The 116,464-nt window shown below is 37.6% G+C and overlaps 3 protein-coding genes across 6 annotated transcripts; 2 read left to right on the top strand and 1 right to left on the bottom strand.

The window, feature by feature from the left end:
• Window positions 1–3,417: 3,417 nt before the first annotated feature.
• tnfsf14 (TNF superfamily member 14) lies at window positions 3,418–12,127 on the top strand. Its single transcript, XM_065263301.2, has 4 exons — window positions 3,418–4,046; window positions 8,289–8,328; window positions 8,474–8,551; window positions 11,119–12,127. The coding sequence occupies exons 1-4, from the start codon at window positions 3,846–3,848 to the stop codon at window positions 11,517–11,519; spliced, it is 720 nt and encodes a 239-aa protein (XP_065119373.1). The 5' UTR covers window positions 3,418–3,845; the 3' UTR covers window positions 11,520–12,127.
• Window positions 12,128–37,752: 25,625 nt separating this feature from the next.
• tnfsf18 (TNF superfamily member 18) lies at window positions 37,753–94,679 on the bottom strand. 4 transcript variants are annotated; one of them, XM_073814064.1, is made up of 5 exons: window positions 93,877–94,679; window positions 45,526–45,815; window positions 40,523–40,540; window positions 40,371–40,446; window positions 37,753–38,829 (listed from the first exon to the last, which is right to left on the bottom strand). In XM_073814064.1, the coding sequence occupies exons 2-5, from the start codon at window positions 45,709–45,711 to the stop codon at window positions 38,444–38,446; spliced, it is 666 nt and encodes a 221-aa protein (XP_073670165.1). In that variant the 5' UTR covers window positions 45,712–45,815; window positions 93,877–94,679; the 3' UTR covers window positions 37,753–38,443. The 4 variants fall into 4 exon arrangements, with proteins under 4 accessions (XP_073670165.1, XP_065119451.1, XP_073670166.1 ...); XM_065263379.2 differs by having other exon boundaries at window positions 37,753–38,817; window positions 93,877–94,677; XM_073814065.1 differs by lacking the exon at window positions 40,523–40,540 and having other exon boundaries at window positions 93,877–94,674.
• Window positions 59,589–106,284, top strand: ppap2d (phosphatidic acid phosphatase type 2D). Its single transcript, XM_065240424.2, has 6 exons — window positions 59,589–60,174; window positions 98,166–98,323; window positions 98,797–99,080; window positions 101,742–101,799; window positions 103,507–103,683; window positions 104,921–106,284. The coding sequence occupies exons 1-6, from the start codon at window positions 59,985–59,987 to the stop codon at window positions 105,020–105,022; spliced, it is 969 nt and encodes a 322-aa protein (XP_065096496.2). The 5' UTR covers window positions 59,589–59,984; the 3' UTR covers window positions 105,023–106,284.
• Window positions 106,285–116,464: the final 10,180 nt, after the last annotated feature.

Raw genomic sequence — 116,464 nt, 5'->3', positions numbered from 1 at the left:
CAGTATACGCACCAATTCTCGTACAGCATTATTTCACCGCATCTGTGCATATCTGGCTTACTTGAACACACCCGTCACTACGTGTTACTAACCCCAGCTTAAAAAGGAAAGTCACCTCAAACAAGGAAGAAAAATGAAAAGCAGAAGTTTTAATACCAAGGGGCATACGATATATGTGTTGGAAAAGCACCAAACAAATAATTTTGTTATTGGAACAAACAGCTTCAAGTTGAAACCTAAAAGTCATCAGAGCTTAGTAACAAAACGAGCAAAGTCAACGTCAATTAAGAAACAGCATTGCAGTAAAATGCTGAAGTCATCGCTTTTACTGTACGAATAAAACTTCTCTTTCGAATCGTTCATGCTGTGGCGAAAAAAGGGAAGACCCTTCTCTGATTAGATGTGGATGAGTACTGGTCAAACCAATGTTGTTTTTGTTGTGCTCCTTTAGAGTTACTTCAAATACATACTGTACTAGTTGCCAAGTAATATTAGCTAATCCAAGCTCTCCAAAATAGCTTGTTTTTAAAATAAGTTTTTTACACTTATCAAGCCCGCATTCATTTGATCAAAACACAAAAAACAAGAACAAGTATATTCAAATAGAAAACCATTATCTGGATGAGGGATATGAGGACATCTGAGCATTTGGTTAATCTAAAATCTACCAATTTTAGCCGACTACCCTTTAATTTGATTTAAAATATAGTTTTGGTCAAAACGGCAAGGATGAAAGAGGAAGGGAGGAGATGGCAGGATGAGATAATTTGGTTTGAATAATACGGAATTCAGGTTTTATTTAAATAATAAATAATAATAAAATACATAATAACTATAAGCTGAATGGCCGAGTAGCCAAAATGGCTGGTGAGTGAAAAGGTTCATTTCAAAGTTTCAAGCTCAAACTGTGGAGAGTCTTCAGTCAAAAAGGGGAACTCGACAGAGCTCATGCTACAGGAGTTAAAAACAACCACGGTTTTTAACATCTGAAGTGGTTAAATACTGGAGCAGAGATTACTTTTTCCTCTAAATAGGTAAGACATCAACGGCAGCAACATTTACAATACAGAGATGTATTACTTATTTTTCGGATGTCATGTTAATGTGTAATGCCAGATCGGATTCAATTGGAGATGGCAAAAAAGAGGCAAACATTATTGCTTTAAAAATGGTCTTTTAAAAGAGGCATTGCAACTGGTGGCGGCCAGTGACTTCTATTCCGAGGGTCGTATATTCAAAATATGTGTTCGAAGTGTCATTGAACCATGTACATCATGCGTCATGTAGAAATATCTGCCTGCTGCACATGCGTTGAAAGGGTTTATGATAAAAGAAGCTCGAAATACTCTCTAGCCACTAACTTAACAGTAAACTCTGATTACACATGAGATTAAGCGAGTATCTGGCAAACGTGAACATCTCTTTCATCATAAATACCTTTGAAGCGTCTGCAGCAGGCACGTTTTAAAGACGTGTGATGCACATGACGCATCAAAGTCATATTTTGACATAATGAGCCACACGCATGACAGGCTAAATACATGTTTTGACAAGCTTCACGTCATGGGCCGCCACTGATTGCACCACTTTAAGGGACACTCCACTTTTTTTGAAAATATGCTCATTTTCCAGCTCCCCTAGAGTTAAACATTTGATTTTTACTGTTTTGGAATCCATTCAGCTGATCTCTGGTTCTGGCGCTAGCACTTTTAGTTTACACAATCCATTGAATCTGATTAGACCATTAGCATCGCGCTAAAAATAACCAAAGAGTTTCGATATTTTTCCTATTTAAAACTTGACTCTTCTGTAGTTACATTGTGTACTAAGACCGACAGAAAATTAAAAGTTGCGATTTTCTAGGCAGATATGGTTAGGAACTATACTCTCATTCTGGCGTAATTATCAAGGACTTTGCTGCTGAAAGATGGCTGCAGCAGGCGTAGTGATATTACACACTGACCGAAAATAGTCCCCTTGATAACTTTACTATTTTCGGGCAGTGTGTAATATTACTACGCCTGCTGCAGCCAGCTTCTTAAAAGAAAATCACAACTTTTAATTTTTTGTCGATCTTAGTACACAATGTAACTACAGAAAAGTCAAGTTTTAAATAGGAAAAATATCAACACTGTTTGGTTATTTTTTAGCACGATGCTAATGGTCTAATCAGATTCAATGGATTGTGCTAAGATATGCTAAAAGCGCTAGCGCCAGACCCGGAGATCAGCTGAATGGATTAAGAATTTAAATGTTTAAAGGGCTCATTATAGTTGTGCGTAGGTCCTAGGACGTAGGTTCCGCGTCGGTTTTCATTTATACTTTTGCGTCGTCGTCCGCGTCGACATGTAAACACGCGCGCAGACCGCTGGTAGGCACTATCCACGCATGTAACCACAGTAGCAGCGTGACCGTCAAAGAAAAAGAAGCTTGGCAAGTTAACCCACAAACGAAGAAGAAATAGCAACTTGTTGTGTATGTTTTGAGAAGACCAGCAATGATGGAAGTAAATAAACAGCGACTTTTGATGCAGTTTGAGTTAAATCACTCCTCAACTTGGCTCATCTTTGTTTTCACCGTGGCAAACGCAAATACCTATGACGCAGTTTTTTTACCTGACGGGAGGGGTTCTGGTGGACCAATCACATCGCTTGCGGTCTGCGTAGAACTGACGCGCTGTTAAAATTTTTGCGTGGTGCGCGTCAGGCTACGCAGAGTTACGCACAGGCTATGGATAGCCTACGCCGTATGTACGGCGTAGAACTTACGCATGACTATAAATCGGGCTTAACTCTAGGGGAGCTGAAAAATGAGTATATTTTCAAAAGAAAGTGCAATGTCCCTTTAATATATGGATGTTTTGTGGCATGGATTTGATCCTATACCTGTAGGCCTTTTCATAGCTGTGCCAGTCTTAAAATTCAGTACTTTATTTCAAAAGTTGAACTATTAACTTGACCTGCCATTGGAATGCAGTAACAGGCAGGGAAAATATCAATAACCTTTTGCTACTAAAAATAATTGTAATATTTTTTTTAAATATGATGCTTTATGGCTTGTAAATTCTAAGTAATAAAAATTTTTTTTTTCGATTATGGACCGATGACCAACATGCCACCGGATGTCATTACCACACACAATCAAGCTCATTAGGCAACTTAATAAAGACAAAGGGAGAGTGTGCACAGGTCTGGCTATACTTATAATGTTTTCTGATCATGTTTGTGTGAGGTTTAAAGATAGAAATGAACAGTCATTAACCTGGTATAATAAAGTCTGTGAGAGGTGTTCACTAATATGGTGAATTTGTGAGCATGTGCTATGTAAGGGAGGGAAGTGGTGAAAGAGAGGTGATACAGAGGAAGGTGTGAATCGGAGGGCTCGTTGCATGGCCATAAATATGCTGAAGTTTCTACTTCTGCGGGTATTTGTACATCCTGCGAAACTTTTTAACGTCCTCCTCCTCTTTGATTCCAATTCATATAAATTCCACTAAACCCACCTAGAATCTAAACTGGACCCTTTGTCTTGCTATGAACGTGGAAGACAACATTTCTGCTTTTTTGGAAAGTTGGAAATTCTCTAAAACATTTTTACAACATTTTTCTTAAATTGTTTTTTGTCCCAGCAGCTTGTGAGATGGACTGAGATTTTTTTCGCTTTAGTTTACCCTGAACCGTCCGCCCACCTGAGTGCTTTATGAGTGATGGTTATCTCTCAGTTTTAGATTGGGTCTTGCTCTCTCTCTGTGTGTGCATACAGTGGGTCTTCACACGTCGCGAAACAGCATCTTCTCATCTGGATGTTGAGTTGTCATCTCTTTTGCGGGTCGAGACAGCCTGGACATGGTTCAGGGTGGTGTTAAGTATCCCTCGGTTTTCACAGTGGACGGTGGCATGAGACCCCCTCCGCTGCCCCCCAAGCCTGGCCGTAGGCAAAGGAGCGGGGTGGTCCAGACACTGCTGGTGATCTTGGTCTCTGTAGCTCTGTTTGGCATGCTGGTGGAGGCTTGTTTAATCTACAATCTTTACATATCCAAAGAAAATGTAAGTATCATTCTGTCAACTTTCAGAAGTGTATCTGCATTTGAATGGCTTTTCTGCTAACATTTTATTCAGTATCAACACTATCAGTCCATCAGTTTTGTTTTTTAGGGTGGGTTACTGGTTTGCTTATCTTCTTTGATATCATTTTGAGATATGAAACTGCTTCCTTTCACATAGTGACAAAAGTAGGTTATGTTAGATGGGTCTGGGGCACATGATGTTTTGCAGAGCTGTAAAAATATGAATATAATAATATAGAATAAATAAAAATGCAGAGTTAATATTAAGCAAAACTGAAAAAATAAGTAAAAATTGTTAAATGATAGAAGAAAAGGTTTAAAAGATTAAAAACGATTAAGTAACGAATCATTTTTTTTTTGGCATAACAAGAGATCATGAAATTTAGTTAGTCTACTTATTAAAGTTAACTCAATGTAGTTTCTCAAATTGTTATGCTGATCATATCATGTGATGAAAATGCGTATTGTAAAATAATGTACAATTTACATTTAGGCATTTGGCAGACCCTTTTTTTGTAAAGCGACGTACAAAAGTGAGGAAAATGATGAAGCAATTTGTCTTAGGGAAGCAAATGTATGAGAAGTGCTACACAAAGTTACTTTTGGCCAACAAAGTTTTAATACTTCTTATAAAAACTAACTGTTTAGGGAAGCAGTTATACTAATTTTAAACACAATACAGTACAATACAATACATAAGTATATACAAATTATACAAATAATGCACACCCAAGGTGGTGATGCCGCACAACGCTGTAAGTTGATTCAACTTAAAAAACATGGGGTAACTCGCTGCCCTAAAATTTTGCTCTGATAAACAAACAAGTAACTTTAAGTTAAATCGACTTAAGATTGCTGAATAGGCTATTTAAATCTCGTTCCAGCAATACCTGTATATCCTTGTTAGATTAACTAAATATTTCCTGTTCTACAAATGGTCAGTTAACAATATTAGAAACTTTATTTCACACGTCTTATTTTAACATAGTTTTGTACAATTTTTAATGTTAAGAGAAATCTTCAACTGTGCCTCTCAAAGCAAAGGTTTTAACTTCATACAGAGACCTCAACACATAAGTCTTAATAATGGTGACAGTAATCAAATCTCATGAAGTGAAAAGATGAGCTCTTGACTTCCCCACAAAAATAATAAGCAACAATGATAACCAAAACAACTACAGTAGTAGAAATAAAGACAACTAACAGCAAAACAGTGTTCTTATTTAGTCTACTTGGGTTAAAACAAAATCTGGGTTACACTGTAAAAATCTTTTGCTAAATATAAATAATAGCAAGTTGAAGTTACTTGTAAATCTGAGTTGAATAAACTTAAAAATTGAAGGCAACAAAGGATCTTTTACAATGTGGCAGTGAATTATTAATAAAAGACCGGAGTAGGAGTGCACCGAAGTATCGCAGATGATGCTTGCTATGCTTCTCAATGAATGACGGTGAAATACCGCTACATCCAAAAACCAGAGGGCGCTCTTGTGCAGAAACTGAATACACATACACATGCAGCTATGGCCCTGTCCCAAATGGTGCACTTCATGTGGACTTTCGGTCTCGTGGCCTTAAATTGCGCGTGTCCACTTAGTCTATGAGTCCGTAGGGTGTCCCATCTGTCATTTTTATGCTCCTAAGTGTGCTCATCAGCTCTCCCTTTGAACCCTTGATGCGGTCTTCGATGAAGCCCACACTGCAGCAGGCCTCATGCACTCTACCAACCCAGAAGTCCTTACGAGAGGGAAATCAGACCAATCAGGCGACGGAAGGGAGGAGTTCACACTGATGGGCAACTTCTCTCCTTATTCCAGGCGTGACGCTCGAGTCTGTCCCAAAATACGACTCTGGTGCACTCTCTTGGACTCGCGTCTAGGGTCCCTAAGATCTGCAATACATTATGTCATCAAAGTGTGGACTCTAAGGAGGTCCACAAGTCCGGAGTGTGCGATTTGGGACAGGGCCAACGACACGCAGCCCCAGGAAATGTCTAATGCTGCGTTCAGACCAGCGTCAAGCATGAGTGATTTAAATGTTAAGTCAATGTAAAGAAGCGTTGATGCTTGTCTGATGGTCTTGCGGCATGAATGATGTGTTTAGCGTGGTAAATGCCCGTGTTGGACAATTTGAACTTTGGCGGAAAAATGAACCGTGTTAACCAATCAGGAGCTTGCTCTAGTAGTGACGTGATTACAGAAAGCGATCGGAGTTGCCGCAGCACTCCCATGATGCAAATTTCTGCGTGGATGGCCCTGTCCCAAATGGCAAACTCCAGACTTGTGGACCTCCTCAGAGTCCACACTTTGATGACATCATGTAGTGCAGACCCTAGGGACCCTTGACGCGAGTCCAAGAGGGTGCACCAAAGTTGTATTTTGGGACAGACTCGAGTGTAACGCCGGAAATAGGAAGATAAGTTTCCCATCATTGTGAACTCCACCCTTCCGTCGTCTGATTGGTCTGATTTCTCTTTCGAAAGGACTTCTGGGTTGGTAAAGTGCGCGAAGCCTGCTGCAGTGCGGGCTTCGCCGAAGACCGCATCAAGGGTTCACAGGGGGTGTTGAGGAGCACACTTCACAGCATAAAAATAACAGATGGGACACCCTACGGACTCGTAGACTAAAGGGCTCGTTATAGTTGTGCGTAGGTTCCGCATCCGTTTTCATTTATACTTTTGCGTCGTCGTCCGCGTCGACGTTCAAACACACGCGCAGACCGCTGGTAGGCAGTATCCACGCGTGTAACCATAGTAGCACACGACCACCAAAGAAGAAGAAGCTTAGCAAGTTAACCCACAAACGAAGAAGAAACAGCAACTTGTTGTGTATGATTTGAGAAGACCAGCTGTAAATAAACAGCGACTTTTGTTGCAGTTTGAGTTAAATGACTCCTCAACTTGGCCATTTTTTGTTTTTATCGTCGCAAACGGAAATACCTATGACGCAGTTTTTTACCTGATGGGAGGAGTTCTGGTGGACCAATCACAGCGCTTGCGGTCCGCGTAGAACTGACGCGCTGTTAAAATTTTTGCGAGGTGCACGTCAGGCTACGCAGAGCTACGCACAGGCTACGGATAGCCTACGCCATATTTAGTGTGTTGTCCCAGAATTAACAATAATGTGTTGTTTTTAACACATTCATTCTAAGAGTGAATGATTATGCTTGACGAATGTTGCTTTTTCAAATGGATGTTATACACGACTCAACCTAACAGTGATTTTAGATCGATAAGGACTTACTGATCAAAAGTCGTAGTACATGAAATAGCTGTGCGTAATATCGGCTGTGCGATGCAGAATAGTTATTGGCCACGTATTATTAGTTTTTTACACCAGCCAATTTTGGCACACACGTTTCTCTGAAAATTCTCTGAGTTTGCCCTACTGCGCTTTGGCTTTGTAGGGCAGTATAGCCCAGCGGGTCAGCATTGTGTTAGGAGCGCAAAAGGTCGTGGGGTTGATCCCATACTGATATAAAATATAAATATAGATGAATATACACTCAGACACAGGTTACACCCTTTACTTAAGGTTTGCAGAAGTATAGCTGGACTGCCCTGCTTAAACTTAAACCACACCAGTACTGTGGTCACCTAACCTATAGCGATTACAAGAAACAGGTTATAGCCTACATGCAACGCAGTTATCTGATGTAGCAGTCTGACACAAATTAAACAGGAAACGTGGTCTGAGAGACTATAGTTAAATAATGTGGAGGGTTTTATAGTGACTAACTATAGCACAACACTAGAACAAAGTAGTGTAGCCTTCAGTAGTAAAGCTGTTTTAATGAGTAGCACTGACACTTCATCCAAAGTGACACATTTAACATTTTGTTGTTATAAAATTATAAAAATGGTATTATAAAAATGTTTTACAAATCAAAACCCAATAAATGCCATGACGATAGTATATTTATCTCTACTGTGGAAGGCAATGGTGCTCCTGCTTCCTTATAGATATCTTTGCGTTCAGCAGAACAAAGAAATTAAGCGTAAAGTTAAACACTTTATCAATTGGATAAATATAAGAAAAAGTGTCTCACTTTATCCCCATTCACTCTACTTTATTTCACTGTACTGTATGTGTTCCCTGGGAATCAAACCCATGCTCTTGATGTTGCAAATGTTATGTTTAACATGTTGTGCTAAAGAAACCTGTGAGGATTCATTGAGTGAAAGACACATAAATATACAATGCTCATTTTTCATCTCCTGCAGACCCTTTCGGATGCTCCAAAGACCGAGATGAGAAAACAAGGTACAGATTGCTTTAATTGTCACATAGATTTAAAGTTTATATTTATGCAACGAATAACATTGTTTTTGCAATTTAAATAATTAATTGTTTAACAAATATCAGATTGCACATAAATATATTGTGGTGTGTTTTTGGCATATCAAAGAAAAGGAAGAGGCAACGATCTCCAAAGCGAAACCAAGAGGACAAATGAACCCACCAAAACCAATGGCACATCTGAATAGTAAGTTCTGAGCTGTTTGTTCTCATGTGGGAAAAGGAGTCTTGTAATTTTGGTTTTAATGGTTATTAGTGTCATCCTACATTATACAAGTGAGAGTATGTGAATGATGTGTTAATGGGGTTGTTAAAAACAGTTGATTGAGAAAATGCACCTTATAGGGCTGTGAGCAGGGGACATACTGTAAGACAGAAAAGTTTGGGAAAGACTGAACAACACTCTTAGAAATAAAGGGACAAAAGTTGTAACTTTTTGTCACTGGGACGGTACCTATTTAAATATGTACATTTTTGGTATAAAAGTGTACTTTTTGAAAAGGTTTTTGTACCTTTTTTCTGAGAGTGTAAATTACGCACATGTATGCCACGAACATTTACTCTATAAATACTGGTTTGTTTCATCCCATGGTTGGGTAAAATATCAACAAACCCAACAGATGGGCTTAACTTAGTCATGCTGGGTTTTTATTTTTACCCATAGTTGGGTAAACTACTTACATTTCCCACGGTTATTTAACCCAGTGGTTATTTAACCCATATTATAAAACGGGCAATTCTGGTTCTTCATTCTGATTGGTTGAAACGCGTTCTAAGCCGTGATAAAATACCCCGGTAAACCCATGGTTCAGACCGCATTACGTAAGTTTCACTGCGCCACTGTTGCTGTGTACTGATTTATGAAAATAAACACCACAGTCTATAATCATATTTTTTATTTGTCTACAATTGCACAATTAATAGCGATATCCAGATAAATGTCAATAAATATTGTGTCATCTCGTCAAAACGTTATAAAGAGAAACTCCCTGAGGAGTTTCTACCTGAAATTCATATTTCCGCTATCCACTGAGTGGCGATCTTACCCAACTTAAACACTGACGCATTCACTCAAAACTAAAAACATTGTGTGAGAAGTTTTGATCAGGCTCTGAATCTGATCTCTTACAAAAGTTCTTCACAAAAATGGAATTATCTCCGCTTTTAGCTGAAAATTTGAGAGGTGATAAGAGAACAAATGAAGGTAGAATGAAACGGGTTTTTTGTTGTTGTTGTTTGAAAGCTGATGGTCTGTTCTTTCATTTGATATTTTATGTTTATTTAAAGAAGATAATTTTTCTGTAAGGCATTAAACTAAAACTGGCTGGTAACTAAAAAAAAAAAAAACGCTGACGGGAAAGAGTTCAGCATGCTTCCAAGCATATTTGATCATCACTTCAACAGTTGCACGATATAAATGTTAATGTATAAATTAGATGAATTTTGATTTATAAAAATAAACACCACAGTCTTTAATCATATTTTTATTGTGTCTTTGCTGCGTCTGTGTTGGTTGGTAACTGCGCTCTGTTTCAGTCACTTGATTCTGAGGAACTACTTTGTTTGGCGGAAGAGAAATATTTGTACTAATATAATTACAACTTATTTGTGTTGTATTTTATGAAATCCTGCTATGCATATGAAGTAAACGTTTTATAAACGCAATAAGCCCCGCGAAGCTGTGGGGTTACAGTGCATTTTATAACAGCTAAGGGGCTTTGCGTCGTGCCTAACAACGCCCCATAGCTGTTATAAAATGCACTGGTAACCCACTGCTTCGCGGGGCTTATTGCGTTTATAAAACGGTTACTTCATATGCATAGCAGGATTTCATAAAATACAACACAAATAAGTTGTAATCATAAAAATTTATTTTACTCAGCCATGGTGTGCTGAAGCTACACAATGTAGTTACTTTTTAGATTATATGATCAATTCATTTATAAAGGGGACATGTGACATGCAATGTGTTAACGTGGTTTAAGGTTAAAAAAACAAATAATTTTCTACATACCGTAGATTATTTTTGCTCCTCTATGCCCCACCTTTCTAAAACGCGTCGATTTTTACAAACCTTGTCGTTCTGAAAATCGTAGTGTGCTCTGATTGGCCAGCCATCCAGTGTGTTCTGATTGGCCGAATACCTCAAGCGCGTGACGGAAATGTTACGATCCTTACCATATTTGCAAGATCAGCCCTCAAAGCACATGGCGGCGGCAACAATAGCTTCTACAGCGAGAATAAATTTTACATAATTTTTCTTTGCATGTACATTTTGGCGGTGTTATGCAAATCTTACCACACAGTGATGTAGATATGCGTGAATAAGGCATTTTAGGAAGGCATGGATAAGCCTTCACTGTTAGAAATAATATCTCTTTCGGTTTAAGCCTTTAATCTTTGCGACTTTACGGATCTTCTATAGACGGTTTCAGCAGTAACAACATAAACAAACTGCTTTCGTGGAACAAACGTAACTTCCGGTAAACTCCTTGTATTTAGGAAACCAAAACATTTGTTATTTTCGACTACGTATTTGTTCCAGAGTTCAGTTTAAACACTAGTCAGACCATTAAACAAACAGAAGAGTTGATTTAAATCTGAGTTTGTTTTACAAATAAATTTTTATTAAATATTTGATTTCTGCATTTAACTGTATAGATTCCTGTACTCCTGCATCATCCTTTGCATTAAAAATTTGTCATATGCGTCTGAACCCTTTGTATGATGCTGACCCTTTTCTCTCCTACATAGCTGGTCGACATCCTGATCATACCGGAGCAGCAGATATCGTGCTGTGGACCATCAGTCAGGAATCTATACTGTACCACGTAAAACACAAAGTAAATGAGGGAAAACTCATCATACAGAAGGAAGGATACTATTCGGTCTACTCCAAGGTCCACTTCAAGGAGAACAGCACCTCTTTCAGCCACTCTGTCCTCCGGATTTCACCTCGCTACCCCGGTGAGATCCTGCTTCTCCAGTCTAGCAGGTTGCATCCTAAACCCATGAGACCAGGAACCCTGGACAACAGCTATCTCAGCGGAGTCTTTCATCTGTTCGAAGGTGATGCGCTTTTCGTCAGGGTGAAAAACTGTATGATTGTGTTGTCAAATTCGGCTGAGAACTACTTTGGTGTTTTCATGGTTTAGACCAGGGGTCCCTCAGAAGGGTACAAGGGGTCCCCAAAAATGAAAAAACAAAAAGTGTATGGCAATTATTTAAGTTTGTAAACAGTTTGCTGTCTTTATAATACATTCTTTATTAAAAGACATGGATATATATTAGGAATGGGGTCCCTCTGGATTTATCATATGTGAGGGGTCCCTACCATCAGAAAGCTTGACTACCATGATTCAGAGACCAACTGTACAGAAAAACAAGCACATGGGTGAATTTGATGAAAAATTTTACATTTAATAAATGTGCAATAAGTTATAAAAATTTTATAAAAATCTGTATATTTTTGATTAAGTGAAAACTTAAAAAAAAATCAAAACCTCCATAAAATATTCAACAAAAGCTATTTTATTTTAAACTTGCGGCAAAAATGACCCATAATCGACAGAAGTCTTTGTTTTTAACAAGATATGCAATCGTATTGTTCAGAACAGATCGCTTTGTGAATGCAGTGCAGGCTTTTTAAATAGGATGGGGCTGTAAAAAGCGCTATTGCATCCAACAACAAACCCGCAGCTCATGAATAAAATCTCATTTTACATCTAAAAGAGTGTTTACGTTAAAGTGGTTATACATTATGACTTTTATATTATGTTTTTGGCTCAGAAAACTTTAATGTTTTTATCTAACTTGGATGGAAACCAATATATGATATGACTCGCATCCAGACTCCAGTCATAGCAGTTGTCTAGTACGATGGTTGTCAAACTTTTTTGCCGTACAGCCCCCCTTGTGCACGGTGCATCCCTTCGCGGGCCCCCCAAAGAAAATGTATGACATAAAACATTCTAAAATGTTACATTTTAATTAAACAAAACATGTTGACTTTTACAACATTACTTTATACTTTAGTAGTCCCATCACTGGAAAATTTGTCATGGAAATCGTCCAAAAACAAGTATATACCATTCATAAAATGTTACATGCATTAAAACATACAAGTAGTAAAAAAGAAGTATAAATTAAAAACACAGTGGCAGTATCTCACATTATTTTATCTGTACTTAAAGCTTTGACTGCCGACGGAAAATATTTTTTTTAGACCTGCACATCAAGACCCTGTACTGCTTTCCCACACAAAATGTGGGTAAAATTTGGGTTAAATAACCACTGCGTTAAATAAACATATTTATTACATTTATACAACATGTTTCTGTTGTTTAGTACACAGCAAAATCCCCAGTGTTAAATTAACACTGCTCGGTGTTTATATAATCCACACCAAGATTGGTGTTAAAAAAACACTAAATCAGTGTTAAAGTTAATAAGATAATGAAGTGATTGAGTCATTAATAGTGAACACCTGCTGGTCATTCCATGTCAAATCAACTCAATTTTGGAATTGTTCCTGTCTTAAATTTTTTATTTTGTTGACTCTTTTTCTGGAGAAAGTAATACTAAAATGAGGAAGAAAGCCAAATTATGAAATGCAATAGATGAAATCACCATATATAGTTAAATGAACACTATCATCATCTCTGTTTGAAAACTAAAATTACAACTTGCTTGCAGAGTTACATGGATGATAGGTTTAACTTCTGAAGAACTGCTGTATATCTGGTTAATAAAGTAAGTCACCATTGCTCCGATTAGTGTTTCCTTTAGTTGGGTACTTGGGTCTTGAAGTTAAGTGTTCATTTTCTTCTGCTCATTGTAGCAGTGTGTTTATAAAACACATCTGTTAAAGCAGAGGAAGATGAGAGAAGTGAAGTTTATTACTGTTACTATGTTAATTATTATGAAAGTATAAGTCTTGGGATTCAATGATATCATAAAAAAGTAATCACTGAATTACTGTTTAATATATGTTCTGCCAACCCTGTGAGGCTCCCATGAAATCCAACAGCGCTGGAGAAGTCCACATACCCTGAAGAGTTAAATATTGTTTACCCAAATCTTATCTGTGATGTTAGTCAGACACACTGAGACATCAACAATCAGCCTATAAAACACAATCATGGTGACAATTAACAACAAAGCTTCATGCCGCAATGCATGCTGGGTATCAGGATTGTAGAAAACTCAATCATAAATCCCATCATGCATTGCAACATGACAAAAATTTAGCAACTTTCTTACCATTAACTGTCACCATTGTTGAGATTTGTATCAGAAATCATGAAGTCTCTCTTAAGAAAAAAAACAAAAACACACTAAAGCATTATGGCTGTTTTATTCAATACAATGTCATTTGCGTAGAGCTTTTTATATGCTTGTTTCTTCATAATTAATTTGTGATCAAATGTTTCAATGATTTGTAGAGTGGAATATAATAAAAATAAACTGAGAAGGTCTGGAAGGTTTTCCCTCTACATGAAGCAATGAACAAGTGGTCTTACTAAAACATTGTTGCTATTGCTAAAAGAGGAGAGTTAAATCAGTGAAGGTCAAGGGACAAATGCCTAACTAAATGAAACACTAATCACAGTAATGGTGACTTCAAATGAACTCATAACAAACACAAACTTAAGATTTAATGTGATACATTTTGCGATAAATGTCTATTTGACTTGTGAGACATCACATCAGAAAGAAGATTTGTCTACTAAATCACGCGTGTGGATGCTGGAATAGTTGAGCACTTGTATTTTGTTCTGACAGCTGTTTAGAAGTTAAACTTATCCATTTAGAAAATAACTCTGCAAGTTATCGTTTTATTTTTCAAACAGAGATGCTGATAGAGAGGCAAACGTGAAAGATTGCAGCTTTTGGAGGCATACACCCAACAGTATTCATCTATTGCATTTAGTCTTTCTTTATTATTTTAGTATTTTCTCCAGAAAACGAGTCATCAAAATAAAAATTTAGAGACAGGAAAATGTCCAAAATGTAATTGATTTGAATGACCAGCAGGTGTTCACCATTAGTCTTAATCATCACATCATTATCTCATTAACTTTAACACTGATTCAGAGTTATATTTTTAACACCAGTCTTTTTTAACACCGATCTTGGTGTGGATTATATAAACACCAAATAGTGTTGATTTAACACTGGTAGAGTTGATTTAACACTGGGGATTTTCCTGTGTAGCCATATTTTTGGAGGTTTAATTATACAAAATTTATGAAAAATTATTGTTTTTTAAAAAAGTGCCATAAAACATAAAGCACCATTTCGCCGCCCCCAGTTTGAGAACCACTTTATTGTTGTAGGCAAATCAAGTATTCTGCAAAACCACTTTGATAAGGTGTGTGGACAAATGTGTATTGCTGTCAATGTGTGAACACAACCACCCTACACTTTAAAAATACCCTCTTCTCATTTTTATATTCCTTTTAAACCAAAGTAGTCACATTAGACATGCTGTTTTGATTGGCTTGTTAATGTGACATCACACTGATAAAGCCCCGCCCATAGCCACTGACTGACTGACTGGTTACTTTACCTAAAAGCTTTTCTAAATGTGTTTGTTAGTGGCTAAAGATACTATTGTCTTATACTGTATTTACAGGAATCAGATCTTTTTTTACTGGTTAGGTAGCGAGGAGTTGTAGCTCATTTGCATTTAAAGGTACAGACATACAGACGCGCGGGCATTTTGGACATGCTATAATAAATAATCCGTAGGGTATTTTGAGCCGAAACTTCACAGACACTTTCTAGGCAAACCTGTAACTTTGATCTTGTAAAAATAAATCAGTTGCCACAGGATATTCGTCTTGCACCTTCTACTGTATTATCATTTTTAAGAAGAGGCTGAAAACTTATTTCTTCTCCCAGGCGTTTAATATAATTTAACTACTGTGTTATTTTAGTATATTGTCTTCCAGGTTGTTTTATTCTGATTTTATTTTATTTATTATTATTTTTCTATACTCTGTTCAGCACTTTGGTCAGCTTTGCTGTGTTTAAATGTGCTATATAAATGAAACATACTTACTTACAGACCTTTTTATGCATTTATCCAAAACCCCATCTAAAAAAAGAAAACCTATTTACGAGGGACATGAAAGTGACCAAATGCTTGCTTCCGGGTTTTGGTTGACGAAACTATGTCATGACCGCAGCACTCTATTCCAGTTAATGAAGAGAAATACATGAATCATGTCAGTATATTAGTGTGTGTATATAGTGTTTAAGACCTCTGCCAAATCAGTTGTTTAGGAAGACAAATAAGACATAAACATGAAAACCTTTGATGCAGCTTTATTTTCTTCTGTACATAAAAGACTGCATCTGCAATGTACTGTGCCACATTTAGTTGGTGTTTGTAAATATTGCATTTTACTTGTAATAAGTACACTGTAATTAAAGTAAAAAAAAAACATAACTTGTTTCTGTTTCAAAAGATATTTTGTGCAATGTCTATTCCACCAAAGTGTTACAGGGTTGAATGTAATGGAGGTCGGTGCACAATGGGTTAATAACACCTTAACTAAGACATTTCACTTGATCATTGACAGATGTCTGAGTATACTGTCATATCGTTTGTAAAGAAAGATTCATTTTAAATTATAGCTTGTTTTGCACATATTTTTATTATTTGAAATTATTTCGTTAACTATTTAATTCAACTTTAGCTAATTATCTTTAGGTATTTATACATCTTACATTTGGCGGGAGAGTCAAGTGTTCATGCATTTGATCCCATGATCGCACATAAACTTTACAGGAACAGTTCACCCAAAACATGAAACTCCTGTCATTTTTCTATCAATTTTATATAAAAATTTCTGAAATTGAAGCATATACATACTGTACATAGATGACCACTTTGGCATATTGCTGTGATTGCGTTACTCCACTAAATCTGCCATATTAGACAAAACATTTTAGCCCTTTTCACACAGATTATGGAAAATATGCGTAAAATGTGTCTGGGATTTGTCTGGGGATTGTTTGATTTTGGTTTATTCACACTGCCAATTAATTTCCAGAATCCGTGCGTGGGTTTACACACATCGTTTAAAGATCCGGTAAAGACGTGAACTGTATTGTGTTTGCAATCATGCACTTTTTTTCATTATAATAAGATCATAAGCTAGCGCATGATTTGCTTTTCTATAAAAAATTGTCGTAAATTTGCTTATTATCTGTGATTTTGAGAACATGCACATGCATTTTTCATTATAATAAGATCATAAAAAAGTACATGACATGCTTAAGGGGGACACTCTTTTTTTTTAACATTGTCGTAACAGTTCAACAGAAACAATGCCACAAGGGGCGTGCTGTAGTAAGGACGCTTGTGTCATCGCAACATGAAGTTATCGTTCAGCACTTTGACACTGGGGGTTTAAATGCAGATCAACATTTATGACAAAAAATGTCTGCAAACTCAAAAGAAGCAAAGATCAGGGAGCTCCACACTATTCGAGCTGAAACTGAAATCCATCGACAGCTTAAAGGGACACTCCACTTTTTTCGAAAATTTCTTTATTTACCAGCTTCCCTAAAGTTAAACATTTGAGTGTTTTGGAATCCATTCAGCTGATCTCCGGGTCTGGCGTTAGCACTTTTAGCATAGCTTAGCATAATCCATTGGATCTGATTAGACCATTAGCATTGCACCTAAAAAAATAACCAGAGTTTCGATATTTTTCCTATTTAAAACTTGAATCTTCTGTAGTTACATCGTATACTAAGACCGAGGGAAAATTAAAAATGGCATAATAATCAAGGACTTTGTTGATGTAACATGGCTGTAAGAGGCGCAACAATATTAACTCTTTCGCCGCCAGCGTTTTAAAAAAAAGTTGCCAGCCAGCGCCAGAGTTTTTCGTGATTTTCACAAAAGTTTAATGCCTTCCAGAAAATGTTCTTCTTTAAATATATAAACATACAATATACCAAATGAAAGAACAGACCCTCTGCTTTCAAAAAAAAAAAAAAAAAAAAAAAAAAACGTTTCATCCTACCTTCAGTGGTTCTTTTGTAATCAGCTTTTGAATATGGGTAGGTTTCTGCAAAAACACCACATTTTGAGCAAAAAGCAGAGATAATTTCATTTTTGTGACGGACTTTTCATAGAGATCCCATTCAGAGCGATCTTAAAAACAGACACGGACATGCAGCAGCCATAGGGCAATACTTCCGGGTTTAAAAAGTTGTGGAAGGGCGTCACCTGGTGGATAATAGCGGTATTGCGGAAAGCCGGAAATACTCGTCATTGGCAGGGAAGTGTTTTCTCTTGATTGACGAGATATATAGTCAATGGCGGTGAAAGAGTTAAGAAACTGCCCAAAAATAGTCCGCTGCTATCCGGGGCGTTGCACAAGATCTTGGGCCCTATGCATAGGCAGTCCAGATGGGCCCCCATGCCCCACCCTCATAATATATTCCAGACTTTATAAGGGCCCTCTCTTGCTTTGGGGCACTGGTAATCAGTACTGGTTTTACACCTGGTCTGACGCCCCTGCCTGCTATTGAAAGTTACCAAGGGAACTATTTTCGGGCAGTGCGTAATATACGCCTGCTGCAGCCATGTTACATCAGCAAAGTCCTTGATTATTACACCAGAATGAGAGTATAGTTCCTAGCCATATCTGCCTAGAAAATCACAACGTTTAATTTTCTGTCGGTCTTAGTACACGATGTAACTATAGAAGAGTCAAGTTTTAAATAGGAAAATTATCGTAACTCTTTGGTTATTTTTTTTTAGGTGCGATGCTAATGGTCTAATCAGATTCAATGGATTATGCTAAGCTATGCTAAAAGTGCTAACACCAGACCCGGAGATCAGCTGAATGGATTCCAAAACAGAAAAATCAAATGTTTAACTCTAGGGGAGCTGGAAAATGAGCATATTTTCAAAAAAAGTGAAGTGTTTCTTTAAGCTGTCGATGGATTTCAGTTTCAGCTCGAATAGTGTGGAGCTCCATGATCTCTGCTTATGTTCACTTTGCAGACATTTTTTGTCTTAAATGTTGATGTGCATTTAAACCCCCAGTGCTGAATGATAAGTTCATGACACACGCGTCCTCACTACGTCAGGCCCCTTGCAGCATCGTTTCTGCCTTTTGTTTACACAGGACGCTTTCCAGAACTGTTACGTCATCATTACGGGAACAATCTCAAATCAATTACGAAAAAAGGTTTGTGTTCACACAGAAAGCACGCTAGGCAAATGTATGGGATTTTGTGGGATCAACGGGCTGTGTGAAAGGGCTTTTGTCTCTCGTTGGAAATATGAATCATTAGCTACTCTGCTGCTTTTCATCCAGTAAAAAATGTTGACACACTATTCAGTAGTGAGGTGTATATGTGTGCGCTGAAGCACTGTGCCAACAAGATGTCAATAATAACAAGAGATTGGTTTTCACACGTGGCATAACCAAGCATGTGTGCACCAGTTTAAATGGTCACTCACTATAAACTTTTTTGTGACTTTTTGTTAATTTCTTTTTGGCAATCGTTTATCTTTAAATGAGATGTGGATGATTTTAAAACAAAATGTTTGTTAATTTTTCTTTTAATTGAATCAAATAAAAAAGTATACAACACCTCATTGTGGTTTTTATCATTACTTGCTCGCGAGTGAACAGACGCAGGTGTCGCGTTTACTCATTTGAGCGGATCATCTGCAGCGCTGCGGTTTGACTTTTTCCGCTTGTCCACACCGACTGACACTTTCATCGGTGAACAATGCTTCACTTGCAAGACTTTCATTTAATTTATTTTAAATGCACAGTTTTCTCTGACTCATGTAATCATCCGATCTTCACAATGAGAAGACGCGTGAGTCATTCGTCTTGGGAGATGTAACCTGTACAAATGTGTAGGATGACCTGAGAGTGCGGTCTGCCACTACAAACATCACAAACACTGAGATCAGTAATCTTTTGGATTTTTTTCTCTGCCTATTGCGCAGACATCACGCTCGCACACCGGCGTTTAATCGTGTTTATCAGGTGCCGTGTTTGTTTAGTAATAATGTTTGTTTTAGTTTGTGTCTTATTCTAGGAAGCTGGTCTTTGTTAACTCCCACGCTTGTTGGTTTATTCTTACCAGAGCTGTTGTGTGTTCGTAAACTTCACAGGAAGTGGGGGTGGGGGACGACAGCCGCGTGCACAGGTACGTACGACTGTTTCGCTGACTCAGATCTGTCACTCGACACTTTTCTAATAAACTTGATGGAAGATTCCAACCAGCACGCGGGCACTTTATCAAAACATAGAAAAGTGAAATGGTAGGGCAAATATTTTATGAGTTTCTAATTTCATTCGCTAAACGCATACTTGGACACGTGAATACATTTGAGCTTAACACCGTTTAAAAAGTTTCAGTGGGATTATTTTGAGTAATCATCCTGAGGTGACTAAAAATGTTAACTAAAACCACCAGCTATATAGACATTACTGTGAGACAGTCTGTCCATAAATTGTGTGTGTGTGTGTGTGTGTGTGTGTGTGTGTGTCGCTTCAGATAGTAGGAACATCTGATTCAACGTATCACAGTTTATTCAGTCTTTCTCCTATCGCGGTTGGGTAAAACCGAAAGTAGTGCTCATATTTCGGTGGATTTTCCTGCCCTTTCAATGTCCTCCATCTAGCTTGAAGTGTGTGAAGATATTTCTGTTCACGCATGCTAAAAATTAACACCAGAAATGCTGATTTGAACGTTATGGTATGAATGAAACGGTAAAGCACATTGATTATTCATAAAGACATTCAACTTGAATGCAATATTATAAGGCACTAATCTTTTCATGGTTTAACAAAATCATATCCATTCATGCAAATGATTAAATTTCAACTTTGCTTTATCTGGAACACAATACAGCAGCTTGTTCACTTTAAGGTCCCCCAATATTATCCACAAGAATATTTAAAGAGCAGTCCACTCACAATTTCTACCCAAAATACAGTATTATATAGCTATAGGCATAACTAAATAAAATGTAAGCCTATATTTTTTTATAAAAATAAGCAGACACAAAAAGATATCTTAAGCTTATTTTAAAGCAGGCTGTCTTTTTAGTCTATTGAGGCCCTCTAGTGGACCCCGGACCCCATCTTGAGAAATGCTTGTATGCAGTGAATATGATTTTTATATGAATATCCCAACTAAATTAACCTACATTCACAAAAAAAAAAACATTTATGTTATCGCTTATTACATCTCACAACATAAGACCCACTTTAAGTTGTCCATGGGTCAAATTCTCTCTGGTTATGAATTAGTTAATCACCTACACGATACCATAATTACACCATTACACAGACAAAGAGCTGTGTTGATAGACATTTAAATGTAGCAGCACAATCTACAGCATTTACATCTAATGGATTGATCCATCTATTAAAGACCCCCTTAAACGAAACCATTTACAGGAAGAGTAAATTATTTTAGTAAAATACTGCCCCCTCCTGCTGAAAGATGGGATGTAAGGTTTTAGGATCTGTTCACTTCCAACATAGTTGTTTTATACACTGTCAGAAAAAAATGGTAAAAACTAAAAGGTCCCAAGCTGGGTCAGTTACATAATAATAATAATAATGGCTTTTATTTATAATGCACTTTACATTTTTAAGAAAATCTCAAAGTGCTACAAAATACATATTGAAGAAGGTTATAAAACACACAATTTATACAAACAATAGTTAATAAAAGACGATTAAAAAAGTAATTAAACATTAAAAGATCTTTTAAAAAGGTATGTTTTAAGATCCTTTTTAAAAATCTCAGTCCTTTGTGGGGCCCTCAAGTATTCAGGAAGAGCATTCCATAGGTTGGGAGCGGCAGCACAACTACATTGGTGTAGTGCAGGGTGCAGTATACATGAAGTTAAATCAATAAAAAGCATTCCTTCCGCTAGAAAAAATAGTCCCTGACCATGAACAAAAATGTGTTCCAATGTGTAATATGCATGAAGGCTCAAATAAAAACAACAAACCGATACGAAACAAAAAATGGGGTGCAAATTAAAGAACATACCCCACTTTTCCAGGTACCACTACAAAAAAGTATCATTAATATGTTGATATGTATCATTTAGGTACGGATATGTATACGTTTGGTAACAATATGTATCTTGGAGGTACTAATATAAACTCTTCGAGTGCGAAGGTGTACTTTTTAAAAAGGGTACTGTCCCAGTGACAGCTAGGAATCATTTTTGGACTCTTTTTTTGACAGTGTAGGCAGAAATGTTAATAAAAAAAGTGCAGCTTAAAAGGTTTCATTTTACAATAAAGTTTCATTAGTGGGTTACTACAATAGTTATCATAAACTAACAATCATAATAATAAACAATGATAATCATAATCAATGATAAACAATAGTGGCAATTTCAACATTTACTAGTACATTTGTAAAATTAGTTAAATTAGTTAGTGTATAATGTATAAAGTTTGATAAACACTGTATATGTAGCCTAATGTACCAAAGTCTTAGGCCACCATCGCCAGCTTTGTTATTTTAGCAAAGTTTTAAAGGAAAACACCACAGTTTTTCAATATTTTATTATGTTCTTACCTCAACTTAGACAAATTAATAAATACCTATCTTTTTTCAATGCGTGAACTTAATCTTTGTACAGAGCGTCGTGAATGTGTTAGCATTTAGCCTAGCTCCATTCATTCCTTAGGATCCAAACAGGGATGAATTTAAAAGACACCAAACACTTCCATGTTTTTCTGATTTAAAGACTGTTATATAAGTAGTAACACATATGGTGGCACAAAATAAAACTTTTGTTTGGATCCTAAGGAATGAATGGGGCTAAATGCTAACACATTCAAAAAGCGCTGTACAAAGATTAAAAGTGCATGCATTGAAAAAGATAGATATGTATTAATTCATCTAAGTTGAGGTAAGAACATAGTAAAATATTATTCCTTTAATGTCCATCCATATTTATTTTTTCACTAGTTTTTTAAGATACGTACAGAAATATGAACACAAAATTAAATTCAAACCTAAATTTTCAGAACTAAATGTCTTCTTCAGGCATCAGTCTGTATTAAGTGTCACCTCTCTTGGCACAAAACACATCTTGAGTTTTTTTTGAGGAGACTGAAGTCCTGAAGTCATTCGATTAGAATTAGAAATTAGGATTTAATTTCAGGTTTAAGAGATCCTGCAGTTGCCTGCTATTGCTCAAGTGAAAATTAACCATGGTTTAAAAAAACATGGTTTGCTGATTAGTAATCAATAAACCAAAAAACCATAGATACTACACTTTTACCACAAAAAACAAACACATGGTTAGTTTTCGTAAGGGTTACCCTAAATACTTCACACATCAGGCTTATAGGCCACTTTTATAATGTTGCAATACTACATAAAAATATTTTCTGGTTGTATTCTGATAAAGAGAGAGTATTCTGAAATAATTTTATATCATCCCTATACCATTACAAAAACAAACAAATCTAATGGTGGCCTAAGACTTTTGCAGAGTACTGTATAGTCATCATTGTCTTACATGCATCTGAAATGCATTATTGTTTAATAGTTCACAGTGAGCACATGTTGCCAGACACGCTTTTTGTGGGTAAAAAAGGCACGACATGTGTGATGGGGTTTTAAACGTAATTTTCCTTTGTACACCACAGATCAGGATAAGAACATCACATTAGCATATCTTGATTTCATTTTCAGCTACACAAAAGAGATGAAGGGAAATCGAGAGAGAGAGAGAGAGAGAGAGAGAGAGAGAGAGAGAGAGGTTAGGAAACAGATGCAATTGTGATGTGTGATAAGAAACAGAGTAGACGTCATTGATAAACGTATTGCCCTCAGTAAGATATCATCACGGCCTGCCCGAGTCTGACACAACCGTCGAGTGGAAAGCCTGTTTCTGCTTTTCTGTGATTTTCCCTGTCCCGTGGAGGTGGAGAACGGCTGATTCTGATAGGAGTGGGCTGTGACATTATCACGGGCCTAATATGTGCTATTCTCTTTCGTTATTGGGGGAACAACCACCTAAAAAACAAAAAGATAAACTCCCACTCTGGTGGAAAGATGGGATGGTAACCAGTAGAGCCGCTTGATAGTTTCCCCGATTATCTGTATGCACGATTGTTTAGCGTGGGCATTTCGAAAACTTCATGGTTTAAGCCCGTTTGAGCTTGGCAGGGTCTAGGTGGTTCAATCAGTTCATTGCATCAAAAACGCAATTTGCAATGGGGCTTTACCCGTTAAAAAGTACACGTTTGCACCTAAAGAGCTCATATTAGTATATCCAAGATACCAATTGGTACCAAATGGAGACATGTATACCATGTAAATAGGAGCCTTTTAAAAGTGACAACTTTTTTCAGCATTTTTGAGTAAGTCAGCTGACATCTTGAACATCTTGGCAATGCCTGCCAGATATCATCAAAAACTTTACAGTCGAATAGAGTCATCGAAAAGGTTTTGCAGTCATGGTGGTACAATTGTCAGAGACCATAGAAACCACTGGGTAGTGCCAGAAATGAATCTGTAAAAAAATCCTTTTGATACATATAAAAAAATGGAGCTCTGTCCAAAATATTAAAGTAACAGCAAACATTGCGACATAAACAGTTAATAAAGTCTAAAGCTGTTTGAAAATAAAAAAAGTAATTTATTCAGCAAACCAAGGCTTTTTCACTTTTTGATTTTTTTTTAAACATGCGTTATTTTTTCCTTGTAAATCCGATATTTACAGCTTTTGAAAAAAGTTGTGACTGTTTTGTATGCTGTGTTTTATGTAATAAATAAATGGGTACATTATTTGCCTGCATTGTGTAATCTGTAATATAAATACAATTAATCATGGCAGTTTAAATTGAAAATAATATCCCAATGAATGTCATCATAGCAAAATTATACCCCACAATATAATCTTATACCCTAATATATTAAAGGAAAACACCACCGTTTTTCAATATTTGACTATGTTCTTACCTCAACTATACAGATATGGCCAAAATTTTTATTGACCGTATACTTCAAAATTTCATCCGATACGGTATAAATCCGATATCGGTATGGATGTTAAAAAGCCTTGGGATAAACTGCAAAGAATGCCCAAAACTAATGTCTGTAACAGTCACAGTATTAACTTTCATAGTTCCATAATTTTTATCAATTTAATATTATAGTAGTATGTGGAAAAATATTATTAAATAGCCTAAGTGAAAGTGACCCTAAAACTTTTGAATGGTAGTAGGCTATTTAATGATACATAAGATAGTTGGACAGAAACATTTATATCAAAGCTCTATTTGTAATTGCATAGCAAGCTACATAAACATATATTAGATACCAGCATACTACATCATATACATATACTCATAAAGAGAACAATAGCTGCCTACATACTTTTATCTATTGCACGTTTCTTCCCCCTTTTTTGACACATGAACCTGATTTTTCTCATTCGTAGTTCAGTTTGTGTTTCATTACATCTATATGGTGTCACCATTGGAAGCTGTGACTTGATGCGAACTAACCGCGCACCTCTTCTCTGGGTGAACACCAGATTCATTGATCGTATAATAACAATGATATGATTTGACGCGAGGCACAGATGAGCGATTGAAATCCGATCAGGCATTACTTATTCCGGAATGCTCGGCTCATGGTTGCTAAGCTGCGAAAGACGCCACGCGCTCTGAAGGAAAAAGCGCATTTAACACATGCTTTTAGACATGACATGCGAACGGCCACAGGACGCTGTAATGTATATCGGAAATGTGTTTAGAAGCCATATCAATGTTATTGTTAAAATATATACCGCAACATTTATCGACATAGAATTATTATTCAGCCCTAATACATACCTATCTTTTTTCAATGCATGCACTTTTAATCTGTGCTGTGAATGTGTTAGCATTTAGCGTAGCCCCATTCATTCCTATGAATCCAAACAGGGATGAATTTAGAAGCCACCAAACACTTCCATGTTTTCCCTATTTAAAGACTGTTATTTACACGAGTAAGTATGGTGGCACAAAATAAAACTTTTGTTTGGAGCCATAGGAATGAATGGGGCTAGGCTAAATGCTAACGCATTTACAAAGCTCTGTACAAGGATTAAGTGCACACATTGAAAAAATATAGGTATGTATTAATTCGTCTAAGTTGAGGTAAGAAAATTGTACAATTTTGAAAAACGGTGGTGTTTTCCTTTAAGTTTCACCTACTGCTGGTTGAGGCGCAAATTTAGTAAATGCATCTGTTGGTCATATTTGTGGGAACAGACAATAGGACAAAGGAAGGTAAGTTGTCCAGGCATCAGAAAAATTACACTTATGTTTACGATTTTAGATGAGGGAAAAATACGTGTTATGCATGTGACAAAAAAGTTTTTAGGAGACAACGTACTTTAAAATTCTGTGAATTAAAGTGCACAAACTACTGAAGAAGTAAAAATACCCAACAAATGGAGAAGGGACGGCTCTTTAAAGAACCAAAAAAAATTTGACCTCTGACGTATCAGGAACTTTTGGTAAAACTTGTTTCTTTTTTTGCTGCATGAAATAGGGCTGTGTTGAAAAAATCGATTCACCAATTCTGAATCGATTTTCATATTAATTTCTAAAGATCGATCCATAATTCAGAGGATCGATTTAATAATTAATAACTTAAACTTGCCGCGTCATTGAATTCACGCATGCTCGCGAGGTGGAAGGACATTAAAATAGTGAACATGGCGGTCAGTAACCTTAAGCAAGCAAGCAGTTGTTTTGAAAACTGTAATTCAGGTAACAGCTGGGAAAAATGCTTTTTTCAAAAAACCTTGAATATCAGATCAGATCCCATCAAATCGAATCGAATAATGATAATCGATTCAAGATCTTGAGTATCGGAATCGAATCGATTCTTCGAATTGAATCGAAACCCAGCCCAAGCATGAAATTGCTCAGCTAACATTTTAGAGTTCCCCCGAAAGAGTGTTTTTAATTTTTTCCCATTCATTTTTATACTAGAGGTCTGTCTTTTTCAACGGTCGCGTTGCGTGTTTAGAAAAAATTTAATCTGAACAAAGTAAGTCATTAATAACCTGTATGAGGGGCTACATGCAGTGGAAAGATTATACTGTTAATCAATATTTATTTATGTAGCAATCATGTGTGGTCTTGAATAACTCATAAAGGACTCATCAAAGCTACAGACATGCTGAGCGATGTTATTGTGAAAGAGAAACAATTACACACGCTTTCACTTTCTGTAATGAATGGGGGTCTCGTGATTGAGTCATCATCATCATCAGAGCGTGATCTCTCTTAACACAGACAGATGACACAATAGTTGTGAGACCATCTGACTATTTATGACTAACATAATAGCACTCCAAGGTCACCAAAGCTGTTTCACTTTTGTTCATTCATTGTAAAATGATTTTAAATTAACATATATTTTTTATAAATTTAGTTTAACAATGTCAACTTGTTTTTATGTTGTAACTTAAAATAGTAGGTTAAATTAACATGCAAAACAAAGTTGTTTTAACAAATTTTTTATCAGTGTTGTAACAATTCAATGAGTTCAAAACGTGGTAAAATATTTTAAAGAAATGTTTTTGTCAATGTTGAAACCCATATCTAAAGAAAGCTGTTCAGTCATGGATTTATGGAAATGAGTCACTGTGTGTTTTGCCTCTTCCCCCTCACTCCCACCACAATGGAAAGTCTCGTCTTTATCTGTCTTGTTTACACCAAAATATTAGCCAACGATGAATGAATCATCGCAATAACTATTAAAGGAGTAGATCAGGAGCAGCTTGCTTTCAATGGAAACCTATTTTCAGATTGTTCCTACACTAACAGTTTCCACATCTGTCAAGATCGATGCTTTAAGACTGTCATATCAGACATCAGCTAGTTCCAGGGCTTCTGTAGACAGACTGTTGCATGATTTATGTGTGTGAATTTATGGCGTGAAACTGTGGTTTAAGACATTTATTCACATGAACTGATTGAAAAGAAAGATCTTTTATCTGACAGATAAATGACATCATAGAAAAACATGAGTAACTTAGTTGACAGTAAGAACAGAAGAACAAAACTACAAAGCCACATACAGCACTTTCAATGTATGTGAACATGTAAGACACGTTTCAAAAGCCATCAATGGAATTGAATTGCATGCGAACATTTGCAAACAGATTTGCAAAGTCAGTTCCTCTCGAGTTCTCACGGGAAACCGCATTTACATTACAGTACATCTGTACATTCGTAAAGGTGCAATGTGGGACTTTTAGGACAGAAATGCAATATGATATAGGGCTACATAACTAAATTATCAGTGGTGTATTATCTACCTATGTTTTGTCTACATACATCGCGAGTCCCCTTATGGAAGTCGCCGTCATGTTTCATCAGTAGCCCTAAACGGAAAAAATGTTGTTTGGAGCGCATTTCCTCACTATATTGTCTCAGACGATGACATGTTTTTTCTGTGATTGCTATCATAGCTTCACCATGCGTTGCGAGCTGTGGATTGAGCAGTTGGATGCAATCTCACTACTAAGTGCCACTAAAAGTCCCACATTGCACCTTTAAACCTTTCACCCCCCGCCCCTCTTAAAAAAGCCCATCATTTATTCTCCTTATTTTATTAATTATTTTATTGAGCCGAACACATAGAGTAATATATCCTGCGCCTTTCCTGCTTTGTAATGGGACTTTAAGGGATAGTTCACCCAAAAATAAAATTCACGTGGCTGCAGTGATGCGGATGACGTACGACACGGCTGACGTGTTATCTGGTGCGCCCCAGCTGTTTTTTTTGTGCGCCTGAGCTTTTGAGGGAAACATAGTGATAAAACGCGCTCTATAGGTCAGTTTGTCCATTTAGGGCTGCTGTAGAAACATGACGGCGACTTTCATGTAATGAAAAATTACGACTTTATTCAACAAAGATTCTCTTCTCTTCCGGTTTACAAACTTACAGCATGCGTCTCCCCCAAAAGCTCGGGCGCACAAAAAATAACAGCTGGAGCGCCCCAGATAACACATCGGCTGCGTCGTATGTCATCTATGTCACTGCAGTCACGTGACTTTAGTTTCTTTCACTGGTTCACAACAGAACCGAAATAGAAGACAATGCTGAATAAAGTCGTAATTTCTGTTATTTTTGGACCAAAATGGATTTTCGATGCTTCGACACATTTTAACTGAGCCACTGATGGCACATGGACCACTTTGATGATGTTTTTATTACCTTTCTGGACATGGGACAGTACACCGTACGTAGATTTTTAATGGAGGGTCCGAAAGCTCTTGGACTAAATATAAAACATCTTAAACTGTGTTTCCGGAGGTCTTACGAGTTTGGAACAATGTGAGTCATTAATGACATTATTTTTGGCTGAACTAACCCTTTAAAGGCACACCACGGAACTTTTTGGCCACTAGGGGGTGCTAGACATGTATTTTTCACCTCTAGCGCCCCTAGAGGCCACAAGCGCCGCAGCACTGTCGCAAAGGAAAAGAAGACAAATCAAAGTGTGCATTCCAGTATGTCATATGACTATAATTTCATGGGTTTATTTTTTCAAACGCCAAATGATTGCGTAGCTCACGTTTACAAGCCAGTTGTAACGGTGGTCGCTTGGTTAAAGTTTATATTAAAAAAATTGCCTCAAAAGGGAATTAAACCTGGATTGCCCGTGTCGTAGGTCCATGACGCTAAAACGACGCCCCAGTGTCACGTGATATAAGTCTCCCTCTCCAGTGTTAATTTTAGCAGCAAATTCTGATTTAGTCTTAGTCTTAGTCTTTTGAATAACACACCATTTAGTTTTAGTCTTATTTTAGTCATCTGAAATCTTTTAGTTTTAGTCTAGTTTTAGTCGACGAAATATCATAAGAGTTTTAGTCTAGTCTTAAGTTTTTTAGTCTGTTATGGAATGGTATTAAGGTTTGAATATGCAATACAGACACAGATTTAATGGTTGTTATAGAAAACACGTATTTTATTTTATTCTTAATGTCAAAAAAACTGACCGTGGCTTTTTCACCAAAAAAAATATCACATAAAATAAGCATAAGGCCCGCTCTACCTAAAAATATACATGGTCCCTGAAAAAGATATGCATGGTCCCTGAAAAAGATATGCATTGTCCCTAAATGACATGCACACACAGACGCACGCAGACACACAGACAGAGACACACACACGCACTTACGCACGCACTTTGTCCAGTCATGTAAAACCACAACATCTACTATAATAGTAACGTTACACATTTCATTCAATTTGAGGACACTGAATATTTATACTCAGTATTAATTCAGACAATCCAATACAATCAATACAGTTCAGATGTGTATTCCTTTCGTTTCTATGTTATTCCAAGTTTAGCGAAAACACTGTGGTTTATCTGATAAAATAACCTTAGCGTGTATGCTTACCTTCGCATGTATTTCTGGATGAGTCGTCTTTACAGGCTGTCGTCTTGTCATATTTGTAGTGTGACCAGATTAGACGCTAGCTCAGACATTTTTGTTGTTAATGAGACATGTCTTCGGACCGGGTGCACCGCAAAACGTTAGCGTGTTGCTAACGAGCGAAGTCAACTGAAATCAGCCAAAGCTGGGAACTAAGACTGTACAACTAAATATAATGTATGTAAACAACCTGTTGTAAAAAAAAAAATTTTGCCGCGGGTTTTCAAAATGACTCTGCCGACTGCTGCCTGTGTAGATCAACCTACCCTCAAAGATTCGCTCTGATTGGATTTCTTCCCAACTGTCCCACAAAATGAGTAGCTCTGATTGGATCTCTTCTCCATTCGTCCCTCCCTAACATTTTCGTCTTATTTTTATTCGTTAACTAAAGTGTCAGTTATATTTCGTTACAGTCTTCGTTAGGGCTGGAACGACGCGTCGACGTAGTCGATTACGTAATTACGTCGATTTGCCGGAAATGTGTCGATGCGTCGCACTGTTTACATTTTGAAATGAAGGCGGGCTTCAGCTCCGACCGGGTGATACAAGTGTTATACCAAACAGACAGAACGCGATCAAAAGTGTGGGAATACTTTAAGCAGAGACCAAATAAAACACATACTGTGTAAAACTGAAATGGCATACCACAGCAGCGCAACACCTGTGTATGATCATCTTAAAAGAAGAAAACCTGGGGCTCTCCGACCTCAAAATGACGAGACGTCAGCGTAAGAATTTGAACTATTACAGTAAGTTTTTATACTTACTCTATAAACAATAGAATCAATACATATTGTGCTTAATACAGCTGCGTTTACATCTTCGTTTAATACGAGCTGCGAGACGCCTGACAGACGCGACATTGCATCGCTTCTGGGCAGTATGTTGAAACAGTAAATAAAGAGCAGGACATGTTTTTATATTAAGAAGTTATGAAATAATAAGTTACTGTCACATTGAGAACTGATAGGCATGTGCCCGCGTGCACTGAAAGCCAGCTGGCAGTGCGGAGTTCCCAATGAACGTCTTTTTTGCGAATATGTGCGCAGATATTACAGAAGCTTGTCTTGTAAGGTATTCCTGACATGCGTTTATTTAAAGTAACAGCGGCGTAAACGCTGTTTATAAAATATTAGAAGATCATACTAACTGAACTTGTTTTTTACCCGGAACTTAAGAAAAGTTAAATGTTAAAGTTAAATGAGAATGCAGTACTACTAATAGTAATAATATTAACAGTAATAATATAACCATTACATCTTATATAAGGGTTCATGAATCACAATGAATTTATTTTTACTTCAGTCTGAACTAATGCTGAGTTAATGCATGTACTAATCATAAACTAATGTTTAAAATATTAATATATGCCTATTTTATTGTTTAAGGTGAATAATGCCTCTTTTAAAGTGGCACTGCCACTTTATTTTTCATGTTGAAAATTTTGGTTTGTGTGTTTGTTTAATTAAGAAAATGCTTAAATAAAATGTTAGCGTTAATGGCAGATGTTACATTTATTATTTGTTGGGGAATTATATGTATAAAAAAATCATTAGACTATTCGATTAATCGAAAAAATAATCGATAGATTAATCGGTTGAAAAAATAGTTGATAGTTGCAGCTCTAGTCTTCGTCATCATATATGATTTTATTTAGTTTTTATTTAGTTTTCGTCCGTGAAAAAGGTTCGTTGACGAATATTTTTCGTCATCGTCTTCGTCAACGAAATTAACACTGTCCCTCTCTCTACACTCTCCAAGTAGCCTCCAGTAAAATTTACGTAAAAAAAAGTGTTCGGGCGCCAGACAGGACTTATATATGCTAGCAATAAAACATTACTTACTAGTCCCAAAGCATGACGGCCAAGTTAGCATCGGTCAAGAACTCCTCCTCCTCCTTTAGTTTACGTCAGCGAACGAACGCTGGCCCAATATAATTGATCCTCGTCCTTCCTTTTATTCTGTCACTCTCCGCTTTTCGCTTTCTAGTATCCTTGGGTTTCTTTTTCTTAGTTGCTGCTTCAGCCATAACAAAAACATCAGGAAAATAAATAGTTGCGCTCTCACGTCCGAATTTGAGAAAGTGGAGGAAGTGACGTATGCCGTAAAACAGATTTTTGTAGTTCTTTTTGTGCTCGGGTTACTACCCGAAACCCCAAGTTTAAAAGTTGGAGTAAAAGCGATAAAGACCCCGTCAGGCTATGGTAGACATGTCATTCAACCTTTTTTAAGTTGATGTACCATCACAAGGGTCTTTAAAATATATTATGAAGGTTGAGAAACTACAAAGTGTCACTTTAATAATGGCACTTAAAGGGATAGTTCACCCAAAAATTTAAATTCTGTCATCATTTTCTCATCCTCATGTTGTAGATTTTTATTTTGATGAACACAAAAAAGCACACAGCTTTTGTAACTATTGACTTCCATAGTAGGAAAACAAATATTATGGAAGTATCGTGATAAATGACGATAAGCACACAGTTGACGATACCTGTTGAATTCCATCATATTGTTTTAACTACAATGGAAGTCAATGGTTATAATCAGCTGTGTTTTTCCATCATTTATCAAAATATCTTCATCAGTAAAAAGAAATTTATACAGGTTTAGAACAACATGAGGATGAGTAAATGATGACAGAATTTTCATTTTTGGGTCAACTATATCTTTAACTGTGAGTGTTTGAAGCCCATCCATCATCAGATATCCATTTAGACTCCTGTGGGATTGTCTTTTATTAACTGAAACAATACATGTGTGAGAGAAAACGACTTGTATTTTGAACGTTACCGGCTCCTTTCTGATGCACATGACAACTAGTTGTAAGGCGGAGTTTGAGTTTGGGCTTGGTGGGTGGAACATACCGCCATAGGGTACTGCAATACTTTGAGATTAGCATAGTGCAGCTTCATGGTTTTAAAATATGGTTTAAATGATTTAAAACTATTTAGTCTTACATGACTTGGTCTACCTATTAAAATATTTAGATTAGACACATAAAATATGAAGTCTTTCTATTTCATTAGTAACTTAAGCCCGGGATACATTGCACGATTTTTGGCTGTCCTAGACGAAAGATTGCGATCGTGAAACAATCGTCGCGATTTCTGTGATCGTGGCTCTTTATTGGTGGTCCTACGTCGTACAGTGAGAAAGGTTCAAAGACGATCGTTTTCCCGGTCTTGCGTCCAAAGATAGCCTATGATAGTTTTCTGACAATGGGTCTCATTCATGAAACATTCGTAAATATATGAGTAAATATGTGAGTGATTTGCACGTAAACAGACCTTCCCGAAAACTTTCCTCCTGATTCACAAATACTTCGTAAACGTCAGATTTGATAGTTAAATGTGTGTATTTGTTAATGAATTCCAATCAACATGGGACGCGCGTGCACGCTTATTCTCAATTACCATAAATCCCGCCCATTAAATCCGACTGACAACTATATATGGGCATCATATTATGACACCAAACGAAGGATTTCAGCATGTCTTCTTAAAAGCAAATGAAAAAGAAAAATGTATCAGATGCAGAAATTGAAGTTTTATTATCAGAAGTTAATTCAAAAAGCCAAATTTTATTTTCAAGCATACATAGTGGCGTCTCGGGTCCTAAAAAAAGGAAGCTTGGCAGCACATTACTGTTAATGAAATTTCATCTGTTAATCAAACAGTTCCACATTAGTTAACTATGAATTAGTTAACTTCTAAAAAATCTTATTCAAAAATAAAAAATATATAATTTTAGAGGAAATACACAAGCAGTTTACATTTGAGCAGATTTAAAGTGCCCATATTATAATAGCTTTTCCACAAGTTATATAGGTGTATGAGTTCCATAAAGCATGTTTCAAAAGTTGTTTGCTCGAAATAGCTTGTAGGAAAAGATTGTTACCCATCTCTAGTAGCCTCTGTTTCATGGCATTTCAGATTGTGCCGTTTTGAGCTAGTCTTACATATTTATGAGCTGCTGCTCCTTTGATCACGCCCCACTACTAACGTCATGCGCGCGTGCATAGTGATATCGTGAGCAGTACAGACCGTACTGTGTTATTATTTTATATATTATTATTATTAACGGTTTATGTTGCCAACAGACAAATCATGCAGAAAAGTATCACTAATAAGTACACTACAGGAGAAGAAACTCATGACACACAATGATTCCAGAGTAAATTGTGATGTTACGTTAGCAGTCACAACAATAAACTCGTTTTCCCTGGACAATGCTAACATATTCCCATTATAAAACATTTTCAAACGCATTATTTTCGCAAATTACAGAAATTAAGACCCGGCGGGGGATGTATACTGCTTGTGGACTGCGTGCTAATTGCTATAAGCCAATCTTTGTGGAATCTTTGTGTGTCATGATGAGTTTGACACACCGAGACCGGGCCTTACCGCCCCGGCTTTTCTGACGATGCTAACCCCCGAGCCTCTTATAACTTTACGGTCCGGACCTCCCGCAAAGTTATAAGAGGCTCGGGGGTTAGCCTCGTCAGAAAAGCCGGGGCGGTAAGGCCCGTTCTCGGTGTGTCAAACTCATCATGACACACAAAGATTCCAGCGTAGATTGTGATGTAGCAGTTTCAACAATATACTCGTTTTCCCAGGACAATGCTAACATATTCCCGTTATAAAACATTTTCAAACGCATTATTATCGCAAATTACAGAAATTAAGACCCGGTGGGGGATGTATACTGCTTGTGGACCGCGTGCTAATTGCTAGAAGCTAGCGGGAAGTCCGGACCGTAACAGTTATTAGATGCTCGGGGGTTAGCCTCGTCAGAAAAGCCGGGGCTGTAAGGCCCGGTCTCGGTTAGTTTGGCAAAACACTTTTAGTTTGGCAAAGCACTATTACTTAGTTCTTGTAGAATTGTAAAATAAAGCCGTTAAATATTTTTTTTAACTTTCGAAACCACGCTGCAAACTATCTAGCCTGCAAAAATATCTATATAGCCTAACTTAAACAATTTTAACATCTCTATACATTTAAAAGGTATAATTTACGGGATTAGCATCAATGTATGATTTTGAGATGTAGATGCTCTAATGTTGTATTTTGTGACCGAAGATGACAACATGCAAAATAACGTGACTTCTTACCTTATTTTGTTGATATACAATGATCTCGAATCGAATCCAGTCTGTTTCAGATGTGTGAATGATCCATGAAAGTCCAATAAAATACATTCAATGACCATTTTTGTCCACAAATGCGTATAATCCGTGAAATATAGATACATAGTGACCGTCTGTTATAGTCTGTGATAGTCTGTTGTTTACATCACATTTCGGTAACACACTGTATATAAGATTACTCCGGGTTCCAAAAACCACGCGTTAAAACTTTGTTTTTAAAAGTAGGTGGGAGTATAATCCATAATATCCAAATAGCGCTGTTATTTCCGTGAGACATGATAACAGCACAGAGGGTCTCATTCAAGTGACTGCTCTATGCTCTCTAGCTACCTGGTGGGTGGAGACCTGCGAGTGGGGTGGTGGGCGGGAAAATTCAAACTGAATGTGACGAAACGGTTTGTTACGTCACAATGGAGCTGAGTTTTAACTGGCGCAATCTGAGACTCAAGGCAGAGGACATTCAGAAACCTGTATCTCACTCAAAACAGCATGGATGGATTTTTTTTCCAAGTTTGTATGCGTGTGGGAGCATCAGAGACACAAAATAACACCCCAAAACCCAGAAAAAGTGAGTTTTTCATAATACGGGCACTTTAACTTTTCACAAAAGAACTGGTCTGGGTAGCATGAAACGACTAATTAACAGTCTTCATTCTCGGCAAGTAAGTCTGCGCGGTCTCTAAAAATACGCCTTTTGCGCAGCGCTCTGCCAAATCTATATATTAGCCATCGTAAATGTGTTATGCCTGATTTTGGCCATTTTATAGGAAACAATTTCCTTAACAATTTCGTTTGCCCAGCCCTATTGAAATCAATAATTTATTTGATTAAAGTGTTCCGCTTGCAGATGCTATTACTGGAGCTTATCATAAAAGTTAAAAGAAAAAACGTATATACGGTAATTACTGTATAATATTTTTTACAAAATGCTGTGTAATATGTACATGATTACGGTGAATTAAAATACAGCCTTATTGATGAGCAAAACTTTCGGATGTTAAACACACAATTTACGCGTGGCTGGGAGCAGGTGTAGATTTCTTTCATACCAACTAACATTTGGAAAATACGAACATTTTCATGAATCCGAAAATGTACGCCAAAAGGACTTTACGAACGATTTACACAAAAATTCGTTCTGCTCGTGTTTCATGAATGAGACCCAATGTCAGAAATTTAGCATGATCAACGCACAGTGTGTTTGCTGCTACGACATGCGTACTGGAAGTAGTGCGTGCTGGTGAGGTTGTGCTAACGCGTGAAGCAGCCGTCAAAGCCTCCGTGTCATCAACCTACAGTCAACATGCTTGTCGTACCTTAGTTTAAAGATCCATGTCGCACAGTGTGATAAGGTAATGGTCTTATAGAAGTGCAAAAATCCTTCAATGTATTCCGGGCTTTAGACAAAAAGCATGTTCGACTTCATGTGGCGCAGACAGCCGGATGACCTCAAAGTACCGGGAGAGCATTTGGAGTGTGCTTTTTAAATCTCTCTCGTAGAACTTTTATGTCATCCGGCTGTTGGTTCTTGTGGCACCACATGAATTATCTTACGTACCAACGTTGAGCTGCTATGCTGCTGTTTTAGTACAGATGTATGTATAGATGTACTTTCAGTTTGGGTGAACTAGTCCTTTTAATAAAATAACCATTTTACCTTTTATTAGCCAGTAGAAAGAAATGTTGGTGTAACAAAAAGCTTTTGTGGATGTTAAAGGGACAATCCACTTTTTTCGAAAATATACTAATTTTCCAGCTCTCCTAGAGTTAACAATTTGATTTTTACCATTTTGGAATACCACTTTTAGCAAAGCTTAGCATATTCCATTGAATCCGATTAGACCATTAGCATCGCCCTAAAAAATAAACAAAGAGTTTTGATATTTTTCCTATTTAAAACTTAACTCTTCTGTAGTTACGTTGTGTACTAACTGTGGGTTCACACCAGCCGCGGAAGAGGCGGCAAAAACGCGTGAACCGCGTCCAGTTTGCCGCTTGAACATTTTGAGTTTACTCGCTTAATCCGCGCGTGAACGCCGCGCGTGAAATTCTAGTCATTCGAGATATTCACGCGGAAATCCGCGTCATGGGAGGGGCTTCTGCGACTCCGCGGAGACTACACCACTTCGCTCGCTTCCTGTAATCACGTCACTACTACAGCAAGCTCCTGATTGGTTAACGCGGCGCGGAATTCCGCCAAAGTTCAGATTTTTGAACTCGCGCGTTTCCCGCGGCAACGCTCAATTCGTGCGGAACGCCCCGCGCGTTCCGTGACATCCGCGCCGCGGCTACCGCGTGTACCGCGCCGCAGGATGCCTAATCGCGTGTTTGCATTGACTTAACATGTAAATCATCCGCGCTTGCCGCCTCTTCCGCGGCTGGTGTGAATGCACAGTAAGACCGACAGAAAATTAAAAGTTGCGATTTGTTTTGTAGCGTGATGCTAATGGTCTAATCAGATTCAATGGATTGTGCTAAGCTATGCTAAAAGTGCTAACGCCAGACCTGGAGATCGGCTGAATGGATTCCAAAAAGGTAAAAATCAAATGTTTAACTCTAGGGGAGCTGGAAAATGGGCATATTTAAAAAATATTTCTTTCTTTAACAAACATCCTTCCTTTGTAAAATTTTATTTTATTTTATTTTAGAGAAACGGGCAGCACTTCAATGCTGAGTCTAAGTATTTGACTCGGCCTTGAGACATCGACTTTGAGTCTGTGGGTTTGATTTCAAGAACTGGTCGATCTTACAGAAACATACATTAAACCCTAACCCCAAACCACAATGAAGTTTTACAGTAAACCACGCTACCGTCATGAAAACAGACTCGAAACCCCAGTCACTTAACTTTCTATTTTCTACCATAATGTAATGACATTCACAGACGAAAGTGTCCAAATCTGTTTCTTGGCACTGTTTAATAAATGGCATAAATAAATACAAACAACAAAACTCGCAATATAACACACTAATACGTCTATACGACTATATATACATACTGTAATTTCAGTGATTCATGTTGATATGCCAGCTGAGCAGTGACATCTTAGTTGGCCAAAGCTTCATTTTATTTTACTTTTTTAAAGGGAGATAACCTGATACGTTTGAAAGCCTCTTCGTTCTCCCTTGTGTGCAATTGAATAATAAATATTCACATAGTGATCAAACACAGGTTCCCAATCCTCCGTTAGGATCGTAAATCCTGCTTCATTGTGTCCATGTAGAAATACATAGCAATACAAAGTGTCCACTGAGTGGGGAAAAAGCTTAAATATAGTGCAATGAAGGCAGACAGCCTCTTTAGGGAAAAATACATCTCTTAAAACGAATATGTCGTCTATACTCCATCCAGTGTGCATTTAAGTGCTTCCCAGCATACTGTCCACATTCATATTGTCATCCGTCGATTTCATGATACAGGGCTGATTCAGGATTATCCAATCTTGATTACACCCAGGTAAGTGTGTTTCTCATCATTTTTGATATAGGCTTTAGGCTTGCAAGTTACAGTTATAAAAGCCCCTTTATTCAAGGGGATTCCTTTACCCATGAAACCAGTCGAGAGGTTTGTGTTACTGATATGACTCGATAAAAGTTGAATCGAGTCTTTGTGACCGCTCACTTTGTGACCGATCACAGTTACTTCATATTTCTGTCCTGTATCCCCGCTGTCAAGGGTGACCTGTAGGTAGAGGAAATATTGGCCATCCTTTTGAACCGTCAGCTGTAAATCTCCAGAGATGAAACTTTGAGATTTAATAATTCCATTGCCCCAGCGGAGTGTCTCCACCCAGTATCTATTGTCCCCTGTGGAAAGGTCTATAGATAAGTCATTCTTGGGTTTTTATTATGCAGTTTACAGATTGAAAATGTACTGCATATTTATGTATCTTAATTCTTATAGAGGAACAATTCAACCTGTAGCATTTATTTAAAGCTTTACTTTAATCAAATTCATAGCAAGTCTTAGGACATGTTAAGATGTAGGGCTTAAAGGGGACATTTCACAAGACTTTTTTAAGATGTCAAATAAATCTTTGGTGTCTCCAGAGTACAGATGTGAAGTTCTAGCTCAAAATAACCCACATATAATTCATTATAGCAAGTTAATATTGCCACTTTGTAGGTTTGAGCAAAATGTGGTGACTTTGGGTGTGTCCTTTTAAATGCAAATGAAATGCAAACACTGATCACCATAATGGTGGTTTGTTAAAATTTAAACTCAATTGTGCTGACGATTATTCTCTAGGTCACATCTCTCTCTCTCTCTCTCTCTCTCTCTCTCTCTCTCTCTCTCTGCTCTATTGCAGTGGTTGCAAATTAAGAGGTGATATTACTATAATAATATCCCCTTCTGACATCACAATGGGCACCAAATTTCAATAGACCAATTTAGAGTAGACGTCACAGTTACGTCACTGCAAGCTGCGCGCGCAATGCGGTTGCAGAAAAACAGTGGAAATGAATTAGACACGAGTGAAAAGAGCAAGATAACTCACTGGAAAATGTCCTGTTGTGCTGTTAAGTGTCAGAATAAGAATGCCAAAAAAGATGGCTTTCATTTTTATAGAGTACCATCGTCGAAGACATCATTTGAAGATAAACGTAGGTGTTTATGATTACAATAAGCCCTTAAACGGACAGAATGGAGCGAGGAAATCATCTGGAAATCTTTTAATAATTAGAATAGAAAATAAGTAGAGAAGATGTCCGGTGTTCTGTCGAAGTCTGTTCCCTCCATGTGTTTCTTATAGCGTTTTTATCACGTTACAATTATAATTTATTAAGGAAGAAATAATAGAAAACAGGAAAATTATGAAATATTTAATAAACGCTATTATATATAATACATGATAGTATTGCTTTTACATGTACTTTAGCGATTCAGACTGTAAAAATATTTGATTTAGCAAAAAAAGAACAATACATATACATTACATACATGCATATCAGTAGCCAAGCCATTTAAACTTTTTATCTATCTAAAAAAATAAACGTAACGTGATTAAAACGCTATAAGAAACATTGCACTAAAGGGAAACATATAGGAATCAGACTTCGACAGAACACCCGATCCATAAAAATCACGGTTTAATGCTAAAACACTTCACAACCCTACTGCAGAGCAGTCACTTTCTGCAACCAGTTTGGCTCCGCCCACAAAAAACGTCATCTCTGTTTGCAAACACGAAATTGGTCTATTACCTATTTTTTCATATGCTTGCAGAGAATAGTTTATTTACATTTTCTAGGTTGATAGAAGCACTGGGGAACCAATTCTAGCACTTAAACATGGTAAAAGTCAGATTTTCATGATATGTCCCCTTTAATGGTTTAAAAACGGGAAAGTCTTGACTTACATTTTGGTTGAAATGCTATTAGTTTATCTTCTGTGTCTTTTTTGTTGCCAACGGGTGAGGTGAAGTTCTGTAGGGACTGAAAGATTATTTAGATAAGATAGAGCTCTTCCCACATTGTCTAATTAAAGATAGAAATTGCAGAAAAGAAGTACCTTATGTGGATTGTTGTCCTGAGAAAGAAAAAAAAGCAACAGTAAGTCTTTTTAAAGTATAAATGGGATTTGACTGATTGCCAACTAGAGAAGCAATATTGTTCATGTAGGAGTTTGATATAGCTTTATATTATCACAGCTGTGGAGGCAATCAGAGCCGTGACGATATAGAGCTATATCGCACGACTCCGAGAGCGATATTGCTTTTATAAAACAGTTCAACGGCACACATTTGAAAAAAAGAAAACTAGAAAACAACAATGGAGTAATTTTAAAAGCCTCTTTGGGTACTACTTTCTTCCGCCATTGGATTTGAAGGCAAGAATGACAGGTAACACTCAATAGATGGAATAGCCGTTTCTTAATATTGCACTTAAGTTTACATCCAAGAATGCTGATCTTCAGTCGGATAATCACTTCTGATTGGGATTCAAAGACTGATTCACGAGCTAGGGAACTTAATGAGACACAAAGAGAGTGTTTAAAAACAGCGTGTCTGTGTGTGTCCGTGCAGCTTTTCCAGTCAGAGATGAGCGAATGACTCACGTGTTTAAAGAAGCCCCACTCACTAATACTAAAATGACCAGTAGGTGGCGGAATGATACAAACGGTGAAGCGGTTACTGTTATGTTATCAGTAGGGATGTAATGGTTAAACCGCGTGTCCCATTAAAAATGCCTGTCGGAATTCGATGTTGAATCGCAAGGCTGCGATTCTTTGTTTCATGCACAGCTTGTGAGTGTACTATGGCACTTGGTCAGTAGGCAGTCCTTATCAATGTAAAATCATTATGAGTCGGAGTCGTTTATAACGTGCAACACTCGTTAAATAAAAATCATTCAAAATATTCTTTATTATCATGAAAATACCTGAAACAATTTGAAGAACAGCGTATAAATATTCCTGTAATGCTACTTCTTCTGTGGCACAAAGGGAGTTTCTGCATGAGAGCGCCCCCTGGCGTTCGGATGTGCCGGGATTTCACCGTAATTCATTCAAATTCTTTCATTGAGAAAACGCACATTTTCACTGTGAATCGTTACATCCGTAGTTATCAGTACAATATCACATGCATGGGAAGAGCTCTTAGCCAGTCAGATTCGAGAATCAGAAATAACTGTTGTATAAGGATACATACAAAGGCTTTTGCTTGGGTGTTTTGTAATGTGAGGCTGTGCACTAAGGCAGTGATTTTCACTTCAGGATGACTTTCACACACACCTTCTGGTTTCCATGTTTTGTGGGTACATTCCATAGACGTAATGGTTTTTATACTGTACAAATTGTATATTCTATTCCCTAACCCAAACCCTAACCCCAACCATCACAGAAGACTTTCTGATACCTTAGATTTTCAAGAAACCTCATTCTATTTGATTTAAAAGCTTGTTTCCTCATGGGGACCTTAAAATGTACCCACAAGGGCACAAAATGGGTTAATGGTGCCACATGGTGATCTGACAAAAAACTGACAAATTTCACCTCTTAGAAAAAGGAAAGACCACCAATAACCAAGAATGCATCATTATATGATGTCATGACTTTGCAATCAAAAAATGTCGTTGTAATGGAAGTCAATGGGGTAAAAACAGCCACGAACAACTAATTAGGGAGAAAAAAATAAAATGTGATTCTGCACAAAAACAAAAAATGCATCAAAGCCAATGTTTTTACTAATCTTTGACATGCCCAAGACTGTGATAAAGGTTTAAAAAAAAAATCCAATCCACAATCACTTTTTATATTGAAAATCTGACATTTTGTGTTTTTTTCCCCTAAATCAATGACATCACTTATGAACTTGGCAATTAAAGAGTTAAAATCATGGAAGTTTTTCAAACATTTGGTAGTTTTGATCAGTACTGAGGGTGATTACCAGATTTATGATTTTTTTTACTGATAAATCTGATAAATTTTTACAGAAATTTAATTTAGTGGCTTTTTTTGGCCACGAACAACCAGAAATGGTAGTAAATTTGAACAACCCGCTAGAAGTTAAAATGGTAACACCTAAAGTGAAAGCTAAAGTAAAAAAGTTTGAAAAAAATACATATTTTTTTCCACCTTTAACTTATAAAAACTAGTTGAAGCTGTTTAACTCAATTTTTTTAGTTATGTCAACTAGGTGCTCTGGGCATTTGCCAAGGCATTGTTAGGCAGATGCAAATGTGTGCTAACTGGTTGTTAGCCAGGTTGTCACAGATAGTGACAGCTACAGTGTTCTGATGGTTACTATGGTATTGCAAGGTTTAAAAAATAATAATGATATCAACTGAATGCTCTCGGCACAAATTACATATTACTTAAATCCACATAATCCCGGTCTTCAGAAATATCGCTTTGTTCGCAGAATCCATTAAAGGCTATCACAATATAAAATTCATCCACTGTAAAAAATCAATAAAAAAAGTAAGTAAGTTACCTTGCCTTAAAATTTTCAGTTAATTTAAATAGTTGACCCAAAAATTTTTACACAATACACTGTAAAGAAAATCTTTGCTGCCTTAATTTTTTTTGTTGAATCAACTCAGTTTTACAAGTCATTTTAACTTACTATTATTTATCTTGACTAGAGATGAGTTGTTATAACTACAGATTTACTCATTTCTTGTCAAGATAAATAATAGCAAGTTGACATGACTTGTAAATCTGGCAGCAAAGATGTTTAACTCTATATTTAGAGTTATCTAATATTTTTAAGTTGAATTAACTAAACATTTTAAGGCAACCAGGTAACCTACTTTTTATGTTGAACCAACAAAGTGTAGAGAAAAATACTTGAATGAATAACAGCACGTCTACATCAAGGTGCAACGAGGTTTGTTCCTAGTTAATTAAAATAAGTTCACCGAATCTATTAGGACATTAACTGAATTTTTGAGCCATTTACCTCTCAGAAAGGACAGTGAAGAGTGACTGAGGACTTTTTTTTAGAAGTTGAGATTTTTTCATAGAGGGTTACAGGGAGTCAAATTTGTTAAACACTAATAAAATGACTCAAGTGGCATTTGTGAAAATAAGGCATATCTATTACTGACTAATAACCTTTTCATTGCCATTAATATAACGGAACCTAAACCTAAATCTAGCCAGATTAAAAATGCACATTTACAAGAAAACATGTTAGATGCACATGAGGGATTTTCAAATATAAACGGACTATATTGTTTTAAAATCAAAAGTCGACCCCATAAAATCGTAATCTATAAACATAAAAATGATATAGGCTACCAAACGTATTAAGGTTTTTTTTTTTTGAGCTTTTTAAATACCTTCCTTTCACCTAACACGTGTGTGGGTACAAATGTTAAATATGCAAGGCTTGTGATGTCATTGAAACTGAATAAAAAACAATGCGGAGGGATGTAAAGTGGCATTTCCCCTCAGTGAAATGATGTCATGTTGTCTATTCTGTGGTTGATGGTTTGTCTTTACCAGACCGAAAAACCTTCTGCTTTATTAAAGAAAAACAACAACAACTTTGAGGAGAAAGTATGGTTTCAGACTGTCAAAGTAGGGTTCTCATATCTTAAAGGTGTTACGTTCGAACGAAACCACCGGTTTATTTTTATAACGCACTGAAATCCTGCTCTTCAAACAAAAAGCGAAAAGCAAAACTACTCTTGGTATTGATTTAGACCTTACAATGTAACTAAAATAGCAGCTTAAATAGCCGAGTTTCATAACACACAACAAAAGCATGACTCAAAGATTCAAAGCGGATCTTCACAAACCATAAGCCATAGATAGTTTCGCTTGTTCTACCTTTTTTCTCACTTGTTCTCGTATGTTTATTTGACGTGAGGAGGCCTGCCTGTACATGTGCTGATATGATCCTGTGACATTTATTCACAACTCAACTCATTTAGAAGATGCTTTTATACAAAATGACATTTTAAAATGAGGGAGAATACGTCTTGTCTTACCTTTGACTTACAAAGCGTAAAAATGGGAAGTTTAAATGCCTCTGTAACACAAATAAGTCAACCTAAGGATTCCCAATATTCATTTGCTTACCAGATGTTTATTAAATAAAATAAAATAAAATAAAATAAAATAAATAAATAAATAAAAAAATAAAAAAATAAAAAAATAAAAAAATAAATATATATATATATATATATATATATATATATATATATATATATATATATATATATATATATATATATATATATATATATATATGTGTATTTATTTATTTTATTTAATAAACATCTGGTAAGCAAATGAATATTGGGAATCCTCCTTACATACACTACTATGTAATATATATATATTACATAGTAGTGTATGTAAAATTGTTGTGTTAATTTTTTTTAAAGTGAAGTTGTGTAATTAGACAGATATTGGACTATTTGATTATTAAATATTTTTTTAATTTTGGGTATAATTCTGTTCATAGACTTGCTACACTTTCACAGAAGCATCCAATGACTGTCAAAACTATATTTATAGTATAATATGTCTTCACACAAACTGGAAATGTTTCAACATGTTACTGGCGTCTATCATGTCTGATACATCCCACATATATGTGACATTTTAAAGGTAGTGTTGGTGGTGGTGCCAAATTGTAAATGTCAAACATCAGATGAAAGCACACAAAACGTGACAATGTCTTGCATTATATCATCAAATATCCGACCAAGTGGTACTATATGCCCATGACTTACTAAACATGTGGTTACTCTGCTATGACACCTGTTTGAACCTATCTATCAATTATAGTGATTAATTTCAGCAGTTCATTGATTCTTTATTGATCTTGCAGTGCCATGGGGTCCAATATTGTCCCGTCATATAAGTATGTGCTATGATTACACATTTTTGTGTTTGCCCCCAGCTACGGTCCTGAGTCATCAACCCGCAGTGGTCTGACTGTATCCCACCAATATGACTATAATATCTTACATCAGACCTTTGATTAGTAATGTACGTGAAGATGTCAGGATTCACACTTTCAATTTTTTCCAATATAGAGAAGTAGAAATCAACCATACCTCATTCTTAGCAGGATCTTGTGATGCTCTAGGAATGAACTGGAAGTAGATTATGGATGTGGCGAGGCCGAGAGTCAGCAGGGTGCACCAAACCATCAAGCCCAAGATCAGCTTCCTCTGTTGGGCCAAGGCTCCCCCATCCCTGTTGCCCGCTTTTTCCTCACAATACTCATCAGATAGAGACATTCTTCCCGACAGCTGCAGTGACTTCGGCAGACTGACTTTAGCGAGGCAGGGATTGACGATCTAGTACGCGCCTGGCCCCCACCCCACTTCTTCTTCTGGTTGGCCTGTAGAAAAAAACCTCAGAATGTGTCAAACTTCCTGTTTGATGAGTGTAGTGCGTTCGCGTTCCTGTTCGGTTTTCTCAGCAGATGTCCAGGAGGAGCGCTGTAAAGTGTACTTTCCCCTGAACAAGGGTGATGTGTTTTGCGATACCTCTTGTAATGATGAGGGACTGGCCCTCCTACTCGCTGTTGCAAGGGAAGCAGCTGTCATAGAATAGACATCTGGGAGTTTTGTACTCAACAGACCACGTGTAACACGTTAGGTTCTACGCTCAACTTTTTTGTTGTTTCTGCGTAGTGTTGCTGGTTTCTGTTTTCGTGCCCTAAATTGATTTGTGGGTGACGTGAGCATGCTCTGACATGTTCAGAATTTGGGCCATGAGAATCGGGGACACTCTTTTTAACAGTTTTGGTTCCTCAAAGAGCCTTTAAGTCAAAGGTTCTTGAAAGCACCATTACTTTCTTACCTCTTCAGGGTCAGAAAAACCTCTCCTTACTACAAAGAAGCTTTTTTCAACAGATGTCAAAGGTTCTTTATGGAACCATTCACCCAAAAAAGGGTTCTTCTCTGACATTGTTTAGCATCTTTGTACAGTATGAGTGTATGGGTACCAGTGTTTCCCAATCCTGGTCCTCACGGACCCCCTCCCAGAATGTTTTAGATGTCTTCTTATTTAACACACCTGGAATTTGGAAGGAGGCTGATGAGTTGAATCAGGTGTTTTAAATAAGGAGACATCAAAAACTTTCTGAGAGGGGGACCAGGATTGGGAAGCACTGTACAAGCCCTTATCACATCTGCATTAAAGATGCCAAAAAAGTCATTGGTACAATATGTTACCCTGTTCTCTGATACCTACATATTTTATTAAAGAGCACCAATTATCCAACGTGATCTCATGAGTGTGTTAATTTTAACATTTTAGTGTGGTTGTACCATACGTACATTTACTTATGTTTAAAACACACCGAAACGTATAAAATCGACGTTTTGACAGGACTAGTACGTAAATTATTTACGCAATTTATATATGCAAGTTATTCCTATTCATAAATTTAAAAAAATTGCGGGCATTGGCGTTTCTCACTCATATTAATGACATGTTTTCAGTCATATTTTCTGACTTATTTATTCAAGACAGTTTACCCATTTCCCTAATAAAATGATTATGATATTCAGATAATTTTACAATATTGAACATTGAATAAAATTTCTGTATTTATTTAACTATTTATTAATATTTAGTTAGTTTGCCATGACACACATAAAAAAAAAGTGTTTTCTCCTATACTGTCTTCTATGCAATACCTTATTATTACTATTAAGCAATAATTACACCAAAATACGACATAAATTCACAAAAGATGTTACTTTTATTCATTTGCTCTTATCCAGTGATTCCCAACCGGGGGTACGTGAAGAGTTTCCAGGGGGTACGCGAAAAGATTTACATTTTGCTTTGATCTCATTTACTTTTAATAAAAATGTCTTTCGTTTGTCCAGTCTTTTACCTAAGATTGATTTTTGTGAGGAAAGCATTGTAAAAAGGACAACTTTGTAATTTTAATCATATCATTAATATAATTAGCCGTCAAGAGTAAATGCGCTGCATGATCCAAAACGCAATAGCGATGTCCAACTCAAGAACGATCTGACTATTTTCAATGAACCTGAATAGTTTCTAAAGACACAAAGTTTATAAACTATAAATAATGTTCAAATAATGCTATAATATTCGTTCCCGCTGCCATTACATTTTCAAATTATGCAAAAAAACTTTTGCATTGTTTTTGGCTAACATATATTGTCCCGTATGATGTCTTTTGTATTTATAAAGAATGTCTTAACACATTTTGTTTCTCTTTATATTTGAACAGAATAATTTAACTTATTTGCACACTTTAATTATCAGTAACTTACAGTAAATTGAGATTTTAGTAAATTTAGGGCATTTACTAAAAAGGACGTGAGAGCTCAATTCCAAATAAGCGCCGGAGTGGATAATTTGCGTGTGATTTACTACAAAGGCGCAAATAAAATACACAGGCACAATAATGACATAAGCACATTTCTATAATGACCATTGCAATCTATTAGAGCAGCGCAAATTAGTACAGGGTCGCAAATAAGAGAACTCGGCAGGACATCGCAATGAAAATGCGGACTGCGGAGTGTGCAATTCCGGCTAAGTGAAAGTAAGACGAAAGATGAACGGTAAAAGAAGTTTTGAAATACCTGATTTGACTTCTCCTCGTGACTTATCCTCCTCTTTTCTCCAGCAAATTAAACATAGCTTGGCAAACTATATTTTTAAGTATGTTCCTCTGGCAAAATGTAATACTCTCCTCGCATTCCCAGCTAACAGAAAAAAGTTCTAAGAACGTTCCCTGAAAGTTCCCAAGGTTCCCAAAAACGTTCTGCCAGCGGAAAAAGTGTCCAGTTTTCTTGACGTTCTAAGAACGTTTTTGTGTTGTCTCAACGTTAGAGGAATGTTACATTTTACCATTTTTAAACGTTATGACAATGTCATGTTTTAATGTTCACACAATGTTTAAAACAACAACTGTTTATTATGCTGACTTGTTTGACTTATGTAAATGACAGAGAAACATTGCATTTTATTATTTTATAAAACATTATTTCTGAATGTGCAGTAAATATATTGCTGTAGAAAACACAATTCACTTCTTAGGCTAAGATGTTGATGTTTTGTTTAATTTTAAGTCACCATTATTGTGATTAGTGTTTGTTTTAGTTGGACTCTTGACTCTTGACATTTTGCTTGCTTGTTTTTTCCCTGGTTGTGTTAATACACCACATTTGTTATGAACATGTAAAGTTAGTAGTGTAATTCTGTGGTAGTTGGTACGTAATGGTAAAGATCATCACCTAATTAATTTACTAATCAAAAGTTTATTTTCTGTCAATGATGTAAATGAGATCCAGCACTTTCACAGCAGTTTGTCATTAAGGAGTTTTAGAAACTTAACACAAAAAATATCTGCTGTATAATTGGGACACACAAACCTCAAGAATCAGAGTATGAATCTCAACCATGGTGACAAATAAAATTGTCAAAAAACATTATTTATCCATGCTGCAGAGCATGCTGGGAGTCCTGAATGAGATTTGTAATTTGTTTATACCCAGCATGCATTGCAGCATGAAGTTTTTCATTCGTTTGTCACCATGGTTGAGATTCATACTCTGATTCTTGATGTTTGTGATGTTTAAAATGCAAATGAGCTGATAAAATGCAAACACTGATCGCAATGATAGTGGTTTGTTGAAATAAACATGCTTCATCAGTCAGTGCTTTTTACTCTAATGTTTAAAATTAATAAATATTACTAATTATTTGTCTTTAAAACACAACTTAGGTTTAGTTTCGATGAAGGGGTACTTGAGCCTTACTGATAGGGCTGTGGGGGTACTTAGGGCAAAAAAGGTTGGGAACCACTGCTCTAATCCACATCTTTAAAATTCATACGATTGCGAGGAACAGATCCAAATTCAGCCCTTTATCCAGCGATCTTGATCCGAGTTCTCATCAGCAGCTGCAAAGTCAGATCGCGCATTCGTTATAAATTTAAATATCGCGCCTCAAGAAGCTTTACGACACATTGCTTTATGGCAGTGATAGCAAAAGCTCATTGGCTCTTTGTGTGCCACATGACATATTTGCGGCATTTCCGTTGGTGTACATTTGAAATAAAAAAAAAAGCGCAGTGACAGAGGGAAGCGGGATCAACGTTCTCTTGGATTAATAACTTTAATACTTCTCTTTACTTTACTTCATATACTCCATCGTCATTTTAACTACTTTTGGTACTGATTTTAATATTCGCAATAAATAAATTGTTGTGATTACACTTGTCTGTCTTTTATGCTTTTTGTAACAGTAACGTTAAATGATTTTAATAAACTGTTTTGCTTAGGACTGTGGTGGCTTAAAATATCTTTTCAATGCTATATTGTTACTAAAATGTTCCTAAACATATTTGTTTATGTTGCATAATATACAAATAATACATAACGTATTTAAACATTTTGTATAAAAAGGGTTTTTGTTTAGGGTAGGGTTTGGGTTAAGGTTTGGGGTAGGGTTAAGGTGGTAACATATCGCTAAAATGGTTAAAGGGAAATTATACTTTATGGAATGTAAGATACGTAAATGTTTTACGTTTTTTTTAGCTGTAAAAATGTAATAATGCTACATTTAAATGTTGTAAATACATCTACATTCTGTGTTTTAGCATCAATTTAAACGTACAAAAAATACGTTTTTTGTTTTTAAAAGTTACGCGTAATTCCTATGTATTATCACTGGGACAAGGCTGAATTGTCAGATTCACGATTTTATATTTCCTTTGGTGTGTAAGTGTGTAGTAGTCTACATTGCAGTGATATGCAAAAGGTTCAAACCCCAAAGTAAACTATGACGTGAGTTATCGTCTCCAATTTAAATCTCTTTTCTTGGACTACAACCAGAGGTGGGTAGAGTATCCAAAATCTGTACTCAAGTAAAAGTACAAGTACTTATACAAAAATGTACTCCAGTAAAAGTAAAAGTATCAAATCTAATTATTTACTTGAGTAAGAGTAAAAAATAATTAGATGAAAAAACTACTCAAGTAGTTAGTTACTCGTTACTTCCGATCTGATAGAGAAGTAGCGCAAAAGCACTGAATTTCAGACTACTTGGAGGGTTTTCACAAACATCTCCTTAAAAGTCTCATTGTTCTGCTTATATACAAGTAAACAGCCTATCTCAGTCCTGCAATGGGTACATTAAAATCACATAACGTGTCATTTGAGAAAAAATCTCAAACACACACACAGATGTTTTTTTGATGGTTAACTCCGTATTTATTTTCATGTTCACAACACAAACTTGTCAGCATCTTCCTTTAAACATGCAAACAGTAAACAAAAAAGAACGTGTGTGTCTGTTTGTGATCATGTTTTTATATGAATAGGTTATTTTCTTGCCATTACAGTGAACATAAACAGGAGCTTAATAAAAATGATCATTTTAGAATTTCATATGGAACTTATCTGTTTGTGCAAATCAACTTTACATTTATTATAATATATAATACATGTTGCTTTAAAATCAAACTTTATTCTTTTATTTTTATTCATTCATTCTTTAGGAAGGATTTAAATGAAACACAATCCCGTTGTTATTTGAATGTATTTTCTACACATTAGTGACGTCCTTACATGCTGTTTAGTTGTGGGGAAATGATGTGTGCAGATGTGAATGCGCTGTTTGTATGGTTTAACTTACACTAGGTTTTGTCATCGCTTGCACAAGAGTGCATATGGCAAAAAAACTCAGACAGTGTGTCACATAGTGTTCAAATAGACGTGTCACTTATCACTTGAATTCCTGTACGCTGAGATGTCAGATCGTTTATTGAACAAAGCATGCATTGCATTATGAAACTATTCTTTTTGACCTCTTGGAGTGAAAACATAGACCGAACTTGAAGCCATGCACGCATGATCTGCCTCCGATATCTCGCACACGCGCCCTCATCTCCTTCTCCTATCATCTAAGTTGACTTAACTTACATTTTCAAGGCAACTTGCTGTACAGCTTTTTTGAGTTTACTCAACTCTTGGATGATGTAGTTCACCTGACTCAATTTATTGAGTAATGTCTACTTAAACCAACAAGTTGAACCAACTTAAACTGATTATGTAATAAGCTAATTTTTATGTTTACTCAACTAGTGACTAAGTTGGGTAAAGAGTAATTTAGTAAATCCAAATTTAACTAATCTACATGTTTTGGACTGTACACAGAAAGGTCTCATAAACAAAGCCTGTCTGACTTAGCCCTTGCTTAAACCAGAGACCTTTTGGCTGTAATGCGCGTTAACTCATTGTGCTGCCTTCTACACACTTCTCAATCATGGTAACAATGAATAAACATCATTCTTTCAAAATTACTCTAAATACAACATATAACTAACATTAACAACATAACAACATAAATAAATCCAGCAAACATTAAAAACATAAAAAAAAAATTTTTTTAGTAAATATTAACCAAAGAAGTGAACATGTCGCAATGCATGCTGGGAACCATTCCGACCATTGTTTTTTTTATTGCTTGTTCAGATTACTCAGTTTGGCAAGTTGGGTGAACGAATTGGACAAAAACTTATATATCTAAGTCCAGTCAACAAAATAATATTTGTTAGCTGAATGATTATGCTTTTTTCATTCAGTGAACACACAATAAAAAATTGACGCCCTTCAACAAAGAAATCTTTGTTCAAGTAACTTAATTTTCTTTCTCTGTTGAATTAACATTTTAAAGTTGGATTTTTTTACAGTGTATCATAATTCCTTCTGCTTGGACGCACAGCCTGTAAGTTTACTCCTGTTAGCATTGCATTTTGAGCTAATCTTTTAAACATGGTAAGGAGCGTCACATTTCCTGTTGACGTCAGAGGTATTCAGGCCAATCACAACGTACAGATTAGCTGGCCAATCAGGGACACAGTGCTTTTCAAATCCGTGCGTTTCAGGAAGGGAGTGAAATCTGGAGCTACAAAATGTACGGTTTGTGAAAAATAATGTTTTTTAAATCACGCGAACACACTGTATTATACCAAATACACAAAATAACGTTGTTTTAGCAATGAAATAGTTGCTCTTTAAGGGCACCTATTTTAAAAAAACGTCTCGCACTTTTTCATTTTTATCATTAATGTTTTACTTTATTTTCACAATATCACCTTTAAACAATGTAAATGTAAATGCAAACAAACAAACAAAAAAAATTCCACCTATAAAAAGTTGTGCATGATAAATATCACAACTACCATGTCCTGTGAATATTATGACCTGCAGCTTGTGGTGTATCTGTGAAAGTTTTGAAACACGAGCAAATGCTCGAGGCCTAAACGAACGACTCTTGCTATTTGTCATCAACCAGACAAAATACCTCAGAACACACACCTGCAGCAAAACAATAAACCACAACAAGAGAAAGACGAAATATCAACACTTTCCAAAGCCACCAGAGATTTTCCCGAGTTTAACTTTACACAGGACCGAATGAGATGAGATAATAAATCTGTAAAGGGGAGAGCAGAAGAGGAAACGCAGTGTCAATGTGTGGGGGAAATGAAACGCAGGTTATCATGAATTAATCCAATGACTTTAACTGGATAAAGGAGGTGTTTGGTCACTTGTGTGAGTGGGCTCCTCGACCCTTCTGAGGAAGTTTAGGGCATAAAAAAACACCCGAGACGTGTGGGGACAGGATGGAAAATAATGTGGTGTCCATCAGTGGTCTTGCTCTCTCCTACACAATTTCCATCAGCTGGTCGTATTTTTTTCTTTTTATAGCTAATTATATTATAAATGATAACTACCTTGACAGCCATGCCAAATTTAAAGACTATCAAGTAAAATAAACCCACAGGGGATTTCAGAGGTGAGAAACGATGTTAAAGCGTTACCAGAATAGTTTTACTGACTGTCATTTTATTATATCTGATATTATAGCACCATTAAATCATCCGTTTATTTAAGAGACGACTCAATGATGACTGTTTAACATAATCACAGCCTTTCCTAAGTATTTTTGGTCTCGTGCATAAAAGGCTACCATTATTTGTAGTTTTTGCAATGATAATTATGTAATAGAAAACATCAAGAAAATTAAGGAAATGTGAATATGTGGTGTTAAAAAAGCAGAAGAAAATAATAAGCGTGTCAAGTGTTTAGTGTGAGCTTTCCTTACACTTGAGCTATAGTAGGAACCGGCTATGTGTGACAACTTTGTTTAACATGTTGTGTACATATTTTCTGTTTTTTATTTGTTTTATAAAACTGCTGGCTTAAGACTTTTGCCCAATACTGTACTTTCAAACAACTTGTGGTTTTAGGGGTGAAGCTTGAACATTTATTTTTCTCTGATAAGCGTAAATATTTTGGTAAGATTCACATCATCTGAATTCATATGGATGAAGCAAATTAGTAACACATTTCGGTGGGTTACAACACCCATGTGCATACAGAACCATATTGATTGTGGTATTTTACTTTGAAAAACTCACTCAGATCAGAGGTTAGATAAAATAATTTCATCCCATATCTGTCACCGCTGTTAAAAACTGCCATGACGACAGCAAAGGCATTTGATAATATTGCAAAACCGGAACTGTGAAAGAAAGTCTGGTCAACATTGTGGCTTTTCCTGAAAGAAGCCTTGAATGACATTAAACGAGACATATCATGAAAATCTGACCTTTTCCATGTTTAACTCTTTCCCCGCCAGCATTTTTTTTTTTGTCAGCCAGCGCCAGCATTTTTCACGATTTTCTCAAAAAGGTTAATGACTTCCAGAAAATGTTCTTCTTTAAATATATAGACCAACAATATATCAAATGAAAGAATAAACGTTTCATCCTACCTTCATTAGTTCTCTTTTTATTTTTATAATTATTATTTTTATAATTTTGAGCAAAAAGCTGAGATAATTTAATTTTTGTGAAGGACTTTTAATAGAGATAAGATTCAAAGCGATCTTTGAAACATACACAGAGTTCTTTCTCTTTCACGCGAGGCGCTATTTCCGGGTTGTATAAGTTGCGGAAGGGCCCTGGTGGATAATAGCGGTATTGCGGAAAGCTGAAAATTCTCGTCATTGGCAGGGAAGCGTTTTTTCTTAATTGACGAGTTATCTCGTCAATGGCGGTGAAAGAGTTAAGCTAGCTGTAATTGGGGACCCTATTAGTGCTTCTATCAACCTAAAAAACTCTGGGGACACCAAACATTTATTTTACATCTTAAAAAAGTCTTGTGAAATGTCCCCTTTCTCTAAACCAAATTAGGGTAGAGCTTGTCTCCATCCTGTCTGCATAATCCTGTCTCCCCTTTATCCTCTTCCTCTCACTCCTCTTCCTTTCACCCCTGTTCCTTTTCCTCCTTTTTATTGTGCTTAAGCTTTGAAGTAAACGAATGACCTAGTGTTTTGTCTTGGTGTCGGTAAATGATTGTAGTATTTTAAATGTCAATATTTTCTCAATAAAGCACAAGCTGAATGACGTGTCCAAAGTAGAGAACTGTGTTTGACATTTTGCAAGTAAGAATTTCATAGCAGATCATATGTTTGCAGTTTTGCAGACTTGATCTGGAGATTAGTTACATAAGTGAGTGGTTTCGTTGAGTGAGCCTCAGATACTGTATCGTTTTTAATGTGTAAGCAATTTTACAAATCTGACATCTCAGATTGAAACAAATTGCTGTTTGTCTCCATCTACAGGTCAAAAGGGATTTCCATCTGATTGTATGTGATGCTCTGTGTGTACCACCAGAGTGTATTTTGAATGCAACATTCAAATAGTATTGTTTGTAATCTTTGACAATTACATTAAGTTGCATGATTATTGCAGGACAAAAGCATTTTCCTACAAGGCAGTGAGAGCTAAATTACGTTAGGCCATCAAGTCAGCTTGAATTTTTTATGATCATCTACAGTACGTACTTTCTAATATAATGGCATTTTGTCACCCTATGTCCCTGCACGATGCCACTGTTATGTACCACGAGGGTTCATGGAAACAGAACAGTCATTAGATCTGCTTGTCCAGATGAGCTCCACAGGCACAAATGTTGTTTATTTTGTGGGAGAAGATTGCACTGTATTCTGTCTATTCTGTATTACGCAGGCATTTGGTAAAACACATAGTAAAACTGCCTCAGATGAATGTAATGACACTGTACAACTGGAAAAGAGCTCCTGATGTTTAAAAACCAAGACATCCTATGATTCCAGACAGTATACACCCTGCAGTTTTTATTTTGGAACATATTAGAATAGTATCTATATACACTCACCTAAAGGATTATTAGGAACACCATACTAATACTGTGTTTGACCCTCTTTTGTCTTCAGAACTGCCTTAATTCTACATGGCATTGATTCAACAAGGTGCTGAAAGCATTCTTTAGAAATGTTGGCCCATATTGATAGGATAGCATCTTACAGTTGATGGAGATTTGTGGGATGCACTTCCAAGGCATGAAGCTCCCGTTCCACCACATCCCAAAGTTGCTACATTTTAGTACAGTGAACTCATTTTCATGTTCAAGAAACCAATTTGAAATTATTTGAGCTTTGTGACATGGTGCATTATCATGCTGGAAGTAGCCATCAGAGGATGGGTACATGGTGGTCATAAAGGGATGGACATGGTCAGAAACAATGCTCAGGTAGGCCGTGGCATTTAAATGATGCCCAGTTGGCACTAAGGGGTCTAAAGTGTGCCAAAAAAACATCCCCCACACCATTACACCAGCAGCCTGCACAGTGGTAACAAGGCATGATGGATCCATTGCTCTCATTCTGTTTATGCCAAATTCTGACTCTACCATCTGAATGTCTCAACAGAAATCGAGACTCATCACACCCAGCAACATTTTTCCAGTCTTCAACTCTCCAACTTTGGTGGTCTTCTGCTGTTGTAGCCCATCCGCCTCAAGGTTGTGCGTGTTGTGGCTTCACAAATGCTTTGCTGCATACCTCTGTTGTAACGAGTGGTTATTTCAGTCAAAGTTGCTCTTCTATCAGCTTAAATCAGTCGGCCCATTCTCCTCTGACCTCTGACATCAACAAGGCATTTTCACCCACAGGACTGCCGCATACTGGATGTTTTTCCCACTTCATACCATTCTTTGTAAACCCTAGAAATAGTTGTGTGTGAAAATCCCAGTAATTGAGCAGATTGTGAAATACTCAGACCGCCCTGTCTGGCACCAACAACCATGCCACGCTCAAAATTGCTTAAATCACCTTTCTATCCCATTCTGACGTTCAGTTTGGTGTTCAGGAGATTGTCTTGACCAGGACCACATCCCTAAATGAATTGAAGCAACAACCATGTGATCGGTTGCTTAGATAATTGCATTAATGAGAAATTGAACAGGTGTTCCTGATAATCCTTTAGGTGAGTGTAGTAAGGAATAGTAAATAAATAAAAAAATCATTATTTATTATTTACTTACTTATGTAGGTCCAAACCGCAATGGTCCTGCAACAGGTAGGATTGTATTAGCAGTGCAAAAACTCATAGGTTCAAACCTAAAAAGTATAAATGTCGATTCTGGTCGTAATTGAGGTTTTCATAAAAATATGTACATAACCCCTCATCTAGTGATCCCAATTCTCTAAATAGTCATCAAACATTTAAAATTGTCTTTAGTTGTACATTTTCTGAGAGGTGTACCATATTGTTGCAGAATATTTTTTTTTTGGTTCCCAGAATGCTTTGCATGAGGCTGTTATTTTATAGTTTACTTCTGTAAAGATAAAGACTTGTTAATGTTTAATGTTCATTTAACTTTGAAGAAACTGCTGCCAGTAAATAACATACATTTAAATCTACAGTTACTGGCAAACAGCTGGAAGTAATATTATAATTTCTACTGAAATATTTAACAGTGTATAATCTGTTAAGTCTTATGTAAATGTTTGGTTAACTGTTGGGGAAAATTACCTTGAATTACAGTAGATCTTAAAGCTGTCTGTCTCAATGACAATCAAACAATAAAAGAAAGAAAAAAGTGAAACATATATTTTCCTATAAATATTGTTTTTGACTTTGTGTGTGCTAAATCTATTCATTTTACCGTGATTTTAAGGTATGGATGCTGTGATTTTGCTTTCAAACCCTCAAAAATCTTTAAAGTAACACGCCCAGATTTTGGGAATTTAGCTTATTCACCGTATCCCCCAGAGTTAGATAAGTCCATACATACCTTTCAAATCTCCGTGCGTCCCGTTACTCTGTCTGACGCAGCCCCCGCTAGCTTAGCTTAGCACAAAGTCTGGAAGTGAATGGCTCCAGCTAGCAAACTGCTCCCAATAAGTGACAAAAAAACGCGAACATTTTCCTATTTATGTGTTGTGATTTGTATAGTCACACCGTGTACAAATAAAAAGGTGATATGAGACACAGCGATCTTTTAACACTATACATACTGGGAACTATATTCTCAGAAGAAGAAGCACTGTTACATGGGCGGAGTGATTTGCACAACTCTGACAGAACTCACTGCTCCTCACCAGGGGCTTTTCGGGTGCTGCGAGCAAATCACTCCGCCCACGTAGCAGTGCTTCGTCTTCTGAGAAAATAGTTCCCAGTATGTATACTGTTAATGTTTGCGTTATTTTGTCACTTTTTTGGAGCAGTTTGCTAGCTGGAGCCATTCACTTCCAGACTTTGTGCTAAGCTAAACTAGCGGGGCTGCGTCAGACAGAGTTACAGCATGCACGGAGATGAGAAAGGTATGTATGGACTTATCTAACTCTGGGGGATACGGTGAATAAGCTAAATTCCCAAAATCTGGGCGTGTTCCTTTAAATTGATTTTTCTCAAAACTGACTTTGCTGACTCTGTCACCTTCAATCAGGTGTCATTTTTTGGCAGATTGCAACAAATCATACATCGTTTTGAAGTTGTTGTTTTTTAATAAATAATGTCAAAATATAATAACTCGTTTTTGAAATTTTGCTCATACCGACTCATTTTGCCAGGACGGGTCACATATGTAATGTAAACCTGCAGTTTTAGAAAATTGACATCATCACACATTTTACAGCTCGTGGGCTTATAAATTTTACAAAAACTCAAAAATGCATCTTTAAAATTATAACGTTTATTTGAAAAAAACAACAACAACATAATGAATTATTTACTATTATACCACGGGCCTGTTGAATGTTTTATTCTGATTAGTTGAGAAATACATTGTGCTTCATTACCACCTTGGGTGTGCATTATTTTTAAATAATTAAATGGCCCATTATCAATTATTACTTATGTTTTTTTTCAGTGAGCAGTTAATGGGATCATTATGAGAGAATGATATCAGTTGATTAGTCCTATTTATTATCTGGATCAATTGGTTTATTGGAAACAAGTCAGATGGGGTAGAGAGGTCTTTTGGAGCATCATTTGCATCTAATCTAACTCATAACAGTTGAATGAAAAACTACGACCATTTCATGTATGAGTAAAGTTAGCTGAGGCCTCCAGGGATTTAGGGGTGCAAGTGTGAACAAGGTCTGTCTGAATGCACAGGAAAACTTTTAAGTTGGGATAAGATAGGAAGTGTTATTATTTAAAAAATCCACCAGATGGCAATATTTGCGCGGTTCTCTCCAAATTGCATCAGACCTGCAAACACTTAAAAACCTCACATAAGGGTCATCAAGAAACCCTCAAACCCAAAACACGTTTACAACTTAATGTCATCTGATGGTATATTAAATATATTACACTAATTAATAATGGAGTAGAAAACATTACCAAGTATCCAACAACAAAGGTCTACATAGATTTAACACAAATAAATAAATAATAAATAAAAACAATCAAGGGTTTAGTTTTTTCATGACATGTTAAGAGTTGAAAGACAGGGAGTGAAAGCTTGCGCCAGAGTCATAAAAAACAGATGGGTCAAATAAAGAGGGTAGGGGGCTGTGTCACAAAACTTAGTGAGCTGCATACTTTGTCAGGCTATGTAGGCTACACACTTGTTCAACGACATCTAAGAAACGCACATAATGTGTACATAAACCAACTACAGTATTTAAAAAGTTGTAAACTACAGCTAGAACGCACACAAGTATTTGACGCGTGTTATATGCAAATGCGCGCCTATTATGTCTTCCAATGCTGTCTACGTAGGCAGCGTGCTAGGTTTAGAACACCCTCCAGAGAAGAGGGCGGACATTAATATCCACAAATCAAAACACGGTGCGCGTAAAGTTTCCTCTCTGTTGGGAAAGAATAGAAAGAGTTGAACATGGAGTCCCGGAGGATGACAAACTTTGACTGACATATGTTTTCTGGAATGTGTTTTCTTCATCATGCGTAAAAGATGATGGCCAAACTGCAGCTGAAACTTTTAAGGTCCGGGGAGAGGAGTTTTCATTCAACAGAGCGGATCCCTCCACAACTTTATTAGTTAAGACGCGCGCGCATTGCTATATTCATCATATACACGTGCGCGTGTAGGTGCTATGACACTGACTGGACTTTAAAGATTCTCGAGTGTCGAAACTTTGTTCCTGAAAGTTAACGGAATTCCAGAGGGAAATCACTGCCGTGTATGTGTTAAGTGTAAAGTAGGGGATCATGCAGAAGTTGAACTCGGTGAACAGTCACACGGAGCTCCAGCAGCGGCTCGCGGATCTCGGCGGATCAGGAGACGGCGCGCGGGAGAACGGCACTAAACATGCGCTGAGTTCCTCGGAACCGTCGGGCACCGTCCAGTGCTCCAGCAGAAAGATGCTGGTCGGGCTGGACATCCTCTGTCTGCTCGTGGGTAAGATAAACACATCAGATTTCAATAGCATGCTTAGGAAACAATAAGTTTAGTGAAAGTTATTATAAAGTGAAACTTGTGTAACTGACTGAACAGGTGAAGATTTGATGTACATTCACATATGAATTTTATTGTATGATTTGTATTAAGTTTGTTAACAAACTGATAAGTTTATCATTCGCAAAGGAAACAAAAAAAGTTAAACAGATGTATTGTAAGTTGTGTGAACATCTGTTTTCCTCTTGGAATATTGGACGTTTTTGACACTTGTCACAAACATGTCGATGTTTTCCTGCTCTGACAGAACTTGATATGGGAACAAACTCTAAAAAGTGAAAAGGCCAAGGTTACGCCATCAAAATAATCTTCTTAAAACCCAAATAAGAGCTTAGGAAAAGAAAATAATAAGTTCACAGCCTCTGCACACGTGCGCTGTGTGTCTTGAGTTTAAAGTTGGCAGGAAAGTTTGTCCTGGGAAATTCTGGGGTATCCATGGAAACAAGCAGCTCTCCGGAGAAAAGTGAAAGTGTCTGGAGCTGCATGTGTTGCTTACTTTCCAAATGACATTGACATGCTGCTTAGTGCTTTTGTTATAGACATACTATGTGAGTCAAAAGTAAAACAACACAGTTGTTACATTTCAGCACTGTTATACCTATCTGACCCCCACTTACTGTTTAATAAATGATGAACAATCCAGATTAAGTCAGTCATATTGAACGAGAACCCAATGAAAGACAATGTTTTGTGATTTGTACTGTTTTCTACCTAAAACATATTATTCAACATTGTGAAAATATAACCTTGATGCTCTTAAACTCATCATTAGATTATAAGACATGGATTTCACAGACAGAGTCACAAATTTAACTTAACACACATGGGCAGTTTCCCGGACTAGTCCTAAACTAAAATAAATGTAAGAGCTGTCCAAACTGAAAACAACTTGCACTGACAAGTATCTTAAAATACATCAGTGCCCTTTGTTTTGCCTCAAAATGCACACAAGTAATGTTTTTAGTAAGGCATGTTTGTTAAAACTAGTTATATTTCCTAATTAAACTAAGGCCTAGTCCTGGTTTAAGCTTGGTTGATTAAGGTTTTAGGGATCACAATGTATTCATAATGTACTACATAACATAAGTAAGTCATCAGTTTGTGTAAAATTTCAGGAATATTTATTAGAGACGCACCGTTATGTCGGCCAATAATCGGTTTCGGACAATAAAAGCAATCATTCAAAGTCATGGCCGATATATCCTGTCAATCAAAAGAGAACAGGAAACTTTCAATACCATGCTTTTGAAATAATAAACTAGTGAAAGTTTGAGTTCTGTGTATAGAAAATGTAAAGAAACATCAATAGTTTAATGTTCAATATTAATGGTCATTATATGAATAAATAACATTCAGCGAATTTAGCATTATTATAATGTGCTCACGCGAAACCTTCATTTGCAGAATTTTTTTTAAGTTTAGTTTCCCGTGCTCACGTGAAACTTTCTCGCGCGCATGTGAATCTTTCATGTGTGCATGTGAAACTCTCGCGCGCGCAAGTGAAAGCGAAAGTTTCAAGTGCGCACGCGAAACTAAACGCGGTAGTTTCACGTCCGCATGCGAAACTAAACGCGGTAATTTCACGTGCGCACACGAAAGTTTCACGTGAGCATGCGATAGTTTTACGTGCGCACGCGAAACTAAACTTTATCTATTTATTACCACACACAAAAAAACCATGGCTACTACACTTTTACTACAAAAAACATGGTTCATTTTCGTAAGGGTAATCTTCAGAATTTAGTTAATGCAAATTAACACAACCACCAAATTGGTATCAGCATCGTTATCAGCCGATATCAGTTTTAATAATTAACATCAATTGAAAAATCTAATACACTGAAAAAAATTATTCATTCAATTTACTCAATTTTTTACAGTATGTGGTTGCAATCAATTTAAGTAAGCTACATTTAAACAAAAAAAATTATTAGGAATACAACACAAAACAGAAAACTTTTGTTTAAATGTAGCTTAAAGAAATAGATTGCAACCACTTACCTTAAAAAAATTTTAGCAAAATGAATCATTTTTTTCAGTGTATCGGCACTTGTCTAATTTTTATACATGATTGTAGGCTACATAAACTGTGATCTGTTTAGGATTATGTAACGTCTATTATTGACTTGTTGTGAATGAAAGTTACTATAACGTGTTACACCTTTCCTACATGTGTACACGTGTTTAAGCAGTAACAGATGATCCCATCTAAAGTGATTTATGGTGAATTCAAGCTATGCATTTTATTATCATGTTTTCTTCTTTGATATAAAGCGTGACATTCTTTCCATGTGCTGCCAGTTAAGTTGCATTCATAAACAATCCAGCTAATTTGTTGACACTTCTTCCTACAGCACTGGTAGAAACTCTGCGCACGCCCCATCAGTTTCAGTCGGTTTAATTTGTCAACAATATCCACAACAGGGATGAGGGGATAAACATTTTAATTATGTTTTTTTTATCTTGTCGCGTCTGTTGTGCCAAACAGAACCTGTCCAGGCAGACAGACTGGTTACGGAAAGCGAGTTATTCATGGGCCTAACTGTGCGGTTCACTCAAATAAGACCTGATGTATGAACTCATTGCTTTGGGCTTTCCAGTAAGTCTTACAAAATTAGAAATGTAGAGGTGTCGGACGCCCCTATGATTTCGAATAACTTTGTCATTACGTTCGGACATCAGTCATCGCTTTCTGCGGTGTAGCATTACAGTCACGGGTTCGGCAGTCCTGAATTAATTTGTGATTAAAAAACCATATTAGTTCATAACTTGTGATGACAGTGACGCAGAGAGGAACTACGCTTTTGGGATAAGGGCATGACGCTAGAAAACACAAGGTCATTTGTGTCAGCTTGCGTGAGTCAACATTGCATGTATTTCCCCCATTATATGGTCATGGACTTTGCCACTTCCTCTTGACATTGATCAGCGTCTAGGGCCACATGGCACATCTCATTTGTCTGGTAATCAGCTTTAGCATGCAAAATCTGGCATTCTCCTGTGTTTGAAGAACTAATTGTATTTTCCATCTGGATGAAAGATGTGCATTATAAAACTGATAGTTCTGGCTCTCAAATCTGACAGGATGAGCCATGTGCTATGCAGTTGTAAAGTAGCCAGTATACGGCGCACCTGTGAGCGCACATCGGTTGAATTTTATATTGATGTGGCAAGTTCGGCAGCACATCATACAGTTAGATTAATAAACAAACTATTGTTTATCAAAGCCAAGTTGTGAAGGTTTTTGTTTTACAGGGATTTTACCACAGTTGACAAAAACCCTTTAGCTATAACCAAATCACTACACATAGTTTGTTGCATATTAGAATAAGAATACTTTTGCCAAGTAATATATTGCATTACCTGTATCTGGTTTGTATTACACAAAAAATGGTGCTAATTAGTAGGGATGGGCATGATTAATCGACGATCGATAATTGATCGTTAAGAATTTAGTCGATGACGTTAATTTGTTATTGATTAATCGAATACTTTTTTTTATCTAATGCAGGTTGCGTTGCCTAGCGTAGCGTGTGTCTTGAAGCAATTAAATGAATTTCACTGTGTGGCAGCAATTCAACATTTTACCACCAGGGTGCAATATTTGACACCATACTCCGTTATCTGTGACCTTCCGTTTTGATTTCAAAAAAATAATCATGAAGAGGTCATGATTTTTTTGAACAAATGAAGTCTCTGTTTAAGAATGTGGCTCGCAGCTGCAGGTTCCGCTGCTTTAGAGCGCCGCATATTCAAGCGCATAATATGGTCCGTTTGTCTAACTAAATGTAGTTTAACTGTTTGCCACAAGTTGATCTTGTAATAAAGGTCTCATGGAGGAAAACGCGCTGTATTTTTGTATTCAACATTTTTGAATAATAAGTTAAATAATTGTTATTTATTATAAAAAATTAATGATTAATCGATAGTCGATCGTTAATTCTCCCGACAATCGACTAAAAAAATTTAATCGAATGCCCATCCCTACTAATTAGCACTAAAAGTGATTTACTGGCCCATAATCATAGAAGATCAACTTTAAAGCAACACTAAAGAGTTTTTGCTCTTTGCTCCCCCTACAGGTTGGAAGTGGAATTGTCCATTACCACTGTCGTAAATAATTTAGCCTACTGCAGCAAAACGGGCTCTGATTGGGTCGTAGATCTGCCGTAAAGCAAGTTTTTGTAGTTTTCACTCGAACTACAGGACCGCGACCCAACGGTTGGAAACTTCTTTAGTGCGGTTTTGGCCGATAGAGGGCTGCAAAGCGAATGTGAAAGTGCCGTTCACCCTGTTTTGAGTGGATGAACGACTGAAACTTTTTTGATAACGTTATTTGAAGGTAAAAAACTCTTTGGTGTTGCTTTAAGTGCTATATAGCACCTAGAATAGTAGAAAAAAGGCACAAAAGTTGTTACGGTTGGGATGATTTCTTTTTATAAGGTCCAAAAATGTACCATTTAGGGTCAGATATGTACCGGCTTTGAGTAACCAGTATGTACCTCTAAGCTGTGTACTTTTGGAAACTACCCCTTTCGAACAGAGTGTATATAGCACCTACCTTTAGTCAAATGGTGCTAAGGACAAGTGGTGCTAGTCCTGCTATAGTTTATTAATTATGGATCTACATAGGTGCTAAATAGCACTTAAAGCAGTAATTCTCAAAGTGTGGTTCCCCCCCAGTGGTCCGCCAAAAGATGACCTAAATTAGGCAAGTGTTTATACCAGGGCTATTCAATTGGCGGCCCGCGGGTCAGACCCGGCCCCCAAGATAATTTGATCCGTCCCTTTATGTAGTCTGTAAAAAAGACATCTCTAGAATAAATTTAGAAAGTTAGACAACGGGCCCTACAGTTACGAGTTGATGCGGGTGCGTCTGTTTCATACAGCATGAGCTGCAGAGCGCGAGTCACGTGACTGGTGCGAGCAGCTGTGTCATGTGTTTATATTCGCGCTTTGGTCCACAAGTTCAACGCGATCGCCTCCCCCGCTCGCGCCCGCGTCTCAAGACGCGATAGCTGACTGTGGTGAGTTAAGAGACCGGACTCTATGGCTGTTTTAACTTCATTTGTTGTATTTCCATCTTTAAAACACTGCCTTTTCCGACAATTGTTGTCTGCTAAGTCTGCTCAATTATGACTTGCTTATCAACAATGACATTTACGTTACATGTCTTAATAAATGAAACTGCCGTTTTTCCAAAATTCAAAGCATCGTTCTCACACAATAATGCAATTTAAACGAGTAACAGTTCATTTGCACCACTGTATGCGTATCGTGCTGACAAACATACACCTGATTTCACTGCTCTTGCGAAATCTAAAAACATATTCTGTCTTATTAGAAGCTAGCCTAATGTTTGCCAATTATTAAGATGGCTGTTGTTGTTGAAATAGGGCTACTGTAATAATTAGCTTTGACAAAAAACTGCATGAAACAATGTTATGTTCCATGTTATAAACTTTTTTGATATGTGCACTGAAGTGAGTAAATGAGTTAAATTCTCAATGAGTGTGATATGGATCTTATTTACCTATTTAAATGTAGAATAAAGCTTAATGTCAAGCATAAACTGAAAGCAGCTAAAATCCACAGATCTATTAGTTTTGTAATGTACTAGTTTTTGTTTCATGTGTAAAATCCCTGTAATTTCAGTGATTTTGGACATTAAGGGGAATTTTTTTTCAACATTATATTGTTACCATAGATACAACCATAGACTTCATATACCCGCCACCTCAGTTTTAAACTAATGGCTCTTTGGAATGACATTAAGTGGGACCTAGGCTGTTACAGTATGTTTAATTGCAGTTTTTTTCACATGTGCAGTTTGTTGTTCATATTAAGCTACAACTCATTTTACATTTACTTTTTCAAATTAAATAAAATTCATATAATAATTTCTGAACATAGCATTGCATTTGTGTTTAAAAAATTAGTTTTTGACTTAAAACAGTTGCATATTAAACTTAAATTTAGCTTATCCTTCATATTTTGTTGTTTTTTTGGGGGCGTGTTAGAGTCAGATTCTGTTAGGTGGTCCTCAGAAAAATATTGGAAGATGAAGTGGTCCTTGGGCTGAAAAAGTTTGAGAAACACTGACTTAAAGGGTTCTCCTTTAATTATGAGCCAGTGAACCACTTTAAGTGCAATATATTAGTGCTGCCTCACGATTAGTCGCGACTAATCGTTTGCAGAATAAAAGTTTTTGTTTATATAATAAATGTGGGTGTACTGTGTATAATAATTATGTATAAATACACACACACACACACACACACACACACACACACACACACACACACACACACACACATGCATGTATATAATTAAGAAACATTTACATGTGTATATACATGTGTATATTTATATGTAATTTAGATTATATATAAATATTTATTATATAAATATATTTTTTTCTTAAAATTACACATGTATGTGTGTGTATTTACATATTTACATATACATAATTATTATACACAGCACAAACACATATACTATATAAACAAAAACTTTTATTCTGCAAACGATTAGTCGCGACTAATCGTGAGGCAGCACTACAATATACAATACCGGTCAAAGTTTTTTATTTTTAGGGCTGGGCAAAAAAAGCGATTTTCCGATTAATTGTTTTTTTTTAAAAATGTGGTCGATTCAAAAGCGATTCTCAAAGAGCAGAATCGATTTTTTTTCTTTCATATTTATTTTCGCAAACATTGAACGTAAGATTAACGTTAATCTGAACATCTGAATCAATACCCAGCCCTATTATTTAAATTAATTCACATTATATAATAATAATAATAAATTCATCAAATCTGTGGCATAACATTGGAATTGGAATTATTGTGACCAAAAGCACCCAAAATAATAAAAATATGTTATTGTCTGCAGTGTAGTCACCATGTGCCCATAATAATATGACAAATCTTACTTATGGCATTTCATCAAGCAGCTTCTTGAGGTTTCACCCTGAGATAAATTTGAAAGAATGTTGAATTTCACATCTCTTCTGGACTCTCATTGGCTGCTTTATCATTATCTGTATTCGGTCTAAATCGTCTATTTAAAAAAAAATTAAAGGGCACCTATTTCATTGCTAAAGAACAACGTTATTTTGTGTATTTGGTATAATACAATGTGTTCGCATGGTTAAAAACACATTATTCTACACATACCGTACATTTTTGTAGCTACAGATTTCCCTCTCATCCTTAAATGCACAGATATTGTACAAAACTCAATTTGAAAAGTGCTGTGTCCCTGATTGGCCAGCTAATCTGTACATTGCGATTGGCCTGAATACCAAATGTGACACTCCTTATGTTTGAAAGATTCGTTCACAATACAATGCTAACAGGAGTTAACTTACAGACTGTGAATCCGAAGCTGGAGGAATTATGATAATGTCGGTCTTTACTACATCACCAAATCCCAGGAAGTAAACTGTTGCCTACAATCCGTGTGTTTGTTTTAGTCCAAGAAAAGAGATTTAGGTTGGAGATGATATCTCGGGTTATTGTTTACTTTGGGGTTTGTACCTTTTGCATATCGTTAACATGTACTAATTCACAATTGCATAAACGAGGAAATGTGAAAAATTGTGAATCGGACAATAGGTGCCCTTTAAAACATGTAAAAGATTTTTTTCTTAACGATTAAAACACACACCTTGAGATTTTTAGGTCATACAGTCTAAAAAAATGATGTGTTCATTTTTTACACATAGTTTGTGTCATGCAGTGCGTGTTAAAATAAATAAAAGGGACAACACAATTTGTGTTTAAAATAACACAAAATGTGTTGTTCCAATAATAACACAGAGATGTGTTGTTTTTAACACGTCTGGGTGTAAGAAACTGATTGATTCCAGTGGTGTAACGAATTGTTTCAGCTTTGAAACTTAGAGGTGAATGTAGTTCAATTGGTAGATCATTGAATTAGCAACAAAAATGTTATGGGTTTGATTCCTAGGAAATACACATACTTATTAAAAATCAGTGTACTTTGCATACCCTGTAAATTGCTTTGGATGAAATGTAAACGTTAATGCATTCAAAGAAAAATGCAGATAAACCCACCTGTAAATGTGCATTATATATAGGCCAAGATTTTTGGCATTCAGCCCAAAGTTATTTTAATGAAGTAAGTGGACAAACTCACTGTGTCCCTATTTGCTTTATGTCTTAAAGGTGCCAAAGAATGCTTGATATAATCTGTTAAATTGTTCTATGATATCCACATAGAAGGTATGTGGCTTTATTAAAGGTGTAGCTGAAGATTTTCCCGAATTTTTAATAAGAAGCGCCCCTCCACTAGTGATAGACCGATATATCGGCCGGCCGATATATCAGGGCAATATTTGCGAGTTTTATGTGTATCGGCCGATACATGGCTTCCGTGTTCGCTGTTCTTTTTCCAGGCATTATTTACAGACAGAGTGCTGGAAGCCGCAAGCGATTGCAGGTCATGTGACTAAGGGGTTGTGTACACCAAAACTTTTACGCCCGCGGCCGGCGCATGTTTTCAATTGTTTCCAATGGAAGCTCGGCGTTTTTCAAATAAGCCAGCAGCTAGCAGGTTTTTTCCGCGCTGAAAACCGGCGCTCGGCGGTTTTTCCGCGCTCGGCGCTGAGCGTCGAGAGTTGAAAGAGATTCAACTTGGGGAGAAAAGCTCCGCTCGTCAATGTCAGTTCTCACACGGCCGCCCAATCACAGTGGAGGAGGGGCGGGACATTACCACAGCAAGCAACCGGCTCGCAGCTGAAGTATCACAGCTACCAAAGTGCAGAGCGGAAGAAAGCTGGCACTCAGCTGAAAAACAGCTGGCATTCGGCGTCCTCAAGGCGTTTTCAGCCGCGTTTAAAAGTTTTGGTGTGTCCAGCCCCTAAAAATAACCAACCTTTCCATGACAACATCGAAAGCTCGGCCTAACAGCTGATCATAGCTGAACAAAGCGGGTTTTTATTTCTCATCTCTATGGGGCGGTTTCCCAGACAGGGATTAGACTAGTCCTAGACTAAAATAAATGTACATCTCTTTTAACAACATGCCATTTTTTAACATAATTTTTATGATGTAAATTGAGTGAGCAAAAGCAGTATCGGCTCCAAATATCGGCTCAAGAATATCGGCAGCCTGTATCGGTCATCGGCTAAGGCTGATGAAACAAAAATCGATATCGGCATCGGCACGGAAAAATCCATATCGTTCGATCCCTACCCTCAACTATTAAGTGTGTGCACGAGAGAGAGCATGCACGAGCCTCTTAACTTCGCTCTGTCTGCATGGCTCATGCATTGAGATGTTTACCGGGTCTGTGCCAGGGCTAGCATCGCTAATCATAGCTTACATAAACTTTTACTTGCAGTGATTTTAAATGGATTTCTCCAAATAGCATGCCAAACTTTACCTGTCGAGTAGAAACTTCACGACTGAGGCATCAGTGGGAAGCCCAACATGGGCTTTTAGCACAAGCCAGCGTGTGAAATATTCTCCCAAAAACACTCTCGTCTTGTTAGTTTCTTCAGAGGCATTTCTCTTTTTGTCATGCAATTCATAGACACTTTTTCTCTTGCGAACCTCAGACATTTTGAAAAAATACGGTGAGAACGTGAGCTTCAATGAATGGCTGAAACTAGGGCTGTAACGATTTATCGTGCAAATGCGCGTTTTCTCAATTAATGAATTTGAATAAATTACAGTGAAATGCCGCCACATCCAAAAGCCAGGGGGCGCTCTCGTGCAGAAACTCCCTTTGTGCCACAGAAGAAGTAGCATTGCAAACGCTATTCCAGGAAATGTCTACAGGAATATGTATATCGCAGTTTTTCGGATTGTTTCAGGTATTTTCATAATAATAAAGAATTATTTTGTTTAACAAGTGTTGCTTTTTTAAATGCACGTTATAAACGACTCCAACTCATAATGATTTTAGATTGATAAGAACTTTTTACTGACCAAAACGCCATAGTACACGCACAAGCTGCGCATGAAACACAGAATCGCGATGCAAAAATCGATTTTACGCTGGTCTGTTTAATGGGACACGCGATATATCGTTACAGCCCTAGCTGAAACCGTAGCCCACCACACATATACACCCCAAAGTGCGCATGTGCAGAAAGCAAACCTAGCAAAAAGTGGGAAAGCAAAAACCTAGCAAAAATAGGGACGAGCACGTACGGCGGTCTTACGTAAACATATCATCAGATTGATTGACAACTGGGATGACCAATAGTCTTGATGATCCACCCAGAAAAAGAAAATCTGTTATACCTTTTAGTGCTACACTTATCTAAATTTCCATTTACAACCCTTAACAAGAATTAAATGGTTTATTATAACCTTATTTGAAAGTCATGAATAATAATATTGCGCTTTCTCAGAGCAGCTCCGTCAGTAGCTCTGTGTGTGTGCAAACAGAAATTATGTTTAAGCCTGTATCAGACAAAAATACAGAATTTGAGGAATAATAATTTGTTTGGAGATTGTTAATAGACGTTTCTGAGTGGTAAGTTTGTGTTTTTTCAGTATGAACCTGCAAAACTTAACTATAACGTCAATAGTAGAACTTCAGCCTAAATGCTAGGATAGAGCATTAACTAGCATATAACGCTAACTCAGTAGTCACAACTTACATTGTAACAACATTGTACTTAATTTAATGTGTTATATATTGTTGGGCCGTACATTACGACTGTAACATCACAGTTTGGTCTATTTTCCAGTAATCTTTTGCAGGAACAAGGTTTACAAAAGTAGGTGTTTGAGCCTCATGATATGTCATTACCATGTACATAAATCTTATTATTCATCTATTCCTAGGTAAATACAGTTTTACATTCTACGGCAGGTTTAAATGAGCTAGTATGTCCTTAATTGTCTACAATGTTAGATGCTTTACCAAGCCATAGAATGGTCTTTCCCAACTTCAGTCCTTGCTAAATGTTTGAGATGTCTCCTTATATAAAACACCTGATTCAACTCATCACTTCCTATATGTTTTAGTATATCTCATTGCACTACGCACAAAAGTGTCTAACCTTTTCAATAACAAAAACAGTAAATACTTTTAGTGCATAGCATAAGTAGTCAAACCGGGAAACGACAACTGTTTATTCTGATAAACATCGGCGTCTGTCATCGGTTTACTGTTGCTTGAGAATATTGCAGGCTGCAACATGTTTCTTGTGTTTACTTACGGCATTCTTGCCACGGCATTTTTATCCACTTTAAATAAGTCCACAAAGCTGGAATAAGAGCAGCTTTGATTGGGGATCTGTCTGAAAATTCTCGCTGTGCTTGTGAATGCTGACTGCAATAGCAGCAGATTGTTTACAGAGGCACTCGGATGCACCGAGACGATCGATCACTCCTGTACTCTTTTGTCAGTGCATTCCTCCCGGCAGACTGTGATACGTTGGGAGGTTTCGGAGAAATGCTTGCCCTGGAGATATGCGCGAGTACCTGTGGCTTAAGCAGAGGTCAAAGGTGAAAGTGTGTTAGAAAGGTCACAAAGATACCCGAGTGAAAAAGAGCATGCTGAAACAAGCACTTCTGAGACCCATATCTCTCATTTCACAATCCACACATAAGAGCTTCTAGTGCTTTATATTTAAATGCATCTATATAGCTGCAGGACAGAACCAGGTTAACCAGGTATTAGTACTATGAAATGAAAACCCAGTGTATATACTGGCTGTGATCTGCAGTGGTTATGTTAGTGGAAAATCAAAGTGGTTAAGCCAGTCTCTTAAAAAAGTTACACATGCTGGGTTGTTTCAAACTGCTGTGTAGTTGGGTCAATATGGACAAAGCCAATCGTTGGGTTAAATTAACCTAGACAAATAGCCCCAAGTCTCTACAACATTCCTGGGGAGAGATCATTTTTGGAGGGCGTTTCTGTTTGGGGGTCCCTGTTAAAAGGGATGTGAGTGGTCTCTTTGGTTAAGTCACCCAACGGTTAGGTTTGTCAATACTTGACCCACTCATGGGCTCATTACTTTGTTTCTGAACAGTAAAATGTTGAAAGTATTGATTTTTTGAGTCTAAACTCTGCGTCCTGAAGCAATACTATTTGGCAACTACTGCCTTATAAAGCCACTACATATACAGTTGCACACCAACGCTTTTACGCCTGGGGCCAGTGCATGTTTTCAATTGTTTCCAATAGAAGTTCAGCGTTTTTTAAATAAGCCAGCAGCTAGCATTTTTTTTTTTGGCTCGCTGAAAGCCAGCGCGTAGCGTTTTTCCGCGCTTAGCTCTGAGCGCAGAGAGTTGAAAGAGATTCAACTTTTGGTGAAAAGCTCCGCTCGTCAATGTCAGTTCTCACCCATCCAATCACAGTGGAGGAGGGGCGGGACAAGTATCACAACAACCAACCGGCTCACAGCTTAAGTATCACAGCTACCAAAGCTCGCTGAATTTGAAACCATCAGCATATTGGCTATAGCTCAATAAAGGCCAAAAACGATTGTTTATTAATAAACTTTGTGAAAGCAATAAGTTGCATGTCTGTTGCATAATCCAGCATTTTATATTTAAATTAAAATTAAAATTTAATACTTCCCAAAATAAAATCTGTAAAAATTATATTTTGTCTGTGCGATGGGGAAAAAATAGTAAATCACGTAGTTAAAAACGTGAGAGATTTCTTATTCACGGGAGCCATGCAGTCAGAGTAAGAGTATTTCAAAAAATGTTTGCGGTCTGGGCTTTTTTCAAAATCCCGGAAATATACCAAAAATTGGCAACATTTTATCTTAATTGATGCGGAAATAAACTAGCTAATAGGCCAACTGTATAGTATAGTTGTTTTAAAAAGTTGCCAGCCATTTTCAAGATTTTCACAAACGTTTAATGCCTTCAAGAAAAAGTCTTCTTAAAATATATAAACAATATATGAAATGAAAGAACAGACCCTCTGCTTTCAAAATAAAGCGTTTCATCCTACCTTCATTACTTCTCTTTTTATCACCTCTCAAATATGGGTAGGTTTCTTCAAAAACACAAAATTTTGAGCAAAAAGCTGAGATAATTACATTTTTGTAAAGGACTTTGGAATGAGATCAGATTCGATCATCAAAAACATACACGGACATACAGCCGTTTGCCCTAGCCTAGAGCAATTCTTCCAGGTTGTATAAGCTAGAAAGCCGGAAATACTCGTCATTGGCAGGGAAGCCTTTTCTTTTAATTGACATTGAGTTAACTCGTCAATGGCGGGGAAATAGTTAATATTGGTATCGGCCAATAGTTGTTAAATCTAAATCAGTCCCCCCATAGTCATATCGGTGCATCCCAGATAGATAGATGCATTCATGTTACACGAGGGGCAACCTTCCGATCTCTCTGATGAAGCCAATACGGAAGTGACTTAAACTGCAATTCATCGACTGGCAGCTAGAGGCTGGCTCCAAAAGGTAGTCAATTCCCATAGACTCCCATGTTACAAATGCCCAACTTTACAGTAGAAAATAATATGTTTACAGCCTGGTACAAAAAGTGTTTTTGGTCTAAATAGCTAATTTTGCCCTTCATGAGAACTGTGAGGGGGGTGAATTTGTTTGTAACCCATTCGTTTAAATTATATTAAGCCTTAAACTTCTGCATAATTAAGGGCGTGGCCGCTTGAGTGACGGTTGAACAGCCACTGCTGTCACTAGACTCGCGAAAGGTGGGCGCGGTTTCACCTCAGCTTCACCCATGTCCCGCCTCTTTACCCATTTTCGGTTTTCCGCCAGTAATTCGCGGCCAAGATGGCAACGGCAGGCAACGCCTACTTTAAGCTTCAAAAACGATCTTCACAAACCAATGGGTGACGTCACGGACACTACGTCCATATTTTTTACGGTCTATGTGTTACACATTTTCTTGGGAATCGAACCCCATAACCCTTTGCGCCGCTAACATGATGCTCTACCAATTGAGCTACATAAATTTATACACCCACTGTATACACTATGGATGTTCATATTGACTGGTTAACTTTTACCGAAAGTAAGACTGAATAATTATAAAAATATTGGTGAGTGTCGACACTTGTGTAAAGAAAGCAATCATTTGTATAAGGCAGGGATTCCCAAAGTGTGGTGCGCGCACCCCCAGGGGGTGCGCGAGAGGAAAAATGTAATGGCGGTCTGTTTCTTTAAGTGGGATTTTTCCATACAATAAATAAATAAAAAAATGAACAGTAAACATATCCTTTGTAATCGCTTTTATTTTAAATAAAAAAACTATACTTAATTAGTTTTTGATAGAAACGTAGAAGACAGCTGCTGTCTTTTTCTACGCACTGCTCTTCTGTTATGCACTGCAGCCGCTATATGCGTGCCAACTCGTTTCATTCATTCCATATTTATTATAAATATGCTTAACTGGCTGAAATCAGGGAAACTGTCAAGTGTGGGACGTCTTATGATAAAGTTGTTAGTCACGAAGGAGGAGAGGGACCAAGAGAGAGAGACTTTTTAGGGCACAAATAGAAACAATGAAATATGACGAGACATGGGCACGTCTAATGCACAGGATACGCGAGCAATGTGTTTTCATGCATGGTAAAGAGACCGCCAATGAATTATATCATAAAATACACACATACTTAAAAAGACACTGTAGGGAACTAATTAAAGGCTTTCATTTAATTTTGTTTTAAACTTGAGCTGTTATAATGAATCTGCAAACGATTATACACCTTTTGTGCGAACAGTAAATGCTTTCGTGAATGATGGGTCTGCACGTTACGCACGCATCTAGAAGGAGAGCGCACTGGTAAACATGAGGAAACTCTCATATATCATCTATTAGCTGACGGCAGTAAGTGTACGTTTTTTACCATAGTAAACTCGAATGGCATCTAAATATCACAGTGGTTAAACGCATACACGGGGGCGCGCATCATCTACGCTGAGCGTAGCTGCGTCTGGTCGTAGTTTCAGATGGTGCAACACGCGTAAATATTTTTCACAATGTCAGACGTAGCTAAGCTCGATGTAGGACTTACACTCAACTTCTTAACGTCCGGTTGTTGCAACCGGCCCCTGGTTATTTGCGCATGATTAAACATGAGTCTTTAAAAACAAAAGTCTTTTTTTTTGAAGTGGGGATTGGGGGTGCGCCAACCCTGTTGGGACATAGAAGGGGGTGCGCAGGAAAAAAGTTTGGGAACCCCTGGTATAAGGGATCATTTGTACTGCATATGTGTCCATGCTTGAGTATGGTTTGAAAGCTGCACGGAGATGGCGTGTGTGCGCAAGATGACGCGATCTTCGCTAATCGCCTCTGTCATAGACCCTGACCATAAACATGAGAAAGAACACAGAAAGACGCAAAAGCAAACCACTGTAGTAGGTGAGAAAGAGATAATCTTTTTCATCATTTACTAGGGCTGGGCAAAAAAATCTTTTCGATTAATCGTTTTTTAAAACGTGGTCGATTAAAAATCGATTCTCAAAGAGCAGAATCGATTTTTTTCATATTTATTTCCGCAAACATTGACCGGAGGAATGGAAGCATTTTAGATTTCGCCAGCAAGACGTGTTGTGGCTTTTAATTTCTTTTTATTAATTACCCACTTGTAAACTGCTGTTCATTGTTCTTTTTTATTAATATAGTATGTGTATTAAATCTATATTCATTGAGTTGAATCGAGAATCGAGTATAAAAACCAACCCGAGAACCGGAATCGAAAATTTAATCGAGAATCGGAATCGAATCGATTTGATAGCTTGTGAATCGAATCGATCTGGAACATCTGAATCGATACCCAGCCCTATCATTTACTCACTCTCCTGTTGTTACAAAACCGCATAAATTTCTTTGTTCTGATGAACACAAAGGAAGATATTTTGAGAAATATTTGTAACCAAACCGTTCGTGTACCCTATTCACTTACATAGTAGGATTAAAGAATACTATGGAAGTAAATGGGGTCCGGTTTAGTTGCAATTTTTAATAATGATAATAATGTTTGGTATGATGTGAGTACGATTAGGTGAAGTGCAGTAAAGTGACTTTGGTTAAGCTTTATTGGTTCGTTATCTATTTTAACCATAAGTGCAGCACCAGACACATAAAGGTGAGACACCCACAGATCCAATCAAAAGGAAATGAGTGAGACATCAAAGCTCAAGACATAAACACAGCAGTATCTAAGTGTGTGTGTGTGTGTGTTCAGTGAGTAAGTGCAGCTCTATCAGATGGAGTGATGCTGCCTGTATGAATGAACATCTTTCTGTTTATCACTTCTCCTCACCTTTCTTCTCTACCATCTCCTAAATACAAAATCTAATCAAAGGTGCTCATACAAAGAACCCACTGGACTTTATGTAAGTGTGTGTGTGAAGTGTCTGCTTGTATAACTCGGCTTGCGTTTCCATCGAGTTGGCAGAGAAAGCGGTCAGGTGAGGCTGGGAGACTGCGGCACGTCGCAGCATGTCAGTTATGTGGGCGGCATCGCATTGCTCGCAAACACATGCTGTCTGCCGTCAGCATGCTCATTCATGTTGATCAATGAACGAAAGCAGTGCACGTCACAGTTAAACACTCCATCATTATCAAACACGTATGGAATTAGTAAACGTGCTCTAGATCAGTCTTACAAAACAAAGTATATGGTCATATGTTTTAAAGGGATAGTTTACCCAAAAGTGAAAATTTGCCTTTTTTATTTACTCATCCTCAGGCCATCTGATATGTTGGTCACATGTTTTCTTCAGTAGAACGATAAAAACGATATTTTGCAGAAACCACAGTGCTCTGTGATTCACATAATCCAACGTCTGCCACTTTGAGAGATTAAAAAGCAGATATATTTAAGTAAGGCATATTTGACTACAGGTTGTAATGTACAGGTTAATGGTGACATATTGACATCTTGTGAAGCCAATCGATAGTTTTTTTTTTGCAAGAAATTGAACGTTATTTAGCACATTGTTTGTGTTAAAGGACAAGTTCGGTATTTTACACTTAAAGCCCTGTTTTCAGATTGTTTATGATGAAATAGAACGGTTTTGACTGAAATTGGGACATATGCGTCTGGCCCGAGAATTTTCGGGTGTTTCTTGTATCACCTCCCACCTCTATAATGGCTTTATAGGTGCACAGAAACAATCCTTCCTAAAATGCATTAAACTTACGTTAACGAAGACGTGAAACTCATCGAGTGGTCAGGGGTGTTCACCGATATGCTCTCACAAAAAACGCTGCAAAATACGCATTCCAACAGGTTTTATCATAGTTTTTACCAACTCCATTGACTTGTATTAGATGTCCTGTGAGGTACGGTATTACTCCGCCGCCGGGAACTTTCTTTGTATTCTTGCAATGGGCAAAGGCGGATTAGCGCCACCACCTGGCCTGGAGTGTTTATTATTTAAGCTCTCAGCGGAAGAATATACAGGTGTGAGGCGTTTGGAAAAATAGGTCCACAAGTTTACAACGAATGCTAAAACAGCTGTTGGAAAGCATCTTTTCCAGCGATTTTTGTGTGAGCATATCAGTGAACACCCCTGACCATTCGGTGAGTTTCACGTCTTTGTAAACGAAAGTTTAATGCATTTTAGGAAGGATTGCTCCAGTGCACCTATATAGCCATTATAGAGGTGGGAGGTGAAAAACAAACACCAGAAAATTCTCGGGACAGCCGCATATGTCGAAATTTCAGTCAAAGCCGTTTCTATTTCATCATAAACAATCTGAAAACAGGGCTTTAATTGTAAAATACTGAACTTGTCCTTTAATGCAGAGCCTCTGCTGAACATGAGCGCAATCTTCTTCTTGTGGTGTTTGGTGGCGTTTGGCAAACCAGCTTCTCACTGCCACCTATAGAGCAGGACAGTAATGATGGGTGCTAGGGATGGGCATTTTCCAGTAATGTAATATTTGAATATTCGTTTATTTAAATTATGTTAATTAAGACATACGTGTTTTGTATTTTTCATTTTGTCACAATTTCACAGAAGGCTTATAATTAGGAAATATCCACAACAAGCTAAGCTTATATTCTCTATATATGTATGTATTTTTGTTGCAGAGGGTTTACGAAGTTGAAAACATTGTAAAAAAATATATTTTTATAATTCTTCTTAAAAAAATAGCCTACAGAAAAATGGTGTTAAAAACCGCGAAGTCTGAGTCATATAGTTTCAAGTCAGTCGTGATTACGAATTCGGTACTGTTTGATCTTACAGAAATGATATTATACCAAATATAATACCCAAATCCAAGTGAAGTTTTAAGTTTGAGGACTTGACAAAGTACGCTACCATCATAAACGGACTCAAAACACCAATTAAGAACCCGGAGCGAACAAAAAAACATAGACTACATAACAGACTGCTCGGTCGGCATATTAATATTTTCTCAGTTTAGTTTGACATGTTTTTGTGAAGAAAGACAACCAAATTTAGTCTACCTGCTCCGGTGAAAGCCTGTTCTTCTGAATACAATAATGCCGGGCTGCGGAGAAAACTCTGCTCCGTGGTGGTTATCCGGTAAAAACAACAGACGGATCTAACAAGAATATCTGAATTTAACATTATTTTACAAATAACGTAAGCTGGCTCGATACCTTATTACTTACTGTGCAAAGTTATAATACTTAAATACTCTGCAATCTGAATTGCCAAACAATCAGAAATACACACAAATAAATGTTCATGTTTATTTTACATTAAAGTCTGTAAAAGACAGTATAGATGAAGTGAAAAAGCATTAAATAAGTCTTAACCCTTCGGTGGCACATTAAAAACAAAAATTCGAATAGCATTTTTTTTATTCAAATTATTATTGCAGATCGAATATTCGAAATTTCGAATATTCGTGCCCATCCCTAATGGGTGCACACCAAAAGATTTTTTACATCTTATAAGATTTTCAAAATGTGATCGACCACAAACATGAGGATAAAAAATCCTAGATTTAACCGTTTTGCACCTATAGTGTCTGGTGTGCCATGATGTGTCAAAGACTGCACAACACACACAAAGTCTCGATTGTGAACACAGGAAATCTCGCAAAATCTCACGAGACTTCTGAATAAGCATGGCGGACAAATTCCAATGAAAGTGTTTGGAATGATTTTCACAGAAAATTCAAGGGGAAGAAACGAAAAGTGTTTGGGTGAAGTAGTGGAGACAGCGAAAACATGAGCTGTACAAGTTTATTTTGCATCAACTTCACTTTATGCTGTGCCATGACTGCTTCCGTCTTCCATCATGTCGCTTTCTGATTGGATATTGTTTCATTTCACCTGATAATCTAACGAGTGTGCGCGCGTTTGTCCTTGGGGTTCCCCACACATCAGAATTTCTGATCGTAAATATTAAACAGGTTTGGACACTCTTATCACACCTAACACCAAGGGAAAATCTGATAAGATAATCTGTAGAACCATCAAGATTATCGGGACAAAGCTAGGATTGTCTGAAGTGGGGAAAATCGGCCCAAAATCAGCCCGATTATCTTTTGGTGTGTACCCAGCATAAAGCGGATATACAGAAAGTGCACTTTAAACCTTCCCCACTCTATAGACCGTTTCAGCGGTAACAACATAAACAAGCCGCTGTCGCGGTCCGCACGTAACTTCCGGTAAACTCCGCTAATAATAAATAACAACAAATTCTTTAAACATAGTTTATTTATATAACAAGCAAACAAAACAACACATAGATTACCTAGGAAACCAAAACATTTGTTATTTTCGACGAGGCATTTGTTCAAGAGATCAGTTTAGCAACCAGTCAGACCATTAAAAAAACGAAACCGGAAGTAAGGTTCGGATCCAGACGTGTATCACGTGCGTCCGATGAAACCATCTATACCCTCTATGGTTTGCCAACTGCCACCATAGTTGGGTGAACTTAAATAAAGAGATTTAAATTCTGAATATATTGCAGTAAATCTAAACATGTATGTATGAAACGTACCTGATGTAAATTTGGAAAAAATAAAAGTAAATACAAATAAAAATGTAAATAAGTGTAAAACAATAAAAAGTAATTGTTACAGTAAGTTTGTAAAATGTAAATTTATTACACTCATTGGAATGCTTGATTCTGACTGGCCATTCGCAACATTTGCAGGTTCGTTATTCCCAGTTATACCACAGGGCTGTTGAATGCTTAATTCTGAATGGTTGAGAAATGTTCCACATGTTTTACAAACACACACCTAACCTGTCAAATAACGTAAAAACAGGCACCAGAGCATTTTTTGTGGTAATTGTGGTATAAGCGGAATAATTGATGACAGGCCGTTGAATTATAAGAAAATAATGCACACCCAAGAGTCCATTATTTTGCTTATACCAAAATTACCACAAACATTGCTCCGGTGTTTATTTTTAAGACATTTGACAGGTTAGGTGTGTGTTTTACAGAAAAATAATCAACACCCATGGAACATTTCTCCACCAATCAGAATAAAGCATTTAACAGCCCCGTAGTATATAAGTAAGGAATAATTGATGACAGGCCATTGAATTATAAGAAAATAATGCACACCCAAGGTGCAATGCACCGTACACCGTGGGTGTGCGTTATTTTCAAATAATTCAAAGGACCGGAGTCAATTATTCCTCTTATACCACGGTTACCACAAACATTGCTCTGGTGCCTATTTTTAAGACATTTGACAAGTTTGGTGTGCCGTTATTAGAAATGAATGCATACTCACGGAACATTTCTCAGCCAATCAGGATACAGGATTCAACAGACCTGTGGTATAATTGAAAATAATGCACAGAGCAAATAATATTTTTTACATGTTTTTTAAGTTTTTAATTGATGTAATTTCTCTAATGATTTAATAGTTATGTTTGTTCTTATTGTTTGTGCGTTGTTGCCACGATATCATCATTTAAATGTTGCCACTTATTTTTACTTCATAAAGCCATAAATGGTGCATACAAATCAGATTGTGTTTGTGGGTCAAAGTGTTGATATACTCATATATATGAGCTCAGTTTAAACTACAATATATAATTCACGACAAGCTTTCACGCCCATTTTATTAGCAAATAGTCGTCCTGTCCTCCTTCAATGCACTCTCATTTGTTCAATAAATCAACATCACCCTACCATTATGTCTCTCTTTCTTTCTCTCTCTCTCTCACACACACCCACTCACTCACTTTATTCTTTCCTCTGGCTAAAGTGCATTAGTAAAGCATCAGACTCGCTATAAGCCACTTAAGAGTGATCCAGAGCAGTCGGTTGGAGTCTGCTAACTCTCTCCTGTACAGAGTTACAGCTCGAAAAATGAGGAAACGGCCCCGGGCTGTGTGTGCTGGTGGTTTAATGCTGTTGTTATGGATCTGATAAAAGGTCAGAGGTTAAAGCTCATTGCACTATGACAGCAGCCCATCTCCCTCGCGAGCCAACGAAAACCATAGCGAACCCCGCCGAGAGACACAACAAATTAAAGGATTACACCATTAGGGGTGAAAGAGGAGCGAATGAGTGACAGTTAGCGGTGCGGTAACCTCGACACATCTATTACTGCAAATTACACACAGAAAATATTCAGCCTGTATTTAATTCCTCTTTTAAGTTTTGGAGAATCAGAGGAATGCCTCAACCCCCCCCCCAAACAAACACAGTTTTTACATCAGACACAACTTCCCCCCTTAGATGTGTCATAATGACTGTATATGGTATCAGCTCTTGTCATCGCATCTCACCCAGTGACCTGCCACAACACAACCTCATTACCAGAAAACACACACACAAAGTCTTTAAGTGTTCGGAAAAACTGTTGAACCCTCATCTGTTGGCTATAACATTTTGAAGGAAGGGGTAAAAGCACCAATTCCCAGCCTGAGGACACATGTCTGGACTCGGATACAGTAACATCACTGTTGGAGATGGGGGTCAGAGAGGGATGCTGGGAGCTTGAGCAAGCTCGAACTCATCTCTCCGCGTGGTTCTGCTCTCCTTCACCTCAATGCTTGTCATGTGTGTTTATTTTGAGGTGTTAAGGAAACGTTTTAGGAATTCTTTAAGGGATTATAGGAGCGGGCTGCTCTCCGTAAAAATCAGAGGTGCACTTTAAAAAATAAGGTTTTAAAAATTGCATTTCTTTACAGCAGCTTGGTTTTTATTAAAAACCTTTTTAATTTACATTCATGCATTTGGTTTTATTTACACACAGTGCATTCAAGGTATATATTTTATGTGTGTGGTCCCTGGGAATCGAACCCATGACCCACTGCTTTGCCATGCTTAACCTACTGAGCTAAGTTGGGCATACGGTTCTTTGTTAATTACAGTTGATTGTATGGTTCAAGGTTTTATTTAAAGGTAAAGGCTTTACTGAGTATTTGTAGGCCAAAGTGCATAAGACTTTCCAAAAATAGTTCCTCAAAAAAGTGACATCATAGGTGTCATACTTAAAAAGGTTCTTGTAGTGCATCATGTGCATTCAGAGAAAATACGAGAACACAATCATTGATTTTCCATCTGTTTACCGAGTTTGCAAAGGTTATTTGTGCAACAGATTATTTAGTGGTTGAACAAAAATGCAGACATGTTCGATTCAGATAGGATTTCAGAGTAATTTAATTCTTTCTGAATGAGGTTTTAAAGGGGACATATCGTGAAAATCTGACTTTTTTATGTTTAAGTGCTATTGGGTCCCCACTGCTTCTATCAACTTAGAAAACATGAAAAAGAACAACACACTAACTTAGTTTTGGTAAACCATTCTCTGCAAGCATGTAAAAATATAGATAATTCAGATTTGGCCTTTGTTGTGATGAAAGCGAGTCTTATTACAATAATACCACCTCTTAATCTGCATTATCTAACCACGGCACTGCCATTCAGTCCAGAGAGAGAGAGAGAGAGACATAGAAAAAGAGAGAGAAATAATTCACAGCACAATTGAGTTTCAATTTCAACAAACCACTATTATGGTGATCAGTGTTTGCACTTCATCAGCTCATTTGCATTTAAGAGGAACGCCACATTTTTGCTCACACCTACAAAGAAATAATTTTAACATGCTATAATCAATTATCTGTGGGGTATTTTGAGCTAAAACATTGATACATACTTTGGGACACCAAAGATTTATTTTACATTTTAAAGCGGCCATGACACAAGACTTTTTTTAAGATGTCAAATAAATCTCTAGGCGCTTTTCCATTGCATAGTACTCCACGGTTTAGTTTAGTTTGGGTCGGGTCAGCTTACTTTTGGGAGCTTTTTCATTGGGTGCAGTACGTAGTACCTGATACTTTTTTTTGTACCACCTCGGTTGGGGTTCCAAGTAGGGATGCACCGATATGGAAATTTTGGACAATACCGAAAACCGATAACTCTTTATATTTGGGGGGCGATAACCGATATATATATATATATATATAGGCAGATAAATATTCATATTAATTTCACAATGAAAAACTCCCAGACCGCGGACATCTTGTCTTTGCGCTAGACTAGCATACTCTTCTTGAGCCCGCAACACGTGTCATCTTCGTGCTATGTCACAGAAAGCACCAATCAAAACTCCACATGGCAAATGGCGCAATGAGCAAGTGAAGTGGTTCAACAAACTAAAATAATCCATCATTTATCGGCCTAATTTTGCTATCAGACCGATAACCGATAATATTAAAAATTAGCAGTTATCGTCTGATAACGATATGTCGGCCGATATATCGTGCATCCCTAGTTCCAAGCGACCCGAGCTGATACCAAATGTGACGCGAAAACACTGTAGGTCACTGATTGGTCTTAGAGAATCGGCACTGCAGCGTCATCGCTATAATGTAGATAAGCTTTACCTGTGCTAGGCTTGCTTGTGCTGTCTCGAGCTAGTATGATGTCACAGCAGTAGGAAGCGCCTATAATCCCTCCCACTGCGAAGTGTTACTAAACTCGATGGAAAAGCTAACCACGCCAAAGTGAGGTGAGCTGAACCGACCCAAACTAAACTAAACCGTGGGGTATTATGCAATGGAAAAGCGCCATTTGGTGTCCCCAGAGAACATATGTAAAGTTTTAGCTCAAAATATCATATAAATCATTTATAATAACATGTTAAAATTGCCACTTTGTAGGTGTGTGCAAAAATGTGCCGTTTTGGGTGTGTCTTTTAAAATGCAAATGAGCTGACGAAGTGCAAACACTGATCACCATAATGGTGGTTTGTTTTAATTAAAACTCAATTGTGCTGTGAATTATTTTCTCTCTCTCTGTTTTTCTCTGCACTAAATGGCAGTGCTGTGATTGGAGAGTGCAGATTAAGGGGCGGTATAATTAATATTATAAGAGCTCCTTATGACATCATAAGGAGAGCCACATTTCAACAACCTATTTTTTCGTGCTTGTAGAGAATGGTTTACTGGGTTGATCTTTTTCACATTTTCTAGGTTGATAGAAGCACTGGGGACCCAATCATGGAAAAAGATTTTCGTGCCATTGCCCCTTTAAATAAGTCTCATAATATGTCCCATTTAAATGGTTCTCTGGTGGCACTTTAATATTTTTTCTGTGACAACATTTTAAATAGTCTTCCCCAAAGCTTGACTTTTGAAAGCAATGTGCGTGCTGTAGTTTTTATGCTGGTATCTTTAAGTGCATGTGTGTGTGGGGTCCTTGTGTGCCTCTCCGGGCCTGCGTCTTCTTTGTTCCTGGTGTGATTCGTTTTTAGTGTGAGCTGATCGGGGTAGACACAACAGAACACCAAACAACAACAGGACGAGTAAAGTTTCCTTTGAGCTCTCTCTCTCTTTCTTCACAGAGATCAGCTCTGCCCATCTACCCAAACAGACGCTCCTTCAGACAATAGCTTCAATTAGTAGTTTAGTGGATGATGGTCCTATAATCCAAAACAAAGTCATAGTGCCAGAGGCTGTATCATCTGTACAGCTTTGTCTCATCTCTCTTTGTATGTGTGTGTGTGTGTCACAGAGCAAACTACCAACTATACTTTTTAACAAAGCCTCTTTTTGTCTGACGAAAAGACACTGAAAACAAAGGTGGACAAAAAGCCATAGATTAAACAAGATTAAACGAGTAATTACATCTTTACTTTCGCTCGCTCCCTGTTATAAGAATGAGCAATTACTTGTATTTCTTGTTCACATATAATTTTAAGTCCGTTTTAAATGCCATCTGCTCGGACTGTCTATACTCATGATTTGTCGTTTCGTCCAGACAGGATTTGGACTACCTGCTTGGTTTTCATCGTTCATTATTTGTGTAGTCCAAGGCCATCTGTGGTCGCCCGCGTGTGTGGATGAGTCGGTTTATACTATGTACGTTTAGATTTACGTCCACACGGGCTTGCTGCGGTCGTATATTGACTCTGTGGTTGCTGTGGCTTTCAGAGCTGTTTATGTATCCGTATGCCTGAAAGTCGGCCCCTGATGTGTGTCGGCGAAGTTTTTTGTTTGTCGAGCCATTATTTCTAATGCATGTAGGAATGTTTGGAAAGTGTTCGGGGATTGGGGTAATAAGTGCGCATTGTAATAATGAAGTGTTTGTGTGTGTATTGTTATGAAGAGGACGGGCCCTGTTTACAAAGTAGGTCTCAGCCGAGCCTCTTTTTGACCTCACATTCCAGAACAGACGCTAATCGTCTCCGTCTGGCAAACTCTCTCTCTCCCTCCCTCCTCTATTGCACTCGCTGCTCCATCTTAATCTCTGCGTGTTTTAAATGCTACGGCAAGCATTACTTACTATCACTAGTATTTTAAACTTTCGTGTATAAATCATCCTGCACTGTTACGGATGCTACGGATCATGCGTTGGGCCGTTACTCTTCTTAGCGATTGGATTTATGATACCCTAGCAACCGCACAGAAATGCATTAAAAACAATCGTAACATTTTAACTGCACCCTAGTAACCCAATGGAAAAGCACTAAAAACCTCAAGGAACGCCAACTGGATCGCTGGCAGTGTGTCCAACATTGCCCACTTCCATACTATCAAGCATGGGGCTTTAATAGGGGGTCTGGGGATCCATGGTGGTATTATACTGGTGGTCCTCAAAATATTGTTTGAATTCAAATGATCTATTTATTTGGGAAAAAAGCATTAATAGGCTTATAATAGAAATGATGAAAAAGGTACATTTTAAATGTTATGTAGCATTTTAAGTAAGTATCTATGTAAACAAAATTATTTTACTAATATCTTTGTAATGTAACCGTCATGAAAAATATGTCATAATTAATCCATAATTTAATTTTGATACAGACCTCCTATCCATTAAGGGGTCCTTCCTTGGCTTGAAAAGGTGTAAGACCTCTGGTAGGGCTGCTCGCTTCTAGAAAAAATATTTTTCTTCCACGATTCTGAATGCAAACTAAACAAAATAACTAGATTTTTAAAATATGAATTGTTGCAATCTCTTAAAAAATTTTTATTTGAAAATATTTTTTTTTAATCTGAAAGATCCAATGACTCACTAATAAATATGTTTTATTACTGTGTAAAAGAAGGGGTTTGCTCTAGATCATAAACATTAGTGTTTATGTGAAAACTTCAAACTATTATCCTAATATTTTGAATATGTAATGCAGAAAGAAATAATGATACAGTGTGGTTAAAAAGAGCTGCTTGAAACCTACATCAGGATTTTCCAAACTTTTTAATCCAGGACCCACGTAGAAAAGTATAATCTATTTTAAGACCCTTTTTTTTTAAAGAGAAGTATAAGAAAAAGCAGTCCCTTTTGGTAGAGAAATTTTTATTTTCCTTTTATTTTCCTTAAATAAAAGCGTAAAATGTAGCATTATATAGTGGCTCTCTTAGGGGCTGTTTACACTTGGTATTAAGATGTGTTTTTATCGATCGGATCACAAGTGGACGAGAGAGACACATTACGTTTACACCTGGTATTTAAATCCGTCTCTTTTGTCCACTTTCGACCCCTTCTGTCCTGAATACTGTGAGGGGGTGGTCCTTGAGACGGTGGGCGAGTCTCTCTGCTGTCATTCAAACGCGAACGGGAGTAATTGAGTTTATATGGACGCAAACTTATATTATGTCGGAGCCCGCTGCTTGTTTAGCAAGTATACATGCTGCACAGTGTTTTGTACATTTTTATGTTGGAGCTTTCTCTGAATTTTCAGCGCAATTGATGAAATAGGATCGCACAACTTTCACACTTTCAACCCGAAACTACGGAGAACACCCGCAGTAGTTTTATCAATGAAAGGCTAAAAATAGCGCTGTTCAACGTATGTTCACGCCAGAAGTCAAAAAAAGACGTAAAACTTGTGTTTAATACCTCAGATTAGATAAATGGGTGGAGAGAAGGCGGTCGCGTGTGGCTGTTCGAACACATTCAACCACATTTGCGTTCCGCAACTCCAAAGCGATCCGATCGAAAGTGGTTTCGACTACCTCTGAATGTGGTTGGAAGTGGTCGAAAGTGGACGTGTTCAAAACGTTTTGAACACCATTTACACCTGGCATTAACGTCGTCCACTTGTGATCCGATCGACGAAAACGCATGTTAATGCCAAGTGTAAACAGCCTCTTAGACAGTACACTCTTAGAAAGTATGTGTTAATTTTTTACACATCTTTGTGCGTTAAGCTTTTACAGTTTTTCTCCATTGGTTTGGCTCATTTCTTGAAACAGAAATTACATTCTCAAAACTCTAAGATAATTTGGCAAAACAGTCTTACAGTTCAGCTCAACACTATAGCTTGCTTGCAAAAGCTCATATATTTCCCAAAACTGTTCACTCATGCTTCAAAGCTAAATTCCTTTCCCATATAAAGCGTCAGTGCCACCAAAATGGTAAATATCCTTCTCAATTGCTTTGGCTCATTTTTTCAAACAGACCGGACGTTCTCAACACTCTTGGTGCTTTTGTCAAAATAACGTGGATGGTTCGGCACAACACCATGGTTCACCTGCAAAAGCTCATACCTCTCCCAAAATAGTTCACTCATGTGTCAAAACTAAATATCCTTCTCATTTTAACAGTCAGTGCCCCCAAAATGCATCGTCCCTTTGGCATTGTGTAAGCACTGCAAGTCGAAATGTTTAGATGTTTTGTCACTATGGCAGGGGACCATTGAAATATCTCTTATGTCCACCTTTCAGTCTTAGCCCTTTATTGACAATGGTTACTGTACTGTTTTTTGTCTAGCTAACAGAATACAATTGTGTATAAAACTGAAAAAAAATATTTTAGGGAAGAGTAGCCTCCAAGGTTTGACACCACACATTGCACTCACACTGCCAAGGAAATTGTAACGACTTTTATTCACACACAAAGTAACTTCCATACACCAGACCAAAATAAAATATATAAAGCATAATATACTCGAATATAAACACAAAAAACAATGAAAATTATATGCAGCCTGCTGTAAATAATGCGGGAGATTCAGAGCTAACATTTCTTCACTGGTCGCTGTCCTCACTCTTCCTCTCCTGGCCACCATCCTCACCCTCCTGACCATCCACACGCTGCTGTCTGTCTGGCCACAGATTCTCATCCACATCACAGTGTATTATTCTCCCTTGCGATGCAACAAGGGAACAAAACGGTGTGCCTGTCGCAACCATCCCCTACACTGATATCCTGTAATATCCTAACACGCAGCGTTCATCATGGAGCAGGGACCTTTGATTTTGAGCCCTATGCTCATATATCTCCACCTCCTAGAGGAGAAAAACTCAATAGGATTGAGGAAAGGAGAGTAAGGTGGTAGGAACACCATGACCATCCTTGGATGAGTAGTGAACCAGTCCCTGATTAGCAGGCCACTGTAGAAATTCACATTGTCCCATACAATGACATATTGTGGTAGGTGAGGCCCGACGAGACCTTTCTCATTTTGAGGGATCAAATCAAAATGAAGGCGGTCCAAGAAGATGAGGAGCATCTGTGTATAGTATGGGCCAAGATTGGTGATGTGAGTGGCCACACCATTCTCACATATGGCATCAAACATAGTAATATTGCCCCCTCACTGGCCTCGGACATCCACCGTGGTCCGGTGGGCAATAATTTTATGGCCACGTCTTCGGCCCTTGGCCAGGTTGAAGCCAGCTTCATCCACAAACACGAGGATGTGAGGGGCCTCGTTTCCTTCCAATGCCATTATTCTCTACAAAAGCGTAAACTCCTACTTTGTTAGTCAAGTTTTAGTTTTACCTGACTGTCAATTGCTGTAATAAATTCATCAAATGTTCAAAGCATTCATATATGTTATTCATGGTATTATGTTCTTGACTAATTTTGCCAATTGAACAGACTATTGTGCATGTGATGACTTATACAATGAAATGACGCTGACACATTTTGGAGTGAACAACCATTAGACTGAGAATCAACCAATCAGTTTAGATCAACAAGATCTATTCACTTGGAAATTGTGCTAAATGTAGGCTACCTGTACTTAATCAGTTGCAAAGATGTACTGAGCTATTGAGACATGTACTTAGATATTTGCAATTTGATGAAATGAATGAGAAATTCAATTCTGTTGTGAACACTTGCCAAGTGGTTTGGAGGTTTGTCCATGTTGTTTTGAGAATGTAATTTCTGTTTCAAGAAATGAGCCAAACCAATGGAGAAAAACTGTAACACATTATGTGTGATTTTGTGTTGATTTTGTGTTAAAATATAACACAAGTTGTGTTAAAAGTAACACAAAATGTGTTGTTTCAATAATAACACAGTGATGGGTGAATTTTGGGACAACGCATTTAGTGTGTCGTCCCACAATCAACACTAATGTGTTGTTTTTAACACATTCGTTCTAATAGTGTATTTACAGACAGACAGACACGACACACTCGGTCAGTATGAATGTACTGCTTGCGCATCCATGAAAGCAAAGCCATGAACATGACTTTCATACATGTTTTAAACACGCCGCTTGCGCATCTGTGAAAGCAAAGCAATGAACACGAGCTTCATCTGCACTTTAAGTGTGCCGTAAGCGTGTGAACATTTAAACGCTGCATTTAAAGCACAGATGAATCTTGCATGGGAACCAATGATGAATTGGCATTGCATCCCACTGTTTAAAAATTACCCTTTACATGATGACTTCAGTGTTCCGATAAGATTTCTGTCAAAGGTTTAAAGGATAGTTCGGCCAAAAATGATATAAAAACCCATGATTTACTCACCTCCAATTTGTCCGAGTTGCATATGTCCATCGTTTTTCAGACAAACACATTTTTGGATATTTTAGAAAATGTTTTAGATCTTTCAGTTGATTAAATGTAATGTTACGCGGTCCACCCATAGTCCACGACCTTCAAGTCCAAAAAAAGTGCATCCATCCTTAACAAATTAAATCCAAACGGCTCCAGGATGATAAACAAAGGACTTCTGAGGGTAATCCGCGTGGTGTTGTTGTAGAAATATCCATATTTAAAACTTTATTAACGAAAATAAATATCTTCCGGTAGCGCCGCCATCTTAGTCGCGTCCGCATTCAGGATGAGAGCTTACGCAGCCTACGGAGGCTACTCTGCTGCTGCTCTGTGCCCCCGCCCTCCGAATTTGTCATACGTCACTAAGAAAAGTGCATACACTACGCTAATACTCTCTCCTGAATACAGAGGAGTCTAAGATGGCGGTGCTACCGGAAGGTATTTATTTTCGTTAATAAAGTTTTAAATATGAATATTTCTACAACAACACCGCGCGGATTACTCTCAGAAGACCTTTGTTTATCATCCTGGAGCCGTTTGGATTTAATTTGTGAAGATTGGACGCACTTTTTTTGGACTTGAAGGTCGTGGACTATGGGTGGACCCCGTAACATTACATTTAATCAACTGAAAGATCTAAAACATTTTATAAAATATCCGAAAATGTGTTTGTCTGAAAAACGATGGACATATGCAACTCAGACAGCTTGGGGGTGAGTAAATCATGGGTTTAATATCATTTTTGGCCGAACTATCCCTTTAATAGGCCGACAAATCGTTTTAAGATTGTGTGGATGCTTGAATCGAGACCGTGATCTTTTTATATAGTATTTGTATGTAGTATTATAAAAATGTTACCTAGTGTCGCAAACGTTAACTTTTCAGCAGTGTCATGAGGTTTCTTCTACCTTATTGGTTGTTGTGGAAACTCTTGCATGTGTTGGGTTACACTTCAACTGGTAGAGCAAAGAGAAGTTAAGATGGCGGCGATGGCACCCAAGGCCAAATGAAAACATAATTATTTAACATCTTGTAAGCAGACATTTACTTGGGTAAAACATGACGAAATGAATTATGCAATGTTTTGCACAGTTTGCCGTCAGTTCATGAGAAAAGTCAACAGCACATAGCGTGCAAGGGTTGCCGATAACCCTTAATCTGGTTCACTGAACTTAATGGCAAGACATATGAATGATGATAAGTTTAAGCGCAACAAGAGACATATCAACACAACATATTAATAACACTGTTTTATTAATATTGGTTTGTTATCTTCCTGACAACAAGATTCCTTTGATCCGAGTTGATTTCTGGGCACAGGTTATCACAGTTCATACCTGGAACTATTGACACTGATGAGAGTATTGTGAAATTTTAGAATTAGAGTTTACATTTAAATTGACACTAGTCTTAACCTTGAATATATATAAATATTTGACTTTTAAAGTTGTTTTAAATATGTGAAAATATTATTTTGATGGGGCCATTGAAAATTTTAGCCGGGCAAGTGAAAACCTGAACCATAAAAAACTCTTTGCGTTGAGCCCTGGTCCAACTACATCTTGTTTAACATCTTCCAAATTAACGGCTCACTTGTTAATACAACACGTAATATACGTTGGCATCAACAACAACATGGCGGATGTAGTACATACGTATATAGTACCTACTGTAACCGAAAAGGTTTATGTACTTTATCTAATTTGTTAAGTACTGTCACGGTATGCGTTTTCGGTTGCAGGAAATGTCTTTGCAACACCCAGTACATAGCAGCACTTCAACATCCACCTTTGAGACATTAGTAAGCACAAAGCAATGCCCTTTAAAACTCTAGCATGACTCTGTTCTTCATGTTTCTTTTTGTATTATTTTGTCACAGTCTGATGCAGCATTAATTGGGAACACTTCATTTCTATACACACAAACTAAAATACGCTCCAGCTGTTTTTCATTCCTGCATACTTCTCTTGCTCTGTTTTTTGTTCCCTCCTGTTTTATTGTTATTCTTTCACAGTGAGCTCATTCTGGGCTGTTGTTCTCAAATGTGTAAATTAGAACCAGAGCTTTTCATTCCCGAATCGCCTTTCGTCATCTGTTCTGCGCCCTCTGTTTTGTTTCCCCACTCTCTCAACTGACTTACGGCCAGGCCGAGAACACTTTGTGCAGATCGACACGGCCATGTGTCGTTTATCTCCAATCTTCTCAGGCTTGTTTTCCCTCATTCATCTCAGCCTATCTCTCCTCCAGCAAGGTTTGCTCGCAGCTGCTTGACAGATTTCGTGCGGCCAGCCGGTGGTTTGGAGGTTTGTTGCGAAGCCCCGTAAGTCAGGCTGAAAGAGTTAGAGCGAGTGTAGCTGTGGTCGTAGTTGCCCCACAGAACACATTTGGATCCGTGTACACTGCTGCTTACTGTGCGGCGTGTTTGCCATGGGCTTGGGTCAGGCCAATCTGCGGTGCGTTTCTCGGTAAGGCCTGAATCGCAGGCTGTGTTTGTCTCCGGGATGTCAAGGTTGTTGGCCCGTGGCTTTTTGGATCTGATCTGCTAATGGACTTCTGTTGATCTGCTAACTTCACCGGCGCATTAATGGAACAGCGTGTAGAGTGTATCCCAATCAATAGCATCGACTGCGTCCAGGTTATAAATGGCGAGTAAAGAGACTGTTGGATATGGGCTATTGAATTACCGCTTGGATCCATTAGCGATGTCCTCTAGATAAGCGAGTTTGCTTGGGTGGGTCACTGATCCTGATATCGCCCCGTGTTTAGTTAATGGAACAATTTCACTGTGTTTTACACAACGCTGCAGTACGGCATAGATTTTACAGATGGCCTCGTTTCGTAAAATGAATCCGATGGCTGTGTCATTGATACGGACGACTAATGGCGCTGGACAACTGATATGTTTTCAACGACATTCAAACATTAAGGATTTGTAATTCTGCAAGGCCATTAACTCTATGGTTTCATTTCCATCTTTCTGATTGCTATTAAATAGAACAAGAGATTATTATAACAAATCGCTAGCCTGCGATCCGAACTCCTGCCGGGGTGATGTAGTGTGTCTTTTGAGGACAGGCGCCGTCGATGATTCCCAATCCTTGACCCATCTGTCTGCAGTTCATGTGTTACCCATTTTAGCATGAGTGATTTAAGTAATCACTAGTTCGGCTGACAGCAGTTAGCTGCAGGCTAACTCAGTGTTTGGAGATAAGTGCCTTCTTTTGGGGGGTGAGCTAAAGGACCACCCTAAGGTTGCTGTATGTTAAGTGTGTTTGACTGAAGCATTGGAGGTCGAGGTCAAGGCAAAATCTCTCCATTGGTTTCCTAACCTACAGTACACCAAGTGTATAAGGAAGATTTTTGCTCAACTCTGAAAGTACCTCAGCACACACAAGCCAATAAAAATACTTATTGTATCTCTCAACCTTCGAAACCCCCTAAAAACCCGTTCCAAAGGCAAGCAGTGTTAACATTTGGCAATTTAAAGAAAAAAATTCTTACATCATCAGGTCAGTCCATTTACAGTAAGCGACATATTCTGCTGTTGGTGGCATAGACACTGTTCTCTTGGGTGGCACGGGATGACTTCTCAGAACAGAGCTCTTAAAACACTCAGTCCACTTCTCTATTCAGTCACCTCACACTCCCAAAATGGCTAGGTTATTTTTACCCATGCTAGGTAAATATCAGACAAACACACCTCTGGTTTAAAATGGACCCAATGCTGGGTTACTATAATCCATGGTTGCATAACAACAACCCAACTTTGGGTCATTTTTAGCCCACCACATGATCTGTTCAATATTTACCCAACGTGGGTAAAAAAATAACCCAGTCATTTTTAGAGTGCATTTTAAAGGAATAGTTTAAACAAAAGATGAAAATTTACTTGCATAGAAGATCCGAATACTAAATTCAATTGTGACTGGTGAGAAAGCCATAACGTCAAATCTCATTGGTTTTTGTGTTTATGTCAATGAGATTTGATGTTATCAACATGTCTCCATATTTTAATGTAGTTGTTGGATCTGCAAGTTTACATTGATATGCAATGTAAATAAGGATGCACGAAATGAAAATTTTGGGCTGAAACCGAAAAAGAGGAAACCAAGGCCGAAAACCGAAACACTGAAAGAAATTATTATGCCAATTATTAGTAACATTACCAATGCATTCATGGCTGTCACTGTGTACTAACTTTACTAGGGGTGTGTGACGGATCACAAAACTCACGGTTTGGTCACATTACAGTTTTTGAGGCATGGATCAGATAATTTTCGGATCAGCAAAAAGGGGGTGGGAAAAATCTAATAACAAATAAAAAATTGCAAACATTTATAAAAAAGAACAAAGTTGTACATTAATAAGGTCTGAAATTAGCATTGGGTAAAGAAATCGAATTAAATGAAACATAACACTGTCTTTATTGTATAAATTAAATATATTTATTATTATTTTTAGAGCTACAGAAGTGATTTTCTCTTTGTCTTGGGTTGTTTGATTAACATTAATGACACAGACTTAAGTAAGTTAAATGAGGTTACTGTCTCTTTAAGACCAAATAAGCACGGACTGATTTCTGACTGTAATCTATAGATACACTTAAGGCATAAACAAATGTTTTATTAGAAAAAGAATACTGTGGAGATCATTTAGTTTGTATGTGCCCTGTCAAGAAAAGAAAGATTTTATGTTCGCTTGCTTTTTGAAATGCGTCTCTCCGTGTATGCACTACAGAGTGCCCTTAAACGCGCGCACACACAGAGACCGAGAGCGAATCCCAAACAGTCGCACCACATAAAACGTTACGTTGTTTTTCATTGCTTTATTCGACAAATATATGTTAATGGACTACAGTTTGAGACACATTAGCGCAACTCTAAAGTTTACACATCAAGAGTTCTGATCTTTGAAGGGCGTAGTGATAATCACGTCTGACTGGAGCTGGACCGGACACATTCAACTGCATATGCGTACAGAAAGCTGCTCACTTTAGCACCTTTTTGTGGTTAAATGCATCCACATTGCAAAAATGTTACTTCAGATAGGTACGTGCAGGTCGCGGTTTCTGTTTGCAACATTTTGGCCGTATTTTTCGGTGATAATAATAAAAAATAAATAAAAAAATAAAATAAGTCTTTTGGTGGCCGAATATTCGGTGCATCCCTAATGTAGAAGTTTACTTTGGAATATATTTAATGATGGATGCATGTGTTTTTTGGAGCCTTACTATTTAAAAAGATGGTGGCATTGTAATGTAAAATTATTTGTTTGTGTTTAACTGAAGAAGGGAAGTCATTAACGTCTGGATTGGCACAATAGCCTGAAGGCTACTGACCAGATTCTTATCAAGCTGATTTTTGGGATTGATGCAGCTCTGCCCACTTCTTGGATAAAAAAAGAGTTATGTCCCAACCAACTCCATATAAACATAACTGGTGATATACAATACAGTCCAATACAGTAAAATAATAAAAAAGTGTAGTTTATTGAAAATGTACATTTAAAATTTTGGGAAGTGAAGCCAGGTCACAGTACACATCCCCCTTACCCGCTTATTATTACTCACAATAAACCCTAAGAGTGATTTATTGTTCGGCCTATAGTTTAATATTTTTACTGCCTTTGCATTGTAAAAAGGTTATTTTAGACATATCAAAACATAGTAAACATCAATATATACACATTTTAGTAGGCAATACAGCAGGCAATCATTTATATAAGCCTGGCATCGGTCCCGGGATGTTTTTTTAGCCCCAGTTTATCCTTGAATTACCCCAAAATTGGCTCGTCGCCAATAACCGCTGGGAGAATAAATTTAGGGAAATATGCACTGAAGGAGTCTCTTATTGAACGTGGAAGGGGAATGGACATCAGTTTAAAAGCCTGATAGACCGGAATGAGAGCTTGGTCGCCAGTTCCTCATATCCTGCATAGTGACCAGGGCAACGGCTAATGATAGAGCTCTCGGTTACACACAAACGAACATGCGGCCAGGTTAAAGTGAACCCTGCAGGATGATACGGTGTACAGGCCTGTCCAAAGCATGGATGAAATGTCAAGCATGTGATACGCTGGGGAGAGCGAGAACGAGCGAAAGGGAGATCAGGGTCAGATCAGAGTCTGCTGACGTGGAGCTCAGCACTATCTCTCTTTTAGTAATGCGTCGTCTTAACCTTTACATATTCAACCCTCAACGGTGCAGGATGTTGCATTTTACCTTATCTTTGTTTGCCTCCACATATTCGGAGAAACGCAGCTGTCAGCTATATGCACGGTGCAAATTTAGCCCTACACTTTGATTATGCTTATCAGTGTTGTCTAAGGGGATTGCTCATAAGCATTCGTCCTGATTGGACACAGGTGTGTTTGTGTGCTAATGGTGGCGGCACTCTTGGGAAAGCATGGATCTAACAAAATAGGAATGTCTGATCTGTTTTATGGTGTGGAAAGACCCAAATCAGTCTCTGCAGTTCTCACTGCTCAACAAATGCCACTTTTTATGTTTCATTAATAGGATGTTTTTGAAGTGGAAGTGAACTCGCTGTTCTGCGTTTTAGTCACCGGAGACCTACTTTGCACTTTCCATCTCAGGATCTGTTTTTGCCCTCTGGATCATTATGTGTGTGTGCCCTGAAAGCTGAGTGGTCACGTACGCTTAGAGATTCCCTGGCATGGTTTGTGTTTGTTGCTGGGTTTGTTCCAGCTTGGGGAGAGAGTGGAGGGTTAATTATTAAGTCTCATGCTCTGTGTGGATCAAGGGCATGGGACTGTGAGAGCCCTGGGCCTGAGGGAAACAAAACAAGAGAGAGAAAGAGAGAGAGAGAGATCACTGGGTATTTTTAAATGTTATAAAAGAAAGTTTGGGAAGACATCGCTCATCCGATCAATATTATTATGAGATGAAGTCAAGCCATTGTGCTATACAGATTTAATTGGCTATGTGTATGCCAGTTCCATTTATTTGCCTCAAGATACACACCAGTAACGTCAAGGCATGTTTATAAAAGACATAAAAAAGGCCTAGTCCTTGCTTAAGCTTAGCCTTGTCTGTGAAACCAGGCCTTATCCCATATCCGGGCCGGATCTCCACCAGAGCTGCTGACTGGTGCAGATCAGGACCAGGGTCGTCTGCTGTCTGGGTAATGATTCAGACTTTTAGAGGTCAGATCATTGCAGGATGTAGTTTAGGTGTGGCACCACCTGCTATCATAATGTGCTTTATCTTTAAGTTAATAATTGTTTAAACAAATCCTGCACTGTGTTTTATTTAGCGAAATTTCTTGAGAAATTCCGAAAAGGACTCTGCAAGTCACGGCAATGTTTGGGACCTATTTGAACCCTTCTTGAATATTATCTGTTTCCTGCACACCTGCCTGGAAACATCCAGGTGCGTAAGGGGTGTTTTTGTTTGTTTGAATTTGCCCGAATGAGAAAGTATTTGATGCACTCCAAGTGAACCGCATTCCCGCATTCCCAGCAGAACTTGCGAGAAACTTTCCGTCTTCCAACGCATAGTCTTTCTCCTCAATCCTGTATTCTTCGGGGTCTCTTTTCTCTATTCATGTTGTCATTCTATTCGTCCCCCTCCAGCCTCTCCCGCCTTCTTCCTGCTGGAGCTATGTATGGAATGTCAGCTCGCGATTCCCATCAAGAAGACAGACTGACAGTTGTCCTATCTCGAGCTTAGTCATAATTCTATTTGCACATAATGGGACAGTCCTGATGTATTTATTTATTATTCTAGGTTTCGACAGAAGCGCTTAACCCACTCTTTTCTCTCCTGACAGCCTCAATCCCGTTCTTCGCCTGTGAACTCAAAGCTGTGACTCCGTACGCGAGGGGCTTTTTCTGCGGGGACCAAAGCATCACCTACCCTTACTTAGAGACCGAGGCCATTTCTGATGGCGTGCTCATAGCTGGAGGCATCATCATCACAGGGCTCACGGTGAGAACCACATACGTTTGGGGTTGAGTGTGGATCCATCTCCAGTTATATCAAGACAGCGACTGTCAGATTTCCTGTAAATGCATTAGTGTATTTATATACGACTATTTATGTAAGACTTCCTGGAGACCAGTTAGTCATTTAGACAACCCAACTACCGGTCGATTCTAAAAATATAGTGTCACACATGCCTAACACATGCACAGGATCTGATATTGTATAACTTGTAAGGCCTTAAGAGACGTCCTGTCCAGAGCTACACAAACCCACGGTTCTCTTATTACTCAAGGCTATTGATTTGTTCGTACCACCTACTTTCCTATTGAACAAGAGTTCCTCTTTGTGTAAGAGAGCATGACTGCTGTTTTGCAGTGAATTGTTGTGAATTATTTAAGGCATACCTTATGCTTCATGGGCCTTGTAAGAATTTAACCCATGACTGTAACCTGAACGGTGTCCTCTGTCCGTTTTAGATTGCCGTTGGGGAGTGCTACCGGGTTCGATTCAGAGGCGTGCACTCCCGTGCATTCGTGCGGAACCGCTATGTGTCCTGTCTGTACAAGGAGCTGGGCAGCTTTCTGTTTGGCTGCTCCATCGTAATGTCTTTGACCAACATGGCAAAGCTGAGCGTGGGCCGACTGCGTCCACACTTCTTATCGGTGTGCAACGTGACCTACGCTTCGCTGAACTGCACACCTGGATCTTACATAGCAGATGTCACCTGCAATAGCCACCCCAAACTGGTGGAAGAGGCCAGGTCAGTGGAGAACAAGGGTTTCAACCTAGTCTTTCTGTCTACTGCTCACATAGACAACTGTTATTCGAATTAGGACGTCACTATTTACCCCACGATTTAGTCACCTTCAATCCATCCGATTCATCCATCATCTTTCAGATGAATACAATTTGAGTTATTTAAGTAAATGTCATTGCTCTTCTAAGCAGATAACATCTTTTCAAGGCCAATGTCCATCCATCCTTTACAGAAGATATTCACATGGCCCCAGGGGTTAAAAGTTATGCACTGCAAAAATGACTTCCTTAGTATTTTTGTCTTGTTTTAAGTACAAATATCTAAAATCTTTTGATGACCTAAGACAATAAGTCTAGTTTTTAGACAAAAATAAATCAAACTTAAATGAATTTGTGCGCAAAACAAGCAAAGATTTGCCGAAATTTTCATGATTTTTTCTTGAATTAAGTTTTACACTGCAAAAAATGACTTTCTTTACACTGAAAAAATGATTAATTGAATTTAATAAAAAAAATTTAAGGTAAGTGGTTGCAATCAATTTACTTAAACTACATTTAATTAAAAGTTTTATATTTTATTTTACTTTACTAATCTTTTTGTTTAAATGTATCTTAAATAAATTGATTGCAACCACTTACCTTAAAAAAAAAATTAAATTCAATGAATCATTTTTTCAGTCTACTTAGTATTTTTGTTTCGTTTTAAGCACAAATATCTAACAATTCTCAAGTCAAGATGCATTTTCTTGATGAGCAAAATAACCTAAGAAAATAAGTCTAGTTTTAAGACAATAAAATATCAAATTTAAGTGAATTTATGGATTAAACAAGCAAAAAAATCTGCCAATGGTGTAAGCAAAAAAAATCTTGAACTTTTTTTAAACACTTAATTCAAGAAAAATACTTATTTTCTTAGGTAATTTTGCTCATCAAGAAAAACATCTTAATTTAAGAATTTTTAGATATTTGTACTAAAACAAGAATAAAATACTATGTAAGAAAGTAATTTTTGCAGTGTAACCCATCGGCAGATTTTTTTGCTTGTTTTATGCACAAATTCACATAAATTTGATACATTTTGTCTAAAAACTAGACTTATTTTCTTAGGTAATTTTGCTCATCAAGAAAATGCATCTTGATTTAAGAATTTTTAGATATTTTTACTAAAAACAAAACAAAAATACTAAGTAAGAAAGTAATTTTTTGCATTGTGGACCCTGTTTTCTAGCTTGGAAGGACAGGACATTCACTAAAATGTTGATTTTTTGATTCTCGTCAATTAGCATGTTGGTTAGCAAACAGTGTGATATTCCAATAAGCATACGAAATACACAACACACAGAGATTGTGGGCTAAATGGTCAGATTTTTGTATAAATTTATTACAGATTAAAATGTTTGTGGACTTTAGGGCTTTGCGATATTAGCGAAAAAAATGTATATGCTAGATACGATATGAAATAATGAGGTTTTAAGATCTTTTTAAATTATAATAAAATATATTTAAAAGCTGTAAATTATATATGTAACGTAACAATGTAAATCCAATTAAACAAATTATTATTATTATTATTATATAACAAACATTCACGTTTTACATTCTTTGTGGGCAAATAAATCATCACTGTTTTGCCAGTCTCTCTGCCATCTGTATCGACCTAAAGCTTTTTACTATGCACTGCAAAAAATTATTTTCAAGAAAACATTTTCTTAGTATTTTTGTCTTGTTTTCAGTAAAAATATCAAAAAAATCTTAAATTAAGATGCTTTTTTCTTGATGAGTAAAACAACCCAAGAAAATATGTTTAGTTTTTAGACCAAAAATATAAAATGTAAGTGATTTTGTGCATAAAACAAGCAAAAAAAATTATTTTATGCACAAAATCACTTAAATTTAATATTTTTGGTCTAAAAACTAGACTTATTTTCTGGGGTTGTTTTGCTCATCAAGAAAAAGCATCTTAATATTTTTACTGAAAACAAGACAAAAATACTATTTTTTTCTTGAAAATATTTTTTTTTGCAGTGTGTAAACCTTTTTAAAGTGTTAAAATCATTCAATTATATCAATTAATTATTAGAGAATATTGCAATGAATTCTGGGATTCTCAGTTTTGCTAAACAAACATGCAATGCTATTTTAGAATTCGAAGATAGCCTTACAAGTCAACGTAATAACATTTATATCAAGAGTGAGCCTTGTAACTTTAATGTGAAGTGTTTTCGTTTCTGCACCACAAATTTTTTTTATTTTATTTTTTTTATTTGCCAGACAGTCCCAAACTAAACTTACATCTTGTTGAGATGTCGGACTGCTCACACAAACAAACTGCAATGCCATTTGTTACCACTAGTGGCACATAAATTACATACTGCACCTTTAATGCATCATCGGGTTGCTTAAAGCACAACATTAACTCAGCTCACTAGGTTTTGGACAGAGTTATGGTATATAATAGTCAAGCATGAAATATTTGAGGGTGGAGATGTTACATATAGTATGTTTTATGGAAAATATAGAGAAAATGACTTCATGCACTCTTGTGTTTACCTAATATAACATCATTCAGACAATGTTATGGCCCATAAACCAGTGCAGCAGTTTAATGATTCGTGACATCATGGCATTTGGTTGGTAATATGTCCCTTCTGCTCTCTTCCCACAGAAAGTCCTTCTTCTCTGGGCATGCATCTTTCTCCATGTACACCATGCTTTACCTGGCGGTGAGTATCGGCGTGTGTGGCCATATTTACCGCATTTTTACCACTCATACACAAGTCGAGACATCACAGAGAGCCTGATGCTGATGGAGAGCTTTACTGCTGTCAGCCTTTGCTTGCCAAAAATGTCCTACTGACAAGAAAGACTTGAACTTCACCGCACACACACACAAATACACAGATACCCCGTCGGAAAGCTCTGAGAAAGCAGAAAACTCCCAAAGGCATCTCGCTTCAAACGAGAAAGAAAGGCTGGAGCGAAAAAGAGGAAAGTTCTGATGAATAGATGAGTGCAGAGAGGGGGAGAGAGTGAAAAGCAAGCCGGAGACAGAAGAGGCCTTGTTCGGTTGTGGGTTGGGCCGAGGGGGGGGTTTGGCCTGCTGAGAGATAGACAGGCTTCTTTCAGCTAAAACCCTCTCTCTGTTATGGTCGGGAAAGGGGCACAATGAGGGGAAAAATGACAAAATGCTCACCAACGTTCATAATGGTGCTTATTCAACAACAGTCACATTTCTCTCGCATCCAAACTTTATCAGATTGTACGCGTCTTGTGTGCCAAACACATTCGGACGAATGGAAAATTCACCCCGCTGTAGAAAAACAAGTTGTTTTCTACCATTCATCTGATTGAATTCATGGGTCTCTGAAAGAGGGACGCCCCTTCAACTCTCATTATAGAGAGAGAGAGAAAGTTGGTGAAACCAAGAGCAACAGAAAGCCTGTAGACAAGTCGTGCCAAGCTCTTTATGCCTGGTTTCTCTCTATGGCCTGTGCGATGCAGTCCTGACCTGTGGCCACATGCTCCCGCTTTCAAACCAGCTGCTTTGGGCTTTACAGCAGGAAGCCAAACACCTGTGATGGGGCACGGGGTACCGAGACCCTTAACGTCTGGAATGTTCCACGGCCCCTTATGCAATATCCACATCCGTTAAGTTCACCCATCATCAGCAGTGAACTCTGACCCCAATACATGTTGTCACTTTTATAGTGTGGCCATGCTAGCTTTGTCAGGGCGGTACGATAAACACAACATGCTTTATTCATATTTTTTGGTGTTACTTGTTTCCACTACTAGGGTGGAGATACAGGATTTTGTAGTACTTGTTGATTCCCGCCACACGCACACACGCACGTCTACCTAGCTATTTAAATTAAAAATACTATAATGTAGATGTTTGTACAGGCTTCAGTTCTGTTGAATGGATTTAAGGATGGTAAATGTGGGCACTTCATCGTATTATCCTTGATGGGCGGTGCATGTGTACGATTTGGATAGTTATGGGCGTTCCGACTCTAGGAATTTTGCACGTGCAGATTCACCGTTGGCTTACTATTAACTAACACAACTGCTAAATCAAATTATTTTGCAATAATTAACATAACGCTGGAATCTTGTTTAGCTTGTCCAAACTAGTTATATTTGTTTGAAGCTATCATAAGCGGGTTCAAATTAGTCATCAACCAGCCAACGTGTTTTCAAAACCAGCTGGAGCACTTTAACGTAGTAGTAGGTTTTTTATTATTGGTTCAATATGGATATTGTCCAAATGATCAGCTTCCATGTCACATAGCACAGTCGGATTTTACCCAGTTTTCCTTCTTTGAGGTTTTTTTTAGAGCAAACTTCCGTCAACATTTTAAACCACGTTGATCAGAAACAAACACACAGGAACACTCAGCTCATGTTAATAACTTCCCTTCTTTGTTCAGTTTTACCTGCAGGCACGGTTTTCATGGCGAGGGGCGCGACTGCTGCGACCGCTGCTGCAGTTCATGTTGGTGATGTTAGCAGTGTACACGGGACTCAGTCGCATTTCTGACTACCGCCATCATCCCACTGATGTCCTGACTGGATTCCTGCAGGGAGGACTCACTGCATACTGGGTGGTAAGAATCTCCGGACGCACATTGTTGCAAAGCAGCTTTAGAGTAAATGCATATTAATACCGGCAGTTAAAAATAGGTTAAATTGGTTAAAAATAGATCTGATTCCTGTGAATACAGTCTAGTATCTTTAGCCACATGAACGCTGTGCTAACAAACATACTATGAAAAGCTTTCGGGTAAAATTAACCAGTCAGTCAGTGGCTGTGGGCGGGACTTTGTTAGTGTGATGTCACATTAACAAGAGAATCTAGACGGCACGTCCAATGAGACTGCTCTGATTTAATGAAGATTTAAAATGGTTTATTGTTTTATGAAGTTTATTTAACTAAGAGCATGGTCCACTGTCCTTGCTGAAACCACCCCCACTCGTGGGAAATCGATTCTGTTAGGGGCGGGGCCGTGCTAGATAGCTCCAGTGCATCATCGAGCCTCTCACCCAAATAAACACAGAAATGTGGAAAATTTGTGTTTAGAAATACTTCTCTGAAATGACTTTACTACAGAGCCACGAAGGGGACATGGAGCAAAAATTAAATAAAGTTTAGTTTTATGTGCTCATGTGAAACTATCGCGTGGTCACGTGAAACTATCGCGTGGTCACGCGAAAGCGAAACTATCGCGTGGTCCCGCGAAACTATCGCGTGGTCCCGCGAAACTATCGCGTGGTCCCGCGAAACTATCGCGTGCGCACGTGAAACTTTCGCGTGAGCAAGTGAAACTTTCGCGTGGTCACGTGAAACTATCGCGTGGTCCCGTGAAACTATCGCGTGGTCCCGTGAAACTTTCGCGTGCTCACGTGAAACTTTCGCGTGCGCACGTGAAACTATCGCGTGCTCACGTGAAACTATCGCGTGCTCACGTGAAACTATCGCGTGCTCACGTGAAACTATCGCGTGCTCACGTGAAACTACGTGAAACTTTCCCGTGCGCACGTGAAACTATCGCGAGCTCATGAAACTAAACTTCAGATTTTTTTTACTCCAATGTCACCTTAGGGGCTCTGTACTTTACACAGACTTTAAAGAACAAAAATATTTTGGTGTGCACATTTATGTAAAAAACAGCATTTCTCGTGACAATCCTAAAATCTGTGCTTACCCAACCTAAATAAATAAGCCAAAGGTCATGACCCAACTATTAAAAAGCACTGCTTAGTGTTTTCATTTGTGTGTTTTAAGCTTATCTCTAATTGTTCCTCATTAAGTCATTATATCTGTTGTTGTATGTGTGGTTGCAGAGCTTTCACATCTCGTCCATGTTTAAGACGTCACGTGCAGACCTTTCTCCCACGAGTCTGTCTCTGGAGAGTCCCCTGTCCAGCCAGCATACAGTCTGCTAACAGATCTGCACATAGAGACACCTGAGAGAAAGATATTAGTGAATGGGATGCGATTGTGAAGTGAAGAAGATGAAACTAAGACCTTAGTAGCACACTCACCATTTCCTGCCTGCCCAGACAAAAGAAGAACAGTGATATATGCATCTAACCCATCAACAGACCCGTCCACGACGTCTCGACCCTCCTTAGATAAATGATATTTTTATATAAAAAGTTTATCCTTTATATTTTTCAGATATGTTCTAGTTGAAGCTGCTAATAATTGTTGTTTTATAGTTTGTCACCTGTAGCCCAGGTTTTTTACGGTCAGATATTCACACCTCACAGTGATTACAGATAATAGCTCGGTATTTCTCACTATATGAGACTTTTGACACAGACGTGTCAAGCTGTTAAGTTTGCGTCGAATCTTAGATCCTCACCGATCTAATGAAGTGAATTCTGTTCAGCCGTTGGACAAAGACAGACCAATCAAAACAGAGTTACGGCCCCCACCCCTTTTTGTTTGCTAATGGACTTTGGTGCGCTGTTGCACAATCATAGCGGTGCGGATTGTAGACACGGTCTGTTTATGAAAAGCACAAATCTGATTTAAAGCTCGACCTTTTTGTATTGTATTAAGGTTCATGTTTGTACTAACCACTTACACGACTACAGAGTGACTGAAAGGAGGTTTAACCCGAAAAAACCTCCTCAACCCCTTCGTCTGCATCACGAGGGCTTGAATCCGGCCCAAACACTCAGCAGACTGGGGGTCTTATACCTGTGTACCCTTTACTACTCATAGCACTTGAATTACACTATGGAACTTTCTAGTTACTAAAGATATATAATATTTTATATTTGATCTTCTTTAATCAGTGTTTTATTTTCTTCCTGCGGTCAGTGCCATTTATTTGTGTACCTGTTTGTGTGTGTGCGTGTGTCCCCCAGATTATAATTATTCAGAATGAATGTAAATAAATCATTTTATAAACCATCCAGATTTCGAGAAGTATTAGCATCGCTTTTGTAAGTTTTTTTTTGTTTTGTTTATATATGTTTTTATTGTTTGTGTTGATCAGGTACGACCGAGTTGTTGTTGCTAACTGTTAAAGAGACTAGTGACTGAGCCAGAATTGTAATGTTGACAGAAAGCTATATAAATATATATTCTACTTATCTAGTTTCATTTCATTCGTTGGTTTCCCCTGTGAAAGCCAGTGAGGCTAAAATAACCACTGTATTAATAAACCAAACCAATAAAATGAATGTTCAAGCTTTGTATGTCATTTCACACTACTTTGTAAGGGAGAAAATGATCGCACACATCCACCCACATGCACTGAAACACAACTACACAACCGCTGTGAGTTTCATAAGGTTATGTGCAGTGAAACGTTTTGGTCCACTTTTAAATGAGCCATTGTTAAAGGGATAGTTCACACAGAAATCTTTATAATGCTGAACACAAAAGATGATATTTTGGTCCCTTACGAAAGGAAAATATATTTACCAATATATTACTTGAAATTATTGTAATATAGTATTTTCCTTTCCATTTTGCAATATATATTTGCAATACATGAAATAATATATCGATGGTACATATATTCTATATATGTGTATATTGCAAAATATACAAATAATTTCCGCTTTCAATATATGGCGCATAAATATAATATACGTGTTTATATATCTCAAAATATATGCAGTAATATATTTATAAATATCAGCCATATTGTATTACGATTTATATGCGAACACATAATAACAATATATGTAAAGATATAGTGTCCCATGTATGTTTACTATATGGTAGAATATATTTCAAATATATGTACAATTATATGGAAATATATACATGAAATATATGGAAAATTTGATGGAAAATATGTAAAATATATGTATATATATATATTGTAAATGTATGCACAATCTATGTACATATATTTTGTAAATGCATGCACAATCTATGTGTACATATATGGTGATATATACAGTATATGTACATCTAAAATATTTGATTACTCAATAAATATGCAACCTGCAATATATGTACAAACATTTATATCACATATTAACACAGACTAATGGGTAATCTATAAAAAAACACCTTTATTTTCTTTTAATCAGGCACAGATACTAAACCCAATTAGAGGTAGAGAGCTACACAGGCCTATTAAAACCACAAGAGGTTTTGCATATGGTCAGACAAAGAAAATGTGATTGGCTTTTTTATATGTATGGTCTATACATATATTGAAATATATTAAAGCAAATAAAGACAAACTATTACATTTAAAATATATAGTGCCATTTTTGGTCTTGATTTCAATATTTTTGGATCATATATGTATAGTCTATGCCTATATTGCAATATGTTGGAATAAATATTAAATCCCATATATGGGAATATATTGCCTAATATATTACATGGTATTTTCCAATATACTGCAATATGTTTTTGTTTTATAAGGGTGATACCAACTGCCTTAAAGCTCACGTAACACACGCTGTTTCTGCATTTCTGATATTAATCTGGAGTACCTATGGAGTAGTATGACATCCTTTATATCTCTGAAGAGTCTTTAGTTTAATCAGATTTATAAAAGAAAGATTAGCTTTACCGAATCTTTCCGATAACGTACGAAAAAATGAAGAAGGAGGAGTTATAACACGGGAGGAGCGAGTACGAGTCATGCAACACTATACAACACTGTTTTAACTTATGATTCACTACATGTTCGTGTCATTTATATAATATACACGCGCCTATTTCCAACATAAGACAGAAGTCTTACTTACCGCGTGTAACTCGTCATGAAAATCCACCGCATCAAACACACACGTAAACTATATCCATTTTTTCCATAAGGCTGGATGTCTTCTCCTTACATCCAAAAACACACTTCTTGTTGTGCCATTGTTGACTTTTGAAATTAAACAAAGCTGAGTGGCGTGATAAGCTGTTAGCAAGCTCTAGCGTCTCCCGCTGACTGACGGCTGGGCGGGGTTTTCCGGGGGAAGTTTTCCGGCGGAAGCCCATATAAAGAAGTGATACGTATCGAAAACCCCTGAAACGTCAGTTAGAACCGTAATCGAAAGAAATTAGCCGAAACTTGTACGAACCCTGGCGAAGTGCATTCGGCACAGAAATACTCTGAAACACGCCCAACTGCATTTTTGACACTTTGCCTACGTTTAGCATGAGGAAACAACTCTATAACTGTGTTAATAAGTCAGAATGCTTGAAATACCATTAAACCCCCCCTTTAAAATATGGTTGAAGTCAATGGATACCGTAAACTGTGTGCTTACCAAAATATCTTCCACAATTTTCATTTTACTATCCCTTTAAATGCAAATAAACACACACCTGTGATCATACATTTTATAAGTTGCATAAGAATGAAATAATTTCCCTAATTATTACTAATAAATAACGATTCATTAATATTCAGTACTTTTATTTGGGATACAGCAAATGCCAAATCTCGTAAAATCTCACCGGATATGGTTTTTATTCTAATCCTACCCCCAAACTTAACCGTAGGCCATAGCTGTATTTCATCTAGCCAGAAATGCTGTTTGCATACTAATCCTACCCACAAACCTGCACCTTAACCCATGTCTTGCGAGATTTCGCCGTTTGATGTATCCCTCCTAGCCAAAAACACAGACACTCTCAGAGAAAAGGGTACAAAAGCTGCCTTTGAGGTACAAATACAAACTTTTTTTGTATTAGAATTTAAGGCATGGTGCCCGCGAGCACCATGATGCCGGCACGGGGTGTGTGCACATTCTATTAATAACCTCAATTTTAATATTTATTTATTTATTACATTTTTAAAAGCTTGGCTTTTATGTATGTTAACATTTTAAGCAATGATACAACATATCAACAAGTACAATAAAATAAAATCAACAATTAAAACAAAATAGTTTTGAGTAGACTATATTAAAAAAAGTAGCCATACAGATTTTGGAAAATCCATTATGGTAGCCCTATCTCCCTAAAAGGTTTGGTATAAGGTATACTTTTTTTGAAAGGATACTGCCCCAGTGACACCATTTGTCGTAATGTGTGGCCACTTTTGCCTTATTGCTTTTTGATAAAAGTTTAAGCCCCAAATTTCAATGTAAGATGTTTATAAGTGCCGACACATGCAAGTATTTCTTTCATCACAAATACAGAACAGCACTTTTGGGAAAAAATGGATATTTAATATCTACAGTTCTCAATCTCTCTCTCTCTCTCTCTCTCTCTCTCTCTCTCTCTCTCTCTCTCTCTCTCTCTCCTCTCTTTGGAGTGCAGTGGAGCATTTCGGTTGTTTCTGGGGTCATGCGACCGTTGCGATTCCTGGCGAGATAGAAGCTGGCAAAGTGCTAAAAACAGAGGAGGCTTTGCTTTTCTTTCTCACTCTCCCTTTTTCTTCTTCAGTGTACTTCCAGATTGAGCGAGCCGAATAAAAGGCAGCCAAGATCAGAGTGAGCGAGCGAGAGAGAGAGAGAGAGAGAGAGAAAGAGATAGAGAGCAGCACTAAAGGCATGAGTGCAGGGCCGGTATGAGGGACGAGAGGGGGGTGGGACTCTGTGGTTGGCTGATGCTGGGGTGTAGGGGGGCTTTGGGTGTGGGGCACCGGGATTGGGAAGGAATGCGACTATGGTTTTGTGGCTGTTTTGTTTCACAACGTTGTTACCATGGAACATATTTCATACCTGACATGTAGTGTACATGTTCCATAATGTATGACCCTGGGCTTTTACATAATGTACTTCACTCGACTCGTCTTACCACTATGACTGCTCCAACGGCCTTCACTTTGCCCTGCAATCCCTGAATCGTCAGAGATAAGGAGGGACAGATTCCTCCTGTAAATAAAACCGCCCTGGTGCACAACACGAAACAGCTGATGTTAATGATATAAAGGACAACATAGCCTGTTTTTCATGCTTAATCAGCCTTAGTTATATCAGGAGAGAATAGAAGAGGGAAATACAATTATTTCTCTATATAAATTTGATGATTGTAAAATCCATTTTCCTAAAGATTACCATCATACTGTGGCCAACACATGGTATACGACTATTTTATAAGTAATAAATGTTTTAAAATAGCTCCCCTTATAAATAGAAGTGACATGTAGAGTGTCAAGGTGTCTCCTGCGTGTGTTCTCCCACGTAGGTCCCCATTACTCTCGTCATACCTGAGATCCTATGGTCGGATGTGGGCCATACCTTCCTGTATCTGATTAAAGCCTTATCAAGTCATTATCAAGAACACTTGCACACAATAGCCCGAAAACACTCCACCAGCATCGCTGCGGTCCTCCTCACACCAGCTCATAAATTCAAACCCACAAATGCTTTGCGATATAATGATCGTCATTTTTTATTCGCGCTCTCGCCGCAGCTCATGACGGCGGCGTTAATCTGCTCGGGGAAAAGCCGAAACCTCAGCAGCAGCCAAAATGAGTCTGATGAAACCCGGCGTACGGTATCAGCACTGTTCTCGGCACGCTCGGCACGCTCGGCGGCCCACGCCTTCCCCCCGGCTCAATTCCTAATAGAATTAGCTTGGATTAATTGGCTGTTTATATTCAGCAGTTCCAGCCTTGTTCGTTTCTCCGATACGGAGCGCATTGCTCCATTTATCCCGGTAATGAAAGTGGAGAATGCGATGGCAACGGTCATTACCGCTCCCCGACCGGAACAATGTGTTCTGAGTCCGGCCCGTGAAAGACATTAACTAGGCCGACCGAGAACACTGATGACTAAATATCTCAGTCTGTTTCCATCGTGGCTGACCGTAGGGACTGCACCAAGGTCAGCTATGCTTCGACAAGCAAGAAAACAAAAATAGCTGCCGGATGCCCCTGCGGGTGGAAGTCGGGGCTGAAGATGGGAATCGGATGTTTTGCGGATATCTCTGGCGTTCGTGTTCACCTTAGACACGTACCTGCACACCTGTCTGGACTAGAGACTGCCAGATCATACCTGAAAGAGCAGACTCAGATGAGGCGTGCAGAATATCATCAGATTTCAACTTCTGCATCACACGCACGCGCTTGTGTAAGAAAAGAAAGTTGACCTGTTGGTTTTATCATTTGGAACATCCAGAATTTATCTCGCTCAGGTGGACATCTCCACGGTCCTTAAATTTTTCGCAGTTTTCAAATTTCAGACCTTTGTCAGTGTTTATTTTTTAATCCATGTGTTGCAATCTTAATGAGAAGAGCAAGACTCAAAGGTTACGTTTGTGAAAATTAACCATGGTAAATTTGTGTGAGATTAGCAGGGAACACACTGACTGATAAAAATATGTAAGCCAGTCAGACTCAGCTAAAGTCTTTTTTTTGTGATTTTCTGTTTTCTATCAGTGGTGGATTTAACAATTGGGGGCCCAAGGCGAAGGTATGTATGGGGCCCCCATCTGATCTATAAAAGAGAACGAAAAAATGTATTTACTTCACAATGAATATGAAAGGCAGAGAAGACATAAAGTGTAGCAATACACAAACCAATAAAGAATAAGTCAATGGGGCAAAAAATTTAAATCTGATGCTACAAAAAAACTAGCAATGCATCAAAGCCAACGTTGTTACTAATCTTTCACATGACCAAGACTGTGACAAAAGGTAAAAAAAATCATTTTTATATTGAAAATAAGTAATTGTATGTGTGTTTCCCTTAAATCAGTTTTGAGTTTTTGAAAAAATCATTGGCAATTAAACATTTAGCAGTTTTAATCAGGACTGAGGACGATTAACAGATTTATGCAAAAAAAATTGGAACTAAATATTAGGGATGCACCGAATCCAGATTTTTTAGGTTCGGCCGAATCCCGAATCCACCATTTAAGATTCGGCCGAATCCGAAACCGAATACCGAATCCTACTCGCATCCTTATTCCATTAACACAGTAAAACACATTAATGAAGTAAACAACGTCCACAGCAGTGTATTTTTCATTTTATTTAATTTTAACTGTACATTATGCCAGGATGACAAGTTGGAAAAACTATTTTGACAATTACCATAAGCCTATGCATAATGAAAGCGATGCGTTGCGACACGCTCGTTTTTACAATAAGCAAGCAGCTCCGCGCTGAAAACTATATTTAACTTTGAGTGAGAAGCTCCGCTCATCAATGTCAGGTTTCACACGGCCGTCCAATTACAGTGGAGGAGGGGCGGGACATTACCACAGCAACCAACCGGCTCACAGCTGAAGCATCACAGCTACCAAGCGCTCGGCTGAAAAACAGCTGGAATTTGGCGTCCTCAAGGCGTTTTCAGCCGTGTTTAAAAGTTTTGGTGTGTCCAGCCCCTAAAGCTCACCGAAAGAAAAAGCTCATCTCCACGTCAGCACCCGATGTGTGTAATCAACGGCCGCGTTACGTCGACCAGCGTAGCGCAAGCCTAGGGTTCGGTTCGGTGGAAAAAAAATCTAGGATTCGGCCGAATCCGAACCCCGTCAAAAAGCCCAGTATTCGGCCGAATCCGAATCCGAATCCTGGATGCGGTGCATCCCTACTAAATATTTATCCGATTTTTACAGCAGTTTAATTTAGTGGATGTTTTCTTCACGAACATAAGGAAAGGGTTGTGAATTTGCCCACAGTGTATTGTTGAGTTTTCGCGTAACACAGAGAAAGTTGTGGCCAAATTAACACTCAACAGCACCTCATAGTGGACAAAAGCATCCCCAACATAACATAAGGGTTCAATTCGTTTTTTTCTTTAGTAACGTTATTTACTCCACCACAAAATCATTTTTTTTCAGTTTAGGGCCAATTTCTGCGTATACACCAGCCACGTGTGAGGAGTCAAAATCGCGTCTACTGGGCCTTGTTTGCTGCTTGAACAGTTGGAATGCATTCTCCCATCTAGTGCGAAGTAGACGAATTGCGTCCTCCCCGTTGGAAGCCGCGTGCCTCCCTGTTAGTTATGGTCAGGCGGCGGCTCTATTCTGCGCTAGATGCTCAATTCGCACCAATGTCACCAATGTGGCGGAATCGCGTCTACCATGCCACGCTAAATACCTAATTCGCGCCACGAGACCTCCAGACGCGAGTCAACACGTCTTCACATTGACTTAACATTAAAATCACTCGTGCTTGACGCCTCTACCGCGGCTTGTATAAACGCAGCATAAGGATATTATTAGCAGAACTAGGCGGTTTACTCACCAAAGCCCCATTTTCGCGTTTATATTTGTCTTGAATCGTCTCTTTTCGAGTCCTTTCCCAGTCCTCCTGTCATTCTGTGTTTATCTTTCGCGCAGCGCGCATCGTTACAGACTAGTCCATTACATTATGAAATAAGGGAGTGAATGTGTGTAGTGACAGATAAATATGAACTGGACATTTTAACTACTACTTCAAAGTTTCAACGTATTTCTTAACATTATTAATACAATTTACAATGCTTTTGAAGCGTATATGATGATAAGGGTTTTATTTATTTATTAGGTTGGTTGGGGGCCCCCCTAATATGACCGCTGGTGGGGCCCCCAAGCAGCCGCCTACCTATGCCTCTATGTTAAGACGTCTCTGTTTTCTATAATCATCCAACATAATGTATAGAAAATACTGTGAAAATATAACCCTAATATCTTTATTAGGTTTACTCACCAAAGCCCCATTTTCGCGTTTATATTTGTCTTGAATCGTCTCTTTTCGAGTCCTTTCCCAGTCCTCCTGTCATTCTGTGTTTGTCTTTCGCGCAGCGCGCATCGTTACAGACTAGTCCATTACATTATGAAAGAAGGGAGTGAATGTGTGTAGTGACAGATAAATATGAACTGGACATTTTAACTACTACTTCAAAGTTTCAACGTATTTCTTAACATTATTAATACAATTTACAATGCTTTTGAAGCGTATATGATGATAAGGGTTTTATTTATTTATTAGGTTGGTTGGGGGCCCCCCTAATATGACCGCTGGTGGGGCCCCCAAGCAGCCGCCTACCTATGCCTCTATGTTAAGACGTCTCTGTTTTCTATAATCATCCAACATAATGTATAGAAAATACTGTGAAAATATAACCCTAATATCTTTATTAGGTTTACTCACCAAAGCCCCATTTTCGCGTTTATATTTGTCTTGAATCGTCTCTTTTCGAGTCCTTTCCCAGTCCTCCTGTCATTCTGTGTTTGTCTTTCGCGCAGCGCGCATCGTTACAGACTAGTCCATTACATTATGAAAGAAGGGAGTGAATGTGTGTAGTGACAGATAAATATGAACTGGACATTTTAACTACTACTTCAAAGTTTCAACGTATTTCTTAACATTATTAATACAATTTACAATGCTTTTGAAGCGTTCATGATCAACGTATTTCTTAACATTATTAATACAATTTACAATGCTTTTGAAGCGTTCATGATGATAAGGGTTTTATTTATTTATTAGGTTGGTTGGGGGCCCCCCTAATATGACCGCTATTGGGGCCCCCAAGCAGCCGCCTACCTATGCCTCTATGTTAAGACCGTCTCTGTTTTCTATAATCATCCAACATAATGTATAGAAAATACTGTGAAAATATAACCCTAATATCTTTAATATAGACTGAATGACTGAACTTGGATGCTTCAAATCTCATCACGATTACATATGAAGAGTTTGGTTCCAAACATGATAACTCTGTTTTAAATTTTTTGTCAAAACATGTTTATTATTATGTTATCATGTTTTATAGTGCTACTTAGTTGTATTTTTTTGTTATAAAGGCTTAAATCAAAACAAACCAACTGCAGTTTAATTGCCATAATTGAAATGCACAATTAAAAAACGAGATTTCTTAAAGATTATCTTGTTTTGGAACCAAACTCTTCATATATAAACCCATTTTTACTATAAATCTCCGCTATACATTTTTTCATAATACTCTTAATGATAAATAATTTAGATGTTACAACACAATGCATTTTTAGTCAGTAGTCAGTGTCTGGCAAGTTAATATTTTTATTTACTTTCCCCATATGTTTACTTTTTTAACTTGCAAACATATCCAATGAATTCCCGGAGACAAAATCAATACCTTCTCATTGAATGCCTGTTACGATCAATAATAAAGATTTTGGAAATAACATGTTTGTTAAGGCAATTGCATGTGGCTGTTACTCGCAACAAGTGCTTATTTTATGGCTTTCACTGTTAATGCAACAATGAACAAAACAGTGTTATCCACGATGGCGCCAAAGCCCGCATTAGTTTACTTTAGCGTGTCCATCTTAAACAATATATACACTCAAATGACTTTTCACCCAGTGTGTGACAGTGTCAATGTTACCGATGTTAACTGTCACATCGACCTTTGGAGCTAAACACAACAACTGAGAGAGAGAGAGAGAGAGAGAGAGAGAGAGAGAGAGAGAGAGAGAGAGAGAGAGAGAGAGAGAGAGAGAGAGAGAGAGAGAGAGAGAGAGAGAGAGAGAGAGAGAGAGAGATACCACATGTGTAGATAAAGCAGACAGGTAGGAATTTGAAGGAAAACAACATGTTTGGCCATCTAGAACCGTCACATTTAGCTAAATGAATAAAACACTTTTTCTGTGAGACAGACAAGGTCTTGTACTGAAGCAGATAGCACATTATGTGTTTGTAGTGTCTGAAAGTTAAGGCACATGTGCAAGAATGTGTGTGTATGTGTGTTTGCACATGGTGGTGTGTTAAAATTTAAATCTTTTGCTGAACTGATGAAAATGTATGCAACTTCCTGAAAACGATAATAATTTGTTGAAAAAAAAATGGTTTGTTGTACTGTATGAGGTTTAATGGCATCAATTCTTTATAAAACTGCATTGTAAAAACAATATCATATAATCATTTGTTACTTTAACTTAAAATTGTTTAACTTCATTTGTTAAGTTATGTCAACTTATTACAAGTCAAAACCTAAAATAGTAGGTTGAATTGACTTCCATAACCAAGTTGAAAATGCAATTTTTTTTTTTTTGCACTGTGTGTTTTGAAAGTTTGCAAACAAGTTTCTCATCAGTGCAACGGTACATAGTTTTTAAGTGAATTATGTCTCTGAAATATTCTGTGTTTTTTAAGATGGAGGGAAACTCTGGCAAGTCAACACACAGTTTTTGCTAATGCCTTTTTTTTTGTTGTCTGCATGAGAATGAAGAGAATTTCAATGAGCCTCGACTCTGTTACAGAATAAGCCTCCGTTTTCACCGGGCTTTTTGCCAAAAGTCAAATATCTGGTTTTGTGAGAAAGGTCTGGTGTGTTTGGAGCAGAAATGACATGATTATGATAGATTAAAGCTATCAGCCATGAAAACTCTTATAGGAGGTGCTAAAATATCCTGGAGAATGACATATACTTAAAATATTACAGTTCATAAAAAGTATTATTTTATAACTAACAATAAACAATACTAATACAGCATTTGTTAATCTTAGTCCATGTTAACGAATCATAATAATATAGTAGCTAATACAT

Source organism: Paramisgurnus dabryanus, chromosome 3 (genome assembly GCF_030506205.2).
Source record: "Paramisgurnus dabryanus chromosome 3, PD_genome_1.1, whole genome shotgun sequence".
Taxonomy (NCBI): domain Eukaryota; kingdom Metazoa; phylum Chordata; class Actinopteri; order Cypriniformes; family Cobitidae; genus Paramisgurnus; species Paramisgurnus dabryanus.
This window is presented reverse-complemented; position numbering and strand designations above follow the sequence as displayed.

What these genes read in the sequence shown, in the direction of transcription:
- ppap2d (XM_065240424.2), top strand. Translation starts at nt 59,985, where the DNA reads ATGCAGAAGTTGAACTCGGTGAACAGTCACACGGAGCTCCAGCAGCGG. An exon ending in CATCCTCTGTCTGCTCGTGG is followed by an intron (nt 60,175 to 98,165) that starts GTAAGATAAACA and finishes CTCTCCTGACAG; the next exon opens with CCTCAATCCCGTTCTTCGCC. An exon ending in TCATCATCACAGGGCTCACG is followed by an intron (nt 98,324 to 98,796) that starts GTGAGAACCACA and finishes TGTCCGTTTTAG; the next exon opens with ATTGCCGTTGGGGAGTGCTA.
- tnfsf18 (XM_073814064.1), bottom strand. Translation starts at nt 45,711, where the DNA reads ATGTCTCTATCTGATGAGTATTGTGAGGAAAAAGCGGGCAACAGGGAT. An exon ending in AATAGCATTTCAACCAAAAT is followed by an intron (nt 38,830 to 40,370) that starts GTAAGTCAAGAC and finishes ACTTATCTATAG; the next exon opens with ACCTTTCCACAGGGGACAAT.
- tnfsf14 (XM_065263301.2), top strand. Translation starts at nt 3,846, where the DNA reads ATGGTTCAGGGTGGTGTTAAGTATCCCTCGGTTTTCACAGTGGACGGT. An exon ending in TTTACATATCCAAAGAAAAT is followed by an intron (nt 4,047 to 8,288) that starts GTAAGTATCATT and finishes CATCTCCTGCAG; the next exon opens with ACCCTTTCGGATGCTCCAAA. An exon ending in GACCGAGATGAGAAAACAAG is followed by an intron (nt 8,329 to 8,473) that starts GTACAGATTGCT and finishes GGCATATCAAAG; the next exon opens with AAAAGGAAGAGGCAACGATC.